The following is a 140,885-nucleotide window of genomic DNA, read 5'->3' as shown; positions in this document are numbered from 1 at the left end:
TGATAAGATTATGGCCATCTCTATTGTTGGACCAAGTATATTTGGATCCATTAAACCCTATATCAACAAAACAAAACCTATTCATGAATAAAGGGAGTCCTTTTAGCTTAGAGGATTCAAGAAAAAAAAATTATCTCCTAGCTTTTCTGATTAAGAAAGGATAGAGTTGAAATAACCAATTGCTAGAGAGTGGCCCGAAAAAGACTCGGTTGTTAAACTAAAAAGATCCCAAAAGTGTTGCTCTCTACTAAGAGGGGCAGGACAGTATACAAGGTTCAGAAGCCATGGCATGTGGGTGAGATTAGAGTAGACCAACATGGATATCATATTACTAGAAATATTCACAAGTTCTGTATCGAAACCAGGTCGATACATTAGCAAAAGACCTCCTCATTTTCCAGTAGGGAGAGTGCACAAAAAATGAAAAGCCCAACATATTAACAATACAATCAATATCACTAATAGATAATAAAGTTTCAGAAAGAAAAACTACTTCAGGATTAGAGACCCTGATATTTGCCCTAAGGGATCTAATTGCATGAGTTCGGGCAATACTTCGGCAATTTCATGCTAAAAGCCTCATGGATTTTTTTGTGGCAGTGAGGACCCTACCACTCCAGTCATTGGATTAATGGAAAAAAGGTTCATGGTTTGAGTCTGAACTTTATTACCCGAAGCCTTCAATTCTTGCCTCTGGTACGGGGCATATCGGGCAATTGTGAGGTTGTTCCTCTTGTTTCTCGTTTGCAGTCTTTCCTTTTTTGCTTTTTGGAATGGTTTGGAATTTGAAGGACTATCATTGAGGATATGCGGTTCAGCTTCAAGACTACGGCCTTCGATCTCCTTGTAGTCAATGCCAGGTTCTTCCATTGTGATTGTTGAAGAAAGGAAGACTTTTTTGTGCGGGAAATGAGAGATTGGTTTCTCCTCATTGATGTTTTTCCTTTTTCGAATTGTCTCATTTGATGTAGCTGGTGAAGTCGATGGGATTGTGAATGCAAAAGTCATAATTTCCTGTTCTAGGGTTTGAAGGGGATGTCATTCTAGGTGAAATGATGCCAATGTGGAGTTAATTGGGTATGAGAGAATGTTGGAGTTAGGTCAAGTTGAAAAGAGTTAAAAGCAATACAAGCTCTGCCCGAGGGGTTCACAAGAAGGGAAAGATTATGATTGGGCTTGGAGAAGTCAGTGAGGGTTGGGCCTTTGTTGTTTTGTAGTTAGGCAATGATTTGGTTGAGGAAGGAAGGGTTGGTCCTAGGCTTAATTGGAGTTGGGCTTTTTATTTCAATAGGTGGAACTGGCGATGATAGGTTGACTTCATCCGTAAGGGAAAATTTTTTCTTCAAGGGGCAGGATGGACTTCTGATTCTGGCAATTTTGAGATGGGGGCTTGAATTAATGGAGGGCTTACGTCAGATGGCAGATTTGTGGGGAAATTGGGGACCAAATTATTGTCTTCAATGAATGGGACTGACAGACTTGTTTGGTGATGGCATTGCATATTTCCACATGGGTTAGGGAAGTCCACGCATGGACCCATACTTTTTGATTGGAAGGGCTGATCTTCAGGTTGATGAGTAGTGTCGTCTTCTTGGCTAGTCGGAATCTCAACAAAAGTATCAGTGAAAAGCTGTTTTATTCAAAATTCTTTTTTATTACCTCTTTCAGTGCTGATGATAACTGCTTTTCCTTTTCCCAAATACTCTACTGGGATATTTTTCTTTGTTGCTGCCGTAGCTTTAGAACAAACTTGTGTGGGACCTTCATTTGCCTCTTTGATTCTTACTAGGGGTAATGAGGTAGGATTTTGGTATGGCTTTTCAAGGAAGAGTGTTGTCTAGAGTTGTTCTCTTAGTGATTCATCAACCCTTGACATGCCAGTACTCATACGACGTAGTTCTTGAGTTTTAGCCCTCATCCAATGATCGAACCAAGGATCCTCTGTTGAACTAGTATATATTGGACAAGCTTGTTGAAGATGTCCCAGACAGCCACATCCATAACAAAACTCGAATAGTCTTTCATATTTAAAGCTAATTTTCGCAGGCTTCTTGTTGATTCTGGGTAAATTAAAACCTTCAAAGAGTGGTTTTTCAGTATTAATTTCAACCCGAATATGCATGAAAGGCTTTATGCTGTTCTCAGGAAGATATGAGTAATCAATTTCTATCAGCCGTCCCAAGACCTTGCCTATTTAGACTGCATTTTCTTCTGTCATCATTTCCAGGGAAAGTCCACAAATGTGAATCCAAAATGTAGAGAATGAAACACTACAAGAAAAAGTACTTATTGCGGCGATTTTTATTCTGTTGCAAATAAAATCGCCACAATAAGTCACTTTTTGCAACGAATCAAAATTTGTCGTTGCATTTTAACCGCGACTTGTGATTTAAATGGAGTTGGACTCATTTACAACGATTTTTAATTCTATTATGGCTTTTTGTTTTGCCGCAAAAAGAAAAAACATCTTGCAACAGACTAAAATCGTCGTTACTTGGTTTGGGGTGGCAAAACACACGAAATGTTTTATTTTTCCTCCCAAACCAAACTCATCTTCTCTTCCTCTCTCGCACGGTGCTCATCTTCGTATTTCTCTCTCTCTCTCTCTTACTCGTTCTACCCTCTGACTTCAAACCCCAGGGCCTTCACAGTAGACCCTTTCTCTCCACTGTAGATTTCTTGTGGGTTTGGTGTTGCGCGTTTGTGGGAGTTCTTGGAGTTCTAAGTTGCCGATTGGTGGTAAGGCCCTTCTCCTTCACTACTTCTCACGAACACACCCACATTCACTTCGAGTTAATTTTCAATCCCATGAAATTTTTATGAAATGAATTTCATTTGTGCAGTCCGTGGGTTTTGGGGGGATTTTCCTATGTTTTGTGCGATTTTGGGTTGCTACTGAAAATCTCTCACAGCAGTAAGCACCTTCCCATTTCTCCTCTACTCACGCAACACTCACTTTAGTTTTTCACTCACAAATTCATTCATCACAGATTGTAACTGCTCTCCATTTTTAGTGCATTTCTCTTTCTTTTTTTTAATATTGAGAAGATCTTCTAGAAAGGTTTGGGGGTGAGATAAGAATTTTGTATTTTGTTTGAAAGTTTAAAATCTTTATGTTTTAATATTATTATTCTTTTGAGATTTGAAAAAGTTGAATTGTTTGTTATATTTTGTATGGAGATTTGAAAAATGTGTAATGATAAGATGAGATGAAAATTTTGTGTTTTTTCTTGTGCCCCAAACTAGCATTGCTTAGTGTATTTATAATGTATTGTAACAAATTTTTGTATTCAATTAGGCTATGAAAGCCATACACTTTCACTAGTATGTTTTTTTTTAATTTTGTAACAGACTTTTTTTGGCAACTACAATTCGCCGCAAACAACTCAATTTTCACCGCAAATACTCAATTCCAGCGACAATAACTCGCTGGAAATATATTATGCTGACAATAAATTAAAATCGTCAAAAATACTTATTTTTGCGACGATATTAATAGTATTGGTGACAATAAGTAAGCATTGGAAAAAATTTTACCAGCGATCTAATTAAACCGTTGTAATAAATTTATTCATTTGCAGTGATTTATTTAATATTTGCGATGACCAATATTCACTGCAAAGATGTTTTTCCAACGATTTAATGGGCAAACCGAATAGGCATTTGTGGCGTTTGAGTTGATAATTGCGTCGTAAAAAATTGCCGGTAAAGATAACCTTTTAGCAGCGATTTTTGACTTCCGTTGGGGTAGATCAGAAGTGGAAGAATAACACCGGCGAACATGTAGCGATGTGTAAATTGCTGGGAAAAGGTAGATGCGGCGATTTATAGGACTTTTCCCAAAGAAAATAATTGTCGGGAAAAGTCACTTCCCTTGTAGTGAAAGATCAATTTCTTGAATACTAAGATCGGGGGGTCATTCCTTGAGAACCATATGGTAGCCCTTGAAATTCCATGGCCTTTGATGAAATATTCTTTCTTTTCTTTTTTTTTTTTTCTAAACTTGAGGAAAAAGTGAAAAGGAATGTGTTGGTTCCTAAGTCCTCGATATTTAGTCCCGGTACAAGACTCTATACCGTGCGGATGGTGGTATGAAAGATATGTTTATTGAGGGCTTTGGATGAAACCAACTTACCTATGAGAGCATGGTTGGATATCTTTGTTGCACATTCAGAAGCTGGAACCAGGATGATATCCTCCCAAGTCAAAGCTTTTGTTTGCTGGATGAGAAGATCAAGAAGCGGTTGTGACGGGGAAAGCAAAGGAATGATTGGTGGATTACTTGAAGTTGGGAATGGAAGATTTAAGGGTTAGTTAGGTGGGGGTCATAAAGGTACAGACCACTAGAGGAGGTAAGGAACTCATCTTTTCTGAGAGCGGTATTTGTGGCTAGCTAGCTAGCTTATTGTTTGTTTGTGCAATTTACCACATTCTACTAGTACTAGCTTTGCCCCACTGACAGTTGCCTTTTTATATATATATATATATATATATATATATTTTCCGGTTTCTGCATGTCCCATCTCCTCTACTACTGGCCTACTACTGGCCAGTCGACAATAAATGCGGATAACCGTTGATGATCATCAGTTGTATATTCTAAATTAATATCTATGCCCATTTCCTGTTAAAATATAATTGACAATCGATCTGCATGCAGTGGATACTGGACAAAACCCAAGTAGATCTTATAAATTAATGGCCCATGCAAGTTTTTGTAGTAAATGAAAGAAATTAATGCCGTGTAAATTACTCGACCGAGTTTGTGGTTAAGATTACAAATCAAAGTGCATGAATACCGGCCCCCACATTCAACTGCAACATGAATGACCGATGCTTCAAAAAAACAATGACTGCTGATGCTTTGCATGTGCCAAAACGTCTAGATGGCCCCCATCCCATGCATGCATGAAACCTCAATATAATATCAGTTCTTCTAGGTAGAAGCGGGTTGAAACCAACCCGCGTACTAATTATTATTTTAATATATTTATCATACGTTATTTTTATTAAAAAGAAAAAAGAAAACATGATAGAAGAGAAATAAACCAGTGTGAACGGCATTGACGTCGCGAAAATCTGTCCTTAATTGTATCGATCTCTTTAATCCTGATATGCATCAATCCATTTCGTTGCTCAAACAGGTCCATGTCCCCCTTCAATTTCCTAAAAGAAATTATTTATTTATTATTTTTGTTTTGTTTTTTGTTTTTGCAATTTTTTATCATTGTCTTTACTAGTTTCTCTTCTGTTCTAGGCGTGTTTTGGTTCGGGATTTTTCTACATTGTAAACCATGGGATAAGCGAGGAATTCATGAACGAGGTTTTTGCACAGAGCAAAAGGATGTTTGGTCTGCCATTAAGCGATAAAATGAAGCTTTTAAGGAATGAGAAACACAGGGGCTACACGCCTGTTCTTGATGAGATTTTGGACCCTGAATTTTTGTTATCCATTTCCACTTTTGTTTTAATTGTCTTGGTTGTTATTCCTCCATCATTTCTTGCATGCGTGATAATGAAGATGGCGACAATGGATCGAAGAACCAAAACTAAGAAAGGATTTGTCCAATTCAAAATTTGAAACTTCTGGTAATTTCCTTTTTCTTTTTTACTTTCAATCCCGATAGAGAGTTGAGTTTGCACACTAAGGAGAGTTAGAGATGGAAGAGATCGGGGAGGAGATGGTGGAGAGGAGAACAAATCATGCAGGCTAAGCGTCTTAGAGTTACGGAGAAGGAGATAAAAAAACATACCGTTTTCTCCCTTGTCCCATTCTGCCCAAAACGTGATCTCCATCTCAAATTAAAATGCACCATTTAATGGTACAACCACGTCAGTGTTGGGTGCGCAATCGGTGCACCATATCACCTGACATTAGAGTTTTCCATATAATATTACTAGCTAGTTAATAATTGCACCCAATATTAATGTTGTCCCAAGTCAATCAGCTAGCATGCATGTCATGTGCTGGAATCATCTTCAACATCATGTGTTGCTACTCTCTCTCTCTCTCTATATATATATATAAATATACATTCAGAGCCAATTTTAAAAATAGTATAATTTTCTAGTGGTCAGATTAATAATTTCCATCCACGTATAATTCTTACTGATCCAGATCATTAAGGCCTTGTTTGTTTTCAGAAAACAACTCATCTCATCTCACTTCATCATTATAATTTTTCTAAATCTCTATATAAAATAAAATAAACAATTCAATTTTTTTAAATTTAAAAAAAATATATTAAAAAATATATTCTAACAATATTTTATTTAATCTTTTAATTTTAATTTTATCTCATTTTATTTTTAAAAACAAATTAAGTCTGAACGGAATATTCGTACTCGTTCGCTGATATCGATCGATCAAATCTGAGTGGGGACTACGTATAACGTACGTACCATCATGATTTATGTTTTTCAACAAACCTATTTATTGAATCTGGAAAAACTGCCTGCGTACGACAATGATCATCTGATCTGATCTTTTTGTATATAAGTACTAACAATACGCTAAACGGCCAGTGATGGTCAGTCTGACTAGATCTGTATTTTATGTTACCATAGAAGAAAACAAACCTATTTATTTGGTTGGGCACTAGAAGATCAAAGAAAGAAAGAAGGAAGGAAGGAAACGTGAACAAAATATTTATAATATATATTTATATATATATTTATATATATAACGTGAACAAGAAAGAAGGAAGAAAACGTGAAAATGATTATTTTGGCAATAAATAAATCTTGGGTGGGGATCAGTGATGAATTAACTAGCTGAGAGAGATCTAGGGTTTTATAATTAATAAATAAGTCTTGTTCGATTAGCGCGCCGTAATGAAGATGATCTCTTGATTTCACTTTATTACTTACATGATTAATATTATACGCTAATTAAACCAGTGATCAGTCTCATCAGATCTGTATTTTATGAAGGAAAAAAAAAAAAAAAAAACTATTTATTAATTAGCTAGATGGGGCAGCATATATACTAGATAGGGCAGAAATAATGAAAAAAAGCAGACAGAAACGTGGCCATGATGTACGTAGATGAGAAACCGAACACGAACATGCGTGATTCATGCATGCATGGCCTTAGCTAACTTTCCCATTAGTCAGCTTGAACATTTGGTGGTGTCAGAACATCGGGCTGCTAGTACCCACGTTTTTTTTTTAATATAATATCTACATTATTATTGTATGTGGTCCTTGCTAGCTGTCGATCGGTGTCGTGTTCTTAGGGCAGGTTTGGAAGATGGGATGAGATACAAAATTCTCATTTCATCTCATCTCATCATTATACTTTTTTCAAATCTTCATACAAAATATAATAAACAATTCAACTTTTTCAAATCTCAATTCACCTTTTTCAAATCCCAATACAATAATAATATTAAAACATAATATTTTAAACTCTCAAATAAAATACAAAATTCTCATCTCACCCCCCAAACCTGCCCTTAGTGCCTGTCAGATTTCAACCGATACAGATGCGCAATTTATGGTAGAGTAGTCTACCTCAGTTTTGTGATTATTTTTTTTTAAAATTATAATAATATTTTTTTAAAATGTAATTTTTTTAAATATATCAACAAATTTGTACATATAATTCTATAATTCTTAAGTAAAGACGGTAAATAAAATTTCTCTTAATATCATGAGATCCATCTTCTGGTTTAATTAGTATTATCACTAACTATAAAAAAACAAATATTTTTGATATTCTTAATTGTCATCCCTTTGTTGTCTCTTTATATGTCATTTAATGATTAAATGATAAATAATATTTTAATTATTTAATATCATGTTTAAAAATGAGAGAAGGACGATGATAAAAATGGTATATACACTTCTCCTAACTATATATATATATATATATAGAAATATGTATGATCATGTACCGTACGTACGCATTAGTGAGAAACGAACTTCACGTGGTTTAATTGGCAGTTAAATAACCATGCTAAGGCCTCGATTCAATTCAAAATCTAACTAACTCATTTTAATTTGTCTTATTTTATTATTATAATTTTTTTAAATTTTCACATAAAATATAATAAATAACTCAGTATTTTTAAATTCTAAGATAATTTTTTTAAATTTTTATACAAAATATAATAAATAATTTAATTTTTATTCTACTATTTACGAACCACCTCAAATTACTCTCAACTTTTCTATTTCGCATCGGTTTCAAAATTTTGACGTGACATTTTTTAATAAATATTGTATGCTGACGTTAAGCTTGTATCTTCAGACAATGATCAATCACTTCCTAGATTATATGTACGGGGGATCGATCTTAGAAAAGTATTGCATAATTATATATGGGACTCAACACGATGACTTGGAATATGTTACTAGCTAGCTAGGTTCTTGATCTGTTGATCATATGATCAGTAGTACTATTAAGGAATATATGGTGTTGCAATAATTGCCTATATAATCATATCCTAGCTAGTACTACGTACTCATGCGATCATCTTCAAATATATATGTTACTAATTTGGTTCTTAATATATTCTCTGTTTAATAACAAAAAAAGAATGTTAATTATTTGGCAATGATGTGATGAGATCCCAATTAATTAGTGGAAGCCATAAATGAGAAGTGCGCGCTATAAAGTACAAACAGATTTCATAAATTATAAAATAAATTTAACGTATCATATCAATTAATTATATCAATTTATAAATTTATTTCTATAAAATCTCTTTATAACTATAACATTTCTCGAAATAAAATAAAGATGCATGTATATGTACATACAATTAAATCCTACGTGAAGATCATTTGCATATTAGTGCATTCAACAGACTTCTCGGAGTACTCGGCCAATATCCTAAATTCTTTGTTTCGAAAGAGCTAGGGAGAACATGACATAACCACACAAATAATATTTGTCCCGACAGGGTCATGTATTAATAATGCATATATAAGAGCGAGTAGGTTGCTAATTTATAAAGGTAGTTATAAGTCATGTTAAGCCCCGCATTTAATACATATATATCTCATTATACTTAAAAGCGGCTATAAATGTGAACAGTAATGAACAGTTACATAAACAGTAATTCGTGTATTACGCTTTTCACCTTGCATCCCTCACTCCATCCGCGTCTCTCCTCATAGCAAAACTACGGAAAAATCACAGTATAATCACCACAAAAATATCACAAAATAAAAAAATCATCGCACAAATCATCATACAAATCACCAAATCAACACACAGGTTTCACACAAATCACAAATTTCGGCTGGAGCTTGGGAAGGAGGGAGAGTCTGTGAGAGAGTGAGAGAGAATGGGCATGCATGAGGCGTAGATTGGGGCCATGGATGGTTGGGATAGGTCGATGGTGGTCAGATGAGGCTCATGACAGTGGCTGAACACCGTGGGTGGCGGCGCACAGAGGTGGAAGTGGGAGAACTCGTGCGTGAGGGAGGTGGACTTCATGGGGGCAAATGGTAGGGAGATGGAGGCCGAGCTCGCTGGAGGGGGATGGCCGGTGGGAGGGGAGGCTACTGTGAAGGTGGTGGCGCCGGAGGATGGCGCACGACGGCACAGCAACATCAAGCCCATTCGGGCTGCGCACAGCCGAGAGAGAGGAAGAGAGAGCGTGAGAGAGGGAGACCGGTGTGGGGGGACTTGCCGGAGTGAGGTGGTGTCGGTGGAAGGGGCGGTGAGGCTCACCGGCGCACGGCGGCGCTAGGCTAGGCAAAGGAAGAATTGGCTTGGAGAGGGGGCAGCGTACCGCGTATGCGTGAGCTGAGGGAGGAGAGAGAAAGGGGAGGGAAAAGTGAGGGAGAAGAAAGAGGTTATTGGTATTTATCCCAGTCCTTTCGTTTTGGAGTTTTTAAAATAATCTAACAGTAGAAGATTAAAATATTAATTTAAAAATACGTAAACATTAATTTAATTAAAAATACTAAAACAAATTAAGGTAAAATATTATTTAAACTAACACACAAGAAGATTTGGGTTTAATAAAGTGCGGAAAAATATTGTAAAAAAATCAGAAAATAGAATCCAAGAGAGCACAACCGTAATTATAACAAGTCATACAAGGACATAAGCGGGTCAGAAAGTGTCAAACAAAAATAAAATCATATAAATAATTAGAATTTTTAATATAATTTAAATTTCATAATATTTTAAATTAATTAAAATCATTTAAATAAAATGATTTTCTACCATTATAATATTTTTGGAGTTTTCAAAATAAAAGAGACTTACTTTAATGATGAAAAAATGTGAGAACAATATAAAAATAACAGATTATGTATTTTTTTAGTACTCCCTAAGTCATTGAGTTGCATGGTTGAATTCTATAATTCATATATTTTACTAAGAAAACTATTACTAGAATATTTAAAATCTTTTAATTTTCATATTACTCATATTATTGTAACATTTATTTTTGCAATTTTCGTATGAGTTTTTGTGGCTTTACGTATAGACTGCTACTTTGGAGGAATTGATTCAGAATTTTACGATTGGGTTATTTTTCGTTTCCTAACTATAATGTGTTTTTCTCTATTGATACATATTCTTTTGCACTCCAATAAAATTAATTCAGAATTTTCTATTCTCTGACCAAGACCATACTTTGGTTTCACTATTTTTAAATTTCATTTTACCACTTCTCGTTTTTTATTTTCTTCAGTTGGATTGCTTCGATTTATGTAGTAAAGTGCTGTCATCACATAGATTCTTTGCATATTTTTTCACTTGTTACGTGCAAAAACTGAATTCATAAAAGATTTTCTATATACCACTTATTTTACTTATAATTACGTGTTTTTTTTTTTTTTTTTACAACACAAAACATGTTATTTTACAAAACAACTTGTTTTGCATTCAACCGGTGCGAGGCACATTGCCCAACTGCTAATATATATATATATATAAGTACTAGCTACTTATTATTCGATGGAACGACTATAATATTTTATAAATATGATTGATCTAGAAATTAAAGATTCAAAGTTATTAGTCTTTTTTGGAGTGCTTACAATGTAGATGATGATCATGTGGCGCCGAGCACATGCCATGCATGCATCGTTTACAAAGGGATCGATTTAATTTATAACGATTATTGAATTTTGAACAAGTTAAAGAATTCATATATAGATCATCATCATCATGCATGCATGGGTATAGTTTCTTTGACATATAAGCCTATAATATAATTATATACATATATTATTTCTTATTTAATATCTTTAGCTGTTTTTCTGCAGGCGTTTGCATGGTCCTAGCTAGCTAGCTACTTGCAACATTTTGTGACGTACGTACGCTTTCCACGTATATATACACGAAGCAATATATATTGAAGTTGCATCATGTCAGTTGGGACGTCGTGTAGTAGGCCGCCGTGGACATGATCATGATATTACGATAATAATATTCCTATTTTCTGATCATCGAGGATAAGTTATTATTTCATAATTAAATCGGATGTTCTCTGCCTAGCTACTCTTATCCAAATAAAAGTTAATTGTCCAATATATATCATTGGTCGTAAGCATGAGTAGCTAATTTCACGTAGGAATTAATTAAGGGTTAACCTTAATGATCATGAGAACTTAATTTTTTTAAGATTTTGGAGACATTTGTGAATCACAAATGAGAAGTGTTACAACCACGTAAAGAGATTTAATAAAAGTAAACCTATAAATTAACATGATTTTATATGATACGTACGTTAGATCTACTTTATAATAGAAATAGTTTTACAATAAATTTAAAAAATGACGTTCTTTCATGTAATACATCATATTTATTTTACAATAAAATTTTTTTTATAATATTTCAATGTATCATATCAAAACACGTCAATTTATAATTTTTTTTATTATATTTCTTTGTAATTAAATAAAGTATTTCTCATTCTTCCACCGTGTAAGTAGGTCATGGAAAGCGTTTTAGTGATGATGCTTTTGTAAATAAATGAAATTTATGAGTGCTGTACTTAGAGATAATTTCTGATAAAATATCATCTTGATAGTTTTTTTAATTTTTTTTTATTTAGTAATGAATCTATTTCAAAATAAACTTGTTTTTCAATTATTATTTCTAATAAAGTGATTTAATTCCCAATTTTTTTTATTTTATTGTTGTTCTAATCAAGAGTATAAATAAGCATTACGAAAGTTTTAAATCACAAATTCTGCACAAGTACTTTTATAATTAAAAAAAAAAAAGTGAGTATCATTGATTGGCTGAGAGAGGGAGAAAGAGACAGAAAAAACTATGCTTTATCTTTCTTCGCAACTACTTTTATCCATTAAACTTTAAGGCTTGATTTGAATTCACAATCTATCTCAATTTATCTCATTATTATTCATCAATTTTAACTCATAAAAGCCTTGGAACGGCTGCCACGCCTGATTCGACTCACCATTATTAGGCCTTCTTTGTCTTCGCATTACCCTAGTTCCTTAATCCAAATAGCCATAGGAGAAGCTGAGCTAGCTAACCTAAGTCCGTAGCTAAAGTTCTCAAACAAGAGTTCCTACCGATGAAGAAGGAAGGAAACTACTCTTTGGGACATAACGGAAGGTATGCATAGCAGGGAGTTTTTAAGTCCTGTGCTGCGAATGGTTCCTCCGCAAGGTTCGTCCACGGAGGGTGAGTCAGGGCCTAAGATCAGGCCGAAAGGCGTAGTCGATGGACAACAGGTGAATATTCCTGTACTGCCCCTTGTTGGTCCCGAGGGACGGAGGAGGCTAGGGTGGCCCCATTTCGCCTTACCAACCCCAGGGAAACTCCGAATACAGGCCTAGATCGTTTGTACAGACAGACTTTTAGGGTGCTAAGATCCAAAGTCGAGAGGGAAACAGCCCAGATCGTACATTCCAATTTTTAGTTTTTTTTCTTGATTGAATCTATTTATTCATTCAATATTCACTTTATTCATTGAATAAATATTTCATTCACAATTACAAACGAAAGGGAAGGACTTCTATTGGAATCCCTATCTAAATTCACAGTATTAGATATTATATTAATTAGATATATTTTTACTTCATATATAACTAATTAATATCTATTATTTACAACTCATCTTACTATTATTTACAAGTCATCTCAACTCATCTTTAAAATATAATAAATAATACATCTTAACTCATTTCAACTTATCATTACAATTTTTCAAATTCTAATATAAAATATAATAAATAATTTAACTTTTTTAAATTTTAAAATAATAATATTAAAAAATAATATTTTAATAATATTTTATCATCTTAACTTAACTTAATTTATTTTAATATTCAAACGCAACCTAAAACTGAATGAACGGCAAAGAGTCGTGGAGGAAGTAATTAATTGACGTGGCAACTAATTTTCCATTAAAACTTTTAAAGCTGAATAAGCAGCAAAGATTCAAAGAGCAAGTAAAATAGAACTATTTTTTCAAACCGGTGGCGGGGAGGTTTGGAAATAAATATAATAAATAATAGCTTAAAATAATAATAATATTTGATTAAATTCTTGTCAGGAGCTCATCCCGTGCGCTTCGTCCGAGTGCTTTTGTCATGGAGTACTGCAATCATTCTGCATCTTTTGTTAACGTTAACGACCCGTCAAGCAGATTGTTAATAACATTTAAGAGCAAATTGCACCCGTAGACAGGGCTCCAAATCTCTTCTTCCCCTCCGCAGCTACCTTTCACCCAGCCGGGATCTACACTCCACACGATTGAAGGTGGAAAAAGCCAAGCTCGCTCGCTCTCTCTCTTCCTCTCGCTGTCACACGCAGACAGAAGAAAACCTACCAAGGGTAAAGGGATGGCGCACTAGCGTCATCGTTTCCATCCATGCATTAATTATATTTAAGCCCGTACCGAGTCGATATTTATTGGAGCACAAACTTCAACAAGAACCCAATCAAAGCTGAAACTCGATCTTGTTTTGCTCTTCCACCTCTGTTTGGCCTCAAAGACAAGCAGGGTGGCTTTTGGGTGTTTTTTTTTTTTTTTTGTCTTAAATTTTATACTGTTTTCAAAGCATACCAGAACTTCATGACTCATGTAGGAACTGGGTTACGTTAAAATTTGAGTTCTAACTGATATTTGTAGATTTTTGGGTTTCTTCACTTTTTCCTTTTTGAGTCGATAATCTGAAGGAGACGGAGCTCGGAAACGAAATATACGATGGCTAGGTTCAGATCAGAATGGCGGGGTTCGAGGTTGATTGAAATATTTGCGATTAGTTTTCTCATGGCTTCGTTGTTTGTTTCGACAAAAGGAAGCTTGGAGCAAGAAGCTTCAAGTTATAGCGAGAAAGAAGAGGTTGAGTCTGACTATTACGTTATGAAAGTATTGAATTTCTTCTGGCAACCGGGCCGATTGGGTTATACACATGTTTGGCCGGTGAGTCCAACTTTTGTTCTCTTATATCGGTTTTTTGTTTTGAATCACATGTGTTTGGTTATTGATTACATGTTTTTCTTGATTCATTAACATGTGCTTCTTGATTGACTGATTGTCCAAATTCAGTTGATACAGTTTCCTCACCTTTTCGGGGAGCCAAAATAAAAATCTTTAATTGAAAAGTTAAATTTCTTCTTCTGATATGTTTTCTCAAAACATGTGAACAACGAATTGTATGTTCTTTTGGGTGTAACACAATGCTGTACTTACTAAAGTACCTTACTCTTTACTGAAATTATGTAGTTTCTTTTGCCTTGCAATTTGTTGATATTATGCCAATTGATGGTGAAAATGTTGGTGGGATTAATTCTCTCAGGAGATGGAATTTGGCTGGAAAATTGTTGTTGGTACCATAATAGGATTCTTTGGGTCAGCTTTTGGAACTGTGGGAGGAGTTGGTGGGGGTGGCATTTTTGTTCCTATGCTCACCCTTATTATTGGGTTTGATCAGAAATCCTCAACAGCAATTTCAAAATGTAAGTCCTATCCTCGTAGATGTAACTTTTTTCCTCTTTTCGATTATTCCTGTCACTGAAAAGCTATTAAGATTTAAGAAGCCTTGCGTCTATGCAGGGTTTGGATATAGTTGGATATTGAACTAAGACTATCACGAAATAAAATTTGTACCAATTATACCTGTAGCCATGGATCTGAGTTTATCCAAAAATCTATAGTGGAATGTTGGAGTTGCATCAACTTTCAAAATGTCTGCTGCTTTAAATAATAATAGTTAATAACAACAACAACAACAACAATAATAATAAAGTCAAATAAAAGATGCCTACTGCTTGAATAAGTTGAATATCAACGCCTTAAAATTTATCGGGCCTCTTTTGACTAATTGTCTGCATAAATCTCCTGATGCAGGGAATCAATTTATTCTCTATACTTTCTGATTTTGTTTCTCCCAGTTTGTTTTTGAGTAATACTGATTTTTTGAATTTTGAAATGAGACAGTGCGCTATAAGAGCCTTGTGTGTTGGCCGTAGTTCTTACTCTCTTTCTTTTGTGTATTCTATACTCTTATTTGGTCACATCCCACAGAGTTAATATACTCAATCTCGTTTCTAGTTTACTTTTCACCATTCCAAAAGGGACAATGGAGGGCAATTTCCCATGTTTTTTTTGTTTGGTCAGGTATGATCATGGGTGGAGCTGGCGCAACTGTTTTCTACAATTTAAAGCAAAGGCATCCTACACTTGACCTGCCCGTCATTGACTATGACCTTGCACTTCTGTTTCAACCAATGCTGGTGTTGGGGATTAGTATTGGAGTTGCTTTCAATGTGATTTTTGCCGACTGGATGATCACTGTCTTGTTAATCATCACCTTTCTAGGTATCCATTGTTTAAATTGCCATATCTGAATGTTCTTCTTGGACAACTTCCCTTATTGGTTCATGATTATGTGCAGTCACTTCGATTAAGGCATACCTCAAGGGTATTGAAACGTGGAAAAAGGAAACAATAGTTAAAATGGTAACTCAAAACTCTGCTAATATTCTAGGTTGAATTGAAATTCTTTATGCTTCAGCAGTTAACTTCATACTTGTTCCTTGTTTTTCAGGAGGCTGCTAGAGCCTCACAATCAACCGGTGAGTTGGTCTCTTGTTTTCATCTTTGGCACAAATATATATTGGGTTTCTCAAAGGATTCTTTGGTCAGGCTGACAGGCTAGCTTGTTCTTCAATCAGGTAGCGGCATGGAAGAGGTCGAATACAAGCCCCTTCCCGAAGGCCCTGGAACTGGCACTCAATCAGAGACCAAGGAATCTGAAAAGTCAAAGGTAGGAATACATGGTTTACACTTCCTGGACTCATGGTTTTCATGACTGATTTATGTAACCTTCCCAGGTCTCTATTGTTGACAATGTTTACTGGAAGGAAGTTGGAATTCTTTTTGCTGTATGGATTTTTATCCTTGGACTGGAGATTGCTAAGGTTTTTTTAGCTATATGCTTACAGTTCTTTATTAGAGCCAGTACCTTTTTGTTTAGCTATATGCTTACAGTTCTTTATTAGAGCCGGTACTGTTTTGTTTGATTCACGCATCATTGAGCTACATTGATGGGTTTCTCTTGTCTTGGACACAGAATTACACAACTACTTGTTCAGTATTATATTGGGTGCTAAACCTATTGCAGGTACCTTCCACAACTTCAATAAGAACTGAAAAAACTCTTTATTGTTTTTACCATCATTCTATATTCAGTGTTGGGAATGAATACAGTCTTGTGGTTGGGAGTTGGAACCAGGCACACTGATAGCTTGATTATAAGATTCTTGAAATCTGTTCCTAGAGTATCTTAGTGGTTATTTATTTTCCTTGTCATTCAGATCCCTGTGACCTTTGGAGTCTCTGGTTATGAAGCTGTTAACCTGTACAAAGGGCGGAGAGTGATTGCATCAAAGGGAGATGCAGACGCAACTTATAAACTGCACCAGCTTGTTCTTTATTGTATAGGTGGCATTGTAGCTGGTATAGTCGGTGGTTTGCTTGGTCTTGGTGGAGGATTCATTTTGGGTCCACTTTTTCTGGAGCTGGGAATCCCTCCTCAGGTGCATTTGGTGCTTCCGTTCAATTCTCAAAAATATTTATGCTTTTCAAGAATCTTAACATTCATGCTAGGTAGTACGTTTGTATACACGAAATATGATGCCTCCAGAAAACAGGCAATGAAGAAAGCAAAGCATCTTATTTATGAAGAAACTAACTAGGACTTTCTTCAGTGGTTAAATGATAAACATTTTTTTTTTTTTTTTTTTTTTTTTTTTTTTTTTTATGTTGGGGAACCTCTCTAAGGCAGGGCCCTTTAGACCCACCCTTGCAAAGTAAACCTTGGTCTAGTCACCACCTTCGGAAGTTTTCCTACACGGAACTAGTTAAATCGTTGGCTTTTCATTAGGGAGTAGGGCCCCAAAGGATTGTTTGTACGTATGAGGTGTTGAACCTTGGACCTTGAATGAAGTGATACCCTAAGACCAAAGTCTTCACCACTTGGGCCAACCCCTTGGGATTTGGTTAAATGATAAACTTCCAAGCCCCCATCCATCTTTCTGATTCCAGATTTGGGAAAGGACATTGAAAATAACCAAAATTTATTTTCTATGCAATTGATAATATTCTCACTTCAATATGATTTCACAACTTGAGTTTACTGAACCTATATCTTCCAGGTGTCAAGTGCCACAGCCACCTTTGCAATGACATTTTCCTCCTCCATGTCTGTCGTAGAATATTACCTTCTCAAGCGTTTCCCTGTTCCTTATGGTAAGTAGAGTACCACAACACGAAGAAAATTTAGATTGCCAAAGGAGATTACTTCTTTTAATTATTATTTTCAAACACAAGTGTTCATTTTGTCTTGATATTGCAGCTCTCTACTTTGTTGCTATTTCAACAATTGCTGCCATTATAGGGCAATATGTGGTAAGAAAGGTGATCGCTATACTCGGGAGAGCATCTTTGATCATATTCATTCTGGCTACCACAATTTTTGTCAGTGCTATATCACTAGGTATGTGTCATTTTGAAATACATTTACATAAAAAAATGTATGTGCATATACTTATTGCAGCTTTCTTAATTAGAAGAGTGAAATCATGAGTTCATCCATCATAATATTGTTCTAATCATTAAAAATATCAAACACTTTTGTTTTTCAAAACAGGTGGGGTAGGTATAGCAAACGTGATTAAAGATATTCAGGAGAAAGCGTATATGGGATTTGAAGACATCTGCACGTATGATGCATAATCTTGAAAGTTTTTCCTGACTTTCTGAGTCCCCGAGTTTTAGGTGGTACTTAGATTTGAAATTCTTCTCATGGTCAGTAATCACATTGGGACCTAGAGACGAGTAATAAATGGAGCTTGATAACAGAACACCTCGTATTTCAGTTCCATTTTCCTGCTCTGTATTTTACAAGTTTTCAGAATAGTTGGACGGATGGTGCTTTACCGTTTCACACCAGCTGATCTGTTTCTGAAATTTGGTGAACTGCAGATTCATTGAACTTTTTAAATTGTTTACACCCCTGCACCTGGGATCCAGCAACCCTTTCTGTAGGAATTTCTGCTTTTCAAACATAAACTATATTGCTGCGGATTTCTGAAAATCATAACTCCATTATTGGATAGGAGTGTTGTGATCACCTTAATGATAGCTTCTTGATGCTTGTTAGCTTTTTGGAAACTTTTGGCTACAAATGTATGTTTCCTCGGATGTGAGATGATCAGCTTGTGGATACGGTTAATGTCAAAAGAGAATAGCATTTTTAGCTTTGTGAAGGTTATGGATTCTCAACGGCGTCAACGCATACCAAACACTTCAACTGGTGATGGTCATATGATTCAGACTGCCTAAAACAAGAATCATTATCAAACTAATGCAGCCTAAAAGCAAGGGAATGATGATATAAGCATCAGCATTCAACTATTTGTTTCCATACATAACTTTGGGCGATGGGGCAAAGGGATGAGCAGGGTTGTTTGGTTAATGGCTGTGGGCATGGATTTCTTAGGGAGTCGATGACATTGTTGCTTTTTCCACACTTAACAATCCACGATTTCAGCAAGAAGCAGTTTAGGCACTTATGTCTAGCCAGGGTTGTACATACGCGGTTCATTAGCTTAACACCAACCAGCAATGGAAAGTGGCTGAGCACTCAAACTGTCTGCGACTCTGACGGCCCTCTTGGTATCCGTGGTGTGTATGGTGATGGTATCACGCTTTATCCCCAACCTTGACTAAAAGACCAGGAAAATAAAGAAACTAAAAGACCAGGAAAATAAAGAAGCAACAGCAAGCCAAACAACGTTCGGAGCAGAAAATGCACGGCGGCACAGGGACGAGGCTGGAATTCTATTACAAAAAATAAATAAAAATTCAGTAACATTTTCTTGATGAGTTGAGATTTTGGTATATTTACTTCACTATATTTTACTATAATTCATCTTTCATGACATGATCTTGGGCTCTCAAATGTTTGTTGATAGATGCCGCTAAATCCTTCAAACTGGATTTTGTAGATAGCTTGATCTGCATGCACATTAGATTACTTCCACCAATCGGCTAGCATACAGATGAGTATAAATATAAAAATACCGGTAGATTATGAAATAATTACCGGATTTGCTTTATCTTTTGAAGGGTAAAAGAATAGCGTTGGAAAGTCGTCTACCTGCAATAATATCAGACAATAACAAAGGCATAACCCCATCAGCATCATACCTTCAGCGTTACTTCATCTCTCACAACTTCAATGGATGGAAGACCAAACAAATGTCTCCTTATTAAAATTCAAGCGATTCTAAATTACTAGGGGACACTGCCCCCTTTTCATTCCAATATTAAGATGAAAAATACATTTTTGCAGGGGAAGTTTCTACATTAATCATGGGGTTGTTTCAAATTTCAATTCCACTAAGATCAATGGAATTTATAATAAGAAAAAAGAAGAAGATAGTAGGCTCAAGCAAGCGCCTTCAGCATTTAGATATCAAACTGTATATGAATAGAACTAAAAGCATAAAGTAAAACACAATAACATGAAGAAACGATCATGAGTTGATCGGAAAAGCAACAGGCATAACCCATTACAGGGCATCCATATACCACAATAAATTTAGATAAAAGGAACTTCTAACATTTCCTTTTTCTCCAGCCATTTGAAATATATTTCTTCTGTCTTTTACAGCATTTGAATAAATTTGATGAATGTTGTAACTTTGAAAATAGTCCAAATTGTCATAGCAAAATTGCAATGATAATAACACTCACCTGCAGTTTTGGGTGTTCATTAGCAGAAGCATCTATCCTTGAAAATACGAGATTATCCAAACCTTTGAAGTGCTTAGCCAACTTTTCAACATGCTTGCTAGTGGTTTCACAGTTGATGCACCATGGCGTGTATACCTGTTCCCAGAAGAGAATATAAGGTCTTTTAGGGATAGAGTTTATTAAACTCCTTCTCTAGAGAAATTCTGAAACCCTAGCTGCTAAAGTAATTACAGCAAGTGTGCCTGGGATTCTGCTACCAAAAGCTAAAGGCATGTGGTCTGATTGGCATAACCTCCAGCCTCTAAAAAGGAAGGTTCGGAGTTTGAAACCCCCCTCCCCCCACTAAAAAAAAAAAAAAAGATTCTGCCACCAAGAAAATGCTTGGCACAATCATATAGGGGCAGTCTTATTAAGCCCCGTCATCCACTTTCCATTATAAATTAAATAATATAAGACAGTAAGTTAAATTTCTCCAATGAAAGATAATATAGCTAATTAAGTTAGTAATTTACATTTAAGTTAGTTAAAACATGCTTTAACTAACAGCACGCATACAACTTTCTGTTTATGATTTTACAATCTGTTTATAAGAAAGATTATTTCCGACAGAACTTCATTTTCAATTAAAACAATGGACTTAGATGTCATGAGCAAAGGAAAAATAGCTGAAAGGCACAAAAATGTCAAACCTCTAGAAGAACATTCTTGGGACTGCTCAAAACCAAGTCATCAAATGTCTTTCCTACAATGATCTGGATGCTTGCATCCTTCTGCAATTTTCACAATTGCAAAGAAATTCTGAAGATCACCATCATTTGTAGTAGATAGAAAATAACATTAAACAAATATTTTGAAGTTTTGTTGTTCATACATGTCTCGAAATTAAACAAGTCCGTCATCTTATGAACAGAGCTTAAACAAAAATGTCTGATAGCATTTTTGATGAGCTTTTATTTATGCATTTCATGACAATTATGACAATAAATTATCTCAGCAATTTTCTTAATGGCCTATACGACGTTACCGCATTGCACTAATTGGCTGAGGGGTAAAAAGAAAGCAACAAAAAATATCCCTAAAAGGACAAAAAAGACACAAATGAATCATAGTCATGCCTTGCAACTATTTTAAATCATCTATTCAAGGAAAAAACTAAGAAGGATGGTCCAGTCTACAATTGCATATCCATGATCCAAAATAAAATATAAAGATAGAAGACACTCACATTTTCTGGTATTGGCTGTGATTTGAAGTAAGGAGAGAGAGTACCATCCAGGAGCCGTATGCAAAACTCCTAAAAAAGCCCAGTTCAGATTGACATTATGGTTGTCTAAGCAGATATCTGTCCAAAGGAAAATATAATTATAATAAAAAAAAAAATGGTACTTCTATGTTGGTGGGGGTCAGATCTGACTGTAAAAAAACTTTGAGCTGATTCTGTTATCAAATGCAGTCACCTATATGGGAAAAAGAAAAAACAAATGAAACCATAACGTCATTATAGCCGCATTTAAAGATTTTTCAAGAAAGAAGAAAATTTAACAATAAAACCCCAGAAAATAATTAGTTGCTAACTGGAAAACTAACCACAGTGTTCTCTGCTTCTTCAAGCCCAAATAAAGTTAAGAAAGGCTTTGCAAGATTCTCATCTGAGATTTCTATATATATAAACATTATCTGCAACAACAAAATTATCTTAGAAAATCACAGTTAAAAAGGTTAGCTAATTACAATAATGGCTTTAAATGTGGGTCAAACAAATTATCTTTGATTTGAACTGTCTTGCAACTTCTTGAAGAGGCTCAAGAAGATTTTTAAAGGCATCAACCTCATAAAGAAAAAAACCTGGACGATAGTGAAAACAAATAATTAATAAATTTACCTTGTAAGTGTGTCTGGCATGCATAAGTTGTTATTAACATTAAGCTTCCCAAAGGATGGGAAAGGAATACAACTTATTTGCTGATACTGACATAAACTGAATTGCATCATGTGACAGTGTTGTATATTCACTGGATTACACCAGGGTACAGTTTCCAGGACTTCTTTAAAAAGCTGATCAATGTTATCTGAAAGAATCATGCTAGAAGGATCAGACTTGCATGAGACTGTAGACAAGTTAGCCTATACTTCTAGGTTCGGCAACTCCGAATTAAGAATCAAGCTTCAGCATGATGGGAGAGAAGGATAAAACAAAATAGTGCAACATGTTGCGTATATTTGTTCTCCTGATTTCTTAAATACATGAGAACAATATTATATATCGCATATATATATATATATATTCATCCTTTTTCCTATAATATGTACTTTAGACAATTTCATTAGCATACCTCGTGGAGCTAATTGATTTTTTTAAAATGGCAGCAAACTATACAATTTTGCAGCATCAGTGTTATAAACCTTCCCGTATATTTGCTGAGAGACATAATTTTGTGATTTATCTGTGAGGATTCATTGGATTTTCTAGGTCAATTTGGTTCTGCCCTACAGATGAGTAGGAAGAAGGCAGGAAGAGTTTAACATTTTTTTTGTCGTCACAGTTTCCAAAATCTTTAGAGAGGTGACACTACTTCAGGAGAAGTTCCTTTTTTCCTGGGGTGCCGGGGGCGAGTTGGGGAGGTACCCTGAGATGATATCATCCGCATTCAGTAAACAGCTTCATATCCAAAAGTAAGTGCCAGTTACTAAAAGGTAGAGGGGACATGAATTGAAGCACTGAGTGAACGAGTTCCCAGCCTCATACAACGCACTTTTCACCAACTCAGTTATCAACTTCATATCATTCTACATATGAAGAAATGAAGAAGAAAGAGCAAGTATAGCAGAGGAAGTATCAGCCACCTGAAGTTTGAAGGGGCAGGAGTAAACTCTGGCAGAATTTAGCTGTGTCAGTTTAGAAACTAATGGGAACTTGTTAAACTACTCCAAAAACTGTAATATTTGGTCTATTTTGAAGGCCCCTCCTGCAGTTTTGCAAAAATTAATCACTCATTAGTCATTATATCAGTAAGTTGTGATCCACTCGTAATTTTCAGTGACACATGGAAAACCCACGCATAGGGGTGTATCTTTGGAATAAATGTGGCCCACTCAAGAAACATTTATCGCTTTGGAATAATTGACACTGAAACGATTCCAATATACATACCTCAAACTTCTCAAAGAGACCAGTAACAAACGTATGGTAGTTTTTGAGAAATTCTTATGCCTCTGACACTGAGCTTATCGTAATGACAGGTACACCAGTTTTTTTTCCTCCCTGTATAATAGTTAATCCACAATCGCATTAAATATAAGAGATGTGACTGGTCTACACAGAAATCTTACCCAAGAAAGTTTACAAACTAACGTAATTTATCGTGATTAATAAGATTGTAAACCTCTTTTTATTGTAAAATAAATCCGACGGATGACATTAAGCAGGTAAACTTTTTGCGTAAGATTTTCACGTAAAAACTATACAGTTCTCTAAGTACAACTTCTAAGCTGCAAATTTGCACGATTACGTCGAAAAATTAAGATATAAAAACGCTTCGACAAGATGAAAAGAGTCAATCAAAATAAATTGCCAGTCTACAAAAAAAACCATCGTGACCGAAATGTATTTTATTTAAGTTAACATGATATGAAGAAAAAAAAAAAGAAAAAGAGTTATAACCATGGTTAACAACTTACGATCCTAAGCAAGACGAAATTACGAAATAATATATTCAGATATCAGAATGGAAAACGAAAGACAGAGAAAATAGCGTGCTTACGCTGAAAATCCACCATTGTACACTTGAGAAGTCCCATTAACATGTTGGGGAAATCAACACAGTGGAAGGAATAAAAGCGGTAATAAAAGAGTACAGTCTACGCACTCAGTGACACCAAGAATTTAACGTGATTCGGCAACTGCCTACATCTACAGAAAATAGCTTCACTATTAAATAGTGGTACACAAGAAAATATTACAGAGGAGGAGGATCACACTCTACCCAACTCAACTCTCTTCTTTTCTCTCATAGCTCTCCAGGCTCTCTCTCTTTTTTCTTCTCTTCCTTGGGTGTATCAGAAGCTCTCGCATGGAACTTCAATTTATAAGCGAATGTATATCGCATTACCGTGTGAATGCATTTAATATGCATTCAATAGACAGTTGGGCGCTAGGCGCTGCACGCTGGAGGTTGAGAAGCAAGCTTGGGGCAGGGACTTCAACAATTCTCCCCCTCCATGCCCATTTACCTAGATGCTATCCATCCCAGCTATGTTTCTGCATAGCTCAAGCTTCTCACTTGTAACCACCTTCGTCAGCATATCCGCTGGATTCTCTTTCGTATGGATCTTCACAAGCTTCAATAGCTGTTGTTCCATCGCTTCGCGTATCCAATGATAGCGGATATCAATATGCTTGGTGCGGGAGTGGTACATTGAATTCTTGCTCAAATCTAGAGCACTTTGACTATCACAATGTACCTTGTAGTCTTCTTGACTAACCCTTAGTTCTTGGAGGAAACGCTTCATCCACAACATCTCTTTTCCAGCTTCTGCTGCGGCAATGTACTCTGCCTCAGTTGTAGATAAAGCAACACACTTCTGCAATTTAGACTGCCAAGAGACAGCTCCTCCTGCAAAAGTGAAGAGAAATCCTGAAGTAGATTTCCTGCTATCTAGATCTCCTGCCATATTTGAATCTGTATAGCCTTCCAAAACTGGTTTAGCTCCCCCAAAACACAAGCACATCTTTGATGTACTTTTTAGGTACCTGAGAATCCACTTGACTACTTCCTAATGATCCTTTCTTGGATTTGAAAGGAATCTGCTCACCATGCCTACAGCATGAGCAATATCTGGTCTGGTACAAACTATTGCATATATCAGGCTTCCTACTGCTGAAGAGTAGGGAATTACTTCCATTTCTTCAATCTCTTTCTTTGAAGAAGGACATGAGCTCTTGCTCAACTTGAAGTGGTTAGCAAGTAGAGTATTGACTGGCTTAGCATCTCCCATGTTGAAACGTCTGATGACCCGTTCAACATATTTTTGTTGTGATAGCCACACCCTTTTGACATTCCTATCACGAACAATCTTCATGCCCAAAAGTTGCTGTGCTGGGCCTAAGTCCTTCATGTCAAAGGACTTGGATAGTTCCTTCTTTAGTTTGTTAATCTTGGACCTATCCTCACCAACGATTAACATATCATCAACATAAAGGAGTATGACAAACTTGTCATCCTGGAACCTTCGAACATAGACACACTGATCTGCAACAAGTCTCTTGTAACCATGACTCATCATGAATGAGTCGAACTTCTTGTACCATTGCCTCGGCGCTTACTTGAGGCCATAGAGACTCTTCTTTAGCTTGCAGACTAAGTGATCTTTCTCTGGAGCTTCAAACCCTTCTGGTTGCTCCATATAGATTTCCTCCTCCAAATCTCCATGGAGAAAGGCTGTCTTCACATCCATCTGTTCGAGTTCCAAATTCAAGCTGGCTACCAATCCGAGTATGACTCGGATTGACATCATTTTCACCACCAGGGAAAATATCTCGTCAAAGTCGATTCCCTTCTTCTGTTGGAATCCTTTGACAACCACTCTGGCCTTGTGCTTTATCAGCTTTCCTTGGCCATCTTTCTTCAGCTTGAACACCCATTTGCTCTTTAGGGCTTTCTTTCCTTCAGGAAGTTTCACCAACTCATAAGTTTGATTTTTCTGCAAAGAACTCATCTTTTCTTGCATTGCCTGCACCCATAGGCTTCTATCAGCATGAGTTTGAACTTCCTGGAAGCTCTCCGGCTCCCCCTCATCAGTAAGCAGAATATAGTCTGATTCCGGATATCTCATCGACGGAATCAGTAGGCGGCCTCTTGCCGATCTTCTTGGTTGAGTTTCATCAACCAAAGGAGGTTCATCACCATCTAACCCTTGTGGTGGTACACCAGCTGCTGGTGGAGAGGGTTCTTGCTCCTCCTGCTCAACACCCTGAGCTTCTTCTTCTGCTTCTGGATCTCGATCCTGCATATCTTCATTATCTGTGGCGGACTGTAATGATGCAGGATGTGTATAGGAACTAAGCTCTACTGACATCGAGGAAGCTTCAGTTCCTATATGCTGGTTTTCATGGAACACAACGTCCCTACTTCTGACAATTCTCTTTGTCACTGGATCCCATAATTTGTATCCGAATTCTTCATCTCCATATCCAACAAAGATACATGGAGTTGACTTGACATCGAGCTTCTGTCTCAGCTCCTTGGATACATGTGCAAAGGCTTTGCACCCAAACACTCTCAGGTGAGAGTAAGAGACATCTTTTCCAGACCAAACCTTCTCAGGAACTTCAAATTCCAGTGGTGCGGAAGGTGATCTGTTGATCAGGTAACAGGCAGCACAAACAGCTTCACCCCAGAATGGCTTTGGTAACTTAGCCATACTGAGCATGCATTTTGTTCTTTCAATGATGGTCCGATTCATTCTTTCGGCTACACCATTGTGCTAAGGGGTATATGGGACCGTCTTCTCATGTCGAATACCGCGATCAGCGCAGTATGCAGCAAACCTTTTGGAAACATATTCTCCTCCATTGTCCGTTCGCAGGCACTTCAACTTCTTTCCCGTCTCTCTTTTCACTAGGGTGTGGAAATTCTTGAAGTGCTCGAAGACCTGATCCTTTGACTTCAAAACATATACCCAGACCTTTCGTGAAGCATCATCAATGAATGTCACGAAATATCTATTACCTCTCAATGACTCTTCTTCCATTGGACCACATACATCAGAGTGTACCAAACTCAACAACTCTGATCTTCTCTTCGTAGAGGAATTGAACGAGACTCTGCGTTGTTTGCCAAACAAACAGTACTCACAAGGGTTTAACGCTATTCCTTTGGCAACCTTGATGAGTGCCTTTTTCGCAAGCGTATCCAACCCTTTCTCACCCATGTGTCCGAGTCTCTTGTGCCACAGATTCGGTGATGCCTCGTCTTCTGCTGCATTGAGGCTATCAGTATCAATCTTCACATGGGTCTTGTACAACGTATCGCAAATATGTCATCGGGCGACAACCATGGCACCTTGTGACAGTTTCCAAGTGCCATTGCTGAAGTAGCTGTCATAACCCTGTCGATCAAGGGCTGTTCCCGAAATCAGGTTGAGCCGAAGGTCAGGAATGTGTCGAACATCTTTCAACACCATGGTACAACCAACGTTAGTTTTTATCTGCACTTCGCCAACTCCCACGATCTTCGAGGAACTGGCATTTCCCATCCTTACCGTACCAAAGTCTCCTGCTTTGTACGTAGTGAAAAATTCACTATAGGAAGTGACATGGTATGATGCTGCTGTGTCTACCACCCACTCAACATCATGGCTTGCAACGTGCAGACACGTCTCGTCACTGGTGGAGAGTATTGCCACATCTCCCAAAAGAGTGACAAGGGTTTCACCATCTTCTTTCTTCAGCTTACTGCTTTGACCTTGCTCCCTTAAAAACTTGCGGCAGTTTTTCCTTATGTGGCCTTCTTTGCCACAATGGTAACATTTCATGTTACCCGTTTGCTGGTTCCTGCTACTGTTGGACCTTCCACGTGATTGAGACTTCCCTCTGTTTCTGCCTCCACTTCTCCCTCTATCATCACCTCGAGGCCTTTCTCTACTCTCGGTGACAAGGACATGAGTTTGATTCATGCTTGTCTCTTTTCGTCTGGCCTCCTCATTAAACAAGGCATCCTTAACCATCGTCATGGTAAGTTTGCCATCTGGAGTAGAGTTACTGAGGGAGACTACCAGCGTCTCCCAACTATCTGGTAACGAACTAAGAAGTAGCAGGGCTTGTTCTTCATCGCCAAGATTTAGGTTGACGGATCCGAGCTGGTTAACTAGGTTTTGAAACTCTCTAGTGTGCTCGGCAACAGAGGTGTCGCTCTTCAACTTCAAGTTAACAAGCCGTCTCATCAAGAGGGCCTTGTTTCGAGCAGTCTTAGCTTGATACATATCCTCCAACTTTTTCTAGAGGCTATATGCATCTGTCTCCTGGGCCACGTGGTGAAAAATACTATGGTCAATCCATTGTCTGATCTGACCGATAGTCTTCTTGTGCATCTTTCTCCACACTTGATCCGTAACTTCATCTGGCTTCTTCCCTTCATCTTCCAAAGGGTCAGACATATCTTTATAGTTCAATAGATCCTCCATCCAAGGCCTCCAAAGACTGTAGTTTGAGGCAGTCAGCTTTATCATGGCGCCTGATGCTGAATCCTCCATGAATTTAGACTGATTCTAAATACAAAATGTAAGTACAGGATCTTTGAAGTGTAATATCGCAAAATGGACAGCACCGTTGTGTCCGGAACACTTGATTTTGTTGGAAACGAGTCTTGTTTCGTCAAAATCGAACTCAGATAGCACAAGGAATGAGCAAAAGAACCAAAACAGGAACACTGTCGCGCGTGCAGCACGTGGCGCGACTAACAGCGCGTAGGCGAGTGTTCCTCACGGGCTAGAACCTCACTGGAGCGCGTGGAACGCGTAGGCGAGTGTAACTCACGCGCTTTCTGGAGTCAGTAGAAACGTCAGGCGCGTGAACTTCACGCGCAAGGGCCTCTCTGGAGCGCGTGAGGCGCGTGCCGAGAGTGGGTATCACGCGCTCATGCCTCTCCTGGGCGCGTGCAGCGCGTGTCGAGAGTGGGCTCACTCTCCGATCTTCGGACGTCGCGTGGTGGAGCGTGCGGCGTCCGTCCGGCCTCTGGTTTTTCACTATTTTTCTTGTCTCGATGAGACGAACACAGTGGTATGCTCAAATTTGAAAACTGAGCTACACACTAAAAACGAGTTTTCTGTAAAAAAAAACTCTTCCCAACAATCGCTCTGATACCACTTGTTAGGGAAATCAACACAGTGGAAGGAATAAAAGCGGTAATAAAAGAGTATAGTTTATGCACTCAGTGACACCAAGAATTTAACGTGGTTCTGCAACTGCCTACATCCACAGAAAAGAGCTTCACTATTAAATAGTGGTACACAAGAAAATATTACAGAGGAGGAGGATCACACTCTACTCAACTCAACTCTCTTCTTTTCTCTCAGAGCTCTCCAGGCTCTCTCTCTTTTCTCTTTTCTTCTTTGGGTGTATCAGAAGCTCTCGCATGGAGCTTCAATTTATAAGCGAATGTATATCGCATTACCGTGTGAATGCATTTAATAGACAGTTGGGCGCTAGGCGCTGGGCGCTGCACGCTGGAGGTTGAGAAGCAAGCAGTCATTGTTGACTGCTTGCTTGGGGCAGGGACTTCAACATAACAAACAGAAGCAGAGTCGGAAACCCTTTGATCTCAAGAAGGAATGCCGCCTTCAGATATCGGTCGGCATCGAGCTTGGCCATCAAAAGAGGACTCCCTAATTCCTTGAGTGCAGTTGCAGCCTCAGCAAACTGAGGCATCAGCTCGGCACTCCTTGCACACCAAGGCGCATACCCCAGAATCAGAACGAATTCATTCCCGTCAATGACCCTATTGGCGTTGTCATTGTTAAGCTCAAGAACAATCCTCTGGGCTCTGGTTAAAACCTCAGCCTCTGACGATCTCACACTGGGTGACCCATCTTGTTCTCGTTTCTCCTCTTCTTCATCCAATGCCATTAATTCTTCAGAACCCTCTAAATCTTCATCGTCTTCATTTGGGTTGGGCTTAGAAGCCTTGATGGTAATGATAAAACCAGTAATAGAAAAAGAGTGAGGCTGAAATAAAGGAATTGTGGAGTGGGTTTTCTTGAAAGCACGGTGATGCGCAAGATACGAACAGGGGTTTTGAGATTTGTGGTGAAAACTAGTAGTGCGTTCTTGAATGAGATCTGTGTTAGGACATGAAAGATTATAGAGAAGCTCTGGGACCCTGGGTCTGGAGAAGACCTTACCGTTGGAAGAGATTTGGCTTGACAGTGGATCGTTCTGATCAAACGAGCGGGAAATGGGATAAAACGCTTTTTGCCACCTTCAGGCCGGGCATCGTTTGTTTAGAGAGATGCGATAAATAAAACAAAATTTTTTATTTTAATATTTTTTTTAATTTTGTGATTTAAAAAAGTTAAATTTTTTATTAAAAGTGTAATTGGTCTGATTTGATTTGATTTTGTTATTTTTTTATAATCTAATTGGTATATACCGGTTTTAAAAATTTAAGAATCGATACTGAATTGACTCACTTTCAAAATTGGAACTTCTAGTTTTTTCGATTTCGGTCTGGTTCAATCTAGTCTAATTTTTCTAGTTTAACGAATTATTTATGTTAGTAATAATATATGTTTACATATACTAAACTTTTTGTTTATTTATATTATAATATAAGTATATTATTTTATAATAATTAATACATATTAGTATAATATTAAATTTAATTATAGTCTATATAAATTATAGACTTTTTATATGAATATATATGATCAAATGTGTAAAAATATAATTACAAAAGGAATAAATATATTATAATTTATTATGCAAAAAATGTATTTATCATTATATATATATATATATATATCTTTTGGTACCGGGAGAAATATGAATTTAAATTGTATCTCTTGTCCAAGTATTTTAGTAGAAATTCCTTCTTCTGTTACAGAGAAATGGTATAGTAATGCAAGAAAGGGATTTCCTAATATTACTTTGGTAGTAATATTTTTTACTAAAATGAATGTTGTTTTAAAGCAAAGTCCATTATTACATATATGTGCATTGGATAATTTATAATTTATATTCAATTTTGTTCCATTGGCTTGGGATAATGTTTCTTTTGTTTTTTCAAAATATTTAGAGGGTATTAATCCCTCTTGTATACAATTTAGGTCCGCTCATATATCTAATAGGGCAATTATAGTAAAAGAGAATTCTTGATTAATTGAAACTGTTACTTCAACATATCATTTTTGAAAATTTATCTTATTAAGAATATTAATAAAATTGTTCGTTTCATCTAATGTTGAACATTCTCCCTGTTCAATATTATGTTTTTCTTCATGAAGATTTTTTCCATTATTCTCTATTTTTAATAATATAATTTCTTGTAATAGTTGTTCGTTTGAAACTTCTAATTTAAGATTAGATGTTTTTAAATTTCTAATTTCTTATTTTATCTCATTAATTTCTTGTTGTATATCTTGAATCGTAATTTTCTGTTTGTCAGTTTTAAATCTTCTTATTATTTCTGAAAAATTGTAAGGTTTTGAGGATGAAGTTATTGTAGTATTTTGATTATTAAATGTATCTTTTAATTTTTCTAAATAATCTTTTCTTTCTTGAGGGTTGTTAATTTTGTCTATTAATTCTAGTATAATATCTTCTTGTTTTGAAAGTACATTAATAGTTTTGTTACAAATGCAATTATCCTTATTTAGACAATCACTATCGGAATATTGTTCTGAAAAACTTGATTCTTTTAATTGATAAATTTCTTTTTCTTCTAAAGAACTAACCTCATCTTCACTTGAATGTATTATAAAAATGTCTATTAATTTGTCTTTTAATGTGTCGGATATATCTAATTCATTAATTTGTTGTTTGACTTTACAGTTTGATTTATAATGTCCTACTTTTTCGCATTTATAACAAATAATCTGCTTTTTCTTTTTATTAGTCTTTTTAAGACTTTTTAGTGGCTTATTATATGTTGGTTTGTCTTTTGTCTTTTTATAAGGTTTTCTGTATTTTCATTTTTTATTGGAATAATTCTTATAAACTCTTTTTCCTTTTTTGTGTCTTCTTGAGGGGGCTAATAAAGGAGTATAACCAAATTGTTCACAAAAAGTACCTAATTCATTTCTAGCAAACTTCTTTTCTTTCTCTATTTACTTTTTTAATCTTAAATCGTTGCACATAGTTAATCCAGTTCTGTTAATCTTACTTATTATATCACCATATGTGAGATTATGAAAATCAATAGTACCGTCTGATCTTAATAATGATTCTCGTACCTTTTGGGCGAAGTAATATGAAAGTCCGGCTATGAATTTTTCATTCCAATATGGATGTTGGCAATCATTCTGATCATAACTTTAGTTAGAAATACATCTTTATACCAACGGAAATCAAATAATTAAGGGCATTTAAGATTAATCAACAAATCACTAGTTCTTTCTTTAAATTGAACGGAATCACCAACAAAGTGTTTAGTTAATGTATATATTAATGTGTTGACAACATCTTCTAGGGGTAAATCATTTTCTGTTTTAATTATTTGCATATTTTTATCATATTTATAAACTGTTAATATTCGTGACCTTTCATCATATGAAATGTAATGATCCCACCAACCCTGTAGTTGGCCAGTAAATCCTGTAACAATAATGTGTGCTACCTGATGATCAGTTTTTCTGTTACTTGTATAGACGTTGGCTACCATAATCATTTCTTAAAAATGATTTAGTATTTCATATTCAGATAATCCGTCTATATTCCATTCGTATAATACATCTGGTGCGAAGGCTGATCTTACTATATGTTCTCTTTCCTCGAATTGCATATCCGGTGGAGTAGGTCTGGGATACCAATTACGAGTAATAGAGACATGTTGTTTTGAATCTCTAACCGAAAAATTATTAACATGATCTCCTCTAATCTTGTTTATTTGTAGATCTAGATTTTTAAATTGATTTTCAATATTGCTAATTTCAGAGTCAGATATTATGGGTGAGTCTATTTTGCTTAATACATTAATTTGTGGTTATTTTGAGGTGGTAGCAGTGTTACTAATAGTTAATTTTTCTAATTTACTAGAGATCTGTTCTAATAAATCATTTTTGTTTTTGGAAAAAATCGATTTTAAATGGGATGAAATTTCGTGGGGATCAAATAAGAGAGTTTCTTATATTTCTTTAATAGTGAGTTTTATAGGAGATATTTAGGTTTCAATCCTTTCTAATTGCTTACCCATGATTTTTAGATATAAATTAGTATAATTGTTTTGTTGTATTATATTATCAAGGTTTTTCTCAGTATTTGTAATATTATATTTTTTTATTGGTCTAGCCAAAATTTGAGTATTCCTCTTATTATACTTGATGACTTCAAAAGGAGGATATTCTTTATAAATAATTTGATTATTTTTTCCTTTAATCCATTGATTAGTAGTCCTGTTTATGGTAGATAATTGATTTGATTTATATATTTCGAACCATGTAAAGAAAGGTATATTGATCTGTATTTTTTCTAAATCTTCGTAATATTTTTCTTGAATATAATCTCTTTCTATTTTTGTAAAGGTTGAGAAAAATGTTATTCTTTTGTGACTATTTTCTTTTTTCATATAATCTTGTTTGAGATATTCTTTGTTAATTTTAAATTCTTCTTTATTCAGGGTATATATTTGGGCATCATCTCCAACTACTTGAGAATACGTCGGAGAAGATGGTTCTTTTTCAGGATTATGAGAGGTAGATGCTTTATCAGGATGGCTAATAGCATATACTGGTATATCAATAATATTTCCAGGAATGATTCCTCGAATCTGGGTGTTAAGATTTTGAGATCTAGTATCAAAAGATCTGGTGTCAAAATTTTGGGATTTATTTCTAGAGATTGATGTAAGAATAGATCTGGGTGTATGATAACTGGAGGGTGCTGGAGAGGAATAATGTGAAAAGGATCTTCTAAAAGGTTGAAAGGTTATTTGAACCGTTCCATCCGTTTTTTGATCTATATATTCGAGATTATCTTTAGAATTATTTTCTATCTTGGGTGTTGGGGTAATATTCTCTAATTGCCATTCATTAGGAAGTGTGACTTGATTCCAATTGATTTGTTTAGGAATTTGTATACTAGAATTTTGTGTACTAGATTGTAATAATAATGTATATCATTTAGGGCTAGTAATTAGAGCTTGTGGTTCTAATGTTGTTTTCATTAATTTATAATGAATCCTATAAATTACTGTTAAAGCATGTGACCCTTTCATCATTTGATAGCCATTTGTCTTAATATTTAGTGTTAAGGCATGCAAAATATTACCATCAAATAATGATAAAGAATAATTGGAATAACAATTAAAATAGACTGGTCCTTGGAATAAGCTGGATTCTACCATTCCGAGTAATGAATCATGAAAGTTATAATGTCTTCTGTCTCTTAAACAAAGCAATACTGAGGTATTTAAGCCATTTCGAGTGAGTGGCTTTATAGCTACTTGTACTAGTCCAATATGAATAAAAGAATAATTTTATTTTTTATGATGATCAATAGCCTTTTTTGTTAGGAGCTGTAATGATTCATAGTCATTATTTAAACTAATAGTTTTCTCTACTGTTTTAATTGTATAATTTGTAAGGAATGATAATTTAGAAGAAAAAGTAGAGATTTTGTATATTTGATTTTTTGGAACATCAGGAATTGTCCAGTCTTGTAGATTTCTTTCTATATCTGATAAACTGTAGTCTTCTTGATTAATATTATCAGATTCTATAGGGATGCTAGTGGTAGATTCATTAGGTTTGAATAAAGAATTCATTGAGACAGATTTTAAACAAAAATTTCCTATTTCCAAGGAGAAATAAGTAGATTAAGAGCTTGAGGGAATACCACCGAGACCACCCTTAGAGCCTTCTGGCTTGAATGGGCTGACCATCGTTTTTCTTGGCTTACCAACACAAGCTTCCCAATATACATTATTCTCTTTAGTTATGGGTTATCTTTGTAAAATTTGTATCAGTGATTCCTTACCTTTTTTTTTTTCTTGTAAAGCAAGTATCTTCAAATGGTTTCTTATACTATTAATTTCGTTTCTTAGGAAAGTGCAGTCAGCTTCATAGTATTCTATCGCAGATTGTCTACTTTGATATACATAATATTTAGACATCATTAATGTATAATTTTACCTCATTAATTATTGTTGTCTTTTAAGATCTTTTATATTATCCATCAAGATTTGTAATTCCATTCTCAAATTATATTCTGTGCATTTTAACTCATACAAATCGCGAAAGCCAGTACTATGAACATAATAAAAACCCATCAAAAATATCAGGAAAAATATGATAGCAATAACAATACTATAACAATAATAATAGCAATAAAATAGCAATAACAATACTATCACCAATGGCTCTGATACCAAAGGCGTAAATCTCAGGTAGAATAATAAGATATTAATAAAAGAAAAAGGCGGTAAGACTGGCCATATGCATGATAGCAAAGAAGGCAGGCGATATAACTGACCATATGCATGAGGAAATAAAAATTGAAGAAAAGAGATATGAAATAAACTTCTTCATTAAGAATATAATACTTACAAGGAGATTAATTTTCAAAGGAGTTGGGAGCTGGAGACATGAGGGAAGGACGATTGAAAGATTTACAAGGAGAGGAGGACAGGACTAGACTGGAGAGGTTTGGACTAGAGAGGAAGGGATTTCAGATTAGAAATTCTGAATGTCCTTCTTGCCTCGTGAACCTCCTTATATAGACACTAAAACAGTAACCTTAATAATACATGAACAGTACCGGCCGTCATAAGAACAGTATCGGCCGACGCTAAAAACAAACACAGTACCGGCCGACATTAAAGACAAGAACAGTGTCAGCCGACGCTAAAAACAAACATAGTACAGAACACGTAATCTTGTACAGAATTATTTGTCGCTTTGCTGGGCAATAATTTGTCACAAATAACTTTCTAGAGGGATAATATTTTGACAATTTCTATTTAGTCAGATAATAATTTTTTGGAGTCACATATTCTGAGGATCATAATTTGCTAATTCCAGTTCAAACGGATCTTGAGAATTCATCAGTTGTACTGGATGGTAAGGTGAATAATCTTGAGAAGGAGATGCAGCTTGGTTGCCCTGAAATTGAGAGGCCTGTTGAGAAGGAGAGGCCTGTTGAGAAGGAGGGGCCTAATGGGCTGGTGATAATGCGGGATGCTGTAATGGAGATAATCTGGGTCGTGCTTCTTCTTCATCGTCACTGTCTGATATTTGTGACATTACTTCAGCTAATCTTTTCAAATCCTTCTTGTTTGTAATGGATGCTAATTGTGCTTGAAATCTGCTCCGTTGGACTAGGACTTTCGGAGTTCTGGTAACTTTTGAAAACATCTTCAATACATAATCATAATTGTATTTTTCCTACCATTTGATAGAAACTTGACGGGCTAGGAACATAATGGTTTTAAGAGAGGGATGAGGTTTGATAACGTATTTCCATTTCATAATCCAATTTAATTTTGTTTTGAGAAAGAATAGCAAGAGGGGTGAGCAATGGTTTAATGCTGGTGGGCTGTCATTTTATGAAATAAAATTTTTGAGACTTTCCTGAAGGGAAGAGGAAGGAGAAGAGGCTCGGGTCCATAATATTCCCACCATAGTGAGAACCATTTCGATAGTGTTTTAATTTCCTGTAGTTTATCAAAATGAAGGAATCATGAATGGCGCAAATTTTTGTTTTGTTTTAAAAACATTTTTATCCATACTTGCTGGTAATCGTAATAATCATAATAAGGAGAATCATAGGGATCAGAGAATTTTCTTGTTAAATAGGGATTTTTTCCTCATTGTTCCAGGGTGAGAACTTGTTTGATAGTGACTTTATGAAAAGCAACAATTGGAGACGCTGGTGAAGAAGGTTGAGTTTGAAGGGAACAAAGAATTTCTGAGAGAATAATTGAGTCAGTATCTACTAATATGAATTCATAAAAATGCTAGGTTTTCTTAATGTTTTGTGGAACATAATGCCAGTCTGGTAGGAGAAATGCATCAAGTAATTTCTGAGGATCAGACAGATGTTGAATTTCAGATTCAATAGGAAAGACTGGATGCCAATGAGATTTGATAATAATAGGAGATGAAGAAGGTTGAAATAATAATGGGGGATTAATAATTTGGGAAGGAGAATGAGCAGAAGGAGAAACAGCTTTGGAGTAAGTTGGTAATTTTGGAGAGGCTAATGGTGAAAATGGATTGTAAGAGGGTCTAATATTTTGTAGTAATGTCCCCAATACCGTATAAAGTCTTGGAGTTGCAGAAGGACAAGGTGAAGGATAAGGAGGAGATGGCGGCCGTGCATATGAGGATTTGGACTTTATTTTGGACTTTAAAGTTGACATGATTTTCCCTGTAAGAATTCTCGGGATAGAAAATCAAGAAGAGAATTAGATTCTCCTTTAATATGCTAAATATCAAAATAAAAAATACTTAATATAGCTTGCCATCTGGCAAATATTTGCTTGGCAGCCAGATTTTTCACATTTTTAATTAAAACTTATTTGGCTGATTTACAATCTATTCTAAGTAAAAACTTTTGATTCAATAAATTATCATGAAATTTGAAAATACATAATACAATAGCTAAAATTTCTTTTTTAATAGTACTATAATTCTTTTGAGTAGGATTCCAACATCCTGAATGGAATCGAACTATCTGTTCCGAGTTGGATGATAATTTTTGTTTCATAATTCTTCTGTATCCAATATCAGAGGCATCTGTTTCAACAATTTTAAAAGTATGAGGAGATGGAAGCCCTAAGCATGGTAATTTCTTAATATGTGCTTTAATTTATTTTATAATATTAGTATGTTTTCTGTCTAAGGAGGTGGATTCTTTTTTAATCTTTTAAATAATGGTTTACATAATGGTCTGAGAGATTGGTAAAAATCTGCAACATAGTTGAGACTTCTTAGAAATCTCTGTAATTGATTTTTGTCTTTTATTTCATCTGAAAATTTATCAGCAAATTCTATTGCTCTACTAATTGGTGTAATAGTTCCTTGATAAATTACATGCCTAAGGAATCTAATTTTTTCTTGAAATAGTTTTATTTTTGATGATGAGACAACTAATCCATTTTGTTTGATAACTTGAATAAAAATATTTAAATGTTTCCAATGTTGTTCAATAGATGAAGAAAATATTAATACATCATCTATATAAACTATTGAAAAATAAGTGAAAGGAGTAAATATTTCGTTCATAATATTTTGAAATTCACTAGGGGTATTTTTTAATCCAAATGACATAACATTCCATTCAAATGTCCAAAGGGAACTGTGAAGGTTGTTTTATATCGATCCTTTTCAGCAATTTGGATTTGCCAAAAACTACTTTTCATGTCGAATTTTGAGAATACTGTAGCATTATATAATTGGGATAATAAATATTTTTCATTAGGAATTGGGTATCTAATCCATTGTAGTACCTTATTTAAAGGTTTATAATTTATTACTAAACGAGGAACTCCTATTTCTAATTCTGCCTGTTTTTGGACATAAAAGACAGCACAACTCCATGGTGATTTACTTTTCCTTATTAATCATTTTGTTTTTAAATCATTAATTTTTTTTTTACAATATTCTAGTAATTCGTTATTCATTTGGATAGGTCTAGCCTTGGTTGTAATGTTTTTCTCAGAAAACTCTTTTTCATAGGGTAATTCTACTATATGTTGTTTTCTGTTCCAGAAGGTATTGGGTAGGTTAGAGCATATTTCATTTTCAATTATAATTTTGAAATTATCAATTTTTTGGGTTAATAATGAGTCTTTTAACTGTTCTCGAATTCTTTTATATTTTAATTCTTGTTTTAAGAAGTTTATTTGGTTTTCCTTTCTTCTAATTCTATTTTTTGTTAAAAAATTAATCTCTCTGGTTAATGAAATTTTCTTTAAAGAGTTAATTTCTTTTTTACAATATTCTAGTACCACCCTTAGAGCCTTCTGGCTTGAATGGGCTGACCATCGGTTTTTCTTGGCTTACCAACACAAGCTTTCCAATATACATTATTCTATTTAGTTATGGGTTATCTTTGTAAAATTTGTATCAGTGATTCCTTACTTTTTTTTTTTTTTATAAAGCAAGTATCTTCAAATGATTTGATTCTATAGGGATGCTAGTGGTAGATTCATTAGGTTTGAATAAAGAATTCATTGAGACAGATTTTAAACAAAAATTTCCTATTTTTAAAGAGAAATAAGTAGATTAAGAGTTTGAGGGAACACCACCGGGACCACTCTTAGAGCCTTCTGGCTTAAATGGGCTGACCATCGATTAAGTTTATAATAATAACTTAATATTAATAATTACGTTTAAGATTAAAATTTTAAGTTATATTAATTTTATGTTATAAGATTAATAGAATTGAATAATATGATTAAAATTTCATGTATTAATTAATAATTTAGCATATAATATATATAATATGATATAAAAAATTATAAATATATATACCGGTCTGTTTCGGTTTAAACTGATTTTCAAAATATGAAAACCAGTACGTACCGATATAGGACTGGTTTCAATTCTTAATAACCAGTATCATATCGAATCGCTTATGGACTGGACTAGACGGTCCGATCAGTTTTTCAAATTTTTTTACACTGTTATTGTTTATTTTATTTTATGTAAAAATTTAAAAAATTTATAATAATTAAATAAGATAAAATTGTAGGTAAAAACATACCATAGCAGTCTTTCAATCCCTTTTTCCTTTACGTTTAGTGCTTTTCCTTTTAAAAATTTTGATGGATCACTCATGATATATGGATCATGCTACTCTCCGCCCAGCATCTATCGCTTTGTGCCCATATTACAATGGACAATGTTGTGCCCATATTACAATGTACAATGCTAGAGCTCCCGCATTCATATGTTTTTTTTTAAGTTATTCTTTTATATGTATTTTTTTAATATTTTTAACTATTTTTAAAAAATAAAATAAATTTAGAATAACATTAAAAATACTTCTTTAATTAGAAAGTTAAAAAAAATTATTAAAAAATACTTTCTTAATCACGAAGTAAAATAAAAAAATATTTTTACTTCGTGAATAAGAAAGTATTTTTTTAATAACATTGTGAATTTTTTTTTTATTTTTCAAAATATTTAAAATTTTTAAAAAATCTATATAAAAAGGAATTAAAAAAACACATAATAAAACACATGTTAGAGGCTAAAGCTCAGCGGGAACTCTAGCATTATTCTATTCTAATTGTATTTTTTTTTCTTTTAAATAGTTTTAAATATATTTTTTAAAATACATAAATTTTTAATAATAAATTTTTTAATCATTAGAAAAATAAAAATAGATGAGCAGTCAAATTCAGAGGGAACACCATGGGCAACCTAGCATTTTCCCATGATATATAGGCTTGTTTTCATCCAGCTCTACTTGCATTTTTTTTCCTAAGCAAACATATAATATATATATACACACACTAACAGTTATATAACGTGGAACACACGTTTGCCCATTTGTCTAATTGAAAATAATGTGTCTAAAAAATAATATAATGTGTAAAAGTAATATATTTTTTTAAAGAAAATAATTAGTTAATAATTTAATACACAGAGCAGAAAAATAAATTTTAACAAGTATCATAATGATAACAAAACGTTACAGTAATATGAATAGTATGAAAATTAAAAGATTTTAGATATTTAACAATAGTTTTCTTAGCAAAAAATTTAAATTGTGTAGAATTCAACCACAATAATCAATGACCTAGGGAACACTGAAAAAATATAGAATCTTTTATTTCTATATTGCTCTCACATTTTTTCATCATTAAAGTAAGTCTCTTCTATTTGAAAAACTTCAAAAATATTATAATGGTAGAAAATCATTTTATCTAAATGATTTTAGTTAATTATAAATATTATAAGATTTAAATTATATTAAAAACTCTAATTATTTATATGATTTGACTCTCTTAAAAATATTTAACAAAACTCCATCATTTATTTAATGATAAAAGATTAATATTTTATAAATTAAAGTTGAATTTATATTTTAATTATCTATTTTAAGTTAGTCTAACCTCCACTGTTGGATCAAATTTGGATATTGAAGATGAAGAGTTAAGATTTAAAATCCCAAACCCTAACTTTTCCCCTCATTTTTTTGTGATTTTGTGATTTGTGTGGTGATTTTATGATTTTGTGATAATTTTATGATTTTTGTAGCGATTTGTTTGGTGATCTGGTGATTTGTGTAGTCATTTTGCTGTGAGGATGTAGAGATGGATGCGGATGCACGTAACACTGTTTATTACTGTTTATGTAGCACTGTTCAGCATTGTTCATTACTGTAACTCTGTTCGTTATTGTAGCATAGCACTGTTCATGTTTCACTTATAAATTAAAGTTAATTTTAAGTGTATGATATAATATTTATATTTTAATTATCTATTTTATGTTAGTTTAAATTAATATTTAAACTTCTACCGTTAGATTAAATCTAAAGATTTAAGATAAAGAGTTGAGATTTAAAACCTAAAAATTAACATTTTTCCTCACTTTTCCTTTCTCCCTCTCTCTCCTCCCCACGCACGTTTGCCTAATTTAGTTAATTAAGAATATTATCATATTTAAATTATATTAAAACTCTAATTATTTATATGGTTTTAATTTCTTAAATATATTTAGTAAAATTTCATCATTTATTTAATGGTGGAAGATTAGTATTTTATAAATTAAATTTGATAGTTTATGTATCATATGCTATTTATTTAGTTAATTAAGGATATTATCATATTTAAATTATGTTAAAACTCTAATTATTTAAATGGTTTTAATTTCTGAAAAATATTTAATAAGGACTTAAAATATTTATCTAAGGACTTAAAATGAAGGGTAGAGATTAATTTCTTAAAAATATTTAATAAAATTTCATCATTTATTTAATGATGAAAGATTAGTATTTTATAAATTAAATTTGATAGTTTATGTATGATATGTTATTTATATTTAAATTATTTAAATTTTAAATTAGTTTAAATCAGTGTTTTAATAAGAGAAATTATTTATATATAAATTTTAACAAGAGAAATTATTTATTATAATGATAAATATTACAATCTTATAATTGTATCTCTAAATTTTAATAGAAATTATTTATATAATTTTAAAGTGTGTAAAATCTGCACAATATTTTTAAACAAATTTTAGATTCAGACGTTGGATTTTACAATAAAACTCCAGCCCCTCTCTCTTTCTCCCCATGGCGCTCTCTCTCTCCTCCCTTTCCTTTAGCGTACGTCATACGCAGCTCTCCCCATACCCAATTCCTCCACTACCTAGCTTGGCGCCGACGTGCGCCTATGAGCCTCACCGCCCCTTCCACCGGCACCACCTCACTCCGGCGAGTCTCCCACACCTGTCTTCCTCTCTCACGCTCTCTCTTCCTCTCTCTCGGCAGTGCACAACTCGAATGGGCTTGATGTTGCTGCGCCGCCGTGGGCCATCCTCCGGTGCCACCATCTCCACGATAGCCTCCCCTCCCACCAGCCATCCTTCTCCAGTGAGCTCGGCTTCCACCTTCCTGCCGTTTGCCCCCACGAAGTCCACCTCTCTCTTGCACGGGTTCTCCACACCCACGACGGAGCTCCACCACCTCTTGCCACCACACCACCACCAGGACCTCCTTTGTCCACCGACCATCTCTCGTAGCCATCCCCACGTCCAGCCGAGCCACCATGCATGCTCACCTTCCCTCACGGATGCCCACTTCCCCTTAGGCCACCTCCACCATCGTACGCCGCCATCCATGGCGTGTGACCACTCTCTCCGGCATCCTCAGGCCACTACTGACCCATTCCAACCACCCATGGCCTCGATCTGCCACCTATGCTTCCTCACTCTCTCACGGCATCTCTCCCTCTCACACACAGCCAGTTTCCCCTCTACCACCGTGATTTGTGTGGTGATTTTTTGATTTTGTGGTATTTTTGTAATGATTTTACTGTGATTTTGTGGTGATTTTGCCGTGGATTTGCTTTGAGGATGAGAGATATAGTGGTTTTGCCGTGATTATGTGGTTTTGTTGTGTTCACTATTGTTTATTACTGTTAACGTTATACCCTCTTTTAACTATAAGGAGATATTATAAAGAGTTATAAGATATAAGAGTAAAAAGGGTGGAAGGTCCTAACAATTATTCCAAATCAGTCAATAGAATATAAAAAAAGGCTCATTTTTTACGAGGGAAAATCGCATGAAGCAGTTTTATTGCAGTTCAAAAATCAGCCTGCTATATTACAACCAAAAGCTGCAGTAGATTATTTCTAATAAGCACGGGCCCAATGTAAAGGAGAGAGGAAAAAAAAAATAATAGAAAAAATTATCATTATTTGTTACGATAGATTAATCATTGTATGATTGACAATTTTTCCGTCAAAATGTGAATTTGAAAAATAGCAGCAAAGCGGGTGATTTTCGAGTACTAAAAGTAATTTTTATTTTTTGGATTTAGAATACCAAATGATTATCTTTCTATCATGTGGGAAGTTCATGAAGATTTGACAGGGATGGATGCCTTCATATATATATCATCTTCGAAAGAAAAACAGATTCATCTGTAGCTAATTTCATGCTGCATGTGTTTGTTTTTTTCATTATTGCTGCTGATAGTCTGCTTAATTCCACCAATAGATAAGCATAAAACACTTTTTTCTGTAATATTATAAATCTCAAACTTCATTTTTGTTGTTACAACCAACTGATTTTTCCAACTAAATAATTAGTTGTTATGGCTTTAAACATTCTTCAATGTAACGAGTTCTTAACAACCTAAACAAAGTTATCGAGACATCATGCAGGCTGAACATGATTATTAACAGAAATACAAAAAAAAAAAAAAAAACAGATCTAATACAAAGTTGTCTGGAGTCCTGGACACAGACGCAAGCTTTACGTGTCTTGAGCCGCCTTTTGACACATATCAACCTTCCATTTCGAGAGAGAGAGAGAGAGAGAGAGAGAGAGAGATGTGGTCAGCAAGCCTGTCTGTCTTTCCTTGGATTATGGCTTTCCTTTGACCTTCACTTAAAAACCTCAACCATCCAATTCACTGATAACAAAAAAAATAAACAAAAATGGCTCTAACACATGACCTCCATTTCTGCATAAACATGCACCCCACGTTCTGGCTCCCTAAACTGAGAAAAGGAAAAACTAACACACATCCATCGAACAAATCAAGATCAAGTTTTGTCAAAAAACACTAATTCCTAACAAAAAAAGAAAAAAAAATAACATCTTTCCTCAATCATTTCATTTGGGAGTTAGGCTTTCTCCCATCTTTTTCCATCTCCCTAGCTCTCACTCTCGTAACAAAAATAATAGACAAAATAGCTCCCTCTCCAACTCCTTCCGACGGGTCGAACAAATCGCATGTGTTCTACCTTGTTCATTCTGCAAAAGCTTTCCTGAGAAAACTAAAAATGGTTCGGGCAATCGAAGAAGAGCAAGAAAATTACAGATCCAGAGTATTAAAGTTTAGAGGGATGCATGAGAGTGCAGGGAGACATGGAAAGAGAATGAGCTTTGATGGTGGTTCTTCCTTAGACCCTGCCGATGATGATAGCACGACAATGTTCTGTAAAGAGTCGGATCAGCCATTGGAGAGACAAAAAAATGGGTTTGCACTCAAAGGTACTGAATCGAGGTTGAGCAAAGACGCAGCTGCAGCCAAAGACAAGCAACCCTCTGGCAAGTCGCCTTTTAGTTTTTCCAACGCAAACATTCATTTCAATCATTCTTCATTAACAATAAGTTGCTGTAAAAGTTTTGTTAATCTCTTTGTCCCTATACCTCAAAGGTAAAATAGGCTAGGATGTGAAACTATGTGCTGATGATTTTAATGCATTGGGTTTACTGTACCGATTACATCAATCATGCATATATCTTGAATCCTTGATGATTCTAATTGATTAGAATGAACTTTGCTAACCAATAATCAAGTTTAGTCTATTTTTTCTTGTTTGTGTTTGATTTAGATATGGAACTGATGAAAGAGAGGTTTGCTAAATTGCTGTTGGGTGAGGATATGTCTGGTGGAGGAAAGGGTGTTTCATCAGCCTTGGCTTTGTCTAATGCCATTACGAACCTTGCTGGTATTGTTGAGATCTACCCTTTTTTTGCATCCACGGGTGTTGATTGATTAAGAAGCTTTAATGCTTAAGGAAGAAAACCCATCTTTTAATTTTTGGTACACACTTACGGTAAAAAAGAAAAAAAAAAATAGCAAGGATTTTATATAATTAGGAGGATAAGCTATTATTTCTTGCTTCCTTTCCGAAAGCAAGAAAAAGAACTTAGAAAAAAAAAAAGACTCAAGTAAATATCAATTGCAATTTAAGTTTCCCTTGATTTTCTATTGCAATGCAACGCAGCTTCTGTTTTTGGTGAACAATCGCGTCTAGAGCCAATGTCTGCAGAAAGAAAAACAAGGTGGAGAAAAGAAATCGATTGGCTTCTTTGTGTCACCGATTACGTTGTTGAATTTGTTCCTTCCCAACAAAAATCCAAGGACGGAGTCAATATGGAGGTAACAATCTCTCTCTCTCTCTCTCTCTCTCTCTCCATATCCTGAAGTGTTTATGTTTTATGATATGACAGATAATGGTGACACGGCAACGAACTGATCTACACATGAACATCCCCGCCTTGCGCAAGCTTGATGCAATGCTTATTGTAAAAACACAAACTTTTCATGGTCTAAAAAGCAATTATGCAAAACCCTATTAATGATTTAATATATAATTGTTCAACTAAAATTAAGGACTTACGATCTGCAGGATTGTCTAGATAATTTCAAAGACCAAAATGAGTTCTATTATGCGTCAAAAAATGCTGATGACTCTGAGAAAGGGAATGCGAAGAGGAAAGACGACAAATGGTGGCTACCTACTCCTCAAGTTCCTCCAGAGGGTCTATCTGAAATGTCAAGAAAGTTTTTGCAGTATCAGAAAGATTGCGTTAACCAAGTGCTTAAAGCAGCCATGGCCATAAATGCTCAAGTTCTATCAGAAATGGAGATCCCAGAAAACTATATTGAATCCCTGCCAAAGGTAAGGAAAGAATGAATAAGTCTCGTACAAGTGCTTTTTGCAATGCAAGAAAGGTGCCATAACAATTTTCTCATCAACTTTTGTTTCTCTCCCTTTTTTTTTTTTTTTTTTTTTTTGGTGCTATGGAAGAATGGTCGGGCAAGCCTTGGGGACTCGATCTATAAGAGTATTACAGAAGAATTTTTTGATCCCGACCAGTTTCTCTCCACCATGGACTTGTCATCGGAGCACAAAATCCTAGACCTAAAGAACAGAATTGAGGCTTCCATAGTGATTTGGAAGAGGAAGATGATCCAAAAAGATGGAAAATCTGCTTGGGGTTCGGCTGTAAGCTTGGAGAAGAGAGAGCTCTTTGAAGAGAGAGCCGAGACCATTTTACTCATCCTCAAGCACCGGTTTCCCGGGACTCCCCAATCTGCACTAGACATCAGCAAAATCCAATACAACCGGGTACAAACATATTCATATCTAGGTTTTTATTGCAAGGAAAAAGGATCATGCCAATGATCATTCCCAGAACTTTTTTCTCCTATTCTATGAACTATGTTAATGGTTATTCTTGGCTTCGCAGGATGTTGGGCAGGCTATTCTCGAGAGTTACTCAAGAATCCTAGAAAGCTTGGCCTTCACAGTTCTGTCACGTATCGAGGATGTACTCTATGCTGACTACATCACTCAAAATCCATCACATGCTTCATGTGGAAGGAACTCTACAACAGAATCCCCTCATATTCCAGGGACCGATATCTTCTCAGTCCATAGAGAAGAGAATGAGGAGGGGGCACCTGTGACACTGTCGGATTTCATGGGTTGGGGTCTGGATAAAGGGGATGCAGAGTCAAAGGACTCAACAGAATATTTAGATGAAGTGTCCATGGGTGCTGACGAGAGCCATCATCACTTGCACAAAGTTGCCAACATAGCGACAAACAAGAAGGTTTCCTATCTTGAGAACTTGGGTGGTTTGAGAAGCCCAACAGCACGCCATTGACAACTTTAGGGGGGAGAAGATGAAAAAGACAAAAATGATGACCACATGAGAGAGAGAGAGAGAGAGAGAGAGAGAGACAGAGAGCATTACAGGAAAAGGAATATATTGAGTGAGAAAGCCTGACCTCGAGATATAGATTTTCAGTACCATGTGGAGCAATCTTTGAGTTTTTATTACCTGTTTTCATTCTATTTCTTCCTTTTGTAAATAGGGAAGAACGAGTAAAACTAATTTGGCTTGAAGCATTTGAACATGATTGTTTTCTGGCCTGTACAAGCAAAGTGAAATTGTAGTCTGACAGATACTCCTTTTTCACCATTTTTAAATATTCTGACAGCTACTTAATATGAATAGGTGACTATCTCAGATAGCGTACAATGGTTCTCATAGGTGTGTACTCAATGTTCTACTAACTAACTGGGTTTGGAGCACTACTGATTTCATGCGCTTTTTCAGGAAACTGAAATCAGGGCATTCACAACTACTTGAATGCGGACGAAAGCAGTTTGTATTGTTGTAGTTACGATGAGCATCATAACGTCATGAATTCAACCTCAAGAAACCTCAAAACTGATGATTCAACTACTTACAATGGCTTCTGGACTGAATAGAAATCGCAACTCTCTAAATATCCATGGACTTCTTTGAAGCAGAATGTTCAGGCCAGGCTCTAGAAATACGGCTGGTTGGCCGGTGGAGTATAAAAGGACCTAGCAGCATTTACTTTCATCAAAGGAGTACAAACCTAAAACGGTGACCTCAAGGCTTAAGTATTCTGTTCCAAAGGCTACCAAGTTGTCCCAAAAATGTTACTTTTGTGAAATGAAACAAAAATTTACATCACGTTCAGAGACACTAGCACTCCCACTGACCTAGTTTCCAATCTCTATGGAACTTCAAAGGCATACATCACTAATTAGCTTCCAGACAAGCCCTTCTTTCAAGTTGTAGACTATCAGCAAATCAGATGACAAAAAAATCATACTCAAACAACAATAGACTGAGACATAAGAGCAATGAACTGATTTGTACTCCAAATAAATAGTCAATTAAGGATCTTAGGTAGGCTTTAGACATACTTACAGGATCTAAAAAATAAGTTACATACAATGAAAAGCTTGAAAGAAGAGGATCTGCGAACAAATTAGAGCTTGCCACGTGGGCCAGGCTTTGGTGGAAGTTGCGGGCCCTTCACGATCGGCAGGATGTCACCCGAAGCAGTGGCACTGAAGTAAGTGAGGGTGGAACCACCTCCCAATATCAAGAATTTGAGCAATAACCCCCTCTTGGTGAATGGAGCTGCAAATGTCTCAAAGAATTTGCTCTGCAATTCCATATCTAAGATTCAGCCATATAAATCAACTATGTTTGGACAAAGATTAAGGAATATTTTTTGACAAGTAAATGCTAATATTTTATAGCCGTTAGCATCCACAAGATTAACACATAAATCAAATCCAACGATACAACAAATTGACATAGCTGTATCCACTATCCAGGATGAGCAGAGGAGAGGGGTTCTTCTACAATGTTGTCATTGTGATGTTTATCACAAATAAGCAATCTCCATTTCCGGCTTGGGCGTGGAATTCTTAAAATTCCAACGTAAATGGTTCCAGTTCTGGCCTTCAAGTTTTTCAGAACTCAAGGTTGAAATTTTTAAGTACATATTTTTATTCCATGACCATAAGCAACAAATTTTACAATTCCAACCTGCCTGCATTCCATTACACGGCAATGCAAAAAACATTCCGATAATCATTTCAACCAAAGCTGCCGGCTAAATATGAATCAGATTGACTTCAAGACTAACACACAAAAAAAAATCATTTTGCAACGCCAAATCGAAATTATGAAAGCAGAAACAAGTCACACACCTGTAGTGAGTTGTATGGTGAAGGCGCATCTGACCCGTACAAGTCCCACTGCCCAGTGGTGTTCCCCAAGTCCTCCAAATCAAAGTAAACACTCTTGTCACCATACTTCGCCACCACAGCACCAGCCCTAATCGATTCAAGCAACAAGAATAATATAAAAGGCTTAGCCAAATTTAAGATACTGAGCTCAAAGTCAGAGCCATTTTCTGGCAGTTTAGCAGACGTGTATGAAAAGTAATACCTTAAGCGTCTGGGTCTAAGGCTCTGGAGAGTGGGCTTGCAAGAGAGCTTTGTTCCGATTAGGGAGCTGCCACCAAGGCCCTTGATGGTGGGTGGTTGCACAGCAGCAAAGGTCGCTAGAGAAGCCATGAGCAGATGAGCTTGGTTCCAAAACACTGAAATTTTTTCAGTTTTTGGGTTTGGAAAGACGAGGGACGGGATCTCTGGGTTTTTTTTATTTTATTTTTTGCAAGGATCTTGAGTGCCACGTGGCGAATTGGTTTGTTGAGAGAATATGAATTTTCATTGAGGTGATGCCATTTGGATGGGAGCTCGATAAGCCTATCCATGTATGATCTTTGAATAATACGCAATGGCGCATTTTTAAAAGAAGAAAAATAAAAACTCAAAATAAATAAGAAATAAATGAATGGCATGTTTTTTCAACGCGGAGGTCGATGTAATATACATTTATTAAAAAAAATTGATAAATTGATAATTATTTTATAATTCTATTCTAAATAAAAGATAGTTATGTAAAGTTGAAATATTTTTTAAATTATTATATCCTCGATCACATATTCATATTATTTAAATAGTAATATTTAATTTATAAGATCTAATTTTTAAAATTTATATTTTAAATTAAATTATATTATATAAGCATTTATTAAATATGCTCTACATATCAGTTAAAAAATATAATTTTTTATTTATTTTTAAGTAAGTGAAATAATTTTTATATATTATGAATCGTAAAATAAATCATAAAATAATTATAAATATATCATTATTCTTATTAAAGCGATAGAATACGCACTTCCAATAGTTTTTATATTATACAAAAAAATGTAAATAATTTGTAAAATACATAAAATACATTTAGCTACAGTACTGGTACTGTTCATCCTGTAAATTTTTTTTATTGTTGATATTTCATTTACTCCCTCATTTTTATTTATTTTGATTTTTATCATGTAAACAAATTCTTTTTATTATTCATCATTTAAAATACATATATTTCATTTTCTTCTAGAAAATATCTTGGAATTATTTTTAAACCAATTTTTTCATATTTGATTTTATTTTTAATTTTTATTGGCTTATATATTTTTGTTTTATGTGTATAGGACTGAATTATTTTACATTGTATATAAAAATAAATTGTAAATATAAAAAAATATATGAATATTGTAAATTTATTAGTAGAAATGAAATATTTAAAAAGAATAAAAAAAGAATATTTAAATAACATAGAAAAAAATAGATAAGCTGATGGATGACATATTATAAAAGTCAATATGTAAAATAGAAAAAGTAAATTTTGATAATATATTTTAAATAATAAGAAAAAGAATTCATTACAAGTGCTCTAAGAATACAAGCTTCATCTACGTGCTTAATCCTCTTGTAAGGTAATAGGCTATTCCCATCCGATTTTCTATACTTCCAAAATCTCTAAATTTTAGAGAATCGGCTAAACTTTTTGACAAAATAAACACTTCATCCGGTTTCTTATTTTAAGGTATAGGTTTATGATGTGAACAGTGACTCCATTTGGAGAGTCATTATTCATCCCCTAAATTAAATTTTATATATATTTTATAGGAAATAGTTAAAGATGTAGAAATAAAGTAGTAGAAATAATAATAAAGAAATAATATAAAAAAATTATTTTAATAGAATAGAGAAAAGATAGAAAATGAGATGAAGGAGATTTTTTAAAGATGAATAAAATTTGAGAAAAAATTATGAAAAGTGTGATTTCTAGTTAAAATTTAAATAAAATTATAAGCACTCGGATGTAAATGCTCCAGGGATTGTAAAAAGTAAAAACAAGGGGTAAAGTTAGCTTAGAAAGAAATTGGGTGCTAGTGTGCTACTCGGGGTTTCTATGGGCCTTGGAGAAGCTTTTGGGCCTGGAGGGTCCAAAATCTGGGGGCTTTGCTTTGGTTTAGGCTGGTCCAAGCTTGAAAGTCTCCGGATCATGGATTCATGTGGGCTGATCTGATCTCCAAATAATCCTTCTCTCTCTCTCTCTGCGCGTCCTGACTCCTGAGTCCTGATTCTCCTCGCACGAATATTGTCGTTACAACCAAATCCACTTACAAGATAGGATACGGTAAGGAAGAAAACACCTCCGACGGTTCCTTATCCCCCTGCCAATTTGAGGATGCCTCTTGCACCCTCACTCATCCAACTCCCTTCCCTACACTCCCTCAAGCTCTCCACTCCGTTCCTCCATGGCTGTACTCCTCTCTCCCTTCTTTCCAAACCCACTTCCTCTCTCGCCTCACCGACCCCATCCCATTCCTTCCTCCCTCCCATCAGAGCCATGAAGTCAATGCAAGGTAAAGTTGTTTGTGCCTCAAGCGACAAGACCGTGGCTGTGGAAGTGGTGCGCTTAGCGCCGCACCCCAAGTACAAGAGGCGGATTAGGAAGAAGAAGAAGTACCAAGCTCATGACCCGGACAACAAGTTCAAGGTTGGCGACGTTGTGCAATTGGAGAAAAGCAGACCCATAAGCAAGACCAAGACTTTTATAGCTGTGTCGGTGCCAGTTAAGAATTCGAAGAAAAAAGCGACCGAAGAAGAAGTGCCAAAGGAGCTTGGGATTCCATTGGAGTCTCAGCAGCTGCAGCAGGCTTAGAGTGAGGCATGTATTGTCGTCCATTTTGTGATTTTGCAATGCTTTTGTGCTCAGCTTTATGTTATGCTGTTTGAATACAGGCTTATTTGACGGGTATCTTGGTGTTTGGAATTATGTTTTCGCTCAAATCCATGTATTTTAATGGTATTTGGTAATCGGATTTATATTTTATTGGCCTGACTCTGCTTGAACTCTTGTATTTATTTTATGGGTTTTGGTGTAGTAAGTGTGTTCGTTTAATTTCGGTGTCTTTGAATTGGGATTTTTTCAATCACGAAATAGATGGAGGTAGCATGAGTGTAGATTTATTGTGAAATAGATGGGTGTAGTAACTGACCACTCTTGGAATTAGTAGGATTTGAGAGTTGAGACGGTGTGGAAAATATTCTGGGAGGGTACAAGAGAGAAACTGTGAGTGGATGTGAATGAACGAAGATGGATATATGATCGTTTTGGGTGTAGATTTATTGTGAATTATGTGAGAGCAGTGCACATGGTGTGGCATTTAAGGGTGAAAAGCGGGATACCTTTTAATTCGGATTCATTGCACTCGACAGGTAGATTCTTGCTTTCATGAGTTGACAAGAGTTATATGCAGATTTAGGAATTGTTTGTCAATTTTGTTTCTTTTGCTGGGCTTGAGCTTTTGATTAACAAAGGAGGGCTATTGGAGAGCAATTTTGGTGACTTTGCTTATGATAGGATATTTAATCGATCTGGGTACTGCTCAGAGGAACTGCAAAACTGATGTTTGATAATATGTCACTCAGAGGTTCTTGATAGCAAAAAGCTTATTTACTTTTGTCATGTGAAGTACATTCTCAACTGATGAGGTGTAGCCTGTAGATTTGATGTAACTATTCATTACTCAGTACAATAAGAAATTTACTAGATTTTATACTCTGGGTTGTGAAACTTTCGTCTCAAGTCCCTATGACTCACTAGCATTTGTTGGTAAATCTGAACTACCAGATATGAAACTATGAGAGTTAGCTTTAAATGGATATTTAACTTTAGCAAGTGTTATCCTAGGCTTGTAATCTTGTGTACTCAATTCTCCTTTTTTAATTATTCAAGCGAAACGTATAGACCAAGTATAGAGTGCAGAAGAAAAAAAAAAGGACATGTTAGTAAAACCATTTGTCATGGAATTAAACTGGCATGATGTGCTTCAAGCGGATGCTTTGTTTGTTAATGATGGTTCAGAGTGACTAAATATAATATGATAATTGATGATTAAGATTGTAATGTTCCCCACTACATTCAGTCATTAGGGTGCAACTCAGTGTTCAAAGGGCGAGCTTGGAATGAGCTATAGATTCAGATATCTTGAATTCGATTCCACACAAGGAGTTCCCTTTGATTATTTGAGACGGTTTTGGCGGGTGTGGTCGTGGTTCTAAGATTTACTCCCCAAGGGTGGATACCTTGGTGAGGTTCCATCTTATCAAAAAAAGTACTCTCTGCTATGTTCATTATTCTATTGCATCATGGGATGTATGAGGCCTGCATAGCTGGAAGGATATGCCAATCTTGAAAGTAATTGAATGAGGGTCTTCATAGTGTTATTAATATTATAAAGAAGTCCTTACCCTAGAGTCACTAATGAGTCAGTAAACCATTACTTTTTTGAATTGCTACAATATTCCCAATGGACCAAGTTATTATTTGAACCATTTTTGTCATGAGCAATGTATTAAAGCAGCAATTATAGCAACCACAATATGTCATTAACAAAATAATAATTCTATACAGATTTGGAAAGATTCTACTTTAACTCTCTCCCTTACACGTTCTTTGTATCTCAAGAATGCCAATTACAGATATACTCTCCGTTATAACGAATAGACAAATCAAAGCAAACTCACATAAAAAAGCTGATTTGCTGAGCTAAATATTTGGAAAGGAAAACAAAACCTATGAGTTTACAATTAATTTGTGTCTATCCAATGAAATTGATCAACCATCCTCGCATTGCAAGCTTGTCTTAATATTTCTCAAGGTACATGATATTATAGTGTTAACAGAATCTACAGACTCCACGGTGGGCTTAGCTGTTGTAGAGGTACTAGTTAGGATCTGGAATGCCATTGTAAGCAAAGATCCAGCTTCTGTGCTCTTCTCATCCTGCCTAGAAGTAATCACTAAGGGCCTCGACTCGAGCCCATCTGGAAGAATCGAAAATCCCGAAGGTAATATGGCAATGTTGCTAGAGTCGCATCCCGTCATAACAGATTGCATGCCGGTAATGTCCACCGGAGCATAGACCACCATAGACTCGTATGCATTGGTGCAGCTATCTTGAATGATCCACGTACTGTTCTCTTTCGATTTTATTGTCTGAAAGTTTGGAAAACGAATGCTAGGATGTGTTTAGGTGTTGTCCGATTGTGGTGAAGTTAGAGTTGAATGGAGTTTGTAATTTTGACTTTAGAGAACTCAGTTTAATGAAGTTTGTAATTTTGACTTAGAGAACTCACTTGAATGGTTACTGCATTGCCACGATCTTGCCCCTTTGATAAGTTTGCAATGGATTGTGTTTGATCTCCTCTGAACATTATGTCCCACTAAGATTGACAAAAATGAATATCATGAGCCAATCATCACAAACAATTATGTTATCACTGTACCAAGTTACCACTCCAAAGCAGACAGACCTCATTTCGTCGAGCTTCGTCTCGTAAGAAATCAAATAGGACATGAGGAGACACGGGCAGCCATATAGAAGAAACTGCACACAAGATCAACCCAAGCGGTTCTCCAGGATCGTTCAAGTTCTTCCTGGAACTTATCCTTATGTCTTCCCCTGTTTTGCTTGAGACCTTGGTCCATGTATGAAAGCTCGATGCTCCAATTGCTTGGCAAAAGCTGCATGTCATCCTTTGTGCCAACTTCAATATGCTTTTCCTACCAGCCAGTGTGGCAACGCCTATATTTGAGACCAGGTATATGCTTCAAAACCGGCCCTCTCTATATTGAAGTATGCAACGTACAGTGAATCCAAAACTCATTCATCTTGGCTTACCGGTTGAATCCTTGGTGGGGACATTGGTTGCCATGAAGAAAACGAGCCGTTCACATTGGAGTTGCAGTGTCGCCATCCAATGCCTTGCACCAAAAGCTAGACCGCTGTTAATAATAGAGCGGTACATCGTATGAACTGTTGCTTTCTGGCATTCCAAGTGTTCTACCCAAATAACCTGCCAAACAGCCGAAGACCGTCAAAAAGCTTTGCTTGCTACATTGCTTTAACGCTTTACTCCTTTAGTTTCAACTCTCAATTTTCTTTTTATTTTTGAGTTTTTTTTCCCATACCCTGGCCAAGATTGACCATTGATTCTCCAAAATGTCCCGTCACCAATTTAGGGCAAGAACGGTGGGATCAATTTGTGAAAATCTGTATACGTACCTTACAATGGCCATTTGATTTATCCTCGATGATGCAACCAGATGGGCGTTTTCTGCATTTCACAAGGGATGCATCAATGTTATCCTCCACTTGGTCGATTGAAACATCGACAATTGCCCATTGTTCAGCGCTCAGTTGCTTGCAATATCTGACGAAGTACACTTCTCTAGTTGGCACCATAGGTGTGAGCATTTGCAATTCTGCGAACATCTGAAATTGAGCATTAATCGTCTTCTGTTAGGATCTCGATCGAAAAATGGAATGAATGCTTCCTGGAAATTAATATCGTTTTTTCTTCTTTCTTGGTTTTTTTTCACTCTTGAAGCTAGAGATTTTCCTTTGTTGAATCTAGATTCAAACTCATGTGGCACGCAGCCAAAACGTCCAAGATTTTGATCATCTTTTACAAGCTGATATATATGGCCCGTTTGAATACAATAATACTCTCAACCCATCTCATCTCATCATTACAATTTTTTTTAAATTTTTACACAAAATATAATAAATAATTTAATTTTTTCACATCTAAAAAAAATAATAATATTAAAAAGAAAAGTGCTACATACACATGAGAGAGTATACACAAATAAACTCACAAATTTATGTAGTTTTATATAATCCGTTAGATTTACTTTACAATAAAAATAACTTTACAATATGACGTATTATATCAAGGCACGTCAGTTGTGAATTTACTTTTATATAATTTATTTTGCTAAAGTATTTCTCTATTAAAAAATAATATTCTAATAATATTTTATTTAACTTATCTAAAACCATCTCATCTCATCTTCTTCTCCCGTCCCATCTAATACAACAGAAAACTTGTCCCGACACAAAAGTCCCTACTTTTTGTTTTCTTTGCCTATCTCGTGGTTAGACCACATGATGGCCATCACGTTGCCATGGCAAAAGCGAGAAAAATTCGAGGATTCGTTCAAATGGAGTAAAAAGAAATACCAAAGGTTGAACGAGCAACTAACCAGTTGTACGGCACCATTCCTATTAGGATCTTCACCATCGGAGATTACATCAACAGTGGCCGCCTTTGAGATCAAGCACGGAAACGTTTCTTTCCACTGACTCTGCAATAAAAACAAATTAACATGAATATCATATATATAGATCGAACACTAATTTATATGATTTCGTGTCTCTGTGAGAGAGAGAGAGATCGATCTTGCATGGTCTGTCAATTTCATGGAAGTTTTTTTTTTCATGTAACTTCTTACCACATCCGTGAAACATTGAAGAAGCCGTGGGAGATCCACAAAAACAACTCCAGTCTCTCTTGAGGCTTCGATGGATCTCTTTGGCAGTACATTTTTACTAGAATTTTTGGCCGAGAGCTCTTTCACATACTCATCGTAATTAAGTATTTCACGACCAGTTTCGACGCTACGTATCCATAGTGGTTCTCCAGCTGTAGCCATTTTTATCAGCTCCTCCATTGCTTCATTTACTATCTCCATTACCCTCGACTTCTTGAGACCGAAAATTCCACCGAGAAAATCTAAAGAGCTTCTGCTATCTTGGTCTTTTCCAGTTGAGCATGAAGGCGAGCTGGCTGTTCCCGGAGGATATTTTCCGAGAGTTGCTCGGAGTTTTTCTACCTACAAGTTTGCCAAACGAAACGGAATTATTTAATATAAAACACATATACAGCGGCCTGAACGGAAATTGAAAAGCAACTTTTTCATGAGTTGAAGGATCTTTCGAACCTCGGTTTTGAGTCTTGCATTTTCGATTTTGAGCTGTTGTTCATCTGTAGTAACTGCTGCGTCTTGGCTTGTGGTGGCCGTGCCACAGTTGGGGCAACAAGCTTTGTTTATTTGCTCCCGCATGGCTTTATTTTCTTCTCGGAGTTTCTCCATTTCCGATTTCAGCAAAGAGTTTTCATGACGCTCTTGTATAGCCTGCATGCACAGTTCATTGAATTAATTCCTCATTAATTCATGACTTCACGAAATAAAAAAATCAGGTACGCGCAAATTAAGCCATGATTAGAAATGATTTGGACCAATAAAATTGGATCCTGCTAGGTAAACCCTGCATGCAACATTATGAAAGAATAATTAATTAGATGATCAAAATATATACCTTGATTTGGGTTCGACGATTTTGAAACCAAAACTTGACTTGCCTAGGAGCAAGGCCTAATTGCTTGCTGAGTTGTTGCCTCTGCTTCTCATCTGGGTGGGGCGACTCTTTGAATAGCCTGCAATCGATGGAGTTCATAGTCATGATATATGACATTATGACATGAAAGTGTGGAAACAAATGATGATTAATACATAGCTTTAGTCATGATCTGCGGGGAAAGGAAAAAAAAAATATGGTTTTTTTAATATTATCTTCCTGTCGATAACCATGAACATGTACATAAAAACAAAGAACATAAAGTTAGTGGAAATTCAAGATGGCTTTAACTTTTGAATCTTGTTTCTTTTGAAAGCATGATCTTTTGCACTGGCTAATCTTTGGGAGTAGTTGTGGATCGTATAGTACCATAAAAGCAGACATTAAAGCTATTGACATGCAAATTAACGCACTTTAACCGAGGCAGCTTCCTTGGCAAGACACCGGTCAATGAACAATTATCAAACCATGTTCATAAAAAAAGCTATTCCCAGCAAACAAACACCCCACCTGGAAGCCATAACTGGTTTTTATCAATGATTTAAGCAACTCGAGTAACTCGGAATTTAACTACATGCAAATGCTTAAACTCATTAGCTAGCTAGGCCTCCTGATCAGCTTTTGAATCCTTTTTCTTCTTCATACGTCCGTACATAAAGAACAAAAATTGGTAATCATGATATCATTATAAAGAAAGACTTTACGCTTCCATTTCTCTGATTTGCTCAGCCGTGTGCCTATGATACTTCTTTCTCTTCTTCTTCTTCTTCTTGTCCCCGTCACCATCATCATCGTGTTCTCCTTCGCCTTCGAAATCATCCTCGGATCTTGATCTCAGGAGCCCGGAGTTCTCGCTGCTAATCTCTGCCGTGTCTTCTCTCTGGCCGCCGCCTCCGCTTCCCTCATCCCCCTCCTCCACTTCCATGTTCGCCGCCGCGGCCCCGGCATCGCGAAAAATCCCAGCCTTTTACGTAGCAAACACAAAAAAGAAGGAAGTAAATAAGCAGAAACTATATCTATATGCTATAAGAAGCGAGGAAAGAAAAACGCAATGAATCATAGAAGTTAAGAGCTGAGTTTTATGATGAATGCAAATATTACAAGGCTGAGAGACAGCGCCGGAGAGACAAAGAAGTCTTTGGTACGAGAAGTGGATGGGTTATTCGACATGTCCACGCCCATGACAAGGCAGGGAATAGTTGTGATAGGGGTGGCAAACTGGGCAGTTTTATGGAGCAAAAATGGTGATGATCATCAATGAGTTGTTCCTAGACAGAGAGAGAGAGTGAGTGAGAGAGACAGAGAGGGAGAGGGAGGTGGGGCTGCTTGATTTAAGGACATAAAACAAAACAAAATGAAGAAACTTAAAAAAAGGAGTTTTCTCTCTCTTTTATGCGTCATTTGTTGTGCGTTCGTGCGTATGAGAGAGAGAGAGAGAGTGAAGAGGGCTGGTAGGGGTTGACCGTTAGATACTGGGAGTGGAATGTGAAAGTCCCAACTAACTTTAATGCAGTTGAATAAACAAATGCATCAACAGTATTTTCGGTTTTTTCTTCATTTTAGCAGCTTGGGCTAAAAGAAAGAAGCTGCAAAGCTCGAGATCATTTGCGATTTATTTGATTGATCTGGAGAGGTAGGGACAGCTAGATTTCTGCAAAGCAACTTTTACTGCATTAATTGAAAGTTTGTCTCTAGTATTGGTTATCGTGAAACAACCTGTGCTTGGAGTTGGATTAATCGTAGCTTTGGTTTTGGTCCCCATAATGTTTGGATTCTTAATTAGTTCCACAATAATTAATTAAGCAGCATTTGGTGAAACGTTAATTTTTTTTCCCAGCAATTCCTGCTGCAAATGAAGTAGTTATGTAGATCATAAGCAGATAAGAAAGACAAATCCTCTTATATAGAGATGTTTGGAGATCGGATTGCCTTGCTCCCAATCGGGCCAATCCTTCTATTAAAAAGAACGATAAAATATTATACATAAAATTTATTTAACACCTCGTTTATTTTTACAGTTGAGATGAAATGAATTGAGATAAAAATTAAAAGTTAAATAAAATATTATTATAAAATATATTTTTAATATTATTTTTATTTTAAGATTTGATAAAATTAATTTTTTTATTTTATTTCGTGTGAGAATTTGATAAAATTATAATAATTAGATAAGATAAAATGAGATGAAAATGATTGTGAAAATAAAAATGTTGGGTTCACTGCAGATAGATATAAAAATTCAACCAAAGCCCGATTAAACTTGGACAAGTTTGGATGGCTAATTTAAATCAGATGCCATTCATGATTGTCTATAATTAATGGGTATTTTAGGAACCATATCAACAAGTGGCAGCTCACCAACATAGTTAAGAATAAGGCCAATCCATGATGCAGCTATGACCACCTCAAAAGCTTTGTAATTTCAATTTGTGAACATTTTTTTGACCTTTTTGGTCTCCAGCTCTTTGTCATTATGGCTATTTTATCTCTACGTGTCTTTATATCAATCATTAAAAGATCAGTTGAAATAAGTGAATGCAATTAATGGATTTGCCTCCAAGCTTTTTGATTTTTTTTTCACCAAAAAAAAAAAAAAAAAAAAAAAAACTCCAACATGGGCTTAATTTAAAAAATCACATCTTTTTTTTTTTAGCCAGTATTATAAATTTTCTGATATTGCGAAGGATTAATTTTTACCTTTAAAAAAAGACATGCAGTTCAAAGGAGATATATCTGGTTGGTGCATGGCTATCCAAGAAACCAACAGAAGCTATAGGTTTTCACCAAACTGAGTTGGTGCATGAGTTAAAAGGGTACACCAAACACTTTGGAATGAAAACTATATAGAATGAAAGTTATTCTAAACACTTTCAAGTACATTTTCTTTGCTTTTCCTTACTCTTTGAAAGAGGTTAAACGGGCATGCCATCTATGTCGTAATGCAAACTTAGCATTAATACCAAAGTACTATTATAATGGGTAAAGGGATGTGGCTTAATTGACATACCGAGTATCAAAGATGTCGAAGATCATGCGGCTTACTTCTTGGTTATTCTTTCATGGCATCGAGAAACAAGATTTTCTTCATTTCACTCGACCTAACATTTTTTCTATTCAGCTAGCGTAAAACATTGAGCTGTATTTTGAAAGGATATTGGTGAAGACGATTTTAGGAGCAACAAGCTGCAAAGAATGTTGATTTTGAGCACGAGACTTTTTTACGTTATCCTTATCTTCTTCCACCAACTAACCTAATTAATTGCTTATGTGCGTGCACGAGAGAAATTAACTCGATTTTCTATGTTCCAAGTAAAGCTGAAGAATATTAGAAAATATCAGTGCAACTATTTATGAGCTATCACGCTCCATAATTAGTTTTGGTGCCATATAGGTTATGATTAAGGTATCTACAATTCAAATCAACCAAGCCATGATATTATTTGTTTTCTTCAGTTTGGGGATATATATTTTTTTCATCTGTATTGGTAGTTAGGAATGGTAGATAATATGAAGCAATCACATGGTTCGACAAACCTAATAAGGAACAGTATTAATTAGTTTGAACTTCCTTTTGGATCTCTCTCTCTCTCTCTCTCTCTCTCTCTTCACATAATGTTTCTTTCATCTTACTTCGGCTACTCTCTCTTTTAATCTTTATAGTCCATCAAGGAAAGCAAAAGGAGGAACCAGAAATCCACCAAAAAGAGGCATCTTGCCTTCTTATTATTATTGTTTTGAGGAAACAAACCATTGAAAGGAAAAAGTTTGAAATATATAAGGTATGAAGGAGACAAAAAAAGTCTAGAATTACGAGGTTTGAGAAAGACTATGAAAGAAAACAAATGGCTTACAAACAAAAATGAAAGAGAGAAGAAGGACGGGTGTCGAAGAAGAATATTGAAACTTTAACAGAAATGGTGTTCATAGAATCATAGAAGGTTAAACAAAGTGAAAAGAAGAGTGGAATCTCCTACTTCCTCTTCCTGAGACCAAAATATACATCCTACAATACATGTTATATGTATTATGTATAGATATTATGTAAAGGTGCTCAGAGAAAGAAAATAAATAAGGGTTAATAATCCTATGTTGAAAAATTGAACTTGACATCAACCTCAGTAGAAACCCGCCAACCAAGGCAAAGCATGGATAAAAAGGAGATAAAAGGTTGATACTCAGACTACAATGCAACGACTTTGACGCCCTTATTGTAGTTACAGACAACTCCTCCAAGGCTCTGTTTTATTCTCTTCCCAGTTCATTTACATCTCATCTCATCAAAAAATCACAGTACATGCTACTCCATTTGCCTCCTACAGTTCACTTGATCTGTTTTCTATCCTTATTATGACAAAACCTATTTTCCATGGAAGGAGTTCATATTACTTCCATTGCTTATATATTCAGAATTCAGGAAAATAAATCTGCCTATAGATATATGATACACGGGAGGCACAGAGACATGTTGCTACATTTCTATTTCAATGTTTTATCTATCATACACCAAGATTCAACTTGATAAGATAGCCCCAATCACTCATTTTAAACCACGAAACAAGCCACTCCTAGGGTAAAACAAAAGCACTTCGGCTTTAATTACCTCTCTCCCATATAAGTATAGTCCTGCTTCAACCGTTCTTATCTTCTTAGTTTTCAAACCATCATACATCAGACAGTAACTAATGCGCTTTAAAGAATGGAACAGACATCTTCTGATATAGTAATTTGCATCGGCTAAGACTAATAATATGATATTATTTAAAGATTTCCAATCGCCACGCTAATGTATAAATTCCAACACGACACGCAATCCACATGGGTCTGCCAGGCCAGAGAGCAATCTGGCCCACCCTAGGATGCTGGCACATTGAGAATCGAGTCAAATAAGGATGCCACGACAGTCTGTTTTAGCACAGTTAACATGAAGCTTGTAAGATCATTCTTTATAAAAAGGTTAAAGAATTGCTGTATTAGCTATACAATCTGTAGAGATAGTTAGATGTTGAAGAGTAGATGAAAAGGTTGTTCTGGAAGTCAGGTGAAAAGCTACTACAACAAAGTGCCATGCAATATTGAATGGTAATGAGATATAAATCTTATGGAGGAGGTTTTTCTAAAAGAACTGATGCGTACAGACACTTTTATGTCACTCATTCATGAATGCCCATTGCTTACATTGAGGTCAGGCAAATTTCAAGGACAAGATAGATCCCACCTCTGTTTGTCCCTTCTTAGTAATTGAACTAATTAAAAATTTTAGATTCTAGTCTCTCTCTCCAGTGTGTGCTGGGTGCATATGCAGTAGGTTAGTTGGAATGGAATATTAGAAGAGAGGAAAAAAAGGCATGGGGTTCTCTAAAGAATAATGCTGAACAAATTGGCATTGATTACACTAGCAATATTGACGTTTAGCCAATTATACTGGCTGAAATTTACACTAATATCAACTAAAATTCATGATCACTTCAAAGTGGGGCTCAATCGATTCTAGTTTCATTTTGATTTGAGTCTCAGAAAATTTCTATAAATCCTTCACAGGGTCATGCAGGGGAGTTTTATTCCACATGTCATTCTTCTGCTTGAATACCTTCCTTGATTCATCCACAAAAATTCATTGGAGTTTGGATTATTTTGACAATGTTTAATATATCAACTTTAATGTTCAAACTGTTACAGTCAAAATGGAGACAATCCAAGCCAAAATCAAGAAGAGTCAGAATGGATTGTTTGTTTGGGACAAATGTTATGCCAACACCAAAAAAATATCAGAATCAAGCGCAGTCAGAATTGATCATTTGTTCAGGCAAAATGTTAGGCCAAATCTGAAAAGTACTCATTGTTTAACAATTTAAATAAAAGGAGTCATAAAAAATTAATCTCGATTATCTTTAAACTTTAAAGGTGGTTAGAATTCGGTTTAAATATTGGCCATACCCCAAGACTATGACACTTCAAATCAGCGACAAAAAAGGGGTAAAAACTACCATTCCCATTCCCAACTAACTCAGGTTCCTATGCCCTACTGAAGCAGTATTTGTCACGCTTTTAGCAATCTCCCAAGTAGTAGTGTTGCCAATAGCAAACCTACAAGTACACTGTCTTCATTTGACCAGGGAATCCATGTCTGCAAACATTATCAATTATCCTGGAATTCTTATCCGAAGAGATGCCCCAGAGGACAATGATTTTAAGGAAAAAGAAAAGAAAAAGATAAGGTCTGCAGAAAGAACTACAATTGGAAAATTATGTAAATAGAGTAATGCAACCAGACAAAAAATCTCAGACGTAACTCCAAGAAAATTTTGCGATCCCTCAAGTGCTGAAGGTAGCTTATGATAAATCAGAATGCTCAGAGAATGAAAGATTTAGATGAGTACAAACCAACCAGCATGAAACTAGAACATCCAGTATCTTAAACTAAAAGATGAACTTACTGGCAAGTGTACCCTCACAAAGTCGAAGTAGCACCTTTGATCACTACATGGGCTTCCAAAACTTTCATTCGCTGCTACTTGCTGTGTCAATGGTCGTTCAGAGGAGGTAGATCTACATCAAGCTCAACACTTGGCTGCTTCCTTTCCCACCTATGGTTGTTCAAATGTGTTGAGCGCTAAAAACTTTCCCGAATCTGCAGATACCAGGTCTCATGTCCAGTACTGCCGCAGAATCAGAAACTTTGTTTGTATCTCAATAGTAAAACTCAGACATTTTAAATAGTGGTGTGGTTTCACTAATGGATACTACTTGTCACTTCCCATGCCTCTAATTATTAGATCATCCACCTCCATTTTAAGGTTGCTGGCATAGAGCAGCACATTTCTATTTTTATGGTAGCAGCCCAGCGCATTTATTAGTTACACAAAAATCTTCCCAGTTTTACAAGATTCTTGAACTATACAATAAATTCAGATAACAACATGCGCTTCGCTTCCATCAACAATGGTGTATATAGTGTTCTCTACCCAGATTCATTGTACTATCCTTCTTCATCATATCCTAATTTCCAATATAGATAGTTTTGGTTAGAACATATACCTTAAATTTCCAAATGTTTCTCCCGATTCCATTTACCAATAATCACCACAAGAACAACTCCCATCTTTAAAATGATGGTAGCGATTGACATCTCTGATAGTGATTTCCCGCTCTGTTATCTTTGCGATGAACTTGATTGCAACATGACAGTCCTCGCATACCCGGAGGTTCTTCGTTATCAAAAGCCTGGTTCCAGGGGAGTACTAATGAGTCCAAATGCAATTGCTAACCTTTCACTGTGACTGCAAACCATATTAGTCTTTTCATCATCCTCCACATCATGGAAAACTGATCCAGTAGCTGGGACATAGCCAGCTTCTTTCATTCGTCCTCCTAGCCTCTTCAATTCTGCATATATTGCTTCAGAATCAGGATGTGAATTATCACCAGAGAGGAATGCATGGACTTTATTTTTTATGTCAATCCAGCTACAAGCAATGCTTTTCTTTATTCCCCTATCCATCATCAGCTTTCTCAGTCTTGCAACTCCATCCCACTTGCCTGCTTGAGCATAGATGTTTGATAAAATCACATAATTTCCAGAATCATCAGGTTCAAGTTCAGTTAGTTTTTCTAATGCTACTTCACCCAACTCCACATTGCCGTGGATTTTGCATGAATTCAGCAAAGCACCCCATACGCCAGAATCTGGCAGTACTCTCATTTGCATTATCAGATTGTAAGCCTCTTCTAATCTCCCACAGTGGCCAAGGAGATCAACCATGCATGTATAATGCTGAACTGTTGGATCTATGTGGTAATCTCTCATCATCAATTGAAAATACATCCGCCCTTCGTCAAGCAAACCCCCATGACTGCAAGCTGCCAGAACACCCACAAAAGTTATGTGATCAGGCCGGGCTTTCTCCTTCATCTCCTCAAATAAAGCCAGTGCTTGAGTAGCATGACCATGCATCGCATACCCAGTTATCATTGCATTCCAAGAGACAACTCTTTTCTCCTTAAGCCGCTCAAACAAATTCCTAGCCACCTTCACATAACCACACTTGGCATACATATCCACCAGTGCAGTCTTTACCTTGTCATTGGACTCAAACCTATGTCTCCAACTAAACCCGTGAAGTTCCATCCCTTGAGGAAGAGCTGCACTGTCAGCTGAAGCTGATATCACAGTCACAAGAGTTGCCTCTGTGGGTCTCAGACCTGCCAATGCCATTTCACTACACAGACTGAGTGACTCGTCTGGATGCCCATTTTGTGCATACGCAGCAAGCATAGAGTTCCATAACACAGCATCTCTTACTTCAATCCTATCAAACACTTGGCGAGCACTTCCAACACAACCACACTTGGCATACATATCAATTAAACCGGCACCCACAAACACATCTGTCTCCCATCCTGTCCTTGATGCGTGTTCATGAATCTTCCTCCCGTCTTCAATGGCAGAAAGGGCAGAGCATGCCTTGAGCACAAACGGGAATGTAAAATTATCAGGCTCGAGCCCATAATCAAGCATTTGGTAGTAAAGAGAAATAGCAGCCTCATACGGTCCATTCCACGCATATCCACGAATCAAAACATTCCAAAGGAACAAATTACCTTTAGGAATTCTATCGAACAAGAGATGTGCTTCACCTAAGGAGTCACAAACACAATAAAGATTAACAAGCTTTGTAGCTATAAATAAATCAAACCCGAGACCCACGTGGCATAGATGAGCATGGAGTTGTTTTCCAGGGTTGATCGCTTTCCGGGCAATGCAGGATTGGAGAAGAGAGGCATAGTAAGAGGGGGCCGATTGTTGGGTGCGCAAAGCGCGGAGGTTAAAAGAAGAATAAACAGTTTGATGGGGTTTGGGGTCGGCGTTCCGTTGAGGGGTTGGTACCGGGAACGAGTGATATAGGAAGTGGGAAAGGCTGTATTTGAGAAGGGAGCAGAGGGAAGATGAGGACGGAGAGGTTATTTTTAGCATTGGTATGGAGCGAAGTACTGGCATCTGGCGTTCCAAATAAGGAGGAGGAGAAGGAGATAAGATGTGTTGTGGAAAGACATAAGAATATAGGAGCCTATTGAATCAGCCCGTCCGGGAGCTAACGGATAGTGGCGGGAAAGCGCAAGGTGCTTGGATAAACAGACTCGGCTTCCCAGTCCTAAAAATAAGCCGCGTTGAAATAAAGATATTCATAAACTATATTAAACTTTTTGTTTATTTTGGTTTCAAATATTATGTAATTGTTTTTAATTTGAAATAGAATTATAATTGTTTTTTATAGTTAGTGATAATTGTTTTTGGGTTGATAAATTAAAGAGTATTTCCATTAAACATTTGTGTGAATAATATATTTTTTTATGCTGTTGAATGTTTTAATTGATAAGAGATTTAAATTTTAAAATTCTATTATAAATTAAATTTTGTTATGTCAATGATGCAGAAGACACGTCTCATACACCAGTTTATAAATAGAATTTTTTTTTAAACCAAAACAATTTTGTCTGATTTGGGATTCATTCATTTGCTGTTTTAAAGGTGTGTTTTGGATGCAGATTACTCAATCCATTTTTTCGGTTTTTTTTTTTTTTTGAATCCCCTATTTTTTATTGTTTATGCATTGTGTCGTTTGATTAGAAATAATTTTAACTTTACTTAATTATTTTTTATTTATAATAAAATTATAAAATAATTGTAAATGTGAAAGAAAATGCAATGAAAAATAAAAACACGATAAAGAATTAAAGAATTGTACGGAGGCTGCAAATTTTAATTTCGCAGAGCCATTCAGATCAACCCCGGCGCCCCGCGTCCACATCTACCGGACCAACCACCTTCTCTAAGATTCTGGAACCGTAAGGGCCAATCACACTCCAAAAGTCGTTTAAGCAGCTCGAAGAAGCGAAATAGCCACGATTTGATTCGCCAATCACGAGGGCCTTCACACCCAATCGGACTGCCGAAAGGTCATTTCCCGAACTTTCCTCCTCACTTCAATTCCCCGCCGTTGATCTCCTTCTCGGATTTACGCATTCATTGCGAATATGATCTCGCATCTTTGTCATTATTATACCTATGGATGATGTGCATCCAAACCCAAAAAACCGTTGAAGCATTTTTTGTAACTCCTCCGTTGTTGTTGAAATTGGATTGGCATTAAATGCAGGGTTCTTGATGTGTTCTAATTCTCCGGTCAGAGAGATTCGGATCGAGTTCCTTGATCTCGGTTCGTAATCTGAAGATGGCGTGGTTTGGTGGGAGAGTTTCCTTGGGGAACTTCCCGGATCTCGCCGGAGCGGTGAATAAGCTCCAGGAGAGCGTGAAGAACATCGAGAAGAATTTTGACACAGCTCTCGGTTTAGAAGAGAAGTCGGAGAATTCTGAATCCAGCAATGAAGGTACCATTTTTGTATTTCCATTATAATTTTGATTTACAAATCAACCAGTATAAGCTTGTTGTTATGTTGAACCACGCATGGGTATGTTAGCGGAGTAGTTGACTATCTTGCTATATAGTGAGTTGTGGTTGAATGCTATAGTTAGACTACGCAGCTTTAAGTCCTATCGTGGAATTGAAACCCGACTATAGCAAAGACGTGGACGTGCAACGAAAATAATGGAGTCAGTCAATGGGCTTGTGATTTATGTGTTTCATAATACGGAAGATTGATTGAGAATTACGTTGAAAATGTACGGAAGAGTGATAAGCAGACTCACTATATGATTATTGATTGAGAATTACGTTGAAAATGTACCTTTACATTTTTCGTGTATGTACATTTGTTTCTGCCCTCTAGAATCCCAGAGCTAAGAAAGGGAGAGAGGACTATTGTTCCAACTCAGTTTTCTTCAGTATCTTCACCCCTCTCCTATATACTATCATCTTGCTTCAATCTCTTCGTTTCCAGCACAAGAGGTACTGACCATTGTCACCTCATCTATAAAAACGTATTGAAGTTTTTCCATTTCATGACTCTCTGACACTCTGTGTTGTGTAGCATAGTTTTTTTCTTGTTGGTTTGGTCCAAAGTTCTCAAGATGTAAAAGGGTGTCCGTTATTTTGTATCAAAATTCAAAATGCAGGTTTTAAATTTATTATGGCTATGATCTCTCTCTTTACTTGCCAGCATCAGGTTTATGGGCTTCCACTGCCGACAGGAAAGCACTGTTTGATCCTGTCATGGCCCTTATGGGGCATAAAAGTGAGGAAAGTACTGGTGAGTCATCAGAAATATCGGAATCTTCCCAGTATCCACCTGCAGTTGAGAAATCTTCTGAAAAACCTGGCTCTGCGCAGCATAAATCTAATGTAGAGGAAAAGGAGGTGACTGAAGTCAAAAGTGACAGATCTCTCCATTCTGGAGCTGAACAAGCAGAAGAAGAAAATGAAATCCATGAGGTAGACAAAGATGCTAAGCACTCAGACACTGCAGAGGAGACAAATAATGTAACTTCAAATTCAGAACTAGCTGAAATCCACGAGGTAGCCAAAGACACTGAACGATCGGACATGGCAGAGGAGACAAATAATGCGACTTCAAATTCTGAACTAGCCAAATCTGCATCAACAGCTGTGCCTATTATACAACCTGAACCCAACAGTCAGGATGTTGAGACATTGGAGTCTATTGACAATCAACAAGAGAGAGAGAGATCAGAAGTGGCACCCTCCAAAAATCCAGACTTGGTGCAAGCCAAGTCAGGTGCCATTGAAGTAGATCAAGTTGAGAATATTATGATTTTGCCACATGAGTTGCATACTTTCATTGATACAAATGAGAGTCTGGATGAACAAGTGAAAAAAGTAGAGAGTATGGATAAGCAGAACTTGCAAGAAGAAGATATTGCAGAGACAATTGAAAATGAGGCATCAAGTGATAGCCATGCTGGAGGTGAAACTGAGCTCTCTGGTTTACATTTTGTTCGGGCTGAGGAGACTAATAGTGCTGGAAACACTTCTAACCATCCATTGACCCTTGCACTTGCTTCGGATGAAGCTGCAACGACGGTGTCTCAATCTCTTTCTCCTGAAAATCATGCAATTGTTAAGGGATTTGAAGTGGATCAAAAAGCCAGAGATGATGAGGCTGACATTAAAGAGCAACAGGTGAGCTCAGGAACAAATCACTCCGGCTCTTCAGATACTCTGTTTGAATTGGAGAAGGTGAAGAGGGAGATGAAGATGATGGAAAATGCATTGCAAGGTGCTGCTAGACAAGCTCAGGTATTTCACAAGGACATGTTCCTTTGAGACCACAGCTTTTATTTGGCAGCTATTTACACATAATTGTGGGAGTAAGTAAGGTCATTTGATTGTGTTTAAACCTGCCCCTGAAAGTGTTGAAGGTCTAATCATATTCTTTCGGAATATTTTCTTCTTTGTTGTCTCTTCCTTTTTTTGTAGTGACTGTAAATCTCTATAATTATGATTCAGTGATGGTTGAATGCTCTTGTGCACATTTCTTTCTCCATATGTGGATAATTATTTGAGACTAATTATTATGGTTAGGAATATTGAATCTGCAGAAGGCACTGCAATCTCAATGAAGGTGCCGGTGCCGGTGCTGGTCCTTTAATGTGCCTCAACCTTTGGTTTTAATAGCCTACTTGACTACCACAACTGCAGGGGACTCCAAGTCTGTTAAATTCTAAAGCCCACCTTCAGCACCTACCTGTAAATAAAGGACGACATTACCACCATCAATAAGGCTAAACCATCCCATATACCACGTGTCTTTAGTTTTTTTTTTTTTTTTTTCCTTAAAATTGTGCCTAACTTCTTGTACAGTCAACCATTAATCTATGAGGTATCTTGCTTTCACTGAGAGAGTCAAAATTCACTCAAAGAAAAAAGAATAGGATTTAATTTTAAATGCAAGAGTTACTTATAAAAAAAAAAAAATTAAATGCAAGAGTTGAAATGCAATCACAGAATATAAGGTCTTATCAAAATTTTGGATTAATGATAGGTCTCTAGGACATTCATAATCACTTCTCTCCTCCACTTTTCTTGAGCTCTAGTTGCAATTTTTCAGAACACAAGCATGATTTGAATTGCTCAGCGGTTTGTCTCTCTGCATCCTGTGAAGACATTTTATTTTATCTACTCTTTTTTAGATTCTGCTAAATTTGAATATTTTGGTTCTAGGCAAAAGCTGATGAGATTGCTAAGATGATGAACGAAAATGAACAACTAAAGGCTGTGATTGAGGATTTGAAGGTCCGTACAATGATACCTTATGTTCCTTAAATGTACTTCTTATGAGTAAGTATGATTTTATCATGATATATTCATGTATGTATGTATGCCAGAGAATATTATACATCCACGGTTAATTGATTCATATGCACTAGACTCTAATGATTATTTTGGGATCTCTTTGATGTGCTTTTGTTGTTTTTGTTTATAAAATATCTGCAAGTGTATTTTTTGTTGGTTTCATTCCCTATTAACTGATTTATAATGAATTTCTTTCTAGTATTTTACCTAGATCACCTATATTTATTTTGTTGATAGTTTATGCTTCTAAAAGCAAAGAACTCTTAGTTTTGGAATTTTCATTTCTGCAATTATGAAATTATACTTACTTATTTGACTTGAACTTGCTGAGTGCCCTTTTTTGTATGTTCCAATTTTGGGCAAGCCTGATTAAGTTTTCTTGAAACTGTGTTGGACCCATATTTTCACACTGAACTGATTAAGTTTTCTTGAAACTGTGTTGGACCCATATTTTCACACTGAACCCTCAAATGCTTGTATTTTGGAGTCACATTTAGATCATTGTAACTTTCTGTTTCTGTTACAGTTAAATCACTATCATCCAGGCTCAATTCTCTTTCTTATCATAAAAAACTATCACCTGGGCTCGGTTTATACTTGAAATCTTACAAGTTTTGCTTTCATAAAAAAAATATCTTCACATGGTTGATTGCTGTATACCCGTCATTTATTTCTCATCTGTTTGCTGCATCTTTCAATTGAACATGTTGGGATCATAAACTCCATGTTTGAAAGATACTTCGCTTCCCTTGACTTTTCATACATTCATACATTCATACTTTAACTGCTGAAAATTATGGAACAGAGAAAATCCAATGATGCAGAAGTTGAGTCTTTGCGAGAGGAATACCATCAGAGGGTAGCAACTCTGGAAAGGAAGGTATGTTTTTCATCATTTTTTTTTTTTTTTATAATGTTCATGATTTAATTCAGATAGATCCTAACCATTTAAGAAATTCAGACTCTAGGTTGAAAAGCCATTTTAGTTTTTAAAATTTGAGTCTTAACATGTTCATTTCTTCACAATGATTGAGTTGTACTCATATTTTCCTCCAGTAGCATAGTGCTCATCTCATGATGTATTCTTTTCAAAGATTTTAAGTTTTCTTAAAGACCCCAAAGGGTTTGTACTTGTCAAGTTTCTGATACACTGCTAGCTGTAGTGTTTTCTTGGTTGTATACTAATTTTTTGGATGCTTCTGAGGCATTAGGGATGTAGATGTTTCATTGTCTATCATGGAAATAATGACTTCTTTTATCCTTTTATTTTAAATCTAGTATAATAAAGATATAATAATGACTTCTTTCATACAATTTCGTGTATCATGTGAAAGAAGGAAAAGGTATTGAGCTTCATAACGTGTAACCTTTTTATACCTGACAAATTAAGTGCATGTACCATGTATTAATTGGTAACTTGCGGATCAACTTTACATTGCATTGCTTGGAGTAATAAATTGCAGGTGTTATCTTAATATTTTGTAAATTAGGACTTCATGATCTTTTCCGTAATTGGCTCATTTACATTCACCAAAGCCTTAATTGCAACACGAGGTCAGCTGCAAATATTAATCCTCCCCGCTGAGTGCTATCTAAAGTGATATAGTAAGCCTGTTTAGTGGTAACAAATAGAATCCTTTTACCCTATACTTACCTTTACCTTGGTCACTAATTACCCTGGTGTATGGTTACAGGTTTATGCTCTGACTAAGGAAAGGGATACACTTAGAAGAGAGCAGAGTAAAAAAAGTGATGCAGCTGCTCTTCTGAAAGAAAAAGATGAAATAATTACTCAGGTTATGGCTGAAGGTAGAGATGTGCAAACTCTAATAGTGGCCTATTATTGCGTTTCTTTTCTTTTAACAAAATAACCTGTATTTTTTCCATATGTTCGGTTTTTTGGTGCTTGTTTATGATCTAGGCTTGAGCTATTGAGAGGCTTGTCTTAGACACATCAGCATTATAGAGGGATGCATCTGTTATGTTATACTTTGTACAGAATGGAAACTCATGGTCAATAAGCTGAAGCCTAAATGACGCTTCCACTCCCTTAAAGTAGTTGGTGGGTGAGAGGTTGTGGATTTTTATCCCATAGGGTGTCCTTTCAACTTCTAACTCATGCGCCCTATTCAGTTTGGGCGGTGCATGTTTTGGCTTGTTCTGCATGGGCCCGACCAAATCCTTATAGCAAGGCTTGAGGAGGCTTTTTTGTACAAATTAAACATTTCCATTGTTACCAAAAGAATATAAAAACTATTAATTTTTATGTGAGGTTCCTCTGTACAGTCATGATGGATACTTTCTAGATTTGCTGGTTTCCTGCCAATATTGTTTCAATTTACTTATTGGCCAAGTATCATGGTAAAATCTGATTTCCAAACAACGACAATGCCTTCAAGACAAAAAAAAAAAACTTGAATGCAAATCGGTGAGGAATTTGGAAGTCTATATATTAGGGAGTATACAGATCCTTTCCTATGTGTTCTCAATATATATATATATATATATATATATATTGTAATTTGTTAAATCTGGAGATTTTTGTATATCATCTCAGGTGAAGAGCTTTCGAAAAAGCAGGCTGCTCAAGAATCTCAGATTAGGAAATTAAGGGCTCAGGTATGGCTTGCAGGCTTCCTGGTTGTCTAACTTTTCATCCTTCTACCTATTCTGATATAACAAATCCTTTTTCTTTTCTTTTCTCCTTTTTCCTGAAAGCTAGATTAGAGAGCTTGAAGAAGAGAAGAAGGGGCTGATTACTAAGTTTCAGGTAGTCAAACTTCTGAGAGATTCTCTAAATATGGTATCTCCTTGACAATCAAACTGAACAATCACTTTCTCCGAGCCACCATAAAGTTAATAAAGAAATGGACTTTCCAAGATATGCAGCACTTGTCTTAGTTTTTACTTGTTTGTAAGAAAGTGTTCACTATTCTGATGCCTGTTAATTGAGGAAGTCCATTAGATAATACTCCAAAGTAAATGAAAGTCCATATGATCTTAACGGAACTAGCACGTTCTTGTTAAAAATGTAGAGATGCTGTTGTGAAGAAGATTCAATGTATTATTGATAAATGGTGTATAATTTCTACTTCCAGGTAGAAGAAAATAAAGTAGAGAGTATCAAGAAGGACAAAATGGCTACAGAGCAGTTGCTGCAGGAAACAGTAGAAAAACACCAAACAGAACTTGCAGCACTGAAAGAATACTATACAAATGCTTTGAATGCTGCGAAGGAGGCTGAGGCATTAGCAGAGACTCGTGCCAACAATGACGCAAGAAATGAACTAGAGAGTCGTTTGAGAGAGGCCCAGGAACGTGAAGCTATGCTAGTTCAGGCACTTGAAGAATTAAGGCAAACTCTGAGTAGAAAGGAGCAGCAGGTTTTTGAGACATCAGTTGGATTGTTGGTTTTTTCCTGCTGACATGCCACTGATCATGATTAACTTACTCTATCATCAATTTTGCAGGCAGTGTTTAGAGAAGACATGCTTCGTAGGGACATCGAAGATCTTCAGAAACGTTATCAAGTTTGTCAAAATTCCTCTTTTTTGCTTAAACTGTAATCCTTTATTTCTTTTTCATTTGTTGGCATCATCTTGCAGATTTTTTTTTTCCTTTTCTAGGCAAGTGAGCGTCGATGTGAGGAGTTGATTACACAAGTTCCAGAATCTACAAGGCCTCTTTTAAGGCAGATTGAAGCTATGCAGGTGAATATGTAAAACAAAGTTTTAGAGTTCTGATGAGGATGTTTATGGATCTTCAATGCTGGTTCTTCAATTTAGTTGTGTCAGTTTGCTTGGGTCTTGTGTTTGATTCTTTATTTTATTGGCAACAGGAAACAACAGCCAGAAGAGCAGAAGCCTGGGCTGCTGTTGAGAGGTCCCTTAATTCTCGACTTCAGGTGTGTAGAAGTTTTTGTTAATTTCATTTGAAACTTTTACAGTGCTTTTATATGATTGCATTTATTGCATTACAGGAAGCAGAGGCCAAAGCTGCAGCTGCAGAGGAAAGAGAGCAATCTGTGAATGAGCGCTTATCTCAAACCTTATCTCGAATTAATGTTCTTGAGGCTCAGGTTCTGCTTTTGTTGGTTATCTTGTTTTAAGTACTGGGGCTTTTTCATAGAAATTAGCTCACAGCTGTGATTTGTTTCAGATTTCATGTCTTAGAACAGAACAGATGCAGTTAAGTAGATCCCTCGAAAAGGAGAGACAGAGAGCGGCTGAAAATAGGCAAGAATACCTTGCAGCCAAGGAGGAAGCTGACACCCAGGAAGGTCGTGCAAACCAGCTTGAAGAACAAATTAAGGAACTAAGGCGGAAACACAAGCAAGAGTTACAAGATGCACTGATGCACAGGGAACTGCTACAGCAGGTGGTGCCTCTGGTTCTTATATAATTTGAATTTACATTTGATAGTAAGAAGAGGAACTGCATCTAGCTCCATCTTAGTAGTATTAAGAGATGTTAGTCTGATTCATTTTAGTTCATAGACGTTAAATGGGACTCTTTTATTCATTATTTTTATTGAAAAGTTTCATTAGACTGCCCTTGTTCTATCTATATCTTCGGGTCATTGAGATTTTCTGAATTGACTTCCTGATCTTTGACAGGAGATAGAAAAGGAGAAAACTGCTCGGTTGGATTTGGAAAGGACAACTCATGTGCATTCTGCGGCTGCCGCAACAGATCAAACTCCAATAACAAAGCACAGTTCTGCTTTTGAGAATGGTTTGATGCTTTGAATTACTTTGCATGAGTTGAAGGTCCACAGATGTTATATATTTTGAAAATTTGTGCAGGAAACTTAAGCCGAAAGCTTTCAAGCGCTAGCAGCCTAGGCAGCATGGAGGAAAGCTATTTCCTGCAAGCATCTTTGGACTCGTCTGACAGTTTCTCCAAGAGGAGAAATGCTGGAGAGTTAACCATGAATCCATATTTTATGAAGAGCATGACGCCTAGTGCTTTTGAAGCCGCTCTACGTCAGAAGGAGGGTGAGCTTGCTTCATACATGTCTCGTTTGGTATGGTCTACGTTCTAAACTCCTGAAATTTTATTTCTTCCTACACGTTTTGTCTCTTTTGCTTTATTGCATATTCCAGTTATGAGCTCTGCAGAGTTGTGTTTGTTCATATTCAACCATTGTTGAACTTTTAGGGGCCACACAGTTATATTATGCCGTTTCATTATGAACAGTTTTCATTACTGTTTTGATTGCTTTTTGTTTCTCTTTTGCAAAGGCATCGTTGGAATCTATACGTGATTCTCTTGCTGAGGAGTTGGTCAAAATGACAGGGCAGGTGAGGTTCAATATCTTATTTTTGTTCTTTTAAGTGTCCTTTTTTTAAAATTAAAAATACATTACATATTTTTTGAGAATTGCTTGCGTTGAATGCAGTGTGAGAAGTTACAGGTAGAGGCTTCCATGTTGCCTGGCATACAGGCAGAGCTAGAATCATTAAGGAGGCGACACTCTGCTGCGCTGGAGCTAATGGGTGAACGTGATGAGGAGGTATGTATATTCAGTCTGGATCTTTGCTTGGAATGGTAATATGTTTTCAGCTTGGGATATTCTGTATAGCCATTTATAGGATCAAATCTGATGCTAGTTTGTTTTGTCATTGAGTTCTCTGCTTCATTTTGGATTGAGGAACCACGGATAAAAGCTTCAGCTTTCGATTTTGATAGATGAACACAGGGTATGTAATGCTTGGAGAAAATCAGAAGTTGTACTTACCTCTGAGAAATCCTCCCTCCCCTTGGTGAAAAAAATAAAAAACAAAAAGCAACTGAAAATATAGCTTTCAGGATTTCCACCATGATTCCTTTCTTCCCCCTCCGGTTATGATGAGCAACCTCAGAGACCAGACCTTGTAAATCATCACGATTCTTTTTTTTTTTTTTTTCCCCGTTATGACTAGTCCCCATGTAACACATTCACATCACATGGATTTGGTAAATCATTGGCTTTTCGCCAATAGGACGTGACCTCTAAAAATTGTTTACACTCAAGAGTTTGAACCTTAGATCAAGGGGAGTATACCCCCAAGACCAAGGCCTTTACTGCTTGAGCCAACCCCTCGGGTTTCCATCATATATTCTTTAATGTTGCTTGTTCAATATCTGCATTTTATCTATACTTTTATGTTGTAAATGGAAACATATAAAGAAGAGGGTGCTATTTTCTCTCAAATCCTGACATATATACGTGATTGCATGTCTAGCTGGAAGAACTTCGCGCAGATATTGTAGATTTGAAGGAGATGTACAGGGAGCAAGTAAACTTACTTGTGAATAAGGTATGATTTGAAGCAATAAGTAAAAGGAGGGAAAAAAAAAAAAAAAAAAAAAAGAGCTTGGTCTTCATTCCTGCCTCTTTGTTTACAGATCCAGATAATGAGTTCATCAATGGTTACTGCCTGATTGGTGGAGTTACCATTGTGGTATAGCTGCCGGTCATGATGTTTCATGGGATAGTGCCAAGTTAATGGAACTAGTCTTCGGTTAACTTTTCCTCTATACTCAAATCTCCTTTAGCTTTCTCCATCTTGTTCAAGTGTTTTTGCAGCAGATATACGAAGAGTATGCATGCCCTTTTTAAATGTGGTGTGAATTATAATTTTTGCGAAATTGTTGTTTAGCCCGAAATCTTAGTGCACATTGTCAAGGTTCGAAGATGATTTTTTTTTTTTTTTTATTCTCATTTTTCTTGGATTGATTTATTCACAAAGGATTTCATCATTCTCACAGAAGATGTGACAGAGATGCTGGTAAATTAATGAGTAATCCAAACACATTCACCATCTGCGTGCTGATGTTCTTACATGGATTAAAAATTGTAGTGTGATAATTTTTTGGAAATTTTAAAAACTGCGAGGATCATGACAATATGTTTGGGTTGCGGTAATTCTGAAATGGAAATATGTATATGTTGGTAATTTTTTGGTACGTATTATGTTACTTCTAACCATAGCTGATGCGTTTTATTTTAATTGTTTTTTTTTTTTTTAGTGATTTGATCTATTAGGAATTAAAACGTGTGATGAAATAGGTGGTTTGAAGTTTAATTTTATTTTTAAAAAAAATCTTAGAATCTTTTTAAAATCAGACAATCTACTGTTAGAAGATGCTTAGAAGATGCTTAGGGAATGAGACGAGATAAGAATGTTGTGCATAGTAAGATGGTTTGTAAATAATAATGAGATAGTTTGAGTTAAATATTTTTTGAATTTTGGAAAATGAGAGAAAAAGTTAAATAAAAAATATTATAAAGTTAAAATATTATTTTTTTAATATTATTTTTGTTTTGAGATTTGAAAAAGTTGAATTGTTTTTTATTTTTTGTGTGAAAATTTAGAAAAATTGTAATAATTAGTTTGAAAATGTTATAATGATTAGTTTGAAAGTGTTTATATTTGAGTGATGTTTGATAAATAGATGAGATGAGATGAGATGAGATGAAAATTATTAACAAACATCTCCCAAAATCTTCTACTTTGCAACTTTTAAAATACAATTCTATATATTACATTTTTATTCTTTTTTTTTTATTTTTTACGACGAACATCAGAATTATATGAAAAATTTTTAATGACGTACTCCATTAATTTTTGAGAAGAACGTGCTGGACTTACCCACCTTGTATAACTTAATTTTTCAAGATAGTCCAATTAAAATGATGTTTTATAATTTTTTTTAGCTATTTTACAACTTTATTATAAATGAAGGGTAGTTATATAAAAATAATAAAATCGAAATATATATATGTGTGTGTTTATATATATATATGAAAGTTTTTCAAAGATTAAAAATAAAAGTTATTGTTTTATTATTATACGGATAAAATAATTAGGAAATTATTTATTACTTTTTTATTCGTAATATATATGTTATGAGAGTCATACAAATATTTTTTTTAAAAAAAAAGAGTCATATAACAAAATTATTTTTCCTTTTTTTCTTTTTGTTTATGACTAAAATAACGTACAGGTGTTGGTCCATCGAAGCTCTCTCTCTCTCTCTCTCTCGGAAAGGTCATGCCTCCAGCTGCTTCTTCGTGGCTGTCTTTGCTTCTTCGCCACAAAAACGACCACAGGTCCACAGCTATATTTAGCCGAGAAAGTTCAAATTTAGCCTGCAATGCCGAATGCCCAATGGTCTCTGCAACAATCACATCACCACCGTCCCTCTCTCGCTCTCTCTCACAAAGAGACATACACTCCTTTCTTCCTGTAACCTGGATTTCCTTTCAGCTGACACTGATAACCTTTTTCACTTGATAGAGTCCCCCGGCGCACGCTACCCCACCGGCCCCTTCTTCTTCAGGTATCTCTCTCGCTGCATGTAGCTGTGGAATTCAATCGGATCGTTTAATATGTCTGCGTGTGAAAGTTATTAAATCATTTGCTCGAAATACAATATGAACGTAATTGAATATCACACCTCTCTCTCTCTTTAAATATAATATATATATATATATACAGGATCCAAAAAAAATATATATATACATATATATAATGTATATATACACACACAAACGTACACCTATTTATTTGTTTTTTTATCATGTTTGGAGCTCTTGCTTTCTCTCTTTCTCATTCTCTTTGAAAATGGCGAGTCGTTTGTTCCTCTTTTTTGAACTCGGAGACGGTGACGTTTTCGAGCACATTTATCTTGCTCATTGCGAATAATCTCTCTCTCTCTCTCTCTCTCTCTCTCTCTCTCTCTCTCTGTGCGGGCGCGCGCATTTAGTCGCGATTCAATACCTCATCCTTTTTTTCTTTGTTACAAAAATTCTACTGTTTTTCCTAGTTTGCATCCATTCAACTTGAAGATTTAATGTATGATATTCGATCATTGAAATTAAATTCCATCTATGCGTGTATCTTCTTCTTTTTCCTTAACCAGCTTGTACGTGTGTGCGCGTCTGCATGCATAACTTATATATGTATGCATGTACTCAGTGCATGCATATATATATATATATGTATGTATATATATGTATATGTGTATGTATCTGGTTGCGTATGAATTTTGGTGTATATTTAACTTGAAAATTTAGTAGTACGCGACCATTAATACAAATACAACCATTGCATCAGATCTGAGAATTTCTTCTGCAATTCGAGTGCTAGCATGGTTCCCCAACGCAGTTGTTTGGTGTCGAAACTTATTAAGGCGTGGCCTATGGCTATGGGTAGTAAAAACAGTGGAATTAATTCGTAATCGGATTGATTGGAGATTGGTCTGGTGTTGCAGTTTGTTGTACAAAATTCTCTTCCGACTCTCGGAGAAGGTTCTGATAATCGTGCTATGCGGGGACGTTATGTTGATGCATCTTCGATGTACAAACGTGGTGCATCGAGGGACTATATAAATGCATATGACGAAGAAGGAAGTTCGGGTAATTTTAAATTACTCAATCACTTTTCACGGTTTATTCTAAATTTCCGTGTTAGGCTCTAAAACTGGTAACAATTTTCGCTTTTTGCTTTGAAAGCACTAGTCTTTCTCAAGAAAATCGTGTATGGTTTGATGGATGCTACTAACAGTTGGACTACTTCTCTTGTTTGCTTTAGTACATTTTCTGAATGGCAAAGATATTGGAAACCCCCCATGGAGACGTTCTTTGCCACATGTCCTTGTGGCAACTCTTTCTTCATTCCTAGCTGGCTATCATCTTGGGTATGGCCCTAATATTTGTAACTCATAATTATCCTTTCTTTTTCTCCTTGATGATATGTTTTGAAAATCAAAATGATATATTCTCTTTTGCTGCTTTTTAATGCAGAGTGATAAATGAGACTCTAGAAGGCATCTCTTTAGACCTTGGCTTCAGTGGGAACACCTTGGCTGAAGGTACTTAATGCAATGAATCTTTCTATTATATGCATTTGAAAAAAAAAAGTTTACCTTATATGTTCTCTTTCTTCAATGAAGGTTTAGTGGTGAGCACATGTTTAGGAGGCGCGTTTGCTGGATCTCTATTCAGTGGTTGGATAGTAGATGGGGTCGGACGTCGAAGAGCATTTCAATTTTGTGCTCTACCAATGATAATTGGTGCATCCATGAGGTAACTGAACTTGGAGGCATACCTTACTATTTTCCTTAAAAATCCATCTTTCTAAAACTGTGGCATTTTCCAGTCTTTCTTGCTTTGATGTACATCTTTATAGAGAATGGAATGAGCTTTATTAGTAATTAGAATAGATCCTTTATTGGTATCAGCTAGCGTATGCAGACTGTAGTCGAGTTTGCCTGCTATTAGTGAGACTTCTTGCCTCATCCAGTCATTTCACTTTACAAATCTTGGTAGAACGGTACTGAAATTAAAATGTGGGGGTTACTTGCCAATAATCTCTTTCATTTCACCATCATGGAGTTTGAGTAATCGTGTGTGTTCAGGTTCATTATTTCTCTCCTATCTTCGAAAAGTGTTTTCAGTTCTTTCTGGTAATAATTTATAATTTAAATTGCATAATGGATTGAGAAGAACATATTACAAGGGATGGGTCATGGATCGTTTCACAATTATAACCACACTGTAAAGCAGTACTCCACGTTTGATTTTCTTTATTTAGGCTGGGCTTTGTTCTTCCCCTCCTTCCTCCGTTTGTTTCTTGCTTAAAGGCTTCCATACCATTTGAGTAAATATTCTTTGTGCGCCATTCAAACTGTTATGAAGCTTAGAAAATTAATCAAACGCGATCTTACAGTGCAACAACAAAAAGTCTGTGGGGTATGCTTCTGGGGAGGTTATTTGTTGGGACTGGGATGGGTCTTGGCCCATCTGTTGCAGCTCTCTATGTGGCAGAGGTATGCTTTAAGAGTCTTTATTTGTAATCATCATTTTACTAAATACTAACTCGTGGTTCATCGAAATGAGCAGGTGTCACCAGCTTTTGTAAGGGGTACTTTTGGGAGCTTCCCTCAAATTGCTACATGTCTAGGACTTATGGGAGCTCTTTTTATTGGTCTCCCAGCTAAGGAAATAGTTGGTTGGTAAGAAATGATCGTGAATTAAAGAAACATTGGAAATTTTATGAATTTTTCCAATCTATCTGCACATTTTGTAAGCAGTTTGTATGTACTCAGGTGGCGGATTTGTTTTTGGGTATCTGCCATTCCTGCTGCAGTACTTGCTGTTTCCATGGAGTTCTGTGCAGAGAGTCCCCACTGGCTTTTCAAGGTCATCTGCTGTTCTCTGTAATCATTATTCTTGAAACATTTTTTTGTTTGATTTCAACACTTTTCACCTTTGCGCTGTGCTCTAAGTTTCTGTAGTCAGGGCAGTTATGAGAGATCTGGATTTTATCCCAAGTTTACCAATGCCATTTTTAAGAAGTTATTTTCTTCAGAATAACCCTATCCACACATGATATCCCTATGATTATATCGGTATTGTAGTTTTGTATGACCGGTGTAGAGGGTGCTTTGCCCACTTACTCGATTTTTATTTTAATATTAAATAGTGGTCATATCACATTATTTAGTTCTGGGTTCAAGCCAGACGCTCAATTGATTTTCTTTGTATTTTACCTTTTTAATGGATTGGGAGATATTCATTTGATTAATAATCTTGGAGCCCTATTGCATGGAGCAATGGCCCTTGTGTGTGTTTCTCCTCTCCAATACTGACTGCTTTGTGGGTAACATTATATGACAGTTTTAGAAGCTTCTATAACCAATTCATCTCTCAGATACTAAACAATTTAGGCAGAGTCTTCCATGAAGGTCCAAGATGTAAATAGAATACACTCCTATAGAGGCAGTTGATCTGATTACATGCTACCATTGCGCTTTATCATGTTTTACTTTCTTAGCCTCCTATATTCTCATGAGTAGCCTAATGCTGATGTTCCTTTGTATATGCATGAATACATGCATACACAAATTCTTGTAAGTTAATGCATTAATATCATGTCCACTTTTAGTCCATTCTTTTAACAGCTCATGCTTTGGGAGAACTGAGCAATTGTCATGGAGGTCTACACAATTGTTTTGAATCATCGAACCTGTGTAGGTGATTTGACAATGTCATGATTGTTTCTAAACTTGCTATAGAGAGGGAGAGGTATTGAAGCTGAAGCTGAGTTTGAGAAGATTCTAGGAGGATTACATGTCAAATCTGCAATGGCGGAATTGTCAATGTCAGACAGAGGAGATGAGACAGATACCATAAAGTTCTCTGAGTTGTTTTATGGCCGTCATTTCAAAGGTGCATAGGAGTTCTTCTATACTATATTTTGTTTCATCTTTGTTTTGTTCTGAGTGATTTCCGTGTAACTTATACGTTTGCAGTGGTTTTCATTGGATCTACCCTTTTTGCTTTACAACAGCTATCTGGCATAAATGCTGTATTTTATTTCTCTTCGACTGTCTTTAAGAGCTTCGGCATACCTTCAGATATCGCAAACATATGTGTGGGGATTGCAAATTTATTGGGTACTGATGGCTTTACTATCATGTATCTTAGTTGCACAAATGGTCAAACATCTTCTTTACCATTTTTTGCCTATTTTAGGGTCACTAATTGCAATGATCTTGATGGATAAACTTGGAAGGAAGGTACTTCTGCTTGGAAGTTTTTCGGGCATGGTAAGTAAAAAGAAACCTTTTGCTGAATAAAGTTATTTTTTGGAAAAATAACTTTATCTGATTGAATAGTATCATACCTGGACAGACGATGCTTTTGTGCTGACCAAAAAACTACGCATTAAGGCTCCATGTTGGTTTTTTTTTTTTTTTTTTTTTGGACTGAGGTGATATCTGGGGTGACACCACAAATTTTCTCTACTTTTATTTTTGGTACTTTGTTAGAGTGCATAGTTATTACTATCTCCATACCTCTAAACAAGGTCTTCCTAGTGGGGTTCTTTAAGATTGTCGGTTTGTGTCTTCTGCAGCAGTTATACTGTCTTACATTTCTGTTTATTGAGTTCAAACCTGTATTTTCTAGACTCTCATGTCACATGACTTTTCTTTTACACATTGGCTTAGGCGCTATCCATGGGAGTTCAAGTAATTGCAGCAAATTCATTTTCATCAGGCTCTGGAGCGTTGTATCTATCGGTTGGTGGCATGCTGCTGTGAGTGATCAATGAGCTGCAACTTGGATGGTTAATAAAAATAAACAGAGACTAAAAATGAAATACGGAAATAGAAACCTAAAGCTGCAAAAGCTCTTGATGAATATATTCAGATGCCTAAATGTGCTTTTCAGTTATCCCGTGATGACTGAACGCATTTGAATCAATGTGTTAATTGGCCATTGTTTTATATTGGATCCAAATCTCATTCTCTCCAAGCAAGTTTGGGGTGCAATTGAAACTGTAGCCAGAGAAGATTGGAAATATAATGTGATACATGTACAGTATGATACGCTGGACAGAGTATAAAATCTCATACCTTACTCATTGATGAATCTAAGGTCATATGCATCTAAAAAGTTCTCTACAGTTAATACAAATTTATATGAATTAGACATATTTTGAAGCTTTTGATTTTTATCAATACATATGGCTTGAAAATTTTGCTAAACAGCAAAATAAAAATGCAGATCTGTCCTGACGTTTGCTCTTGGTGCTGGTCCAGTCCCTGGTCTCCTCCTTTCAGAAATATTTCCTGGCCGGATTCGGGCTAAGGCAATGGCAGTTTGCATGGCTGTGCATTGGGTAATAGTTTTCTGCAGTTCTTCCTGTTATGGTTTTGTGGGCAGATATTTTTTTCCGCTCTCTATCTTTTTCAATGAGAAAAAGTTTAAATAAACACTTGCCAGACATGCCAATAAACATTGCTCATGAACTTCTTGTACCATCTTGTTAGTTAACTTCAGTGTCCCTTACAGGTAATGAATTTCTTTGTTGGTCTGTTCTTTTTGCGCTTACTGGAGCAAATAGGGGCAGTAGTACTGTATACAATCTTTGCAGCCTTTTGTCTGCTGGCTGTGTTTTTTGTGAAGACCAATGTCTTGGAAACAAAAGGAAAATCACTCCAAGAAATTGAAATTGCGCTTCTCCCACCCGAGTAGAGGTAATTAAAATTTGCTGGAACAGTTAAGTTACTGACATATGGAGAGGAGTCCTTATTCTGATCGATGCTAACTTTGTCCAATCTCAAAATTTTTGCATCTTTGTTATTTGCAGACAGATAACTCACATTTAATGTTCTCATACCACTGAAGTCTGTTCTCTCCAAGTTCTGGTTCAAAGTGATCATCTTTCCCAAATGAGGCTGTGGCTGGAGAAGTGAGAACTTGGGAAGGACACATTCATCGAATATGCTCACTCTCGAGGGCCTATTCAGTATCTCCTATGAACTATATATATATATATATATATATATATATATATAATATATCTTTAATTCTCGAGCACATTGATTTTGTTTCCGATTGAATTTTTAAATATAATGTAGTACACACCTGATAGACCCTGAATTCTTTCTACACACTACTCCTCTTCCATTCTCACTGCATAAATTTGATTGACATATTCAAGTGCACCGTGCGACTTCTGCCTAAGCACTGTACTTTACTTTTCTAGCCCTGTTAGAAGTTCTCCCAGTTATTTCTACCTAAGAAGTAACGAACTCACTCGCCACATAGAGTTTTGAATCAAGTAATATTTGAGAAGGAAATTATAAAATTTTTTTAAGATGAGATGGTTTGTGTTTCCAAACAAATCCTTAGTCGTTTGGAGCCCTGAGTTTATTTGCTGCTCTCCCTTCCCTATCAGAAAATCATTGGTGTGCTGCTGTACATCTGTTACTCTCGAATAATTGACAGTGGCATGTGAATGGCGAGTATGATGGAAATTTGGATAGCAGACCATTGTTCAAGAATAATTGGCTGTAAAAAAAATTATATTATTTTCTATATATTATTTTTGCTTATTTTGATAAAATAAAGAAAGAAAAAAAAAAGTAGTTCTTGTGCTATTTCCTGAATTCATATCAGTCACGTGGTATTAGAAGTATTTTTCCTTCTGTTTTGGTGATAAGAATGATAAAAGGGTATGTTGATTTAATAATATGTCTAAAGCATATTTTCTCTGGGACAAAGAAATTCCAGATGTATTCCTTGCTCCTTCGATGCCTCTTACTCAAGAGCAATGTCAACAACTCTGGCACTCCTCCATTCTAAATCCTCAGCTCCTTCATCAGAAATAGCAAATCTGGTAACATCTCCACTTGATCAACTTTCTGGTAAGTGTTCCTTCTCTCCTCCACAATCTGTTTTTTCTCTCAACACAGCACATCTTCCTTACCTACCTTATGATGAATGGATCATTGATACTAGTGTCATGGACCACATGGTTCATTCTATTTCTCTCTTCAAATCCTTTCAACTTGTACATGACTCATTTGTTAAATTGCCAAATGGTATTTATGTGCCGGTTACACATGTTGGATATGTTCATATGGCCAAACCTTCCTCTTGCAAACCTATTTGCTCTCATTGTTACATTCCAAGGCACACTTTGGAGAAATGTTTTAAGTTGCATGGATATCGATCGAAAGGCAAATCCTCCAATTCTACATCTAATTTTCTACCTCTTGTCCATTCTGCTAATCATGTTGCAAACTTTACATCCAATCCTTCTCATTGATCCTCTGTCTCCAATCAACAAAGTTTTTTCTATGGTCCTTCAAGAAGAACGACAGTGTGACATTAGATCTGTTTTGGTTCCAAGTATACCTTCTGCTGCCTTTTCCTCCTCTACCAAACCTATATCTGATACCATGATAAGTTTTGAACTAAAGAGTTTGCAAGTTCTATCAATATTGCATTAAACAAATCAGAGTACATATGTGCTCTTTTATACAAGCCAAAAAAGAGGTAGGAAAAATAAGTTTAAAACTAAGCTAACTAAATAAACTAATATAACTGGGTTCATAACTAAACTAACTAAACAGAAGGAAAAATACTTCTAATACGTGGTACTTGCGTTTTTTGTTTTCCAAGAAATTTCTCTTTATTTTGCAAGAGTTCTTCTTGGCGACATTTTCTCTCTCTATTTTGTTGTAAATGAGCAAGATACTATTATACTAATTAATATATTAACAAAACGAAAATACCATGATCCAAAAAAGGACATTTTCGTAACGCAGTGGTTTTTGTATAGCAGCCCACGTGGAGAAATTTCTCGGAAACTCCCAAAAAGCAACTGACACAACAAGATTGTCAAATGCACCAATCAAAACACGCCATTTGTATATAAAAAAAATTTCTTTAGTCCAATCACATTTCAAAGCACTTACAAAATAAAAAGATGTAATGAGTCCAATTTATGTCAATAAGACATTCACATCGAATACAAACTTACAAAAAAGAAAAACATTAGTCCGTTTGTAACGCCGAGGAGTCATAAAAGATTCCAAGAACAAATTAATTAAATACACTGTTTTGTCTTAACATACTCAACTTCTTACACATTAAATTAATTATTAAAGCACTGATCAGTGCTGTTTTCTTTTCTGAATCGGCCATTGCCATTTTGCATTTACAGCCATTAAAGGATTGCATATATAAAACCTATCAAGCTTCCGAAAAGAAAACTCTGAAAGGCAAACCCAACTGTTGCAGTGCACTGCAGGTGGTTGAATTGCATGAAAAACAAAGGATCACATGCACTGACCCGCACCGCAACCAGAACATAAAATCAGGCACACCTAGATTTTGTGGCGCCACAATTATTATTCTCATCCACTGCCCATTCCACACCTACTTCAATCCCAATGAGTCCATCCTCATTTAAGTCCTTTAACTACCACTTGTTTAGGCCTCCTTTTACTCTGTCTTTCGGTTCTTTGCTGAGGAGGCTGACGACACCTCTTGCTCGTGTCTATCCATCCCGGCTGTATTCGTGTGAGTGTCGATGTTGCTCTCTCCCAGTTTTTTTTTTTTTTTTTTTTTTTATTGATTGATTGTTTGGGAATCTCGTGTTTGGTTGCTGAGAATAAAAATGCGGAGATGAAGTATATAAAGAGTCTGTCTTGGGTATTACGCTTTGTGCTCGATGAAATGACTGACTAATTGGCCTGGACTTTTTGGAGGGTTTTTTTTTTTTTTTTGGCTGGTTCGATTGTTGAAGCTGTGTTCTCTTCTCATTTTTGTAATGCGTTCATCGGAAACCAAACAGAGCATATGAAATGTTTGCATGCACGCATGCATGTATGCATATGTAGGTGACTCATGTGTGATGTTGTTCAATGAAAGTGATTTTGGAATGCGATGGTAGCTATTAGACTTGATTGATATTGGTCTTGTTATTTAGATGTTCTTGCATGTAACCAAATTTCTGTCGTTTTCAGTTTTTTGTGCTTTTCTTTTTTAAATTCAACCATGCTCCATGCGATCAATAAGTCTCTCTTCTTTAAAATGCTACCATTATTCCTTTTAATTTCGTTGAATCCTTGATGCAGATGAATTCCTTTCCCTTATTTTTGCGATTATTATTGAAGGGCTCCACTGTGTTTTAAATATCATTTAAAAGCACGAACCAACTGTCTTCAATCAAATGTGTCAATTCGAAATTACCATACCATCAAATTATGATGATGATTAAGAATTTAAAGTTGTCCTACTCTGGAACTCAATTCACAAGCTTTGCTACTTATCATCCTCACATACTACACACCACTTTTTTTTTTTTTTTAATTTTTTTTTATTATTCTCAAACTTATTGAATTCTTCTACTCATCATCTATATACCATACATTTGGTAAGAGAAAAAAAAAAAAAAGTATGGTGTGTGGTGCATGGGGATGATGAATAAAATTTTTATTGATTCATCATTCTATCATAAACAATGGGGCCATTCTATTTTTTTGGGTCCAAAAGTTTTCTATGGCTTCTATTTCGCATGATGTAGTGAAATTAAGATCATATTAATATATGTCTAAATTTGATTTTTATACGAATGCCATGAAATTGAAATGGGGTATTATGTTGGAAACTATGTGCCCATGGTTCTCTTTAAGAAACTCAAGTCCCTGTTTTGTTTTGGGTTTTTGGTTGCGAGGGCTAATGGGTTTGGAGAAACATTAAGATATTAAAAAAGATATTAACAATATGCTCTTTGTTCTATTCCACAGCATCAAGTTCTGGTACATTTATGGAGGTAGTCAAAGAAGTTGTCAAGCAAGGTTCTGCGGCTGGTGATGGTGTAGCTATTAGAGCTGATAAGCAAAGTTACAGCTACGTACAACTCATTTCCTCGGCATTGAAGATATCTAATATTTTAAGCAGTAATGACTTAAAAACTGTGAGTAAGAAGTTCAAGTACGCTTGTATATACCTCATCCTTGGGTATGTGACGTTTATTGTGAATTGGAAGCACTATGGAAGTTCTATAGGAATGCAACTATTCTATTATACTGATCCCATATTAGTAATTGAAGTAAAAGAATTCCTCAAGTTTGGCTCACTGGATTTTAGCAATATTCTTTTTAATTACCCATAAAGAGATTAATATTAAATTGTCTGTCATACTCATCTATTATTATTCATTGGTTATCAGGCCTACAAAGAAAGCAAATATGAAGAGTCTTCTCTCTCTGTTGATGGTGTGGGAGAACTTGGACGTCTTTGTGGAGCTCGAATAGGAATTGTGGCCAAACCTTCAGCTGAGTTTGTTGCTGGAATGCTAGGGATCTGGTTGAGTGGAGGTGTTGCAGTTCCGCTTGCACTCTCCTACCCTGAGGCTGAGCTGCTACATGTGATGAATGATTCGGTGTGTCCTAGAATGTTTTAAAAAAAATTTGTAAATGATCGTGCCAAAGATGACCAACATCATTTATGGTTCAGATTAATAAAATGCAGGAAGAAGTTTTAATTCCTGCCAGCCTCCATCTTTCATTTGTAATTTTTCTGGTTTGTTTCTTGTTGGATTTATTGCAGACTTGCTTTTGTTGAACTCTTATGCATGTTTTTGACAGGATGTCTCCATGGTACTAAGTACTGACGATCATCATGAGTTTCTGCAAGAAGTTGCCTCAAAATGTGCTGCTAGATTTTCTCTAATTCCACCCGTTCTGAGTGTTTCTTCACAGAAAAATGCATCTGATCATCCACAACCTGGAGAAATAGATGAACATGGGATTTTTCAGGGGAATATTAAGAGCTCAAGTAAGATGGTGATGCACCTTTTGAGCAGTTATAGATCCTAGTAATATCCATGCATGATTGAGGATGATATTTTCTTTCAAAATCTTATCTACTATGTTGTCACTTCCAATGGTGCAGGTGAGGATCCGGCTCTGATTGTATACACAAGTGGTACAACAGGTAAACCCAAAGGAGTTGTTCACACGCACAGAGGCATCACTGCACAGGTATGCACACCATGTAGCGCTTAAGTTTTAATGCGTTTTAAAACCCTTCAGTCTGTAATAAACTACTATGCTTTGTGTGAAAAAACTCATGGTTTTCAGGTGACATATATCTGACCATGCTTGTCTATATTGCTTTATTGCTTTATGGCATCTATATGTATTTCTAAGTTAATGTCGAATAAAAAAATTTAGTTTTAGATGGCTGTTCAAGTTGAAGCCTTTTGTTGTTGTTAACTGTTCTTCCGAGTGTTTAATCTGAATGTTTTACATCAGGATGATGAATGGTATCTATTAACTTCTACCTACTATTGACTAACTTAAGAATTAATGCAAAACTGCCTTAACAAAGCTGTTACATAAATATGCAATAATTCCTTTTTTTTGTTACCTGTGGTATTTTATTTTTAATTTTGCATTGATGTTTGTTGCGATGTTGAGTTTCAGGTACAAACATTGAAAGAAGCTTGGGGGTATACATCAGCTGACCGGTTTTTGCATTGCCTACCGCTACATCATATCCCTCATATTTATATAATTCAGATTACAAAACCGTGTTAGTTTTTCATGTCATTGCAGCTTGTGCATATGACTTTGATGGCTTCTGTGATGCTGCTGTATGAAACATGATTTTGGGAATTCTTCAGTGTTGCAGTGATCCTTAACTTATTATATACATGTTCATGGGCTTTTTAATGCTTTACTAGCCCCTCTCTATGCAGGTTCAACGGTAATCTATCCTACATTAGGTTTCTGTCATATCCATGATTAATACCTTTTCCTTGCCCCTTTTTCCTTCGCTTTGAACTGCTGTTTTCTTCCACGTTAATGATTAAAGTTCACTTTTGCACTACTTTGAGTTGTAATATATCTGGCTGTGTTATTGAAGGTTGAGTTCATGCCAAAATTTAGTGTAAGGGGAATTTGGCAGAGATGGTGTGAGTCATATCCAATCAAGGGGACTAGGGCCGATGATGCCATAACTGTATTTACAGGAGTAAGTCTGGTCTTGATCTTAAGCATGCATATGTAAATAATGGTCACTTTTTACAGTACCGTTACTATCCCTGTGTACCTTTCCTGGATGCAGTGCATTTTATTAGTTGCCTACTGCTTGATAGTTATTTTGTTTGCATCCTTCAATCACCTAATATTTACTTGGTTGGACCATTTTATGTACCTTTTGAAGTTGCAAATTTATGATTTCGCTGCAAATTAGCTGTGATGTAATGCCTGGGATTATGTAGAATTCATTGGGCATTATAAGATAAACATACGATGGGGAGAGAAAGCATAATCATAATACCTTCTGAAGTGTCATGTTAATGATATTGTCACAGTTGAGAGTTGATATAGTAAAAATGATTTTATAATGTGTAGGTTCCAACTATGTACACTCGATTGATACAAGGTTATGAAGCAATGGATCCAGAGGTACAAGCTGCTTCCGCCTCTGCAGCAAGGCAGTTGCGGCTTATGGTAGGTAGAAAGGATGCTTTATGGGGTGCAACTTAAAGAATCAATTCAAATTGTAACCATGAATATTTTGTTTCATGATTGACTTCCTACACTTAAAATTTAGACTGTGCCAATCAGAAAATGAAGTTTCTTCTTCAACACACAAAACATGTTTTAACCCCAAAATACTCTTTCAAGTTTCTTCTTCCCAAAAGAATTTTCACCTAATCACTTGTCAAAAAATTTTCACCTAATTCATCAGTGGCTCCCTACGCTTTCACAAAGACCCAAAAAAATAAAAACCGGTTTTACAAAACCCCCATATAAACTCTTACAAAACGTTTATACTTTAATTGGATCCCACGACTTTCAAACACGCATCTCAATAATTTTTCTTTCCAAATCTTTTCAATGGACTCACCACTCTCACGAACAAAAACACACCTCAGAAATTTTTTCTCAGAATTCCCAAAATTTGTTATATCCAAACATGCTTTTAGATTTTTCAGCTTCTTATATTGAGGATTGTCCTCGATATGTTCTTTCAGTTGTTCCCATTTTCAAAGGCAACTGATGAACTCTCTCTCTCTAACTCTCTCTCTGTTTTTCTTTCCCAGATGTGTGGCTCCTCGGCACTTCCTCAACCTGTCATGCAACAATGGGAAACAATCACTGGACATTGCCTGTTGGAACGATATGGCATGACTGAAGTAAGTAATCTAGTTTAGTCCCCTTTTTTTCTTCTTCCAGTATATCCATTAACTTTATGAAGAAGCATATATGCTGTGCTTAATCATAAATTATGCTCCTTATTATTGATTGCTTGATGTTCTTAGTTTGTCATGGCAATATCAAATCCTTTAAGAGGTATGCGGAAGGCTGGCACGGTTGGGAAACCACTTCCTGGTGTGCAGGTTTGTGAACCTGTTTTTTTTTTTTTTTTGGTGGGGGGGGGAGCTGGAGCATGTTAGTTTATGGTAATTGCTGAGTGGATAATATAATATTATAACCAATGAACAGAAACAATCATTTTAAGATTTTCAAATTTACACATTTATGAATAAGATAAACATCCTGGTGTTCATTTTTTCTATATCTCAGATTTATGTATTTTAAAATGAAGTGTATTTCTTACAAGAATACAAGTCAACATGAAATATATTGATGTCTGTTGATTTTTTTTTTTTTTTTTTTTTTTCTCTTTTGACTCTTTCATGAGCAACTTTTTTGCATTTGTGATAGGTCAAGATTCTACCGGAGGATAAGAATGGAGATGATATAGATGGGGTGGGTGAGCTTTGCGTTAAAAGCCCTTCATTGTTCAAGGGATATTGGAAACTTCCTGAGGTATTTATCTGACGTTTTTTAATATTTTCTGCCCTAATTCATTCCTAATTGTTTAGTAGATCATGACGATTTATTCAAAAGTCCATTTAGGATAATGGGTATCGTTTCATTTTTTTCAATTGAGTGGGATGTTACACACCCAATGGATCCACCCTGTGACCTCACCCTCCACCCTACTCGTATAGGCTATGGGAGGAGAAGGTATCGTTTAAGTTGGAGCTCATTCACACAGCTTCTTGCCCATGTCTATTCTGTCTTTACAATAATACACAGTATACACTATATTTGGACATTCAATTACTTACCTAAAGTGTTGTTTTTTTTTTTTTTTTTCAGATTCATTCTTACTACTTAAACAGAGAAGTACATGTTCTTTGACCTTTATAAATTTGTATGCTGCTTTTTTTTTTTGGTTGATTTTTTTCCCTGTGGAAGTCTAAATCTGATCGGTGTGATGTCATATGCCCTATGTGATACAGTGCTCATAAGTCTGATAAATGCTTTAGAGTTGGGTATACGATCATATTATAAGTAGTTTTTGATGCTATTGTAGAAGTTTTACTGACTACATAACCTATAGCCTAGATGTCATGCCACCTCAGCGTTTTATACTACACATGTCTATGAGATCATTTGAATGGATTAGAGGATAAACTATGGTTTAGCACCCCAGGAGTTTTAACAACAACGAAATATGAGTTGTGCCTCATGCAAGTTCTCTTTGGTGCTGTATAGGTAACTAAGGAATCATTTATTGACGGTGGCTTCTTTAGGACTGGAGATGCTGGTAAAGTGGATGAAGATGGATACTACGTCATTTTGGGGCGTAAGAAAATATTATTTTCTTTTCAATTTTCATCTCACAGATTATGCATGGGACAGGCTGTCTAGTTGAGATCTAATGATTTTTTTATTGTTTTGGTAAGTAAAAGGAGTACTTTAATTTCCAAGATAGCCATCAGCACACATGGGTCCTCTTTTTCTTAGTAATTAGAGGAAGGAAGGAGTTGATGAGACCCAAGAGATGCTTGGTACTTTTTTTTTTGTCCAATGCAGTGTGCTGTGTGTAGTATATTCATAGACCTGGTACTGATGAAAAATGAACACAGATGTCGCCTCTTTTAGCCCAGCATAAAATATGTGCATAGCCACTTCCCGTTCCCATCCTACATTGAATATGACTTTCATGTGAATTGCAGTTGAAATACCTATTATTTTTTATATGTTATGGGATCCACTTGCAGTTTTGTATATTAATTCCATAAACCAGAGATTAGTGTATGAGCTGCAATATTTCTTGTGTGTGAATATCAGGTACAAGTGCCGATATTATGAAGGTTGGTGGATACAAATTATCTGCTCTAGAAATTGAATCAGTTATTTTGGAGGCACGTAGTTCTCATCCTCTTTGGTCTTATACTGTAGTCCTGAATGTCCATTTTCTTTCATCATCACATATTACTATTTGTTTGTCTGGAGTTCTTAACTCTTGATCAAAACATACAAAAGCGGAAGAAAAATGAAAATTGTTTGAATAAATCAAGTGACAATCACGATGACAAACTCTTGTGCAGCATCCAGATGTCACAGAATGTTGTGTGTTGGGCTTACCAGACAAAGATTACGGAGAAGCTGTCTGTGCAATTATTGTGCCTGATGCAAACACAAAGAAAATACAGGAGGAAAATTTGAAACCTGCCATAACCTTGGAGGAACTCTGCTCTTGGGCTAAAGAAAAACTTGCACCATACAAGGTATCATGGCATGCCTAACCATCTTTCACTACTCCCCTCCTTCATATGGATATATCAAGCAAGGAAAATCCTACATACCACATTATCATCCCATTCTTATCCCACTATGATGGGGTGGTAGTGCCCATCAAACTTTGAATTCCTTTTTTAAAAAAAATAAGTGACGATTCAAGGGTGATGGAAAATGCCACATTTACAAAGTAGGATGAAAGTGAGATACTGGTGTAGTTAATAGCATTACTCAATTTGATTTGATTGGCAACCATGTCCTTAATGCCAGGTGGTATGCCATCATATTGTGCCTCTTCATAAGTAGAGACAGCTTGATTTGGATTTTGATGCATAAATATGTCCTATGTATTATTCAAATACATTTACTGGATTTAAATGACATACGTTCCTGTTAACTGATTCTTTAAACTCTCTCCAGCTACCAACCCGGTTGTTCCTATGGGACTCGCTGCCTCGTAATGCTATGGGAAAGGTAAATTGCTTTCACATTGTTGTTTTGCAATAAAAGAAAATAGTCTCATTTCCATATCTTTCCATGAAAAGGGTTTGTAAGAATTATATTGTTAAGACTTCTTCCCTTAATGTTTGATTCCAGGTGAATAAAAAAGAGTTGAAGAAACTGCTGGCGGCTGAGCAGTAAACGAATATAGACTGGAGATCACAAATGATGCATATTACATTCATTTTTAGTATTCGAATTTTTACAAGAAGGTGATCCCAATTAATTATAAGAATAATCTTGAACAGATAAGAAACTTCATTGAAGATACAGAGAAAAAAGAAATATATGCTTTTTATATCATATATTTGTTAAAGATCCAACCATTGATCCAAAAGCCTTAGAACTGGTGGATACTAATTTGATTAAACTTTTAACCCTCGGGATCATAATAATATTTGATTCCAGCGTAGGTTTTCTTTAAACTTTTTGCTCAGCTTTAATGTTATGTCTTCCATAATGACCTAGCTTCACCCACAACTCTTTTTGGTTCTTCTAATCAGCACGATGAAATTGCACTTTTTGGACTTGTGAATAGTTGGTGCCAGAATTATAGTATAGGCGATTGCTGCATCCCAAAGGCATGGATAAATACCATTCAGAGGTTATGTTTCCACGCATGTATGCATTCCATCATCATGTGGTTCTTCGCTCTCATTTCATGCAATTCCACGGCTTACTGCAAGAAGATGTTGAACACCTGAGTCTCTGCAAAAGTATAGAGCTTCACTCCTAAGTCCTATGGCGTCGCACGTATTTTTATTAAATGAAAGTTAGTCTTATAAAATCACATTATTCACTCCCTATTTGTGTTATTATTAAATAAAAATTAAATAGATTTTGTCCTTAAGCTAAACTCATTGAATGAAAAATGATATATGTAATTTAATTACCATTAAATTATAACTTTTAGATGATATATAATATATGAAACTTTATTTAAGTCTAATAATATTTTCTGTTTTCTCAACTTATACATTCTTTAGTTTTGTACCCAAGAAATTTAAAAATATTATTAGATTTTAAAAGAAGTTAAGAAACCTAACCGTTTATACTACGGAAGATGGCAATGCCATGCATACATGATACATAATGTGGATTTACAGGAAATATCGATCAAAAGGAGGCCCGTTAGCTACAAGGCTGACTCTACACGGGCCTTGTCCAGTAGCGGATGCTTAGTCCAGCTCCCCCCCTTGTGAGCTTGTACCCAGCTTTATTTTCATAGGATTGCTGGGCGCACTCTCAAGGACACAAATTCTAAGCAGTGATCCGACTCTGGTCAGCTTGGGTCAAGGGCCAGCGGCTTGCTAAATTTAAGATGGAAAGTGCTAGTCCCACCGCTTGGGCTTCCCGCTTGCACTTCCAGTTTGATGTGGCATCAGGTGGCTGACTTAATAGAATAAAAAATGTCACGACTTCATCTCTCTTTTTCCCAAAAACTGATCTCTACCTTCTTCTCCCTCCCTTCTCTCTGTATCTCGAAAACACAGTTCATAAAATCCACTTTCACGCTGCCTTCTTCTCCCTCCCCTCTCCCTACATCTCAAAAACACAGTTTCCACCAACAAGTTCATGAGAAAGTATCATCAACAAAGTGGTTCGATGCCGTCAATCTTCTTTATAATTCTCTTTGAAATCCTTCGGTTTTACATGACTAAGTACTGTCTGATTCTAATTATAGGATAATATAAATATTCTCCAATCCCATAGAACAAAGCTGATCATCAACAAAGTATGAAAAACTCAATAGACAAACACGATCGAGTGAAGACAAAGAACAGAGGTATAATGGAGTCAGACCCACCACTTCCCTGCTTTTTTCTCTGCTTTTTTTGATCTTTTTCTGTTGGGTGGAATGGAGCCAGCCTTGTTTGCTACTATAGGCGAAGTCTGAAGTGTTGCAAATAATGAGAAAGGAATGCACTCTCTTGGATCTATTCATGACTGCTTCGGTTCAAAGTTTTTTTCTCCACTTTCTACACATCAAAATAGACCATGCAAAATCCAAAAATAACGGAGGAGAGAAGGAAAGAAATCTAAGGTCGGACAGAGGAGTGCTGCAACAAAGAAAGCTGGAAATGGGTCTCTTGTGCCGGCGAGGTCTGTCGGGGACGGGTTTGGGGAATATTTTTTCATCCAGGCGGGAAGAAGTAAATGAGGCATAAAAAAAAAAAAAAGCAACGTATTCCACGTCAAGAGGGACAAAAAACGGGAAGATACAGTGGTAGCTGTAGCAGCACCCATTTAAGATCCCATGGATCTCATAGATTTCTCAATCTAATTGATAAAAATTATGGCAATGTAAGTGTATTTTTTAATGTTTTTGTTGTTATAATTTTTAGGGATAATGAGATAGGCGCGTAAAATAAATCTTACCATATTTAATACTCTTGAAAAATTAGACCGGAGGGAAGCATTCTCCCAAGCTTAAGACTTTTATCACTTGAGTCAACTTCTAAGAGTTATTCAAGTTAACAAAATTAACAGCAAGAATAATGTTTATCGCCATGACATCACTTTCCTCATGTATGAGTTCCAATTATTTTTTGGAAAACATTGGGTGCATGTATGACGGTACATGCACCCATGCCCCGAGTACTCTTATTTTTTTAGAAGAACAATGATAAATACACATCACTTTTCACAACTCAATACACAATTATGTTTTAAAATGAAGATTATTTTTGTAAAATATATTATAAAAGTAACATCACTTTATAAAAATATCATTATTTTAAAACATATGTTATGAAATGTATTTTGTAGATATAATTACGCATTAGTTTAATACTAGTGCTTTTCAAGGTCTACAACCCTCTAAGAAGTTGCTCTGAGCTTTCCCTTTTACAGTTAAGTAATGTTATATACAGTCATATATTGTGCAAGTATCGAAACGCATTCATTTTAAAAAAAAATAGAATTTACTATTAAAAAATTAATTTTTTTTATGTAACTACGTCCCATTTTTATTATTTTTTTAAAAAGAATCCGCTTGCGCACCTAATGACTTATTTCTATTCGTAGTTATTTCGTGCTCCTTTAAATAAAATAATAAAAAAACTCTGTAAAATCAAATCAAGCCTCAAGGTCTCTTCGCACTTTTAAGTTATTGCCTGATTTTATATGTACTCTATCTCTCTTGGCACTATCCTAAAATTCGAGTAAAAATTTCGAATAATTTTTTTTAAAGAAAACCATTTTGAAAAAACAATATAGCTAGGATTCTGATGCTATATATAACGTCAGGCTTACGATGGTGCCACCGGCCGAATCGAGGAGCGTATGATGGCGCGCGCGCGGGCCACATATATATACTCTCGAGTGCAGTCTACACAGAAGTGGTTCCGTAAAGGCCCGGACAATGGGGTCCAGATAAGCATGCACATTCGGGTCATCAACCAATTACCCCCCACCCCCTCATGCATGCAGCATAATAAGTTGTCTGGCAATCAGTCTCTAGCTATAATGCATGCTTCAATATTATCCGACTTTTCCAGTAAGAAAAACTGGCCGAGGAAAAAACAAGGAGTACTACCGCTATAATGAGTTCTCAGAGAAAGTTCCTCAGCAAACATGAAAAAGGAATATTGTTGCAGCAAGAAGATTGAAAACGACACAACCTCACGTAAAAGCATACGTGTGTTGTTTTATTCATGCAGAGTTTTGTGGAATCATGATGCAGGGATTCCTACACCTCCTTTCCCAGCTTTGATTATAATAGTAATAATAATAGTACAAGGTCTTTCTCTGAGCTAGTGTTCATATATATTATATATATACGTATGTATGTATGTATATGTATACGTATATAGCCCTAGTCATGATGATATGAGCTCGTCGTACTCGTACATCATATAATATGCAGAAGAATTGAATCGATATAACGGCTGGGAGGAATGCAACAAAGATATTAAGGAGATCATAGGCTAGGCTACCTGATCAGGTTCAAGCTTGAGTTTTATACCTGATCTGTTGAAAAAAGGAAAGGCAAAGTTGGCATGTGCATGCATATAACCAGCTCAAAGAATAAAACTCAGAACGGTACTTAAGGTTGCAACTTCTGTCTTAAAGCTGCAAGCATCTCCAACTTGAAGGAATTAGAACTAAATAAAGTTGCAACACATGGAAGAAGCATCTAGCAGTATTTGTCTTACATCGTCAATGCCTAGTATCTTCTCTTTATCTTTTCCAACATCTAGATCTCTTTTTTCTTGCCGAGTCTTCTTCAAATTCTTGTTCGAACTTGACCTCAAGTGGGAGATATAGATGCATAATGATAAATTAAGACCTACAGTAGTACTATTTATTTTTCACTTAATGCTATCCCAAATAGACATTTAGAAGAATTTAGTTGTATGATGCACTTTATGTGTCTAGTTGTCTCTCTTTCACTTGAAACACTCAAATCTAGACAACAACTTGAGGCGATTTTTTTCTTATGCTAAGCATATATGCTTAACTAATTCCTTCGGGTTTATTGGTTACTTCCCGAAGGACATATATACAGTTTAAATACTTCTATTTGAAAACTTTTACATTACACATCAATCTATGTGGCATAATTTGATTTATAAGAAGGCCTTTATGTCATGTGGATGGTGTGTAGTACAAAGGCCTTCAAATAATGCTACTCATATAGTTGATAAAAAATACTTGAGAAAGACCGAGATCTAACTAGCTAGGACTGTGATTTTTTTTTCATTTGGTTAATAACCACGATCGAAGGGTTAAAGTTATAAAAAGATTGCTAACTGGGTCTAGAACTCCATAATTAAGAGCGATTTAATGATCAAAAGTTAATAATCCTTGGTAACGCACGAGATGTTTTTGAGTTTATAAAAGTTTGTTATTGATCAGAGATTGGTTTAATTCCTGGTCAATCGCTAATAATTGCAAAGGTTCTTGTAATCTATAGGCCCGTTATGTTTACACAATAAACAGCTTGATACAACAATAATTTTTTTTTCTTTTTTAAAGCTAATTAAAAATTAGAGAAATTCTATTTGCAGTCTACACTTGGGGACTACATGTGCAAGCCTTTTATTAAATGAGAAAAAACATCATTTTAAGAGGGATAATTTTATATTTTTAAAAAATTTTAAAACTAAAATTGCCTAGGCTTGCATTGCAGTCCCCATTTGGGGACTGTACCTAGCATTGCTCATTAAATTAATAGCCCACCATGTTCGATCAAGGCTCAAAAATTTTTATCCTTTTGTTATCTCTGTTAGATTCTAGGGAGATTCTATTTAATTTCTGTGAAAAAAATAAGAACAGAAATCTAATGTCTAGACATCAAATTTTTTTTTTTTTTAATTTGATGTCACTGCAAGAAAACTGTTTATTTCATGTAGCCAGCTATTTCCTGCGAAAATAACTATTTCCTACTAAAATAGTCTATTTTCGCCACATATAGTTGGATCTCGCAAATAATCCGTCACAAGTGCTAATTCCTAATCTCATAAACTATTTTTTGGTCCATCATTTAATCTCATGATAATTTTATTCTTGTGCTAATTAAATAACTAAGGAATTATTCACTTTATTTTGATGGACTATATCTATCTATATATATAAAGAGCATATCAAACGGAAATTTCTTGTTTTAACGGAGAGAAGTAATTTTTTGTTAACTTTCCTTTAAATCCGTCTAGTCGTCTAACTTCACTTATTTCATTAGTTGCTGTAAAAGAATATTTATGAGAATAGAAAGTAACGCTTCCAGCACCAAGCTCTTCGTATTCATCGCTCTCTATCAATTTCTCTCATTTCTAAAAACCTCTCGAGCAAAAGGCGATCTGGAAATGTCGTCAAGGCAAGCCCCTGATATCTCCCCAAGGGAAAACGACGATATTAATGGGCTATTCTTCACCAACAGAGGGCGCCAGTGGCAGACTTCAGCACCGAGTTAGGGGAGAAAATGAATTGTGGAGAATGGATGAGAAAATCGCGATGGTTGGGTTGACTATTTCTTTCTCGACATGGGAAGCAGGTGGTCGGTGACATTTTTTTCCAAAAGATTGCTTCTAAAAGGTTAATCTGCCCAGTATTTCTCATTGTTTTTAATTTTTTTAGGTTTTTTGTGGTTTCATAGTTATAGTTTCTTATATTACGATTTTTTTTTATGAGGTTTTTAAATGGATTCCTAGGGCTTGACGGAAATTGCAATCAACAGAAGCCTGCTCGATGGAAATTTGCTAGCCGGATTTTGTGTTAATGGTTTTGGCATCTCGTACTTCGAATTTGGATTTTTGCAGATTTTTGCGGATTTTTTGGACCTCTGTTTCGTGCATTTGGGTATGTGTAAATAGTTTTACATTTTGGGTTTTTGCGTTTAATTTCTATGGGTTTTGTCACGTGAATATCTTATGCTAAATTGTGACATTTCCTATTTTTCCTTTTTCTACTTCATTTTGTGCAAAGATGGTTGTACCTCTGAACATATGACAAAAAAATATGAAAATCACATGGGAATTAAGATATTCTACATACAAAACCAAGCATAGGCATCCTAGATCTCTATTTTTTTACTTTTTCTAATTAGTATCTTTTTCTAAGAGAATCATTCTTAGCTATTTTTTTGTCTATTTGAGTAGTTTTTGCTTTTATTTTTATTTATTCTTCATCTGAACCATAGAGACCAACGGCATTCTGTTTGTACTGTAATTTGTCGAGGCAATTGCTTTGCTTTAGTTGTATGGGTTTTCACGATGCTTAATCAAGCTTTTTCGCTGCATGTTAGTGTCTGGTTCGTGTTTCTAAATATTATCGCCATTGGTTGTAATTTCCTTTACATGACAAACACAAAGCTTCTCTGAAAAAAGTGCTCTGATTGGCGACAAACATTGATTGATTCCATTGGGCCATAGAAATTCATCATGGTTGCTACTGCCATTGCTGTTTCTCCTCCTGCCTTTCTTCCTAATGTTTTTTTTCCCTTTTCAATAGATAGTATGATAGCTAACAGTCTTCTAACTTATTTATTAAAAAAAAAAAAAAAACATTTTGCTTTGCTTCTGGGTCTATTTTGAACATCTCTTATCTAATTGATATCATATGGATACTGAGATACTGCAAGTAGCAAGAAGGCTTATAGGGCTGAAATGTGCTATATAATTATTTAACTGGTAGAAACATTATCCTTTGAAGAGGGTTTTTTTTTTTCTTTTCCTCAAGGTTGTATGGTGGAGGCTATATTACTATTACTCCCCACATGTTATTTCTGGTTAAGTCCAACATTTTAAACTGCAACATCTGAATGAACTGCATAAACTATAGCATATGAGGTATGTAAAGTACTTCATTTGCATCTTTTTAATGCATTTTGAGTATTGGTTGAGGTATCGGATATGTTAAGCTGCCAAATTATATAGTCCCAGATTTAACTGACTTCAAGGTAATCGTTTTGTTTTTATATACTTAAAGAATTAACTTGTATATGCTTGGATGTTATCGTATAAGGAAAGGTTCGTACGCATGCAGCTTCACGCTCATGTGCAGAATGCTAATTACATATAGACATTGAAGATTGGCGGGGATTCACTTTTATAGGATCTCAAAAAATCCAAACATAGATGTTGTTTTGCTTTCCTTTGTAGGACAATCTTAGACTTATAGGTATACAAGTATAAACTTTTGGAACTTCTGGTCAGCAAAAAAGGAATGTTACTTAACTATCTTCTATGTATTAGTTTACCTATTGAGCCATCTACTCTTACTTGTTGCCGGACATTAATGAAGAGTGGATATCAGATAAGACTCTTTTTTTTATGATGGTTTGAAGAGGCAAAGGCTAAATGATCCTATGATTCGTGGTGCTGATGGGCGTTTTAGCTAGCGTGATGCTCTTGCTGTGGTTGCTGAGGTATTGCATCAAGCTAAGGGGGAGGAAATTGTTGGGATTGCTGGCAAGCTGTCTGATGCTGAATCCATGATGGCACTAAAAGATTTCTTAAATAGATTGGGCTCAAACAATATATGGTGTGAAGGAAATGGCATGAACCCCGATGCTGATCTGCGATCAGGATATATAATGAATAGTACCATTGCTGGTCTTGAAAAAGCAGATGTTTTCCTGTTGGTTGGTACCCAAGTAATTTTCTGGCAGTGATTCTATGACTTGGGGGCACATGGTTAAAAGAAATGCTTTTATGTTACTGTTACAATCTACAAAGTATCAGCATCTAGTTGTTCGACATTCATGTGAGGTTATAAATGTTTTCTTTGATATGAAATTAAATATGTCCGCACCCCCGCGCCCGCCTTTTTTCTATATCTCTATTTCACAGTTGTTTCTTTTTTTTCCCTGAAATGCCCATTACAAAACCCTAATTTATAATCACTTGGGCTGCCCCTAGGACTTTCATTAACACGTCACCTGATTGGAGCATGCTTCTAGCCGCTATCACCATAATCTTCTTGGCTGTTGAGAAGCAATGGATGATGCTTGATTGGAAACCTAGGCGGCCTGACATGCTCATTGACCCTTTTGGTCTTGGGAGAATTGTTTAGGATGGTTTGGTGTTCCGGCAGAATTTTTCTATTAGATCATATGAAATAGGTGCCGATCATACAGCTTCTATAGAGACATTGATGAATCATTTGCAGGTACAATTAATTCTTCAAATTTTATACCACTTATTTAAAAACCAAAATTACATCCTTTAACAGGCGTTCTGTTTTTCTTGAATAGCATGTGTCTGAGATTTTTTTTCATGAGCTATTGCCTTATTCCTCTTGCTTTTGGTTCCAGGAAACTGCCCTTAATCATGTTAAGAGTGCTGGACTTCTTGGTAATGGTTTTGGTTCAATGCCAGAGTTGTGCAAGAAGAATCTGATATGGGTGGTTACACGAATGCAAGTGGTGATAGATCGCTATCCTACTTGGTAAGCCCACCACTTCATGCATACGGTTTAACTTTTTTTATCTCCAGTGATTTTTGTCATTTATGTTTATATTTCTTTTTTTTTTTTATCCATTTTCCATATACGGATTTGATGATTTTATCCTACATTGCTACCATCCCCTGTAGTTTGCAGGGCTGACTGTGTAACAAAGAGTTGGTTCCATGCATGCTTAGCTCTATTTATTTGTTTTTGTACTTGATTGTTCTAAACATTTACTAATTTTTGGGGATGACACCTATACAAGGTCACAATTTTATATCTAAAAACTAATACACTATTTGTTTCTTTGTGGGACGATTTATTTCTAGAGCCCATTAGTGTATATGAGAAGCTTAGCCTATCTTAATCAAAAGATTTGCTATATGATAATCATGATTACGGTGTAAGATCGTCTTAAAGGTTCATCTACTATATAAGAATTTGCATATCTTCTGCCTTTTATGGATGTATATGATGGCCACTATTTTATGGACAATAGTGGACAATATTATTTATTTATAAGTTCATGTTATAGCTTCTATTAACACTCTTATTTTATAATATATCACAGCGTGTAATTATTTATAAATTACTTAAATATTACATCGTTATTTAATTAACCAAAAACATTACGTCCTTATTAAGAAAAAATTAGTTCTTAACAAAAAAATATTAAATATAAACTAAGCAAATGTGGTACAATATATACTTCTCCAGCTTCGCATTTAAGTTGCCCTTCTAATTAAGCGTGTGAAACTAAGTTATTTAATTATTACCTGCTTCCAAAACTATTTATCCTCGTAACTCGAAAATATTTCTGCAGAGGATGATGAACTGATCATAGAAGAAATTAAGAAAAAAGCGAATAATATAACATAAAATAATGGAGTAAGAGCAACATCAGATCATTCTAATTCTGAACGAAATACCGATTGAGAATTTCGCATTCCCGAAGCCTACATAGCTTGTATCCTATATATAATATGGCTTTAATTAAGGAAAGTTGAGATACTAGCTATATATATATAGCTTAATCGTCTGAAATTAGAGATTACAGCCTGGAAATTAAGTGTTAACTGGAAGTAATACTGCTAAAGTGTGTTAACTCTTCGCGCGAATGTAGAATTAATGCATGCATAGCATTACGAGAAGTACGCATGAGCCTTAGATTATTGCATGCCAACTAACTGCTCTTGATGTTATACCATAATTAATTCCATGTTAATTATAATTAAGTTCAATGCATGCATGCACTGGCAAGGTACACGTACGCTGCCTATATATGTATCTCTCAAAACCCACTGCCGAAAGTCGGAGCCCAATAATCAGCACCATTATTCTCACTTCCTACGTGCTGAGTGCAAGACGTAGGAACCAAGCACAACCCTCTATTCCTCAGGTCCTTTGGCTTATTAATTAGATCTTGGGTATCCTGCATGCATGCAGATCATATCATCATCAACATTATATATATAATAGAATTATTAATGTTGGGAGTCCCGATCGATCGATGGCGAATATATATATATATATATATATATATATATATATAATGGTACGTCTAAATTAACAAGGATATTAATTTCAAGTTCTTGATCTCTTCTTTTATGTTTAACTAGCCATTCTGTTTTAAGGACTTAAGTTATATATCTTAATTCGACACCAATTTATGCGAAAGTTCCGTGCAATCAATTGGATATACTAATAATAATGTGTAAGATGCTAAATAAACTCTAAAAGAACAGTTAGTCAAAATCAAATGATCGAAGGGGAAACAACTGATCATAATTTCAGGAGACAGGTTAAATATTTTATATAAAAACGAAAGAATATTGACTGGTTAGCAGCTCCTTTCCTTTTCAGGCAGTTATATGGGCCAAAAAGGGGGAGGTTCATGTAATTAGTATTTTCTATATTTTTTTTTTCTCTAGCCTTTCATGATTCTAAAGTAATTAGGCAGTCACAAATGATACTTTTATTCTACCTTTGTTAATAAAGTAAGTTTTCTAAAGGTGAGGACCTTGTTCTTTCAACGCTTTCTTTTTTTTTTTTTTTTTATGGATATTTAAGTTCATAATTAAGATGCTTTCCAATGGCAAAGCCTCCTCTACTTGCTTTTGAGGAGGGTGTTGGATCCAATAGAGCATGCTGCATACAATTAAATATACAATTTATTTCTCCTTGAACCTAACACAAATTTTCTCTCATCATTTTTGTATGATAATAATGACTTGTCACACGATATGCTTTCTGAAATATGTGCCTGGCTAGCTAGCTACTTTGTGCGTGCGAGTATGTATGGGCGTGGGGATGCGTGTTTGTCTGCGCGTGCGTCCGTGAGAGAGAGAGAGACTTTTAGTTAGGCTTTTGGGAAAATGGAAAATGGTAAACATATGCGAGTACTTACACACTGCTGGTTCCTCGGGTCTTTTGATGTATTGCCCAAGTAAGGGGAGCTGAGAGCCTGCATTCCGGGCAGAGAGAATAAAATTTACAACTTCCATAACTAAAGAATGTATAGGAAAAGCAATATTAATAATGGAAACTTTAACTGCATATCCTGACTGTTTCTGAGTCGCAGCTAGCTTGCAGAGTAGTATAAAATAATATGAAGAAGGAACATCACCTCAATTTGACCCAGAAGGAATCTGATATACCCCATTGCTTCTAACAAAACAGAAGCAGTGTCAGTCTGCAAAAGGGAAACACACCACAACACCGCAAGTGATCATCTTTACGATCTTTAACTTTAATGTGAAAAAAGAAACCCAAAAGAAAAGAAAAAAAGAGAAGCAATAAGAGCAATTTGAAATCATGTATAAGGAAAAGTTCTCTCTTTACATTGTGTTCAGGACGTGACTAAAGGGTGTGATGACGTTTGTTTTACCTTTCCGAATGGGGAAACTAGCTGGTGAAGTGCTGTTATTTTATCACCTAGCTTCTCCTTTCTCACCTGCTTGACATGAATAAACACGAGGGAAACTAGAATATCACTTTGCTTTGTTAAACTAGCTCGTAGGAGGGATGTAAATGTAGAAGTTATCATTCCATGCATGTTTTTTTCTTATCATCTTTCTCCTTCTTCTCTTTACCACTTACAAGCAGAAGAATACTACATGCTTAAGAAAATAGGCAATCAAGAAATTAGACACACACAGCTAGGCATGCACAAGCATTTAGACGAACAGACACACACACACACACAGTCACCTTTAGAGGTGGTTGGCTTGAAGAGGACTGAATCCTAGCCTTCTTAAATCTCCCACCAGCGGTAGTGCTAGCAATCTAGTGAAAGGAAGAAACAGAGAAAATATGGTTCAGTAAATCTATATATAGTACTCTTAGTGCCAAGAAAAATATGGTACTCTAGTAATGGAATATAAAGAGATCTTACAGAAAAAGAATCAAACAAATCTCTCTTACCTCAGATGGATGATCTGGATGTTGATAATTTCTGCCTTTCACCTTGTTATAAGAGATGTCAAATATATGGTTATTAGTGAAACTGGTGACATATGACCTCGGGGAAGAAACTGGCATGATTTGTGACCAAGCTGATGATCTAGGTGCGTGAAATTCTTCCTCTCCATGATCGTACAAGTTGTTTTGGGAAACCTCTTGCTTTAGAATTTCATCAAGAACAGGTACCCTTGGAGACGGATTTAAGATTTGGTCCTCCCAAATTTCTAACTTTTTATTATGAAAATTACTCAGACCAAACCTTTCGTCGTCGCCTGCCGAAGATTTTGCTCTGGATAACAGTCACCAGTTAAAATGGAACTCATCCCCAAATCATTTCATTACAAAAATCAAAACCTAAGGACTGCATGAAGCTTAAGCAGAAGAACAGGAGCTGTGTTTGGATAAAAAACCCATGAAAGTCAAAAGTTTTTATGTTAAGCAAAGACTTGAGAACATAATCATTCATTCATGCGTATTTTAAGAAAAAGTCCTACCAAATCATATAAGAGCTAATAAGGAGATTTACACATGATGATAACAAACAAGCAGAAATATAGGGGGAGAGAGATAGAGGAGGCCGGGGGTTTACAATTGTAGTTGGCTCCATGGCTGCTGAGGCTCTTGGTTATCTGCCAAAGGATTCAAAGAAAGTGAAGAAGATCCAAGGTGCGCATATTGAGGAAAGAGAGATGGTGGATGAATGCTCCACCAGTTAGGGTTTCCAGCCATCATTTGCTACGCTAGTGATGGCCGTCTGTAAAACACTTCAATCGATGCCCGCCAGCTTCAAGAGAACTAAAAAAGAAAAAATTCCTTTACTTTCCCTTCCTTCTTTTGCTCTTTTACTTCCTTTCCTGATCACTTTGTCATCTTTCCTGCGAGGATGTGCACCAAACAAGCCTTTGAAAAAGCATTGAGAGTGCTAGCTGTTTGCTGTGTTGATGAGGTTGAAGAAACTTAAGTTCTGATCTTTTTAAAAAAATTTATAGAGGTGGGGTTCAGAAACTTTGCATGTATATGTTTCTTCCCTTAATTTGCTTTCTTGATCGTTTCATTTATTTAATTATTATTAATTTCTTATTCCCTGCTTTTGCTTTTTTATAAAGCGGGACAGGAAAGCTAGCTGGTGGGGCAGTGTTTTCAGCCATAAACTAATATATGGTATGTAGGAGCCATGCTTCCTTGATTTAGGGTTGTACGTAGTAACCTTGGAATTTTTTTGGGGTTACGGTAATTAATGGTTAGGGTACTACTTAGGATATATATATAATATTAATAGTATTTTCCTTTCCGAGCAGTCCTAATAATGATCATGATGTTGAGAATTCATGAGATCAAGAGCATGCATGTCATGCTGTCTAATTATTTGATCATCTGGTCCAATGATTCTCTCAAAGAAACAAAAACACAAAATCCAAGTACGTGCGTGTATACTGTAAGAAAAATGTGTATTTGTGATATTTTTGTGATAAAAATGATTATTTATGACGAAAACAGACTCATTTTAGTTAAAAATAATAATTTTATAGAAAATAATTGATTATAAATAAGCAGTTTTCTTGTAGCAACTGAATACTAAAGTAAAAAGTGTAACACCCCGTATTTTAGTGTATTTTTATTGAAGGATTATTTTTATTAATTCAAAAATTTATTCTTTTATTTTAAAATTATCGGATATTTTAAATGGTTTATTTTATGATCTTTAAATTGTGAAAATTAATTTGTTGTGTTTTCTTAATATTTATTATTGTGATGCATTTAAATTGTTCTTTATTTTAAATTAATTGATTGTTGGATTTAATTATTTTATTTTCATTGTATCATTACGTTTAAATTATTTTATTGTACTTGTTGTTTTGAAATCGTTTCCGTTGGATCATTTTTGTGACCCAAGATGTGAGGACTGGATCTCATTTATTTTCCTCCATTTTCTCTTTCCTCTCTTTTTCTTTCTTCTTTTCTTTCATTTTCTTCTTTTTCTTCATTCTCCCCTCTGCTTCCCGCGCGACGCACTCCCCCTCCCTCTCTTTCCCATGCGCTTCTCCCTCTCCACCCAGCCGCCGCCTCGCGCCTCCGTGTGCGACACCGCCCCTCCCTTCAGCTCCCCCACCAGCCGGCGACACCACCCCACCATTCTGAGCCCCTAACTCGCTGCCGATAGCCCCCACACACCACACCAAGCCGCGGCGCTCTCTTCACTCCAGCGCGGTTGTCGCGCCACCTTCGGCCACCATTTCTTCACCACTTCATCCCCGACCTCATAGCAACCCAATGCACCTAACCCCAGCTCAGATCCGCCACCGGTGAAGCACAATCAACCCCATTTCTGATTTGGGTATTTTTGGTCTTCAACCACCCTTTGCGCCGCCATCCACGGTCAACCACCACCACCACTAGCTTGACCAACATCTCTAAGCCCTACCCTATCAATTTCGGGTCTTGGTTTGTCCCCGTTGAAAAGTGAGTTTTTAAGACCCACGGCCACAGTGCGTTTTGCACTGTTTTGCAGCTGTGTTGCCACTTCTTGCAGTTTCGTGATCCTTCGAAAATTATTATATAACACTATAAGTATTTTTCTAAAGAACTATCGTGATTTAAATATATTTTTACACTAACTCATTGTTGTGATCTGGTTGGTTATATGCAGGACTGAGTCAGAGGAGTACGGGGGTCGGATGGATTGTGGACGGAGTTGTTGTGTGTTTGGTTTGCATTGTGAGTTGTTGGTTGTTGGTTATAGTGTTGTTCATGTACATGGCATAGTGCACGCATAATCATGTTTGTAAAGGAAACTGGGTTTTGGTGTAAATGCATTCATATTCATGTGTAGATTGAAAATTGGGTTTTCATGTGTTAAATGATTTTTGAGTGCGTGTGTATCACGACCCCAAGCCGAGATGGGGTATTATCTCAGTGGAGCTCCTTTGGTCACTCGGGAGTGGAATATACTGAGTGACGTCGAGCAACAACTGGATTGGACGAGATGGTCTCGTGCCGACTCCGTGGCCCCTCTGCTGGCGAGGGCTAGAGGATGCTTGGCCACGAATGTGCTAGGCGCGGAATTGGGCATCGCTCGTTGCGTAGTGGGTGCTTGGCCATGAACGCGCTGGGCGCGGAACTGGGCATCGCTACGAAGCCAGGATGTGCGGATGGTCCATAGGGGAGATCACGGTGCATATGGTTAATGGATTAATGGGTTGTTTTCTGGGAAAATAGTGTGTGTTGAATAAAAGGATTTTATGTGATTCATTTTCTGGGAAAATGATGTTTATTGATTTGGGTCATTTTCTGAGAAAATGACGGATTACTATTTTTGGGCCAAAATGGGATTTTGGCGTGTGTTGGAAAAATATCCATTTTCGGAGAAAATGATATTTTAGATTTGATGCATATTTCATCATATGCATGCATGTTGGTGGCATCAATATGTTTTTATCTCGTGGTTGTTTGGTTTATACTTACATGTGGTACCGTTCTCTGGTAACGCAGATTTTGATGCAGAGAAGAATGAGGGTGAGCCTGAGAATTCGGCTCCGCCCGATGAGTGATCCAGGATCACTCGTTTTGGTTTAAAACTTGTATATATTTTATTTGGGATGACTATATAACTTTTTAAAGATGCTTTGTTTTGAATATTTGTATTAAAATTCTGATACTTAGTTGACTTGCTTAATTTATCTGCTGCGTTATTTATTATACATTGTTACATGTACACACACTTGGCACTATCGTTGGGATGCGTGACTGTGTTGTCATCATCCTGACTTCACGATTCTCATATTTTTTATACGTAGGAGTCAGGACGTCACAAAAAGCAAGCGCATGCTCGCAAATTATGTAGGATAGATCGATATTTGCACAATTTTATTGTCCATGCAATTCAGATAGATCATATATCATTATTAATATATTTTTAGATTCTGATTTATTTCAAATGTCAAGTTTATATATAAGAGGTGACTTTTATCTCATGCATAAAGTTCTAGGCTCCCTTTAATGATTAACTGAACTTAAGATCAGATGATATATAGAAATAGCGCTCAAAATACAGTGACAGAATTCATGCAAAATTAAGCATCGATCCCGGCCCTAATTCTGCATTGAGCAGTGATAAGGCGAAACTATACATGAGCGACTAACAGCTACGTACACGCGGATTTAGAATATATATATATATGTTAGTCTACGTACACGCGGATTTAGAATATATATATATATATATATATATATATATTTATAGCATGTAATAATTCGAAACATAATACCCATTAACGCTAAGCTTGAAATTAAGCAATTAAGTACTTAAATATTCAATTCCAAAACAATTAAATTAATGTCCAATAGTTAGATTCAAATGATCATGATAGATATATATATATATATATATATATATATATATATATATATCTTGAAGATTAAAAATAAAACAACTTAAAATAACCTCATGATATTCATGATCAGGTGATTTGAGAGCTTAATTATTAGAGAGAGAGAGAGAGAGAGAGAGAGAGAGAGAGTACAACATTCTTTGATTTCTTAGACAATATTATTTAGGAAACTGATCTAGCTGATCGATAGTGTTGGTAAAAGTATATGATCATCATTTTTCAGGATCTTAATAATGCTGATTATTCATTGGAAAGAATTGCAACTGCTTCATCACCCGGCCGCGAGCCCACTAGCTAGCTTAGGCTCTAAAAAGAATAATTTCCATTTGATTCTTAATTTCCTTTCGCATATATATAATATAGTGATTTCAACATATATGGTGCGATTAATTATATAATTAAGATTAAAAACCCATTAATTTAATTATATATATATATATATGTTCACTATACAGATATTTGTTAGCACAAAAGCCGCTAGCTTCATCATGTCTCTTGCCTCCTCAATATTATTAATCACCAAGCATGCATGCTTTTCAGTACACTAACATATATTTTTTACTGAGGGCATGCATTTCTACGTACGTAAAAATTAGAGCAGGCAACAAATTAAGAATCGTGGGTTTTTTTTCTATTAATTGTAATAAAAATAATAAAAGGCATCGGCTTAACATTGGTTGACTGACCAACTATTTAAATAAATAAAATTTTAAGAAACCAACTGTCCACTCAAACGATATTATTCATAGTTCGATGACTTTAATTTGGTCATGTGGGTCAAAGGAAAATGCAAATTAAGCACTAGTAAATGAGCAATTATTGTGGTGGTTTTTTTTTTTTAATCTAATCAAGCATGCTTATCATAAATATGAAAATATTACAATCTGATAGAGGGAGGGTCCTTGCCGTTATCAATATCAAAATACAAGTAGATTCTCTAACGGTATGCTACCAAAAATAAGGTTGGTTGCTACTCACTGCGCCACCGAGTGCACATATCGCATTTGAGATCGATTAATTTTTTTTAACGCTTCAATCATTTCAATTTTGTACGTAATACATAAACGATGTCTTCAATAATTGGATTTATCTGCCAAATTGGAGTTTCGCCATGTATGGATGATATCACAAGCTGGGCATCGCCTTCCAGAATTGTTGAAACCTTTTATAAGTGTTCTGCCATCTTTATTGCAAGCAATGCTTACATAAGCTTATGCAATATTGACTGGATTTGTAGAATTATTTTTTGTTGTCCAGATTTCTATAATGTTACCATCTGAGTCTCGATTTACAGCCAAAGACATAGAGAAAGGGTCCCTTACTGCTGCATCAACTTTCTTTTCCATGCATGTAGATTTTCTTGGTAGGAAAAATCCAATTGTTCATTTGCCTTCTTTAGAGAAAAAATGGATTGGTTGTGGACAATGTCATTCTGTGTTCTCCAAATAAAATTTAACATTAAAACTGCAAAAATTTGGAAATGATGTTTTTCGTAAGAATTTAATCTGAATCTAGACTTTGGATTGATGATAATCAATATCCACTCCTGCTTTGAAATTATTGATAGTAAAGAGAAATTTAAAGGCCAGCTGCTTTCGCTCCAAATAATTCTAATAATTGGGCATTCAATAAAAGGATGGAGTATTGTTTCTTCTTTTTGTACGTGGTGTATTGTATGCGTTAGTGGCATGGCCACATCGTGACACAATTTCTTTTTTCTGATCCTTTATATGTACGGTGATGTTCGGATAAAGGCAACTTTTTCTAAGGTCAAATTTAAAATATCACACTTGAAACTTAAACTTTTTCGCTTTTTTATACTTTCTTTTGCTAATCAAAACTAGATATTTAAGGCCAAGATGTTTTAGATCAATGATAACACCTTTTTCACTAAAAGTGCGAAAAAAATCAAGGATCAAACCTCACTTCTCATGTAAAAAAAAAAAAAAAAAAAATAGATATTTAAATTTTAAAAAATGAAATATATAAAGAATCAAGTTTTTTTTTTGTAGTATATAAAAAATTAGATATTTAAATTTTAAAATTTTAAAAATGACCATAAGTAGTAGAGAGGTTCATTAACTTTCTTATATAAATGCTTTATTTCAAAATATGATACTCGATCGGGTTGAAGAAACAAAACCAAAATAATCATCCTTTGGTATTGCTAAATTAATCAGAGAAAGCAATGGAATATCTTGAATGGTTAATACATTGGAAAGATGACAAAGAATGAATCATCCCACTCAATAGTGGATCAATAATATTGCTTTTACACGAGGGAATTATTTCTTGGCTGCTATTTTAATAGGGATGAAACAGAATTAATAAAAGTAGTGTTACTTCAAAGCATTAATTTATACATTCCTCCAATGTAATATTATAATGCTTTAATATATTTTCATTCTCCCTATGTAATAATCATTTTTTTGGGATTAAATTGTTCACCCCGCCATGCTGCTGCATAGCAGTGACGGGCTCACTACACCTGGAGCATCTGAATAAAGGAACTGCAGCGCACCGCGTCCTAAGGCAGTAATAACAGTATCTGCAAGCACGAAAAATGACACTACGTTTAACGGTTTTTTTTTTTTTTTTTTTCCTTTTTTGATAACCACCTGAATAGTATTGTAATATTCGAACAGTAGCCTTGATGCATGCAATACCACCAACTCATTGACATGGACTCATAGAATAAAATATACCTAACTGATCTAGTTGGCTTGCATTTACAGCCCCAACACTTGAGCTGAAATGCCATATGTAGGACAAAGTGAGATGGAGTGTTATTTTTTTTCTTTTTCTTTTTTAAGAGGAGCGAAGGAGGGAAGGGGGGGGAGATGGGCTCATCCTTTATCTGCCCTGTTAGGCAATCAGTCAAAAGTAATTTCAAAGGGAAACCCGTAGGGGGAAAGAGAAGAACTACCTGTGTCGACAAGGGACAGCAAGAAACGGAATGGTTGGACTAGCCAGACAAATGGGGCAAGTAGTGTCATCCCCTGTGGAGCTTGAAGATTTATCCGCAGGGTGAAGAAATTTTCTTACGGATGATGAATTAAGAAGAGGAAGAAGCAGCAACAACATCTCCTGCCATCAGCCAAGATCCAAACGGAGTAAGTTAAAAAATAAATCACATCCCCAAAGAAGTATAGTTTAGCTTGGCACATGCATGTTGTGGATGGACAAGGTCAGAGTCACTCAAGCTAAATGTAAGACACAAATTCCAGTTTTGTTGAGAACTCTAAGAAAGGCATGCATGCATGTCTGACCTATATAATAAGGATCGGTTCATAGATTCCAGAATCTGGGATATTTTATTGTCATTACATATGCTAGAAAATGTTTTTGGCTTTGATGGAATTGTTCATCAACCAAAGAAAAATACTTAAGAGGAAGACCACGATAATAATGGATTTGGGATTTATTGCTATTTGACCTTGTAAAGAAAAAGAAAGTTTAAGTTCAGTTACCAATGATACACCAGACGCTTAAATTCACCTTGCACACATGAAGGATTTACAGAATTGGAAAAACAATCTGCATCCTCTACAACTCTATCCTTAAATACTTATGAAAAAAAATAAGTCTATCCTTAAATAAGATTTTGGTAAAGAATATCTTTGTAATCTATTTAGAATGCTTCTTCTACTTGTGAGGTTATCTGACCAACAATTGATTTCCCTATAAACTTCAAAAATTTGCAGGAGAAAGTTATTGAGATGACAGATTTTTCTATACAGAAAATACTGGCAAGGGGCAATTACTTTTTAAATTCACAATTTCGAGCAAGAAGCAGATAAAGGTTTGTTTGCCTAGGATGAACAACTTCTCAGACCAAGGTACAAGTAAGAGAATGAAGTAAATCCTACAACAGACTCAAAGACTTGAACTTACTGTTTTGAATTCAGTGCTTCCTTTCGAATAAAGATTTCCAGAATTAAACTGCTAAACTTAATAATGGGGGGCAAAAGTTACCGAGAATTCATTCCACACTAATTGGCGGTTCATGTACTCAAAGCTAACAGATCGGTTCATATTAGAGCTCCCATAGACAAGCCTAGCTCTCAAAGCTCGTTCAATAAGATTCCTGTATCTGCATTAGACAAGCATAATTGTTTTCCAATAAGTGAACATCAGAGCAGTAAAATATCAAGATGTGAGAGGCCTGCAAATTAATCAAGCGGGTGATTGGCATTATCATATTTAACCCATTATTTTCTTTTTCGTTTTTTGATAAGTTAGAACTTTATTAAGCACAATGAAATAGGCAAAGCCCGAGTACACAAGAAGTATACACAAGAAACACCTAATTACATTCTAAAACTTAGAAAAACGAAGACAAGAACTCATTTACAGCCCCACCCTTGAGTACAATAGCAGAGAACCAGCAAAGTAGAGTGCTTATAAAAACTTCCATAATGCATCTCTATTGCGTTCCCGATCATTAAAGCACCTCTCATTCCTCTCCAACCAAATACACCACATAATACACAAAGGCATCATTTTCCATGCAGCTGCCTCTTGGGAACAGGTATGCATTTGAAAGTTGGTCCAGCTTTTTAGGAAATCAACCACTGCTTCTGGCATAACCCAGCACAGCCCAACCCTTCCAAACACACCATCCCACAGCACTTTAGCCATTTCACAATGAAGTAGTAGATGGTTCACTGAGTCCGCTTCTTTCTTGCACATAAAGCACCAATCCAAAACAATCATTCCGCGCTTTCTCAAATTATCTATAGTCTGAATATTCCCTATTAATGCTGTCCATACAAAAAAAGCCACCCTTGATGGAACATGAGCCTTCCAAATCCTCTTCCAAGGAAAGCCAATATGGTGCTGATTTAGTATCACCTTATAAAATGACCGAACTGTAAATTTTTTAGAGGTTGTTTGTCTCCAACATAGTTGGTCCCTGCCCTATCTTCTTATCTCCACTGAATACAACTGTCTAAAAAAATCAATAACCTCCTCTACTTCCCAATCTTGGGCAGATCTGGAGAAGCCTACATCCCAAAGCACCATTCCATTGGAAAAACCCATCACCTCGGAAACTGAAGCTTGCTTATTAGTCGCCAATCTGAAAACAACCGGAAATGCTCGAGACAATTCAATATCCCCACACCAAACATCAGACCAAAATCTGATTTTTGAACCATCACCAACCGAGAAGTTAACTTGTTTTAGGAAGCGACCCCAACCTTTCCTAATAAACTTCCATAGACTCAACTCCATACGAATCCCTGCTCTCCTTGGTACACCATCCTCCCCAATCACTACCATATTTACAATCAATCACCCCCTCCACAACGCTTCCTCTTCCCCATGGTATCTCCATAGCCACTTCCTCAACAACGCTTTGTTAAAACTACATAGACTATGAATACCCAGTCAGCAATCGGGCAACAAATTTTTTTCCAACTCACTAAGGGAGTTTTAGACTCCTCTCCCAGGCCACCCATAAAAAATCTCTATACAATTTTTCAATACGGTTGGCCACACCAACTGGTAAAGGGAATAAAGAAAGGAAGTAGGTAGTGATATTAGAGAGAGTACTCTTTATAAATCCTACCCCCTTTAGATAAATAAGTCATTTTCCAAGCTGCCAACTTCCTCTCTATCTTCTCGATCACCCCGTCCCAAATGTGTTTGGCCTTAAAAGATGCCCCTAGCGGTAGTCCCAAATATTTTATGGGCAGAAATGCAACTTTACACCCCAGAAATTCAGCCAAGTGATGAATATTATGGACCTCTCCCACCGGTACCAACTCCGATTTACTTACGTTCACTTTTAATCCCGAGACGGCTTGAAAACATAGCAGGACAGCCCTCAAAATTTGAATTTGTTCCCCAACAGCCTCGCAAAAAATGAGGGTATCATCAGCGAAAAGCAAGTGTAATATAGTAGAAGGGCCACTAGAATTAGTACCCACTGAAAAACCTGAAATAAAACCTGCTCCTACCACTGCCTCCACCATGCGACTTAATGCTTCCATAACAATATCAAATAAAAAGGGAGATAAGGGATCCCCTGCCTCAAACCTCTAGAACTCGGAAAATACCCACAAGGCTGTCCATTAACAAGTACAGAGAAGCAGGCAGTGGAAATGCAGTGACTTAATCAGCCACACCACTTATCACTAGGAGTAGCAATATGTGACACGACCCATTAACCCAACACGAACACGACACGATAAAAGCGGGTTAGGGTTTCCCCTTAACGGATTCGGGTCAAAACAGGTTAACCCGTTAAGACACGATAGCTTAACGGGTTGATAACGGGTCAACCCGTTAAGAAATTTAAAGTTACAATCATACCCTTATACCTAAAAAATAAAATTGTTGGGATTTTAATTTCGATATTTTTATTGTTTTGATTGTAATTTTGGACTTGTAGTTAGTTTTATATTTTTTATAGATATTATAATTTTAATATTTATATAAAATTATGCTAAAATTAACTAGATAAAATGGGTTAATTTTGGGTCTGTTTCAATCCATTTACATAAACAGGTCAAAACGGGTTGACACGACACGACCCGTTATGTTAATGGGTCGTGTTAGGGTTTGAGATTTTGACACGATAAGTTTAACGGGTCGGATTAGGGTTGACCTATATAGTATAATATATATGTCTTGACACAACACGAACACGACCCTTTAACACAATTTGACACCTCTACTTATCACCAAAACCGCATCTTCTAAGCCTATACAAAAGAAAATTCCAGTTTACATGATCATATGCTTTTTCCATGTCCAACTTACAAAGGACCCCCGGAGCCCCTTCCCGCATGCAGCTATCTACACATTCATTTGCAGTCAACACCGAATCTATAACTTGTCGTCCTTTAACAAATGCGTTTTGAGATTTGGAAATGATCTTCCCCATCACTTTGCTCATTCTATTTGCTAACACCTTTGAAATAATCTTATAGACACTACTTACCAAACTAATTGGGCGAAACTCCTTCAACACCGTAGCGCCCACTCTCTTTGGAATCAAGGCAATAAAAGTGGCATTCAAACTCTTCTCAAACTTTTGAAACTCATAAAATTCATAAAAAACCTTCATCACATCCTCCCACACAATCTCCCAACAATCCTGAAAAAATGCCATAGAAAAGCCATCCGACCCGGGAGCTTTGTCTCTCCTCATTCCACACACCACCCGATGCACCTCAAGCTCTTCGAACGGCCTTTCCAGCCAACTTGTTGAAGAAGCACCCACCGCTGCAAAGTTCAATCCATCTATCTTAGGTCTCCAATCTTCCATCTCACTAAGGAGGGAACTAAAATACTGCACAGCATGCTCTTCAATCTCAGCAGGTAAGGTAAGTGGATTATTTTCAGTTCTTAACATCTCAATAGCATTGTTACGTCTATGAGAATTGGCCATTTTGTGGAAGAAGCTAGTACACTTATCACCCTCTTTAAGCCAAAGAACTCTCAACTTTTGCCTCCATGATATTTCTTCCCTCAAAAGAACCCTCTCAAGTTCTATTTTTACTTCATTTATCCTAGACAAGCTCTCCTTGCTATCCCCATCAGCTTCCAAGGATTGAAGTTCTTCCCAAAGGGCTTTTTTCTGCTGCTCAACATTCCCAAAACCTCCTTATTCCAAATCTTCAAATCAGCTTTTAAAACTTTGAGTTTCCTAGCCAAAACAAAACTAGGAGTCCCCTCAAACTGGTATGACAGCCACCAACTTTTTACCTTATCAACGAAGCCCTCCACTTCTAGCCACATATTTTCGAACTTAAAGTACCGTTTGCCCTCATGAATACCCCCACACTCAAGAATAATGGGGAAATGGTCCGATCCTATCCTTGGAAAACGTTTTTGGCACAGCTTCGGATAATGGGCTTCCCACGACGATGATACTAAAAATCTGTCCAATCTAGAACTACCTCTAGAATTGGACCACGTATACTCACCCCCCACCAACGGCAAATCCAGCAGTTCCAAGTCGAAAATCAGCTGTGAGAAAACCTCCATTGCTGTAGTTATTGAAGAAGAACCCACCCGCTCACTTGGGAATCGAACTATATTGAAATCCCCACATATGCACCAAGGAAGATCCCACATAGAATACAACCTTGAAACTTCATCCCACAGCAGGTTCCTATCCCGATCCCTATTGGGACCATAGACACTTGCTAATGCCCACAACCACCCATCTTCCTCATTCCTTAATACACATGCCACCAAGTAATTTCCAATGCACTCTTCTACCATCTCGACAACTCTACTATCTCACATGACTAGTACTCCACCAGAAGCACCGGAAGAGGCTAAATAAGTCCAGCCTACAAACGAACCTCTCCACAAGCTACTAATAACATTTCTGTCAACACTTTCCAATTTTGTTTCTTGGAGGCATACAACATCGATCTTCCAACTATGAATAATGGACCAAATGCGAAGGCGTTTATTGACATTATTAATCCCCCTTACATTCCAAGACAATTTTAGGCTTCATCAATTGATATAACTTCCCTCCCCTTAGATCTGTACCTCCCCGAAGTACCCTCCTTATTGTCATAATTAATAGAACAATGCAATCTTCTCAATTCCCGCTTCTTTTTCACAGATGACTGCTCGACCGTGGATCGACCAGCTTCAATAGCAACTAAAAGTGCCCTCAATTGTTCTTCATAACCATCATAAAAGAGCCCCACACAGCTTTGAATTTTCTCCACTTGTTTAAAAACCCGATCTGAGGTTTCCTCCGACACAATCTGAAGAGTCATCTGTAACGGAGATGAACTATCCATCTCCTCCTCATAAACAACTACTTCAAGCTCTGGATCCGAGACCATCATATCCTGCTCATCCATTTCAGACCGTACAAACTCAGCCTGCCTGCTTCCTTCTAAATTTAAGAACTGAGACAATAAACAATAACCCCCTGCTTCATCTTGTCCCTCAGTAGCCTCGACAATTTCCCCTGCCTCCCTCATGTGAGTGACCATAGATGTCAGAACTTCAATATGTCCCTCAGCAGTCTCAACAATTTCCCTTGCCTCCCTTTCTGAAGCTTCCATTGTGCCTATCGACTCTTTCTGTGCCATTGGTGGAAGCGTCTGTGCTAATATCGGCTCCAATACATTGTCTCGAAACTGCGTCGAAACTGTCTTGCCTTTGCTCACGAGAAAATCACCTATACTCCTCGCGATTGATGTCGGGATCTCCTTATCTACTACCGTCGACCAAGTCTATACAGGAGCTGAGACGTTTGTTTCTAATCTTACGGCAAAACTGCCTGAGTTCATCCCTCCATGCTTCACGGACCCTGCTGCCGGCGGCTGTTCTTCCGTCGAAGTTTCGAGGACCTTCGACGTCACCGTCTGAGGCTTCGCCGGCGACGGTGGCATTGACCCACCCACCTCTGAGTCCGCCCCGACCTGCGTCTTCTTCCTCCAAGCCAAACCTTTCATCTGGTTGGGCTCAGTTCCAAAATACTGTTTGGACTGGGCCTTACCTTTAGGTCCCCTTTCCTGGCCCACACCCAAAGCCTCCGATCCCATAACTTCTTTACCCAAAACGCACCGTATCATCCCTTTGACTTTAACGGCCATCTCTTCCAAAGCCGCCTGCATATCCCGCAAATCCTTCAAGATACTTACATCATTTTGCCCAGCCATGCCTCTGCCACACCCTCCCGCCTCTGTGTACCTACCAAAACAGGAATTTCACCTACTCTATTCAGGTTTGCCGAAGCAAAATTTCTCCCAACACGAGGTGCCTGCACAACCTCCAAGTACGACGGAGCCAATGGGAGTGCTACTGTCGACGAAGGTGGTAAACCTCTCCCCTGAGCACACTTGTTACACACTTCCCTCACGACCACTGCAAGCTTCCTCCACCCCATTCCATCCCTTTCCCCAGGAATATAGATGAAACTCCGGCGCCCCCCTCCACTATACTCCACTAAGGCCAAGAAACTGCCACGGGAGTTGGAGCTCTTCTGCGCGATATATCCCCTGTTACCATCCCTATAAGCAGAGTAATACACCTTTCTTCCATGCTTAGAACATTCCTCCAAAGCCCTTAAGACCCAACGTGCTGTATCCCAACCCAACCTCAAAGTATGTGATCGTTTCCAACCCCTTTCCGTGATAAGCACTTCACACCCCTCCACCCGTATCTCAAACACCTTCGATTCAATGGCTAAACTACTCATGGAAGACATATTCTTCCAAAGATGCAACAGACACCCCACCGTCAAGAGCCCACAAACACCATGGACTACAAGAACTTACTGAAAGGAAAATTGTGTATGGAGAGAGAGAGAGAGAGAGAGAGAGAGAGAGAGAGTGGACATTTTTGTAACCAATTCATTGCAGCTTCACATCATATGTTTACTTTCTGGGTGATTGAATTCGATATCATATATAATATAATGTGGATTGTTTATTGCAGTTGTAGATTAGCAATATTTTTTAATTTCCAGCATAAATACATATTTTTCATGTGGTCCAAACACACATCATGCCTTGCTTTTGCACTTTGTGCATAGGATTAGGCTCTAAGAGACTATAGGGCGTGCACCTTGAGCCTTTTGATCGCATTGGTGTACCCATGTATGGACATAGTTATATCAGGGACATAAGAACTTATATACTAGATTAGTGACAAACCATTAGACCAATCAACAAGAATGTACTTCCTCATCACATTAGTAGTAAAATGAAAGTCACATGGACCCTTTCTTTGGGATAAGTGACACTCTTTGCATAGATAGACTTGTAGGCATAATATTTCTTCTCTCTTTAGTTCCATGGATTATAGACAAGGGTCTATCATCCATCAATCAATGTTAATGCCTTGTCACTGCACAATACACTCTTCAGTTAATGATATTATTAGAATTATTTGGTCCAGACTCAAAACACAAAATACCCTTTCAGGTTTACACCCACACTTTATGTATACTGGATTCAAGATAAAGAGCAGGCTATCAAAACAATCACAAATAGTTTGTTAGTTGATGTCTACCTTCCATATTTAACGTGACAAGTAACTAAACAGTCATTCTATCACTGACTAAAATTAAATGGCAAGCAAACCACACAATGTCTTTACATAAGTAAAAAAATATATATAGTTTTCAACAACTCATCTGTTCCACTCAATGATTTCATTTGCCCTGTACAGTTATTTTACTTCAAATACATAATACCATTCCAGAATTATCAACACTTTCTGTATACTGGATTCAATTTAAAGCATACCTTCCGGTAAAAAGAAATATGAGCAGGTTGCCAAATGAGGCAGCTTTGTATAATCCTTCTATACGTTGTATCACCATCCATGCTCGCCGTGCGAATGTCCTCTGAGCAAGATGCAGAAACAAAATTAGTGCTGGTTCAATCCACCTCCATTCTAGACGTGCAACAGGTAAGATAGACTGCACTGTGGTGGGGCTAAGGGTGAGCAATTAGGACAACAGAAACTATACCTGCTCAGAATCACCCCATCTACGAAAAGCAGAGAATGACTGTAAACGTGCCCATACGTATTGACCACCAACGGCGGCAACACAATACCAAATCTTCTGAGCCACAGTCAGTCCTGGTCCTTCCAAACCTGTTCTGACTGTGTGAAAGATGACATGCAAAAAGCATACGTACAACATATAAGTAAGATACGACAATACGATACTAGTGAATAAGGCTGAATAACAGGGTATTAGTCAGATACGAGGGAACCAAGTAATTTTTTGCATAAAATTTTTTATAAGGTTTCTTTTGTATAACTTTGCAGATACTGATACTTTTTTATTACAGTATAAAACTTATGGTTGGTTTTCCGAAGAAAATATTTATTAAACAGATGGACGAAAATGTTTGAAAGAAGACAATTCCTTTCGTGTCAAGCTCAATGACAAGAATAGTAACTAGCCTCATTTCAAGCCACAATTAGCCATAGAGATCAGTGCCCTGACCACCAGAATTGTCTCTTAGGTTGTGTTTGGATGTTGAAGTGAGTTGAGTTGAGTTGAGTTGAGATAATAAATATTGTTAGAATATTATTTTTTAATATTATTATTATTTTGAGATTTGAGAAAGTTGAATTGTTTATTATATTTTGTATTGGGATTTGAAAAAATTGTAATGATGAATTGAGATGAGTTGAGATGACTTATAATTCCAAACGAAGCCTTAATCTGTGTAACAAATCTAGCAGTATCAAAGTTCTAAACCAGAAACCATGGCATAAATAAATAGGAGATTTGAAGACCATCTTACCTTTTCCTCTTGTCTCCATTGCGCGATCATCTCTGTACCTCAAATTCATGAGAGCAATACCAGGAGTAGGCTTATCTACCCAAATTGAGAATCGCCAAATAAGAAACTCGAGGAAAGCATCAAGCTCCGCTTCGTATTGAAATAACATTCCTGGCTAATTCCAATCAAATGAAGTAAACGTTTTAACTAATCTCTAAGCAGTTTCATAGCTATACTACTAGATATCAATAGCAATGAGTATGCTATTGATTGCTTTGATAGACCAAAATAGGTTGTAAGATGTACCTTCATCAAAGAGAACACCTTAACCAGTTGCTCTTTCAACATGGCTGACATTTCAACGTCCAGTCTTGCTGCATCGACTTGATTTACTCTCGAGATTGAAATTGGGATTGCTGACTACAAAAAGAACTCCGGAATAAATTAACCAAAAAAAATATATCTTGAGGAATGTAACACCATTAAATAACAAAATAAAAAAATAAAAAACACGTATGGGACTGTTAATGACTGGAAATTAAACAGTGATCAAGAAAACAAGCAAATAAGAGGATTTTTTTTTAATAACCAAACAAAGTATAAGATACTAATAATACGTTATGAATTCACGTAAAAAATATTCAACGTACCAACGAATACAATTATTTATTAGATTTAGAAAACGGCTTGGTTTTTTTTCAAGATATTAGTTTCTCAAACCTTAGGGGCAGAAATTTTGTGAAGCTCCACCTTTTTTTTTTTGAACGGTGTGAAGCTCCAGTTATGCCAAATTGCCAATGACTCTTTTCCTGTGACGTATTTCTCCATACCAAAATTCATATTCGCAACGGCTCCATTTATCCAAACAAAAATCTTATTACAAAAAATTTAAGAAATTAATTCCGCAAAAACTGAACATTATAAAACTAATTTCGGGAAAATTTCTTCTTAGAAAAAAAAAATGAAAATATTTTCCCCTTCGAAACAAACAGAGCAACTGCAGAAGATAAAACCTGAAAAGCGTTATACATATCCAATTAATGTAGAGCCACGCATAGAAACCAACGGGGAAATGTTAAATGCTTTGAAATTAAAAACAAAGAAATATTAGTTACAAGTAGAGCTGAAGCAAACCCTAAATCGTAATCAATCGAAATAGACGCTAGGGCTGAAGGAAAAGAGAGGAGGGGAAAAAGAAAGAGCATGGTGAAAACAAAATGAGCTACAAAATAGAAATTATAATCCGATGTGAGAGAAAACAAGGAAAAAGCACCTGGTGAGAGTGAGAGAGGGATTTCCAATGAGGAAGAAATTTCCGGTAAGTTTCAACCCAAGCGTCTTCTTGTGGTGCAAGAGTTGTGTTACTCATTGAAGCTGTCGAAGAAGAAGAAGAAGAAGAAGATGACGATGAAGACGAAGACGATGGAGCTGCTAGGGTTTCTTTATCCATGGCTTTGAAAGAGAGAAAGAAAGAGAGAGGTGGAGGTGCTCAACTCTGCTCTCTTCAGGCTTCACAACCAGAGAAGGCGGTTGGTTTTGGAAGGAGCAGTACTGGAGCAACTTGCAATGTAGGGCAGCCTGCCGTGAACGATGCAGCAGTAACTTGTTTTAATCGTCAAAAGGGTATTTTAACTTTTGCTTTTATTATGTTCCTAAATTACTGTTTTAGTCCCCTTTTCGTGTGAAACTGATATCCTAGCAATAGCGAGATCTCATACGTTAATTGTTAGATGTATTACGTAGATTAAGAGTATTAAATGCCTTTTTAAGTTGAATTTATTTTTGAAAAAATGATGATATTTTCTAAAAAATAATTGTTTATAAAAATGATTGTATGTGTATTGACCGGAGGTAGTGGGAGGTTTGGGGTGGGGTTTCGGTGCAAAATGGAGGCATGGTGATGAGAGTGAAGGCCTGAAGGGATTGGTGCCGTGGGGGACCTCACATGAGATCCGAGGGAAGGGATATTGATCGTAAAGGTTTTGGATTTGGGCTTGGGCTTGTGCTTGGAGATGAAATCATAATTCCGGCCTTCCATTTCAATTCAATTGGACCTCGAACTTCATTACACTTATAAAATATGTAAAACCTATTACAATTATATAAATTAAAAAATTAAAAAAAAAAACATGGTACTGCATAATTTTATTAATTAAACATCACTCGTAGTAGAGGAATATCATAGTAACATTTTGAGTATACCATTGACTTTAATTACCATCAATTTAATTTCCCGATCCATAGATTCCATGAGATTAATTATAACTTTGTATTATCAATGCTATACGATTACTTTCCCCGGCCATCATATCTTTTAAGCACTTAGGAATGTATATATAACTTGTCCCATTTATTCCGAGCACTTGATCACATGCTTCTTGTAGTTTTTCTTTTTCTTTTTCTTTTTCTTTCTGATTTCTATTTTTGTACATATATATATATATATGATTCTAGCTGGATAGTAGTGTTCAGCATGCAGTACCAAGCATTAATATTTCCAAGTTCCATTAACGTGGAAAGCCTTCTTCTTTGCAGTGATTGGTTCTTTAATTTGCTACTCATGATCAACGTCGTCTTGTGCCCTGGAATCATTTCTCCCTTTGACACTCTTTGCAACAAAAGATTCGAAAACTACTTGTACGTGCACGCTTAGATCACCCTGCATTTTCATAATTATAAGTAAATATTGATGCGCATGGAATTAGTGGAGCTAGAATTGGTTTTCCTCTTTCAGAAAAAGAACCAAAACTGCATGCCTTAATTTAGGAGGTTCACTCCTCAAAAGTTACGAAACCTTAGAGTACATCTATAGATTAATTCCTACATGAAGACAGTATGTCCTATGGATGAAACTAAAAAGAGAAATATTTTAATCACAAAAATATTCTACAAAATTAAACTCACTTATTGACATCGTGGCCGCTTGATATGATATATTAGATTGTAAAGTTATTTTTATTATAAAATAAATCTAACGTATCATATAAAACAATATCAATCTATAAGTTTATTTTTGTAGAATTTCATTCTGATTGTAGCATTTCTTGATTGGGAATACATGGCTATCATGTTAATAATAATAAGATATTTTTTATAAATACAAAAACCCTCTTACAATTAATATTCCTACATATATATCAATCAAATTAATCTAGTTTAGGATATATAGAATTTAATATGATATGATGTAGTACTCCGACCCATGCATATGCATTGACGTGCCTATTTGTGGTTTACACCTTTTGATACCCTAGCTTCTGAATTTGTTGCAACATTATTAGGTTTCCATCATTATCAACGAAGCATTAATGAATTAAGAGCATGAAAGATTGCATTCACACCGTGACTCGTGTAATGTGTTGTACATGCATGGAATATTTTTCTTCGATCCTGTAATATTGGATCTCCCTTGCACATGGTGGATCGACCACATTAGATGATCATGACCAAATTAATATATAGAGTCTATTAATTATCTTTCAACAAAAAATCATACTTCATTGGCCCTCCAGTCTCTAGAAATGGCTGTGTTTGGTTGGTAAGCATACTCACACTATATATCAATATGTGATTTTATATTTTTGACCTCCTGTTTAAATATATATATTTTATGTATTTAAATATAAATATAAAAATGACAAATTATATATTATTACGTAGTGTAGGGAATTAAGATGATAAGCATAATTTTTTTTTTTTTTTTAAAAAGGCGGAACTATATATTTGAACACTCTATAAATGAGATACATGCAGCATGTCAAGTGTACATTGAAACACAAGGGAATTTTACAGTCCACAAATTAATCTGTGGACTGTGGATGATATGATCATATGATGGCCATATATATATATATATATATATTCGATCGATGATCATGACCAAGCAAATTAGGTCATTGTACGTAGAAATGTTTGCAAAACGGATCGGGATATTATTGAGGAGCAAGCAACTCTATATAAGGCATGTGATAAAGATGATCAGTATATTTATGTGACAAGAAAAGAACAATTAAAGAGACCAGATTTTTTGTGTAATAACGAGACGACAGCAGTAGGCCCCATCCCCAAGATTTAAGGAAAAAAGAAGTTTCGGCCTCAAGTTTGGACGATATATATGAATTTCTATCCTTGCGTTGGATTAATGGGCCCCCACTCAAATAGTGTGCATCATATAATTTTTTTTTTTTTTTTTTTGGTGAGTGTAGTTTTGGCCATGTTACCCTTAGTTTCAATTTGTTGGTAGATAGAAAAATTTTGATTTCTAAAGAAATTTTATAGAGAAAAAATATGTAAATTTCATTTTTTAAATTACTCAACACATTTAGGTGCAGTTTGAATGATGAGATGAGATGAGATGAAATAAGATGATTTTAGATGAAAATTGAAAGTTGAATAAAATTTTATTAGAATATTATTTTTTAATATTATTATTATTTTAGAATTTGAAAAAATTAAATTGTTTATTATATTTTGTATGAAAATTTAAAAAAATTGTAATGATGAGATGAAATGAAATGAAATATTTTTCCTATCAAACGGGACCTTAAAACATGAAAAGATATGAAGTCTTCTTTAGTAACTCATTTTATCCAAATTTTGCGCACATCTCATTCAATATTATTTTTTGTTTTGGAATATGTATATATGCTTAATTTTGCACTTCTTAATTAAAAATTACCCGAATTTTTTGTACTTGTAAATCTTGAAAAAACATAGTTTTTTCTTCGTCTTAAATTTTGCCTTCTTTTTTTCCCATATTTTTTTTCCAAGATTAACAAAATGGTATTTATTAATGCTTCTCATTGGCCCAACTTCATAGTCAAATAAAACAACTTGGAAAATATTCACGTTTTGATAGCGATCCAAATGCAATCCCTTCCTTTAATTGTCTTCTGTCAAAGACTCGAATATCTAGATACTGATGATGATGACGACGACCATGATGATACCTTGTATCCATCATTGTGGATTATCCCTAATAGAGAGTTGATTAATCCTACAAACATTCCATCAATTTGGTGCATAGGTAACTAAATTTCACTGTGCTGCATGCATGGAACTGCATGCTTTATATATTATTAAAAAAACAATTTATATTTCTAATAATAATATATTTTAAATTATTCGGATAAGACAAATATCCAAGCAGTAGTTTTGGACGGAGGGACCAGACTTTTCTTGTTCCGACTCACTTTTCTAATAATATATCCATCGCCTAATTAACTAAGCCATTTAACTATTATGAAAATGATAATGCCCATAATTTTATTTCCTTATTTTGATCTTTATGTATTTATTTATTTATTTTTGCTTAATAAATAAAAAAATATCTACTAGTGTATTAGTGTATTTTTTATTTTTTAAAATATTTAAAAATATATATATATAAAAAAAAAAGGTGACATTTGGCCCAGGAGCACGCTCCATTGAACGTTGGGTGGCGTATATAGTTGCAGCCCCTTAACTATTAATAACCTCTCTCCTCAAGCAAATGAATGATGCGGTTTGAATAGTGAGTTAAGATGAAATGTATGTTAAATAAAATATTATTTTTATATTATTTTTTAATATTATTATTAGTTTAAGATGAGATGAGATAAGATAAAATATTTCTTATATTCAAACTGAGGAGTGAACTTGATGATTGAATTCTAAGTTTATTGATATTATGAGAAATTATTATTTTTCTTAAAAAGTTTAAACTAATAAAAAATATAAATTTAATTATTTATATTATATTTTTAACAAACTAGAGTTACATACAAGATACAAGCATGCTTTTCAAGGAATTATTATTATTTTTTTTTTTGACACGCCTATATCGTGCCAAGAAAATGCCACGATGATGCTTATCATGGTATTCTATTTTCTCAAAAAGTGGGACGATAAATATGGATTAAATAGTGTCATGAACAGTAACTCAAATATGAGTAGTTCGTGCTTTTGCCCGTGAATCAGATGGTTTTCGTATCATTTCGCTTTCTCAATTAGTGATCGTGACCTTACTTTATTCTTTGTGGATCCGACAGCATTCCGTACGTGGAGATCATACGCGGTGTGCGCACTTTTAAAATAGTAGAAAAAACGTTTTCTTTTTCAAAAGAGGTTGATTAGAGTTCAACAAAAAGCTTATTACATCTTTGGAAAATTTAGTTTTATTAAAAAGTCTTTTCTTTTTCTTTTAATTTATTTGAGTATAGGTAGCAAGGTTCGTTTTCACCATCATGATTCGATTTCTACATGCCTTTCATTATTCATAACCGCTTTAGACAGGTGAATCAAGGGGATTTTATCGGAAACCACTAATCAAATGACATATCAGCTGAGTACGTGAGACTAGACTAAAGCTGGCCACACCTTTGAAATATCTATACCCTTTTCAGAAACCTAGCTGCGCGGAACAGATTCATCTCTTACCCTTTACATAGAGTCCTGTTATGCATCAGTTGCACTCTCCGCATATCTTATATGATATTTTTTATTTTTTTTTATACTCAACATATTAGGTGTGAATTTTCATTTACATAAACCCAGCCACACGATTTGCACAAGAACTAGCCGCAAGCCGTACCGGTGGAGGAGCAACACTTCTGGCTAACGCAGACCGGTGCTCGCTCCCACAGTTTGCATACCGACGTCTGAAGTCGCACCCTTGTAATCAAAGATATAATCTTTCACATAAACAATAGAATTTGAAGCAAAAATTTTAATCAACCACATAATCTTATATAAATTTAAGCATTGGCGTAAAAACTTATAGTTTTCATTTTTTTTGATCGGTGCAGAAGGAAATCAGTGATTCAAGTATCGCTTGCAGTGAAAAAAAACCTTGCGGCCAAAGTTTTTCATTCCCTAGAATAGCAGCTCTTGATAATTGCAAGTTGATCATTTTCCCTAGCAGTTGTTTAAAACGTATTTGAGTTTTCAAATTTTGAAGTCAATTGAATTGATGGTGGGTTATCCAGATCCCAAGGCTTTCCAAAGAGTATTTCACTGTGTTTTCACTTATAATGGATCTTAAAAGAATATTCAGGCTACTTGTAGATATAATCAAATCCTGAGAAAATCGAGGATGGAGAGAGAGAGAGAGGGATTAAGTGATCGTGTTTTGACGTAGTCCAAAAAAAATCGTGTTTCGATTTTCAAATCTTGAAAAAATCGACGTAGTCTTCAAATTGTGTTTGGGTTCTGCAAATCAGAGAGAGAGGGGTTAGGGTTCGTGAAGGAGAGAGAGAGAGATCAACAATCACATGTGACCCCTGATAATTTTGTTTTTCCTTTGCAGCGCATCCCACCAACGTAAAGATACATCCCCTACGTGGCTCGCATTCGTTGGTTGTCGTTGCTCTCTAAACTACGGATAAACATTGATATTATAATGTCATTTGTATTAACGGTTCGATTTTTGACATATTGTTGAGCTGAACAGGTTTATTTCGATTTTATAATTGTGAAAACTGAACTAACCGACTCATCTAGAGAATTGAAACTTTCGATTTTTTTAATTTTAATTCTGTTTTACAGGTGTGATTCGATTTTGTTTTCATTTTTTTTGTTGGGCTAGTTGGTTTTTCTAATCCAAATAAATACTTTTGTTAACCCAAATATTGTTTTTAGCGTCCAAAACGTGCATATAATTAATTAATCAAACAAAAGCTAAAAACAAGTACTAGACAAAATGCACTAATTAGTTTAATTAAAACATGCATTTAGTAATGCCTAAACAAACTGATAAAAATTACACCTAACAACATTTCCAAGGACTAAAACTAAGAGTCTAAAACATGCGCGTAAAAAAATAATTAGCCAAAATGAACAAAATTTAAAAGAAATAAACAAAACAATTGCAAATGCATCAATCAAAATAAATGGTCCAACTCAAAAATATATATAAAAAAGTTACAGAATAACTGCTTAGCTTAAAGAAAAATTACAATTACATACGTTGAAATATTTGTATTTATATTTAAGATTAAATTTGTATTAAGGAATCATAAATAATAAAATTAAAATTTTAGGTTATATTAAATTTATATTATGTATAATATATACACATATAACATATAATATTAAAATTAAAAAAACTAAAAAAATATATATTTTTGTTCAGTTCGGTTCACTTTAGTTTTCAAATTATGAAAATTGATATTGGGCCGATTTTTAATCCGTTTCTTGGAAACAAAACCAAACAAATCGATCGGTCAATTTGGTTAAGTCGGTTGTTTGATTTTTTCTTTCAATCCTAATATATATTAGTCATACTTATATATGTATCATATTAAGATATTTACAATCATAAATTGTATAATCATCGCGTAATCGTTTTGAAAAAAGTAAATAAAATATGAAATTCACATGAAAAAATTTAATTTTTTTATAGTAAACTCTATTATTTTTCAAAATCGATTACGCGACGTTTATACACTTCATAATTATATATAAAATTACTCATTTTAAGAGGTTTTTGTTCGAAATTTAAAACCTAAAGTGGAATAATTTCAAAGATTCAAACACACAACGTACAATAAATTTTATCGCACTCACTTTATGCATCTTTTGATTATAAATTTAAGTTTTAGATTTGTTATATAAATTTTAAAAAATCCTAATTTTTCATTTATTTTGATTGGTGGATAATTTCTTAATTTATTGAAGAAAAATACTAGGTGAACCTATAAAAGTGACTTATTAAATTTTTATTTTACATAATAGTTAATGAAGTAAATATGAGTAAGTTGATTTTTTTTTTTAAATGTAATTAAAATAATTAAAGAAAAAAAAAACATTTACCGAATTCTTCTATCAAAGTCTCGGTCCTTTAGCGCGGTCTTTGATGAAACCTGAACGGAAGAAAAGATTAGAAATTTTTAAGACATAAAGAGCAGGAATGTCCATTAACCATAACCTTTGACTTCTATTTAAATAAGTTGGCTTCAATAATCATGTGTTCGGTAAGAACATGACATGACAACATGTGAGTGATCATGGCTATTTCACGCGAGTCAAACGGTTACGGGTTAACAGACTGCAACGGTCAACTCAACTTCAACGACAGAACGCCGTTGCGTGTCTTTTATGTTCCCCCAACTAACGCGAATGATGACGTGGAAGTATGTTGGCCGTCGGATCCTGTGCTCGTGAAAAAAACCGTCAGATTGGTCGCACGCGTTCCCACTTTTGGATTACACAATAATTACGATTGGATACGGGCGTGGTGAAAATGAAGATTCACCCGACAGGTCACACCACGACACAGTTAACATCTTAACGTCCTTTTTATTTTTTATTTTTTATGAATTTCATATTTATTTAATTTCTTTTGTCTACTTAGATATATACTCCTGATATAATATAATAATGTTAAAATTCTTCAAGGCACTGTAATTAAATATCATACAAGATTCTGATTTTTTGTAATTAATTACGTCAAATCAATTAACTGTTCATGAGTCACGCTCCAAGTCACGTTGAAGTCGGCCATGTCACTCGTATTATTATTATTGGAGCTTTAGGAGATGTTTTAATTAGTACATTGAACAAGAGCTCGACTTGCATTCAGAAGAAAAATTAAATAAGATTTAGCCTTCGTTTGTTTCATAAAATCATTTTAATTCATTTTAATTTATTATTATAATTTTTTTAAATTTTAATATAAAATATAATAAATAATTTAAATTTTTCAAATCTCAAAATAATAATAATATTAAAAAAATAATATTCTAATAATATTTTATCATCTCGACTCAATTCAATTTAATATCTAAATACAACCTAATTCAATCAATTCCGTCTGTTTATTTATATAGCATTATACTTTTAGTATTTTTTTACAAATATATATATATTTTTTTTAAAAGTTATCTAATTATTTGCCTAATTTTATTTTTATCCAAAAACTTTCTCCTTTTCAACAAATATCGAATTTTGTAGGGTTTTTATTAATGGTTTCTTTATTCCCGAAGTTCTATCTCTGTTTGATTCTTTTGTTTGTTCCACTTCTAAGAAAAATCTTCAAGGGGGATATGATCGCAGTTTAGAATTTTGTCCCCAGGTTGAAACTCAACTCACAGAAAAAAGAGAGACCATTTTCATGCAATTACTTTCTTGGTATGCTGGACCCTCTCTCCCTCTCTCCCTCTCCCCCTCACATTCTGTGCTAAAATTCACTTTTTGCTCCGACCATTGACCTTGTGGACTATGGTGTATTTTAGTGGCAGTGTCGGTACATGGGTACAAAATAAAATAACTAAGCTATATACTGTTCTGGTCCATTCTTTTTATTTTTAGTAATGATTTATGATTGTATAGGTGCGGTTTATTTATTTTGAAAAAGAGAAATTTATTATTAAAAAATGATTTTTTTTATATAAATTTTCAATTTATTCAAAATATTTTTTGTTTCCAACTGGTGAAGAAGGATTTGGTGAATCTTTAATTTCGGCTTTGTTTGTTCTCGAATAATCTGTCAAATTCATACCACATTCCTATAAAATTGGACACAATAATATTATTGGGCTGCACAGATTATGTGCTAGAATCGGCATTGCTCAGCTCACAGAGTTTGAAACTCATCACAGCATATTCCCCTACGCCAAAAAAGAAAATTTTGGAGATCTGAGAGAGATCAGATTTCGTTTCTATGGTATATAGAAAAAGCGGGTGAAAAAAAAAGGTTGCTACAGAAAGGCCTAAGAAGCTTCTTTTCTGCATAAAAAAAACCAGACCCGCAGGGCTAACCAGAGTGGTGTTCTAAACTTTTGTGCTCTCTCTCTCTCTCTCTCTCTCTCTCTCGTGTCTACAGTCTACCCTCTGTTCAGGTTATCAACCATATTATTCCTTCTCTTCATTCATATTCTTCCCAGCCTTTTCCTCGAGTTATACTTGTGTTTCTTTGAACTGTGTAACTTTCATGTCTATGCCACTGGAACATAATTATATACGCTTATCAGAGGCTTCTTCAATGGAAAGAAGCTCTGAAAAGCTTTCATCTTCCTCCTCTTCTACTCTCTCCACTGAGGTTGAGAAGAGCTCTACTCTCAACCTCAAGGAGACTGAACTCACACTTGGCTTGCCTGGGTCTGAGGTCCCAGAGAGAAAACCAGGACTGGGGGTCTCCCTTTTTGGTAAGGACTTGGAGGATAAGAATAATGGGTATTCTCTGAGCACTCTAAAAAACCCTGTGTCTGGGGCTAAGAGGGGTTTCTATGATGCCATTGATGGTTCTTCTGGGAAATGGGTTTTATCTATGTCTAATGGATCCAAGGTTGATTTGGGTAAAGGGGCTGTTTTGTTCTCTACTAGAAGTGGGAATAGTGGGAAGCCTCTTGCTGGTTTAGAGGGTAAGAATAATACCCAGCAGTCATGTCCGCTCGCAACACCAACCATGAAAGAGGCTAGTTCTGTTCCTCAATCTTCAAAGCCAGTTCAGGATAAGAAGCCTCAGATTCCTGTTGCAAATGAACATAGTAGTGCTCCTGCTGCAAAGTAAGCTCCCCATTCTTCGCGTTGTTAATCGTGTTTCTCGTTGTTAATTTGGTTATAGTTGTCGAAAAACCGATTGCTGAAAGTTTTGAGGAAAAGTTATAGAGCTGGGTTTTAGTTTTATGTTGTACTGGTCTTCCCAAAAGATGATTTCACATTTTTTTTCTGCCATTTAGTCTCCAGAATAGGTGCTTTGCATGGAAAGTTTTGTTCGGCTATATCATCTCTCAAAACAAATATTGAGGTTTTCTCAGAATGACAGACTTCTTGTGCGCTATTAATGCCTGCTCTTCCAATTATATTACGTTTATAACTTTTTTTGTTCTTTTATTGTATTAAATGCTAATCTATATGATGAGTTCTTAAACATTTACTACTTTATTTTAGAGAATATGTACTACTTGTTGAGCGTGAATCACGAAGCATAAAATTGTTGCAACAGATCACAGGTTGTAGGATGGCCCCCAATTCGTTCATTCAGAAAAAACAGCATGGCCTCCAATTTGACGAAAACTGCCGATGAGGCTGAAGGCAAAACTGGATTTGGATGCCTTTATGTAAAAGTTAGCATGGACGGTGCTCCATACCTAAGGAAGGTTGATCTCAAAACGTATAATAATTATATGGAACTGTCATCGGCTCTGGAGAAGATGTTTAGCTGCTTTACCATTGGTACTCTCTCTTTAGCCTGAAAGCAAAAGAACGTGCGACCTTAAAAATATACATAAAAGCCGTTCTTTGTTTTTAAAAAGTTAGTAAATGCATTTTCATATCTCCTCCAACATGGCCTACAACCCCTTTTTTTCAATGATGTGGAACATCAGCACGACCCTTTGTACCCGCTTCTGAAGAGTAAAATCCCAGATACTCGATTCCACCGGCTGGAACTTTATATCAAGTCATCGGGGGAAACTCAGGATTTCTAATAACCCCCTTTTGTCATACTAAGGACTGCAGCAAAGGAACTATTAATAATGACCTATAATAAAACTGAAGACAAAACCCTTGAAAGCTCTGCAGTTTTTATTGCCTATACATGTGATTTCCATTTTTTTAGGTGTGATCTTTCTGTTTGCGTGAGAGAGAGAGAGAGAGAGAGAGAGAGAGAGAGAGAGAAGACTGGTATTTGTATGTTATATTAGAAGAGTGTTTGCTCAAGATTGCATGATGGCATATTTATGCAGAAGGGTATTTATTCATATCTTGAATGACTGTGATCCAGGGCAGTGCAGTTCTCGTGGACTTCGAGGGCGGGATGGCCTAAACGAGAGTTGTTTGAGGGATCTTCTCCATGGCTCTGAATATGTGCTGACATATGAAGACAAGGATGGGGATTGGATGCTTGTTGGTGATGTCCCCTGGGAGTAAGTGCTATCCTCATATATGTGATTTCTTTTTCCTTCTAATTTTTTAAATATCTGTGATTTCAAAGGTTCAACTCAAAATCCTGCGTGATTTCCTAATTTGTTGTTGCAAACCATTGATTTTTCTACACCCGATGCGATCTGATTAACCATCACAGCTTGTGAATTAATTCCCTACTTTTCTATAAATATAGTCAACTTGCTGAATGTTTTGATCTGATTTCAGCCATGATTATAATCCCTTCTTAAAGTTACCTTGTTTGTTGCCACAGAATGTTCACCGACTCCTGTAGGAGGCTAAGGATCATGAAAGGCTCGGAGGCAATTGGGTTAGGTATGTTCTATTATGATTAATGCACTTAGCATGAGATGATTTGTCAGTTAATATAGGATGCTCCAACACAAGACTTTGTTTACGCATTGGGTACTCAATCCTCTATTATTAACAATGAACTTTAACTTCGATCTTTGTTCTTTTTCTCTATTCAAAATGAAGTCTGTTGAGAACGAACAAACAAGTCTGCCTGCTTGAAAGCCAGCGCGAAAGGGCATGGAGAAGTGCAAGAGTCTCGTAACTTATGTGTAAGTATCAGCAAGGGCAGAAAGGAGGTGTGCTGCTACCTGTGGCAATGAAAGCTCTGAATGAATTTTTAGTTTGGTATTCTGTTTTAAAATCATATATATGCATTTGAGATATTAGATTTACGTGTAAGCTGCTGGTAGAGTATATTTACTGGAGACATTCAGATTATTATATATTTTAAGTGGTATCTCTGCTTTGTATCTCTGAATTCCAATTGTTGTGTAAATGGATTGGTTGATGTTTGTAAATCTCTCTTTTTCTCTCCCCGAATTCTATTTTACAGAAGAATTACTATTCAGATAGTTCCTCACCATCTAAACACAATCTAATATAATAATACAACCTATCCATTTACAAACTATTCACATAATAGCTTACTATCTAAACGCAACCTAATACTCGAATTGGAGAGAAAAGACTGATGGCCAATTTACTCTATTATGCTTGTACCGAAAAAAGATTATCTTTGGTGACTACACAAAATATGTCGTCCCCCTGAGGGATGGATTCTCATAGTAAAGGTGGAAAACAGTCGACACAACAATAAGGAGAAAACTTACGTGCATGATATAAAATACCATGGAGGGTAAACAAGCGCATTCTCATCTACATAGATTTAAAACTATTGTTTTGATATCTGAACATAAACCATCTGAGTATATCCATTAAATGTAGAAGTCTCCAGCCTGGTTAGACCGAGCCGCTGGTACAAGCCATACCGACCATCTTCAACAAGAGGACTGGTTGCACGAGCCGGATCGTATCTTGTTTGATGAGTAAGAGAAGGTCCAGCAACCGGAGGGAGTTCCCAATAAACATCAAGAATTGATTCCAGAAAACGGCTGTTCTGAAAGTGTTCTGCATGGGAGATTGGCTGATTACTGTGGTTGAAGTTATCCCGCATATACCCTCTAACACCCCACCATGCTTCACCCGGCCCACAAAGCTCTTCTATATCCGTCCCTTTCTCCCAGAATTTCTTTCTTTTTGATCTAATCCGAGCTTCATCACTGTCTTTAAAACAGCTGTGGCCACCTCCTAAATCATTGAAATAAACTGACTTTATGAGTACTTCCAGAGGCAGGAAGCCAGCAACCATAAGGCTATAATCAACACAACAAAAGCAATGTGTACATCATGATACAAAAGCAAGAAGCTTATGTAGCGCAAATGGCCCAAGCAAACAAGAGCTAAAAGGGAGAGCAAGCACCTCTTATATAAGATTGATCACATATCTGCCTTAAGGAATAATGATCTCCAGTTCCAGTGTCATAGTTATCCTCAAAAACAAGATGTTGGAAGCCAACTTTAAGGGCCTGCTTTATTCTGCTTGTCAAAAACAAGATGTGGAAAAACAAATTACTCAATTCCACCGTAGGGCAGTAAACAAATGATGAGAAAACGTGTTAATTGGGATATAGTTATTACCTTTTCAATTCATTCTGATGGTCATCAAAAAATATAAGAACCCGATTCAGATCAGTAATCCCATGTTTCTTCATCACACTTCCCCAATCAACATTTCCAAAATCAACAAAGTCCTTTCCAGCAAAGTATGTGCAGTTTTCATCAACATAAGCAGGTCCCTTCTTGAGATACTTCTCGGGATGTCGGGGTGAAAGTGACACGATTGGGATGTCTGGCATTGCTTGCCGCAAAACCCAAGTGGAATGCCCCTTGAAAGCACCACTCTCAATCATTAAATCTGGCTTCAGCCATCGAGCAATGAACCATAGCCCAAAGCTGTGGTCAAAACCCATCCCATACATGTTGTTCTTAATTGGCCGAGCTTCATATATAGGCACGAACTCTTCCAAGCCATCAAGTAAATCCTTAGACGTCCATTCAACCGTTTTTCCATGTTTCGATCTGCCTTTTGCCAAGGATAAGAATATAAAAATCACACAATTCTGGATAATGTAACATAGTGATTTTAAATTCAAACCAACGAATGAAGCATAGATTTGTGCAAGGAAGTTGAGATACTCGGTAACATTTCCCACGCACAGTGAATACCACCTTTGCCAAATCCCTTTATATTTCATTTATCGACAAGAAAATTCAAACCAATGATTTCAACCTAAATTTAAGGATCCTGATAAACTTGTGCTCCTATGCACGCCATGACTCATGTTAGCAAAATCTCAGCCATATCCAATTATATGTATTGCCATAATCTTGCAGCAGCAGTATAAGGGACCAGATTACACTCATAGTCGGATCGTATCTGGTTTTACTTGTTGGAACTTGGACCACAACAACCAACATCTTATGATTGAAATTTTACCGACAAGAGACATGCTTCGCATCATGAACACGCAAGTACCCATATAGGTCAAATTCTAAATCCGACTCGCATTTTTATTTGGATTCCATTAAAGACCGCCACTTTCCACACCATTAAGCATTTTAGTAAGCATACACAGCGTCGTCGTCTTCCTTTGAAATTCGCTTATAAGAAAACTTCTCTCCCTATAAATGTTAAAACTTCAACTCCTTTATTTGTTTCCGGTCATCCGGAGCAAGCAAAGGCATTAAATTAACAAACTTAAACCTTTCCCCAAAAGCATTCTAGAAACTTCAAAGCTAGTTCAATTTTTTCACAATTCTTCCAAGTTCTTAGGTAACAAAAATTACTTATAACTAAAACCTCATTGTCATTTTTATCAGACACCAAACACTGGATCTGAAACTATAAATGCCCTTAATATATGAAATCTCGAACCAAAGATACGAGATTTGATATGAATATGGTGAACAAAATCGAAAAACTTTAAATGGATCGGATCCGAGTAATAAGAAAAGCTTACACCAGGGCACGCCGAGGGATCCGAAATCCGATTCGAGACCGTCTAACCCGAAGAAGCTGGAGCGGTAAACCGGGTCGTAGTAGGAGGAGACGCAAACGAAACTGTGGGAGTGGAAGAGTAGCAAGGAGAGGAGAGCGAGGAAGGCGAGGAATAGGAATGCGAGGCAGGGTCCGATGGGACCCATTCGAGTAAAGTAGTTAAAGGCCCGGGTCGTGAGCAGGAGTTGCTGCTTCTTGGTCTTAGACTCGTCTGTGGCGCCATCGTCGTTGTTTTCGGCTTCTTCGTCCCCGTGTGGCGGAGCGGCTCGGCGCAGGGAGAGGACCCGCTCCAGCATTTTCTTGGAATGGCCTGAGAGCTCTGTGAACTTCGTTAACTGTGCGGCGAATGGGGCAAATACTCCATTGTCATGGATTCATGGGCTCGCCCTGTTAATTGGATGATGGCACAAATGAATTTAAATATCCTGATTTTTTTAAAATGTTGATTTATTTCCCTAACAAAAGATCAATTCAAATTTTAATAAAAGTATATTTTGATTTTCTCTTGATATTAAATGTGAGATGTTGTGATGACTTATCAACATAATTCTTCTTAATAAATAAAAATAAAAAAAACTCATATTTTATACTCATATTTTAAACTCATAAAAAAAACTCATATTTTTTTAATATTCTTCATTGTTAAGAAAAAAAAAATTTAT

The 140,885-nt window shown here is 35.8% G+C and overlaps 14 protein-coding genes and 1 pseudogene across 25 annotated transcripts; 8 read left to right on the top strand and 7 right to left on the bottom strand.

Annotated features, from left to right (window-relative positions):
- Positions 1-13,644: 13,644 nt before the first annotated feature.
- Positions 13,645-18,721, top strand: LOC121247745 (sulfite exporter TauE/SafE family protein 3-like). 4 transcript variants are annotated; one of them, XM_041146170.1, is made up of 12 exons: positions 13,651-14,372; positions 14,749-14,908; positions 15,570-15,770; positions 15,847-15,911; positions 16,000-16,027; positions 16,127-16,218; positions 16,286-16,372; positions 16,525-16,575; positions 16,769-16,990; positions 17,609-17,702; positions 17,809-17,949; positions 18,103-18,721. In XM_041146170.1, the coding sequence occupies exons 1-12, from the start codon at positions 14,154-14,156 to the stop codon at positions 18,186-18,188; spliced, it is 1,446 nt and encodes a 481-aa protein (XP_041002104.1). In that variant the 5' UTR covers positions 13,651-14,153; the 3' UTR covers positions 18,189-18,721. The 4 variants fall into 4 exon arrangements, with proteins under 4 accessions (XP_041002105.1, XP_041002106.1, XP_041002104.1 ...); XM_041146171.1 differs by lacking the exon at positions 16,525-16,575 and having other exon boundaries at positions 13,645-14,372; XM_041146172.1 differs by lacking the exon at positions 16,286-16,372 and having other exon boundaries at positions 13,646-14,372.
- A 260-nt stretch (positions 18,722-18,981) lies between these two features.
- Positions 18,982-42,621, bottom strand: LOC121247458 (annotated as a pseudogene).
- Positions 42,622-43,769: 1,148 nt separating this feature from the next.
- On the top strand, positions 43,770-47,254 carry LOC121247744 (rop guanine nucleotide exchange factor 12-like). Its single transcript, XM_041146169.1, has 7 exons — positions 43,770-44,657; positions 44,945-45,061; positions 45,341-45,495; positions 45,567-45,641; positions 45,746-46,018; positions 46,148-46,468; positions 46,590-47,254. The coding sequence occupies exons 1-7, from the start codon at positions 44,390-44,392 to the stop codon at positions 47,007-47,009; spliced, it is 1,629 nt and encodes a 542-aa protein (XP_041002103.1). The 5' UTR covers positions 43,770-44,389; the 3' UTR covers positions 47,010-47,254.
- Positions 47,255-48,012: 758 nt separating this feature from the next.
- On the bottom strand, positions 48,013-49,338 carry LOC121247742 (photosystem I reaction center subunit VI, chloroplastic-like). Of its 2 annotated transcripts, XR_005937277.1 has the most exons (4): positions 49,128-49,338; positions 48,887-49,013; positions 48,467-48,726; positions 48,205-48,397 (listed from the first exon to the last, which is right to left on the bottom strand). XR_005937277.1 is itself a non-coding variant. In XM_041146168.1 (3 exons), exons 1-3 carry the CDS (start codon positions 49,253-49,255, stop codon positions 48,154-48,156), a joined length of 435 nt encoding a protein of 144 aa, XP_041002102.1. In that variant the 5' UTR covers positions 49,256-49,334; the 3' UTR covers positions 48,013-48,153. The 2 variants fall into 2 exon arrangements, 1 of the variants encoding a protein (XP_041002102.1); XM_041146168.1 differs by lacking the exon at positions 48,467-48,726 and having other exon boundaries at positions 48,013-48,333; positions 49,128-49,334.
- A 1,788-nt stretch (positions 49,339-51,126) lies between these two features.
- On the top strand, positions 51,127-51,926 carry LOC121247741 (30S ribosomal protein S17, chloroplastic-like). The gene has a single exon (XM_041146167.1). It carries the CDS (start codon positions 51,279-51,281, stop codon positions 51,753-51,755), a length of 477 nt encoding a protein of 158 aa, XP_041002101.1. The 5' UTR covers positions 51,127-51,278; the 3' UTR covers positions 51,756-51,926.
- A 1,537-nt stretch (positions 51,927-53,463) lies between these two features.
- On the bottom strand, positions 53,464-58,653 carry LOC121247740 (homeobox-leucine zipper protein GLABRA 2-like). Its single transcript, XM_041146166.1, has 11 exons — positions 58,405-58,653; positions 58,008-58,267; positions 57,265-57,382; positions 56,886-57,080; positions 56,397-56,777; positions 56,148-56,249; positions 55,165-55,374; positions 54,781-54,955; positions 54,413-54,684; positions 54,236-54,322; positions 53,464-54,095 (listed from the first exon to the last, which is right to left on the bottom strand). Exons 1-11 carry the CDS (start codon positions 58,483-58,485, stop codon positions 53,715-53,717), a joined length of 2,262 nt encoding a protein of 753 aa, XP_041002100.1. The 5' UTR covers positions 58,486-58,653; the 3' UTR covers positions 53,464-53,714.
- Positions 58,654-64,207: 5,554 nt separating this feature from the next.
- Positions 64,208-66,556, bottom strand: LOC121247739 (pentatricopeptide repeat-containing protein At4g21065-like). Its single transcript, XM_041146165.1, is given in 2 exon segments — positions 64,208-64,537; positions 64,540-66,556. Coding segments are annotated over 2 exon segments (1,926 nt in total). The 5' UTR covers positions 66,299-66,556; the 3' UTR covers positions 64,208-64,370.
- Positions 66,557-67,107: 551 nt separating this feature from the next.
- LOC121247738 (golgin candidate 5-like) lies at positions 67,108-77,276 on the top strand. Its single transcript, XM_041146164.1, has 20 exons — positions 67,108-67,257; positions 67,458-67,689; positions 68,419-69,515; positions 70,440-70,511; positions 71,377-71,451; positions 72,266-72,380; positions 73,129-73,190; positions 73,294-73,341; positions 73,670-73,954; positions 74,042-74,101; positions 74,198-74,281; positions 74,410-74,475; positions 74,551-74,649; positions 74,730-74,948; positions 75,187-75,304; positions 75,376-75,596; positions 75,814-75,873; positions 75,972-76,085; positions 76,798-76,872; positions 76,961-77,276. The coding sequence occupies exons 2-20, from the start codon at positions 67,533-67,535 to the stop codon at positions 76,994-76,996; spliced, it is 3,063 nt and encodes a 1,020-aa protein (XP_041002098.1). The 5' UTR covers positions 67,108-67,257; positions 67,458-67,532; the 3' UTR covers positions 76,997-77,276.
- A 1,206-nt stretch (positions 77,277-78,482) lies between these two features.
- LOC121247737 (probable plastidic glucose transporter 3) lies at positions 78,483-85,043 on the top strand. Of its 5 annotated transcripts, none has more exons than XM_041146159.1 (15): positions 78,487-78,898; positions 79,832-79,976; positions 80,152-80,257; positions 80,364-80,431; positions 80,513-80,645; positions 81,289-81,388; positions 81,462-81,574; positions 81,653-81,761; positions 82,637-82,790; positions 82,874-83,017; positions 83,097-83,170; positions 83,573-83,661; positions 84,132-84,246; positions 84,420-84,604; positions 84,718-85,043. In XM_041146159.1, exons 2-14 carry the CDS (start codon positions 79,886-79,888, stop codon positions 84,600-84,602), a joined length of 1,479 nt encoding a protein of 492 aa, XP_041002093.1. In that variant the 5' UTR covers positions 78,487-78,898; positions 79,832-79,885; the 3' UTR covers positions 84,603-84,604; positions 84,718-85,043. The 5 variants fall into 5 exon arrangements, with proteins under 5 accessions (XP_041002097.1, XP_041002093.1, XP_041002095.1 ...); XM_041146160.1 differs by having other exon boundaries at positions 78,489-78,898; positions 81,668-81,761; XM_041146161.1 differs by lacking the exon at positions 82,874-83,017.
- A 1,975-nt stretch (positions 85,044-87,018) lies between these two features.
- On the top strand, positions 87,019-96,260 carry LOC121247736 (malonate--CoA ligase-like). 3 transcript variants are annotated; one of them, XR_005937276.1, is made up of 18 exons: positions 87,019-87,440; positions 88,670-88,839; positions 89,095-89,307; positions 89,513-89,702; positions 89,820-89,908; positions 90,353-90,422; positions 90,583-90,635; positions 90,795-90,902; positions 91,286-91,384; positions 91,981-92,073; positions 92,200-92,277; positions 92,606-92,710; positions 93,446-93,536; positions 94,025-94,098; positions 94,285-94,464; positions 94,895-94,948; positions 95,072-95,187; positions 96,082-96,260. XR_005937276.1 is itself a non-coding variant. In XM_041146157.1 (17 exons), exons 1-17 carry the CDS (start codon positions 87,311-87,313, stop codon positions 95,114-95,116), a joined length of 1,842 nt encoding a protein of 613 aa, XP_041002091.1. In that variant the 5' UTR covers positions 87,020-87,310; the 3' UTR covers positions 95,117-95,442. The 3 variants fall into 3 exon arrangements, 2 of the variants coding, with proteins under 2 accessions (XP_041002091.1, XP_041002092.1); XM_041146157.1 differs by lacking the exon at positions 96,082-96,260 and having other exon boundaries at positions 87,020-87,440; positions 95,072-95,442; XM_041146158.1 differs by lacking the exons at positions 87,019-87,440; positions 96,082-96,260 and adding an exon at positions 87,585-87,756 and having other exon boundaries at positions 95,072-95,442.
- Positions 96,261-103,335: 7,075 nt separating this feature from the next.
- Positions 103,336-119,320, top strand: LOC121247735 (palmitoyl-acyl carrier protein thioesterase, chloroplastic-like). 2 transcript variants are annotated; one of them, XM_041146155.1, is made up of 4 exons: positions 103,336-103,585; positions 103,671-103,864; positions 104,364-104,367; positions 118,947-119,320. In XM_041146155.1, the coding sequence occupies exons 1-4, from the start codon at positions 103,571-103,573 to the stop codon at positions 119,100-119,102; spliced, it is 369 nt and encodes a 122-aa protein (XP_041002089.1). In that variant the 5' UTR covers positions 103,336-103,570; the 3' UTR covers positions 119,103-119,320. The 2 variants fall into 2 exon arrangements, with proteins under 2 accessions (XP_041002089.1, XP_041002090.1); XM_041146156.1 differs by having other exon boundaries at positions 103,337-103,585; positions 103,731-103,864.
- On the bottom strand, positions 104,930-108,341 carry LOC121247734 (transcription factor bHLH68-like). Its single transcript, XM_041146154.1, has 7 exons — positions 107,916-108,341; positions 107,288-107,615; positions 107,075-107,149; positions 106,752-106,817; positions 106,491-106,556; positions 106,272-106,328; positions 104,930-105,296 (listed from the first exon to the last, which is right to left on the bottom strand). Exons 1-7 carry the CDS (start codon positions 108,056-108,058, stop codon positions 105,156-105,158), a joined length of 876 nt encoding a protein of 291 aa, XP_041002088.1. The 5' UTR covers positions 108,059-108,341; the 3' UTR covers positions 104,930-105,155.
- LOC121247732 (peroxisome biogenesis protein 2-like) lies at positions 113,845-125,559 on the bottom strand. The gene is made up of 8 exons (XM_041146153.1): positions 125,221-125,559; positions 124,254-124,367; positions 123,969-124,122; positions 123,179-123,315; positions 122,952-123,052; positions 115,690-115,807; positions 114,641-114,801; positions 113,845-114,262 (listed from the first exon to the last, which is right to left on the bottom strand). Exons 1-8 carry the CDS (start codon positions 125,395-125,397, stop codon positions 114,136-114,138), a joined length of 1,089 nt encoding a protein of 362 aa, XP_041002087.1. The 5' UTR covers positions 125,398-125,559; the 3' UTR covers positions 113,845-114,135.
- An 8,914-nt stretch (positions 125,560-134,473) lies between these two features.
- On the top strand, positions 134,474-137,623 carry LOC121247731 (auxin-responsive protein IAA27-like). Its single transcript, XM_041146152.1, has 5 exons — positions 134,474-135,431; positions 135,871-136,100; positions 136,651-136,792; positions 137,065-137,126; positions 137,289-137,623. The coding sequence occupies exons 1-5, from the start codon at positions 134,857-134,859 to the stop codon at positions 137,294-137,296; spliced, it is 1,017 nt and encodes a 338-aa protein (XP_041002086.1). The 5' UTR covers positions 134,474-134,856; the 3' UTR covers positions 137,297-137,623.
- A 226-nt stretch (positions 137,624-137,849) lies between these two features.
- On the bottom strand, positions 137,850-140,618 carry LOC121247730. The gene is made up of 4 exons (XM_041146151.1): positions 140,186-140,618; positions 138,804-139,248; positions 138,586-138,701; positions 137,850-138,413 (listed from the first exon to the last, which is right to left on the bottom strand). Exons 1-4 carry the CDS (start codon positions 140,517-140,519, stop codon positions 137,998-138,000), a joined length of 1,311 nt encoding a protein of 436 aa, XP_041002085.1. The 5' UTR covers positions 140,520-140,618; the 3' UTR covers positions 137,850-137,997.
- Positions 140,619-140,885: the final 267 nt, after the last annotated feature.

The sequence above is a fragment of the Juglans microcarpa x Juglans regia genome, chromosome 1S (genome assembly GCF_004785595.1).
Source record: "Juglans microcarpa x Juglans regia isolate MS1-56 chromosome 1S, Jm3101_v1.0, whole genome shotgun sequence".
NCBI lineage: Eukaryota > Viridiplantae > Streptophyta > Magnoliopsida > Fagales > Juglandaceae > Juglans > Juglans microcarpa x Juglans regia.
Note: the sequence above shows the minus strand (reverse complement) of the source record. Positions and strands in the feature narration are given on the sequence as shown.

What these genes read in the sequence shown, in the direction of transcription:
- LOC121247745 (XM_041146170.1), top strand. Translation starts at nt 14,154, where the DNA reads ATGGCTAGGTTCAGATCAGAATGGCGGGGTTCGAGGTTGATTGAAATA. An exon ending in CTCAACAGCAATTTCAAAAT is followed by an intron (nt 14,909 to 15,569) that starts GTAAGTCCTATC and finishes TTGTTTGGTCAG; the next exon opens with GTATGATCATGGGTGGAGCT. An exon ending in AGCTGGGAATCCCTCCTCAG is followed by an intron (nt 16,991 to 17,608) that starts GTGCATTTGGTG and finishes TATATCTTCCAG; the next exon opens with GTGTCAAGTGCCACAGCCAC.
- LOC121247744 (XM_041146169.1), top strand. Translation starts at nt 44,390, where the DNA reads ATGGTTCGGGCAATCGAAGAAGAGCAAGAAAATTACAGATCCAGAGTA. An exon ending in AGCTTGATGCAATGCTTATT is followed by an intron (nt 45,642 to 45,745) that starts GTAAAAACACAA and finishes TACGATCTGCAG; the next exon opens with GATTGTCTAGATAATTTCAA. An exon ending in GCAAAATCCAATACAACCGG is followed by an intron (nt 46,469 to 46,589) that starts GTACAAACATAT and finishes TTGGCTTCGCAG; the next exon opens with GATGTTGGGCAGGCTATTCT.
- LOC121247742 (XM_041146168.1), bottom strand. Translation starts at nt 49,255, where the DNA reads ATGGCTTCTCTAGCGACCTTTGCTGCTGTGCAACCACCCACCATCAAG. An exon ending in CTTAGACCCAGACGCTTAAG is followed by an intron (nt 49,014 to 49,127) that starts GTATTACTTTTC and finishes TGAATCGATTAG; the next exon opens with GGCTGGTGCTGTGGTGGCGA. An exon ending in CACCATACAACTCACTACAG is followed by an intron (nt 48,334 to 48,886) that starts GTGTGTGACTTG and finishes ATGGAATTGCAG; the next exon opens with AGCAAATTCTTTGAGACATT.
- LOC121247741 (XM_041146167.1), top strand. Translation starts at nt 51,279, where the DNA reads ATGCCTCTTGCACCCTCACTCATCCAACTCCCTTCCCTACACTCCCTC.
- LOC121247740 (XM_041146166.1), bottom strand. Translation starts at nt 58,485, where the DNA reads ATGGGCGTGGACATGTCGAATAACCCATCCACTTCTCGTACCAAAGAC. An exon ending in ATCGTCGAACCCAAATCAAG is followed by an intron (nt 57,081 to 57,264) that starts GTATATATTTTG and finishes CTGTGCATGCAG; the next exon opens with GCTATACAAGAGCGTCATGA. An exon ending in ATGCAAGACTCAAAACCGAG is followed by an intron (nt 56,778 to 56,885) that starts GTTCGAAAGATC and finishes GCAAACTTGTAG; the next exon opens with GTAGAAAAACTCCGAGCAAC.
- LOC121247738 (XM_041146164.1), top strand. Translation starts at nt 67,533, where the DNA reads ATGGCGTGGTTTGGTGGGAGAGTTTCCTTGGGGAACTTCCCGGATCTC. An exon ending in TAGCAACTCTGGAAAGGAAG is followed by an intron (nt 71,452 to 72,265) that starts GTATGTTTTTCA and finishes GTATGGTTACAG; the next exon opens with GTTTATGCTCTGACTAAGGA. An exon ending in CCCTTAATTCTCGACTTCAG is followed by an intron (nt 74,476 to 74,550) that starts GTGTGTAGAAGT and finishes ATTGCATTACAG; the next exon opens with GAAGCAGAGGCCAAAGCTGC.
- LOC121247737 (XM_041146159.1), top strand. Translation starts at nt 79,886, where the DNA reads ATGCGGGGACGTTATGTTGATGCATCTTCGATGTACAAACGTGGTGCA. An exon ending in GTCCCCACTGGCTTTTCAAG is followed by an intron (nt 81,762 to 82,636) that starts GTCATCTGCTGT and finishes AACTTGCTATAG; the next exon opens with AGAGGGAGAGGTATTGAAGC. An exon ending in TCGGTTGGTGGCATGCTGCT is followed by an intron (nt 83,662 to 84,131) that starts GTGAGTGATCAA and finishes ATAAAAATGCAG; the next exon opens with ATCTGTCCTGACGTTTGCTC.
- LOC121247736 (XM_041146157.1), top strand. Translation starts at nt 87,311, where the DNA reads ATGAGTCCATCCTCATTTAAGTCCTTTAACTACCACTTGTTTAGGCCT. An exon ending in GATATTGGAAACTTCCTGAG is followed by an intron (nt 92,711 to 93,445) that starts GTATTTATCTGA and finishes GGTGCTGTATAG; the next exon opens with GTAACTAAGGAATCATTTAT. An exon ending in TTGAATCAGTTATTTTGGAG is followed by an intron (nt 94,099 to 94,284) that starts GCACGTAGTTCT and finishes ACTCTTGTGCAG; the next exon opens with CATCCAGATGTCACAGAATG.
- LOC121247734 (XM_041146154.1), bottom strand. Translation starts at nt 108,058, where the DNA reads ATGATGGCTGGAAACCCTAACTGGTGGAGCATTCATCCACCATCTCTC. An exon ending in CCATGGAGCCAACTACAATT is followed by an intron (nt 107,616 to 107,915) that starts GTAAACCCCCGG and finishes ACTGTTATCCAG; the next exon opens with AGCAAAATCTTCGGCAGGCG. An exon ending in TAGTTTCCCCATTCGGAAAG is followed by an intron (nt 106,557 to 106,751) that starts GTAAAACAAACG and finishes TCCCTTTTGCAG; the next exon opens with ACTGACACTGCTTCTGTTTT.
- LOC121247732 (XM_041146153.1), bottom strand. Translation starts at nt 125,397, where the DNA reads ATGGATAAAGAAACCCTAGCAGCTCCATCGTCTTCGTCTTCATCGTCA. An exon ending in TAGTGTGGAATGAATTCTCG is followed by an intron (nt 114,802 to 115,689) that starts GTAACTTTTGCC and finishes GGCTGATGGCAG; the next exon opens with GAGATGTTGTTGCTGCTTCT. An exon ending in GCTGTCCCTTGTCGACACAG is followed by an intron (nt 114,263 to 114,640) that starts GTAGTTCTTCTC and finishes TCGTGCTTGCAG; the next exon opens with ATACTGTTATTACTGCCTTA.
- LOC121247731 (XM_041146152.1), top strand. Translation starts at nt 134,857, where the DNA reads ATGTCTATGCCACTGGAACATAATTATATACGCTTATCAGAGGCTTCT. An exon ending in AGTAGTGCTCCTGCTGCAAA is followed by an intron (nt 135,432 to 135,870) that starts GTAAGCTCCCCA and finishes TTGTTGCAACAG; the next exon opens with ATCACAGGTTGTAGGATGGC. An exon ending in GTTGGTGATGTCCCCTGGGA is followed by an intron (nt 136,793 to 137,064) that starts GTAAGTGCTATC and finishes TTGTTGCCACAG; the next exon opens with AATGTTCACCGACTCCTGTA.
- LOC121247730 (XM_041146151.1), bottom strand. Translation starts at nt 140,519, where the DNA reads ATGCTGGAGCGGGTCCTCTCCCTGCGCCGAGCCGCTCCGCCACACGGG. An exon ending in CATCAGAATGAATTGAAAAG is followed by an intron (nt 138,702 to 138,803) that starts GTAATAACTATA and finishes TTTGACAAGCAG; the next exon opens with AATAAAGCAGGCCCTTAAAG. An exon ending in TGATCAATCTTATATAAGAG is followed by an intron (nt 138,414 to 138,585) that starts GTGCTTGCTCTC and finishes TCAATGATTTAG; the next exon opens with GAGGTGGCCACAGCTGTTTT.